At 34.6% G+C, this 119,228-nt stretch overlaps 11 protein-coding genes and 1 pseudogene across 22 annotated transcripts; 7 read left to right on the top strand and 5 right to left on the bottom strand.

Moving 5' to 3' along the window:
• Positions 1 to 12,766: 12,766 nt before the first annotated feature.
• Positions 12,767 to 14,988, bottom strand: LOC132645652 (uncharacterized). Its single transcript, XM_060362758.1, has 3 exons — positions 14,217 to 14,988; positions 13,809 to 13,935; positions 12,767 to 13,482 (listed from the first exon to the last, which is right to left on the bottom strand). Exons 1-3 carry the CDS (start codon positions 14,877 to 14,879, stop codon positions 13,010 to 13,012), a joined length of 1,263 nt encoding a protein of 420 aa, XP_060218741.1. The 5' UTR covers positions 14,880 to 14,988; the 3' UTR covers positions 12,767 to 13,009.
• A 9,174-nt stretch (positions 14,989 to 24,162) lies between these two features.
• On the top strand, positions 24,163 to 30,581 carry LOC132645653 (flap endonuclease GEN-like 1). 2 transcript variants are annotated; one of them, XM_060362759.1, is made up of 8 exons: positions 24,163 to 24,475; positions 25,346 to 25,522; positions 26,276 to 26,446; positions 27,626 to 27,807; positions 27,935 to 28,181; positions 28,310 to 28,439; positions 29,514 to 29,977; positions 30,086 to 30,581. In XM_060362759.1, exons 1-8 carry the CDS (start codon positions 24,281 to 24,283, stop codon positions 30,329 to 30,331), a joined length of 1,812 nt encoding a protein of 603 aa, XP_060218742.1. In that variant the 5' UTR covers positions 24,163 to 24,280; the 3' UTR covers positions 30,332 to 30,581. The 2 variants fall into 2 exon arrangements, with proteins under 2 accessions (XP_060218742.1, XP_060218743.1); XM_060362760.1 differs by lacking the exons at positions 24,163 to 24,475; positions 25,346 to 25,522 and adding an exon at positions 25,928 to 26,101.
• Positions 30,582 to 39,942: 9,361 nt separating this feature from the next.
• Positions 39,943 to 42,588, top strand: LOC132644431 (two-component response regulator ARR2-like). The gene is made up of 5 exons (XM_060361027.1): positions 39,943 to 40,072; positions 40,233 to 40,385; positions 40,517 to 40,903; positions 41,011 to 41,087; positions 41,569 to 42,588. Exons 1-5 carry the CDS (start codon positions 39,943 to 39,945, stop codon positions 42,586 to 42,588), a joined length of 1,767 nt encoding a protein of 588 aa, XP_060217010.1.
• Positions 42,589 to 43,405: 817 nt separating this feature from the next.
• LOC132645659 (ribosomal RNA small subunit methyltransferase, chloroplastic-like) lies at positions 43,406 to 46,722 on the top strand (annotated as a pseudogene).
• A 194-nt stretch (positions 46,723 to 46,916) lies between these two features.
• LOC132645654 (putative F-box protein At1g49610) lies at positions 46,917 to 51,813 on the bottom strand. Of its 3 annotated transcripts, none has more exons than XM_060362761.1 (4): positions 51,723 to 51,813; positions 49,763 to 50,762; positions 48,272 to 48,490; positions 46,917 to 47,376 (listed from the first exon to the last, which is right to left on the bottom strand). In XM_060362761.1, the coding sequence occupies exons 2-4, from the start codon at positions 50,624 to 50,626 to the stop codon at positions 47,074 to 47,076; spliced, it is 1,386 nt and encodes a 461-aa protein (XP_060218744.1). In that variant the 5' UTR covers positions 50,627 to 50,762; positions 51,723 to 51,813; the 3' UTR covers positions 46,917 to 47,073. The 3 variants fall into 3 exon arrangements, with proteins under 3 accessions (XP_060218744.1, XP_060218745.1, XP_060218746.1); XM_060362762.1 differs by having other exon boundaries at positions 51,619 to 51,756; XM_060362763.1 differs by having other exon boundaries at positions 47,300 to 47,433.
• Positions 51,814 to 51,977: 164 nt separating this feature from the next.
• On the top strand, positions 51,978 to 56,172 carry LOC132645658 (uncharacterized). Of its 2 annotated transcripts, none has more exons than XM_060362766.1 (8): positions 51,978 to 52,333; positions 52,995 to 53,801; positions 53,878 to 54,045; positions 54,132 to 54,558; positions 54,646 to 55,164; positions 55,259 to 55,357; positions 55,486 to 55,584; positions 55,834 to 56,172. In XM_060362766.1, the coding sequence occupies exons 4-7, from the start codon at positions 54,373 to 54,375 to the stop codon at positions 55,552 to 55,554; spliced, it is 873 nt and encodes a 290-aa protein (XP_060218749.1). In that variant the 5' UTR covers positions 51,978 to 52,333; positions 52,995 to 53,801; positions 53,878 to 54,045; positions 54,132 to 54,372; the 3' UTR covers positions 55,555 to 55,584; positions 55,834 to 56,172. The 2 variants fall into 2 exon arrangements, with proteins under 2 accessions (XP_060218749.1, XP_060218750.1); XM_060362767.1 differs by having other exon boundaries at positions 53,884 to 54,045.
• A 13,985-nt stretch (positions 56,173 to 70,157) lies between these two features.
• Positions 70,158 to 76,448, top strand: LOC132645655 (ribosomal RNA small subunit methyltransferase, chloroplastic-like). Of its 2 annotated transcripts, XM_060362764.1 has the most exons (10): positions 70,159 to 70,403; positions 70,885 to 71,034; positions 71,446 to 71,502; positions 71,674 to 71,775; positions 71,945 to 72,040; positions 74,363 to 74,447; positions 74,931 to 74,983; positions 75,449 to 75,532; positions 75,753 to 75,863; positions 75,976 to 76,448. In XM_060362764.1, exons 1-10 carry the CDS (start codon positions 70,194 to 70,196, stop codon positions 76,039 to 76,041), a joined length of 1,014 nt encoding a protein of 337 aa, XP_060218747.1. In that variant the 5' UTR covers positions 70,159 to 70,193; the 3' UTR covers positions 76,042 to 76,448. The 2 variants fall into 2 exon arrangements, with proteins under 2 accessions (XP_060218748.1, XP_060218747.1); XM_060362765.1 differs by lacking the exon at positions 71,945 to 72,040 and having other exon boundaries at positions 70,158 to 70,403.
• A 116-nt stretch (positions 76,449 to 76,564) lies between these two features.
• On the bottom strand, positions 76,565 to 77,330 carry LOC132645660 (uncharacterized). The gene has a single exon (XM_060362768.1). The coding sequence runs from the start codon at positions 77,225 to 77,227 to the stop codon at positions 76,703 to 76,705; it is 525 nt and encodes a 174-aa protein (XP_060218751.1). The 5' UTR covers positions 77,228 to 77,330; the 3' UTR covers positions 76,565 to 76,702.
• Positions 77,331 to 78,359: 1,029 nt separating this feature from the next.
• LOC132645661 (protein-ribulosamine 3-kinase, chloroplastic) lies at positions 78,360 to 83,809 on the bottom strand. 2 transcript variants are annotated; one of them, XM_060362770.1, is made up of 9 exons: positions 83,609 to 83,809; positions 81,954 to 82,107; positions 81,743 to 81,833; positions 81,548 to 81,622; positions 81,348 to 81,436; positions 80,940 to 81,058; positions 80,192 to 80,332; positions 79,044 to 79,123; positions 78,360 to 78,752 (listed from the first exon to the last, which is right to left on the bottom strand). In XM_060362770.1, the coding sequence occupies exons 1-9, from the start codon at positions 83,694 to 83,696 to the stop codon at positions 78,606 to 78,608; spliced, it is 984 nt and encodes a 327-aa protein (XP_060218753.1). In that variant the 5' UTR covers positions 83,697 to 83,809; the 3' UTR covers positions 78,360 to 78,605. The 2 variants fall into 2 exon arrangements, with proteins under 2 accessions (XP_060218753.1, XP_060218754.1); XM_060362771.1 differs by having other exon boundaries at positions 79,044 to 79,120; positions 83,609 to 83,808.
• Positions 83,810 to 85,027: 1,218 nt separating this feature from the next.
• Positions 85,028 to 90,332, top strand: LOC132645662 (uncharacterized). Of its 5 annotated transcripts, none has more exons than XR_009584150.1 (5): positions 85,028 to 86,258; positions 86,568 to 86,635; positions 86,722 to 86,763; positions 87,915 to 88,170; positions 89,472 to 90,332. XR_009584150.1 is itself a non-coding variant. In XM_060362773.1 (5 exons), exons 1-5 carry the CDS (start codon positions 86,226 to 86,228, stop codon positions 87,183 to 87,185), a joined length of 333 nt encoding a protein of 110 aa, XP_060218756.1. In that variant the 5' UTR covers positions 85,028 to 86,225; the 3' UTR covers positions 87,186 to 87,907. The 5 variants fall into 5 exon arrangements, 2 of the variants coding, with proteins under 2 accessions (XP_060218756.1, XP_060218755.1); XM_060362773.1 differs by lacking the exons at positions 87,915 to 88,170; positions 89,472 to 90,332 and adding exons at positions 86,921 to 87,011; positions 87,087 to 87,907; XR_009584151.1 differs by having other exon boundaries at positions 85,028 to 86,635; positions 86,722 to 87,294.
• A 4,450-nt stretch (positions 90,333 to 94,782) lies between these two features.
• Positions 94,783 to 97,583, bottom strand: LOC132645663 (RING-H2 finger protein ATL64-like). Of its 2 annotated transcripts, XM_060362775.1 has the most exons (4): positions 97,365 to 97,583; positions 96,970 to 97,199; positions 96,088 to 96,188; positions 94,783 to 95,575 (listed from the first exon to the last, which is right to left on the bottom strand). In XM_060362775.1, the coding sequence occupies exons 2-4, from the start codon at positions 97,126 to 97,128 to the stop codon at positions 95,224 to 95,226; spliced, it is 612 nt and encodes a 203-aa protein (XP_060218758.1). In that variant the 5' UTR covers positions 97,129 to 97,199; positions 97,365 to 97,583; the 3' UTR covers positions 94,783 to 95,223. The 2 variants fall into 2 exon arrangements, with proteins under 2 accessions (XP_060218758.1, XP_060218757.1); XM_060362774.1 differs by having other exon boundaries at positions 96,970 to 97,583.
• Positions 97,584 to 108,989: 11,406 nt separating this feature from the next.
• LOC132644434 (ethylene-responsive transcription factor ERF086-like) lies at positions 108,990 to 109,910 on the top strand. Its single transcript, XM_060361029.1, has one exon. It carries the CDS (start codon positions 108,990 to 108,992, stop codon positions 109,908 to 109,910), a length of 921 nt encoding a protein of 306 aa, XP_060217012.1.
• Positions 109,911 to 119,228: the final 9,318 nt, after the last annotated feature.

The raw sequence follows: 119,228 nt of genomic DNA on the forward strand, positions 1-119,228 counted from the left end.
CTAAAAGTTTACCTTATAAGGCAACTTATGCTGAATCCGGCATAACTTTAGTTAGACCTTCAGGCACTTATGCCAGATCCGGCATAACTTTCTCCAAGCCTTGCCTTACGAAATTATTTTTTATTTTTATGCCGGAGCCATAATTCGAACCCAGAATCCCAGGATTTCTATGCGATGGACAAGAATTAAAGACCAGCAATTTGAGGGACAAAAATTAAACATCACCCCGAATGAGGGGCATTCATGCTAATTTGTCCAAAAAGAAGTAAACATGAATGGAAGGCAGTAGCAAATTACCATAAAGCCCTCTCTATATTGATTAGTGGTCACTAACAGAGAAATTACATTCTTATACCTGTATTATGACAGATTTTGATTTAATGTTTGTATATATATTAAACATACTTATGCTTTAATTTTGGAGGGTGCACTTCTAATTTATTCATTTTAAAATTCTCATAAAATTTAACATATTATTAGTTGATAAATCATTTGACTATTTTCGTGTTATGTTAAAAAAATTCTTTTCTAAGGGAAATACAGTCAGACCTCTCGATAATGACACCCGCATATAACAAAATATCTCTATAACAATCAAGTTTTTTCAGAACCGATTTTTTATGTTATATTTTACTTCTCTATAATAGCATTTCACCTATAACAGCAACAACCAACTTTATAACAACAGGCTCTTTGTAAAATTACCTCTCATATAACAACTATCTTCTTTTTTGGTAATATAATAATTAACCATCTTTATAGAAATAGAATATATATGATTACCAATAATAAGTGTAGAGATTTTGACCAAATATTTGATCATGTCATACGCTATTTATGACAAAAAATATCATATGAATATATATATATATATATATATATATATATATATAATCATCATTAAACGGTTTTCCTTCGTTATATAAAGTGTGATTAAGCTTAGAATTTGGCAATTAATAAATGAAAATTAGATTTTATGCATTTTTTTTTCCTATAACTGCGAAGTATTATTTATATGTGAATGCTGTTATAGGTGTATAACAGCTGAAAAATTTCGGACCCAATGATACTGTTATAGAGAGGTTTGACTGTACTATCATAGAAATAATCTGGATATGACATTTTTCTTGCTTTACGAGATCAAAATTGCATGTTTTTTCTTAATTGAAAATTTAATGTGTTTAATTAAATATTTAAGGACCAAATAGATATTCATCTAATTGAGGCACCAAAAGTACAATTATACCTTCTCCTCTTTAATTGCCCTAACTAAATAAAGATTAATCAGTTTTCTAAACTTCAAAGTGAACATATCTAAGCACAGAGAAACGTAATTTCTTTACTCTTTAGTCTTATTAACGTATATTAATTAGTTAACTCCTTAATAAACTTTGGAAAAAGACTAATTCTACCTTCTGCCCTTGAACCAAGCAAAGTATAAAAATCCTCCTTAGTAAATTATTTCTAAATTAGAAAGCTAATAAAAATTATAAATGTATCTCGTACCCATGTAGCAAGCAAAGCATAATGCTTTTACCTTATTCCACTTATAAGTTATAGCCCCTTAATACTAATCATATGAATCATGTCATACAATCTTATATATCCACAATCTGTATTACTACCATCGCTCTTACAACACAATTTATCATAATATTTACTAATGATATCTCTTATTAATGTCTTTGGGGAAAAAAAAATATAAAGAAAGAATTGAAGTATCTTTTGTGAGCGTACAATGTGAAACCAAATAAAAGTACAACATGAAAGATGGAGTCCACAATCTAATTTAGATGTTTAACCTATAAAATACAAAAGAAATGTTTTAGTAAACTTGTGTAAAGATCTTTGCTCAGTTTTTAATAGAATTATCTACTTAAAACACAAATCACTTTCTTGAATGATTAGATAAAACATCTCCATCATACATCAGTGCTTAAAAGGTTTATGATTTCACATTTTTCGTTTAACCTTATTCAATAAATTAGTTTATGATAAGAAAGTGTGGTAGAACTTAAAAGAAATTAATTTCTACCGACGTACTCAACGGCTTCAAATTGGTCCACCTTTTGCTTGAGCCACAAGATCAAGACAAAGCTGTACGTTTTGATGCAGTTGCTTTGGACGGACTCAATGAAACTTTACTCTCATGTCACGTAGTCAAAAGAACATGTAGTTTCTATTTTATTTTGATAAATTTCTTTTTATTAAAACTTTGTTAAATATAGCTTGTTTGGTCAAGCTCAGGGAAATTCAAAAATATTATTTTTAAAATGAAAAAAGTGGTGTTTAAGAGAATTGAGTTATTTAACCAAGCTTTTAAAAAAAAATAAGTATTTTTTGAACAGTAACATAAGTTGTTTTTGTTAAGTATAAAGTTCACAAATGCATTAAGTGAGGGACTTTAAAGGTGAAGTATGAATTGGGAAATGAAGGGAAACCAAAGTGGAGGGAAATGAAAGTTTGAAAAAACAACCATGCAAGCGAACACTTCTTCCCGGGGGCGGACCCACATGGTCTCAAGTGGATTCATATGAACCCACTTGTCAAAAAATTACAGTGTATATATATGTATATTTATTCAGTTTTTGAAACAATAGACGTGTATATTTATGGTTTGACACCACTTTAAACAAGTGCGATGGTCAGCCCAGTGACTAGTGGGTTCAAAAGTTTCTGAGTGGTCGCAAGTTCGAAACTCATCTACAACAAATGAGTCATCTTTTTTTTTTCTTTTAGTCATTTAAAATTAAAATTTCACCACACAAGTAATATTATATGAGCAGCATTCGTCCCTTACTCCCTTTTCCAATTTTTTTTCAATTTCTAATATAATAGAACTTAAAATAACAAAAGGACCCAAATCCCAATCTAAAAAAGTATTGAAAAGTGAAATCCCCAATCCCAAACCCCTCGGTCGTCTCTCTCAAGTCTCAACCGAAGCAAATTTCATCATCAAGTTCGGCTCTTTCATCAACACAACACCAAACATCGATCAAGTTCGCCTCTTTGTCCTTTACTCTGTACTTTCAAATAAATAAAATTATTGTGCCTGTTTTTTATTTTTTCACTTGAGAAAAACCCTGCCACTTGAAATTGAAGAAAATTTCAATTGATTTTGGGATTTTGGATGCTGAATATAAGCATGTAATGGAAGGAATAGGTAGAATGAAAACAAAGTTTTCATAATAAAATAGTTCTCAAGCATGATGCCATTTTTTCTACAGTTACACTAAAACTCTATAATAGAATAGAAAAGTTAATGATAATGAATCTTTTTCCTATGTCTTTACTTTTCCTTGCTGCCTCTCTATTCTGTTATATTGAACCCGCTTGGTGAAAATTCTGGGTCCGCCACTGCTTCTCCCACATTAGTGGTTGAAAGTGTTATGTGTATGCTTATATTAAGCAACACATTCTCTAGCTCATAAAGGGTTGAGAAGAGGACCACCCCTGGCGCCGTCATCGTCGCTCGATTCGGATTTGGATTCGGTCAAATGATTTGATTGATAATCTTTTTGGACCAAATTTATTTTATTTCCATTTTCGTTACTTAATATTTCCAATCCGGATATTAATTAATTCACGCGAAATTTAACTTAATTTATTAAATTCGCGGAATTATTTTTTCCAACGGATTTATTTTTCCAACGGACATAACGATGACCAACGGTCATCTCCTTCACCGAACAGGCACTTTCATACCTGTTCAAGATCAAATAACAGGCTATAAAATTTTCAGAGGCTTCGCCTCATTTTTTTACACACTAAAAACTGAAAACAATTTTGCTCTCTGAAAAACGCAAATTTCCTTTCCCCTCATACTGCATTCTTTTCAAAACCAAAAATCAGTAAGTGTCGTGTGATTACTGCCATTCGTTGAGTTCGCTGAAATTCTGCAATTTCCATTGCCGGTATTGCAGAATACAATTTCGTTCTATCCTGGGAAGAATTAATCCAAACATTTGACAACTGTGAGGGGATTAAATTCTTTAAGGAAACACAGTTTTCTGTGGGCTCGAAATAAACACACCGTTCTTTAGTTGATGTCACCAGATTACAATTTTGATTAACAGGAATCACAGTTTTTTCATAAACCGGAAAAACTAGTTTTTCCAAACACTATTAGAATCTTATCAAGCACAAATTGTTGCTCTGATATTAAAAAAAGTATTTTTCAAAATAAGCAAATTTAAAAAAATCTAGCCAAATGAATTATAAGCTAAGGGATTGCAAATTCCTATAAACTTTCTCCTACTTAGAAGATCTAGTTCCTACCGACTTTATTTCTTCTTAAGAAAATTGGTAACGTGTTAGCGGTGAGATGAATGTCATTGCTATGGGGACCGGTAAGTTGTAGGCCTTTTAGACCAAAGCTAGTTTCCAAATATTTCTGAAATGCCAAAAAAAAAAACCTTGGATTATACTCGTATTTATTTTAATTATATAAGCATCTTAATTTTGAAAATTGATTCTTAATTTGAGACAAAAAGATGACAAATAATTAGTTTGTAGACTTGAACTTTGATTCCAATTGTACACCAGAGCTGATATTATGACTGCCTCAACTTGATTCACATAGACAAGTCAAATATTAGGCGTCTCAATTATTGTTGTATAGTTGAATTTTCCTAAGGCCACATTCATCATGTGATAACAAAACCTAATATGTATCAACAAGAGTTGTCACGAGATGAATAGTGTATTCATCTTTAATTAGATGTTATTTGAGTTGAAATTGGATATGAAAAAATTCTGATATGAAACGTTTACTTTTTTAATGAGCCTTACACCATCAAATTTAAATTATTTGAGGTTCAATGTGTGTGCCCGATACCGATCAGAAAACAGAAAACAAAACTCAACATGTAACTAACGTGGAAAGAAAAAACTTCCAAGCTAAGTTGTAGGTGCGGTCAAAAGGTGCAAATCAAAACCAATAGTTTACTAACCATGGCTTTCTTGTTGAGTTCCTTCCTCCATGGTTAGGAACGTTAAAAATAAAGAAACCTTCTAATGTAATGACATATCGAGAAAATAATCTTCTGTGCTCACTTGTGATTTAAATAAAAAAGATACTTTTTAAAAAATTCAGTGCAGTTTATTTAATTATTTTTATTTTTATTACTCTCCTATAAAAACAATCAATTAATCATTACGAAAAAAAATTACATCTATAATGAGTTACGAATTGAATCTCCCAGAAAACGCTACGTGCTAAAATTTAAAGAAAACAGAAAGCTTATAATGTAGAGAAATCATATAAGCAGAGATATCATAGGGGCTATATACCATATCAACATACATAAAGACTAAGAGGAAAATACTCTCTCCGTTTATTTTTACTTGTCTACTATTTTAAAAATAAATTTTTTCTTTTAGCATATTAAGATAAAATATTTTTTTTTCCATTTTACTCATAATATTAATTATTTATTTTAAATTATTTTTTAAATTAAATAAAAATATGCATTAATTAATTTAAATAAATTAATAAATTATGCATTTTATTTATTATTTGTTCAAGAATGTCTAAAGTTAAAAGTAGAATGATAAAAATAGATGGCGTATTTATTTTCTCATGAGAATAAGTCAAAGCCAGTGGCACTAGTTTGAGTACACGTATTAGTGTGAAAGACAGGTGGCATTCCTAATAGCTGGAAGTGTGATGGTTCCCATTTCCCAATGTACTTGGTACTTCACCCCTATAAATATCGTTTTAAATCTGAACCATTATTATACATCACAATAAATATATATATTTAATATTTTCATTTTTCTTTTCTCAAATTATTTATCGTGATTTAAAAATAGTTGTTTCAAATTATTTATCATTTTAGAAACTTAAAGTATAATTAATTTTTTTCTCCAACCCTTAGTATAATTTTTCATTAATGAAGATGATACATAAGTAGAATAAATATCTAATGAAGAGAGATTATAATTTAGATATAAATAAGATTAAGTTAGTCAAATACCCTCTAATTAATATTTTTAAAGAAATGTGTAAAAAGAAAACGTAGATAATTTGATACGGAAGGTGTATATATAAACAGTTAAACAAATTTTAAACTTGATTTATTGACTTCAATATATTCGGTCAAAGTTACTTCTTCAAATTGGTTAACACGTGCGATGTTCTTGTGAAAAAAGGAAAGACGAAAATTGAAGTCCATGAATTGTACTAAAAGGTTCGTGTTTGCCATACCTTTGCCACTTTTATAATTTGGGTATTAGTAGACTCATTAAATGCACATGGAGCATAGGATTATGGGATAATTGTAGCATCTTTTTCAAGCTTGCAATTTTTCTCAGTATCCTTGAAGATTTTTCTGCTCTAGTGTTTTTCTTTTTCTTTTTGTTAAACATTCTCCTTAGTAAAAAAAAATATACAAAATACATATATATACTTCTTCTGTTTGAAAAAAAATACAAACGGTGTAGCCAGTAAAAAAAGTTTAAGCATTTATTTTTTAAACTTTTTTTTTACTAAAAGTGTTTGAAAACATTTATTAAAAATGTTTTTTTACTTTCTGTTACTTGTCCCACTTCTTCTTCTTGTTTTAAAAATCGAAGTTGATCATTGCTTCACATCATTGCCTTGTAACTAATTCTTCTTTGATTCCAGTTATAATCCAAAACTATAGGCTGAGTTTGTTTCCTTATCCTTTTCTGCTTTTCTCTTCCTTTGTCAAAAGACATACTTACTGATTTGTTATTCAATCTAAAAATAGTATGAGAGATCTTAGAATATTCATTAAACTTACCATGAATTAAACTCCCAATCATCGCTTTAGTGAAAAGTATAAAAGAAAAGGCCAAATAATCTGGTTCCCATCAAAGATAATACCCTGATCCGAGCATACTTTAAATATTGTTAAAAGTATAGTAAATTAGTATAAAAAGAGAAAGTGGGATGCAATAGTTAATTTTAGAATGTTTACCATGCATTTATAAATTAACAATAATATTAGTTTTTTTTTTTAAAAAAAACAATAATAATAGTAACCATGAATTAGTTTGTTTGATGGCTCAATTGGAAAAGAGATTCTAGGACATTGAAATTAGTTAACTTAACTACTAAATGTGTGGCTAATTCCATAAAATACATTATAATTAGCCGACCTAATTTAGGACCATCAGAGAATGCCGTCATGTACGTACCTCTCTATTTAAGGCTTCACACGTAACGCTAATTATAGAATAGTTTTGTAACCTATGCTTTGAAGACTACACCAAGCAATTACCTATTTAGACTTAACAAATATTAGGCGACTTTGTCAAAATACAAGCTCGTTAATTCGTTAGATTAAAATATACGGAGTATTTGATTTGGCAATGACATAGGAAAGAGTAAAAACATAGGGACTAGAGTTGCCTCCTCTTTTATCAGACTCGTCAATAGGATTGCTTGAGACATAAGAAAGTGTTAAGCTGTTTGGGAAAAAATTTAAATTAATTAAGTAATAAAGAAAGTTACAAGTTTTGTTTATTATTCCCAAGTACTGTGTTAATTTGCTGATTAATACTTAATAGACAGCAATTTGCACTAATTCTAAGTGGTCATTAGATACAAAATCCTCGGGTTGACTGCTACGTCGTAGCTGTTAATTGGTTAAAGGGTTTACATCGGCCAGCTATTAGCTTCATAGTATATTTTCATTTTATTGGAGTTTCAATTTTCCACATTCTCAGTTGAAACTATAATAACTTCTTCTTTCAAATTCTGAAGAACCAATTTTCTCTCGTCATTTACCAAAATATTACATAATCTATTCTGATCTTTAATTCGTAACACATACGCGTAGTTATGTTTCATAATTGATTACTCTCTTTAGGACTATTAAAAATTTCATAATCACCAGCTGTTTTTATTAAAAATTTTAAGAAAAGTCGAGGAGGCTGTCTTTCTAACTAAAAGGTCGAGGCGATAAAATACATGCTGTGCTATGTGGCATATATCAAAAATATGCACATTGGTCTTTTGTTCAAATATGTCTCTCTTGGTAGACTTCATAAAAAGGAAAAAAGGAATGGTTCACTTATTTTGGGTAGAAGAAGAGGCTTGATTTTATTTTACCTGGGCCAGAAAAAGCGCAAATGAACTACGCAAGTAATTGGGTCCGAAGACCGTCCAACCAGACTTTTTTTTGCGCGAAATGGCCTTCAAAAGGACTGGTCTTTAATTTTTGGCCCTCAAATTGATTGTCTTTAATTTTGGCCTTCGCTAAATGCCCCTTGGTTCGGGATTCAAACCCCAGCTCAGTCAAAAATTAAAAAAAAAATTGCAAGGCATAAGTTGGATTTCAAACTCTATCTTAAGCCAGAGTTTCAAACTCTATCTTAAGCCAGAGTTTCAAACTCTACCTTAAGGCAAAAAATAAATAAATTACTTTGCTGGAATTTTACAAACCTCCGTCTTAAGGCATAAGTTGGGATTCGCAAACTTATGCCTTGCGATTACTAAGCCTGGGTTCGAACCCAGGACCTCGGGGTATTAAGTGAAGGGAAAAAATTAAAGACCACCAATTTGAGGGACAAATATTAAAGACCACCCCCAGCAAGGATATTCCTGCAAATTGTCCCCAACCAGACAACAGCCATCAAGTTAATTTTTTTTTTTGCGCGAAATGTCCTTCAAAAGGTCTGGTCTTTAATTTTGGTCCCTCAAATTGGTGGTCTTTAATTTTTTCCCTTCGCTAAAAGCCTCTTGGTTCCGGGTTCAAACCCCCGCTCAGTAAAAAAAAAATCGCAAGGCATAAGTTGGGTTTCAAACTCTGCCTTAAGCTAGAGTTTCAAACTCTACCTTAAGGCAAAAAAAAAAAAAAAAAAATTGCTGGAATTTTGCAAACCTCTGTCTTAAGTCCTAAGGCCTAACTTTTCCCCAAAGTTAGGCCTTAAGACAAATGTTTGCTTTAAGGCCTAATTTTGGATAAAAGCCTTAGGGGTCGTTTGGTTTAAGGACTAAAGATGGTATAAAATAATCCTAGTATAAGTGGGTTAAGAAGGTATAAGCTGGGTTATCCCAACACTAATTTTTATACCATGTTTGGTACAAGGTATAAATTTATCCCAGCACTAATTTATACCTTATACCAAACATGGTATAAAAATTAGTGCTGGGATAACCCAGCTTATACCTTAAACCAAACGACCCCTTAAGGCATAAGTTGACGTTGGGGTCCAACTTATGCCTTATGCCTTGCGAATCTCAACTTATGCCTTGCGATTTTTTTTTTTTTTTTTAGTGAGCTTGAGTTCGAACTCAAGACCTCAGAGTATTAAGCGAAGGACAAAAATTAAAGACCACCAATTTGAGGGACAAAAATTAAAGAACACCCCTAGCGAAGGACATTTCTGCATGTTGCCCGTAGTTAATTACTCATTGGGCCTAAATATTTGAAAGGAATACAATATTATATGTACAGGAAATTTTCCCTTTTTCAAATGGTATCCACATTGTTTATAACTATTTATTTTTCATTCGGACTCGGGGGTGGTCTTTTGTTTTTGCCCCTCAAATTGCTGGTATTTAATTTTTGCCCTTCGGCATTTTAAGTGACCGAAAATACTCCTTGAGATTCTGGTTTCGATCCCCAGCAGAGTACTAAAAAAAAAATTGCAAGATAGAATTTCGTAGCAAAGGCCTAATCGAGCCCTAAAAAAAAAAAAATCTGTCTTGCGAAATTGCCTTAAGGCAAATTCTGCCTTATAAGGCTGAATTTGCCTTGAGGCATAATTAAATTTTATCTTATAAGGCAGAATTTTCGCGAAATATTGCCTTGTGAATTTTTTTTTTACTGAGCGGGGTTCGAATCCAAAACCTCAGGATATTTTCGGTAACTTTTTTAAGCGAAGGGAAAAAAAATCAAATACCAGCAATTTGAGGGGCAAAAATTAAAGATCAGCGCCTTAATTTGAAGGGAAATCCGCGCAAAAAGTGCGGGTCATTCGCACAAATGCCCTTTATTCGGGGGTGGTCTGTAATTTTTACCCCTTAAATGTTGGTCTTTAATTTTTTCCCTTCGGAACTTTGAGTGGTCGAAAATACCCCTGAGATCCTAGGTTCAAACCCTAGCAGAGTATACAAAAAAATTCGCAAGACAGAATTTCGTTGCAAATTAGGTCTATTCGGGCAAAAGTTAAAATCCCAACAGAGTAAAAAAAAATATGCTAGGCAAACTTTTGCCTTAAGGCAAATTCTGTATTATGAAGCAGAATTTTCGCGAAGCCTTCCTTGCGATTTTTTTTTTTATTGAGCGAGAGTTTGAACCCAGAACCTCAGGATATTTTTGGTCACTTTTTTAAGCGAAGGTAAAAATTAAAGACCATCAATTTGAGGGGCAAAAATTAAAGACCAGTGCCTTTGAAGGACAATCCACACAAAAAATGATTTTATTTTTATTTTAATTTTTTTTCTCTAATTTAATCCATACCAATTCTCGCATTAAACCAATAAATGCCTGTATTTTTTAGTTGCCTTCGGATCATTAGAACTTTTTCTTACGGTTAAATCACTGCCGTTAATGCGAGTTAGTCTATTGGAACCTTCATTTTCAATACTATTTCGACTGTCACCATCACAAATGTTCCTATAAATATAATTATGAGCGTAATGTTTCATTACCCTTATAATGAAGGTATCTGTATAGATTTAAGAAGGAAAAAATTACTTTTGGCCTAGCTTAATTTATTGATCCACACTTCTCTATGATTGTGGAATAGAAAAGAAGACAAAGCTGTCATTTAGTCATAAATTTTGAAGTTGAAACCTGAAAGTTGAGATTTTGGAACTTGAAATTGTGTTTGAATTACATTTTACTTGTAAAAAATTGAAATTTTATGAGTGGAGTCCCAAAAACCAAAAAACTGGTCACTTGAAATTTTTTTGAAGACAGATTTTCAAAATCTGAGCCAAAATCTATGGCCAAACAGATATTTGAAGATAAATTTTCAAAACCAGATCCAAAAATCTATGGTCAAAAGCTGCCAAAAAAAAAAACAGGGGATCGGTTCTTTATGAAATTTCATTTTTCAACTGGTCTAGAATTTTAAAATTGTAGATATTACAAAAAAAAATCTCAACTAATTTTAAGATCAGCTGGCCAAACTCGACTTTCACATATGATTTACCATTCGGGCAATTAGGTTTTAGAAAGCTTTTGAGAAACAAATTTTGAAGTTACGTTTTCTAGTTAACGGGGCCAAAAGTCTCAACAGAAAATCATAGAAACAAGAAATACTACGTGAGACAGTGAGAGTGATTCACTGCTAGTGCATAATTCTGTAAATGGCATCTGGTCAACTCCCTGGAGAATTGCAGAAACCATAAAAGAAATCAACAAAATTAGTTACCAGCCACGAAGTCATTACCACACACCCCTTCAGAGAAGCTAACAAAGCTGCTGATAATCTAGCTTTTCCAAGCCGCAATCAAGAGAACAACTGTATATATTATACTTTTGGTGACCTTCCAAAACAAGTTAGAGGCTTGTTAAACACCGATAGATGGCAAATACTTCATTCATAATCAAGAAGAAGAGTCCAAATATGCATGAGCCACCTTGAATCTACAGCTTACTGTCACTTATTGACTACTCATTTGTTTATTGGGTTAAAATCATTTTCACCCCTCAACTTTGCTTTAAAAATAAAATTCCCCCCTCAACTTTGAGCACTAGTCATTCTCCCCCTTTTATCCTATGCAATGTCTATTTCGTCCTTGTTGTTTTCAATCCTCCATTTATATAACACATTTTTATATTATATGTAATATTTATTTTTTTAACTTAGATATTTAAAAATTTATTTAAGTTCATTAACATATTAAGTGGAATAATACTTTTATGAATTTTTCACGAAATCTAGTGCTATTTTTTATGATTGTTAGCTCATTTTTTTTTTTGTAACTGGAAATTTTATTACCAAAGTATAGTAATATTTATAAATTATTTCTACATATGCATTAAATATATGTATGTACAAGCATGTCTATGTATAATTAAATTTAACGTCTCTCTTATTCTCTATTGTTCATAAAAATAAACAAGTTTTGGTTGAAATTAATGAAATATTTCTTAAATTATAATTTAAAATTTATTTACAATATAAATAAATAATTTTAAGAATTTTTCTCTATTGTATTTTTTTTGTATTAGTTGCATTAAAATATATTTATAAAGCTATTATTACATGTTATTTTCAGTGTATAAATAGATATTAAAGTTTTGTTTGTTATTAATAAAATTTATTGTTTTTATTCTGCTAATTTATTTCATTATAAAACATTATTACCTTATATACTCAATAAATATTTCCCACTTTTTTTTCACCCAGAAAATAATATTTACTCGATCATCAGATTATAAGTTCATAACCCTAGCCCATTCCCATTTTGGGCGGAACAGATCTACTAATTCTTTGATTCCAGTTAGTCCGGTGCAGGGGACATGTCCGAAAGTCCTCTGAAAAAAGAGGACGACGGGGGAGAGGCTGATGCGGCGGAGGCATTTTCCTTGAATAAGTTGAGGTACTTTTGCCAATTATCCTACCGCGACCCTGAATCCACCGCCCTTCCTCCTGTCGAGGGACCGGCTAACTCGGATAAGTTTGTCAGCCATATTACAAACTCCCATCTTGTAGTTAAAAAGTCAGACTTAGCCCCCTTTTGCAACTCTTCTTTTTAGTGTCAATAAAATCGTGACTCTGTTTGATTGAAAAAAAAATACTGAAACTTTGATAATGTACAAATTAAAAGCAACCAAAACAAGAAAACAAGAAGTTCCATTACTGTTATACTTACTCCTCTTTCGTTGATCGGAAGAGAAACATAATTTGTTGTCTACGAATTTTGAAAAATACTGGGCTTTATAACTAGTACTATACATAAGTCGTAGAAAATAGTGTCTAACCGGTCTATAATTCACTTGTATATATAACATGTTCTGCACATGTTAATATACATGGAATTCTTTCGAAATTCCTTGTTCTAATTCTATTAAAATATGATCTAACAATTACGAGAAAAAACATCTTCCAAGACTTCACGGATCAAATCATTAAACACTTCAAACTCCAAGTCCAAGGTTAACTCTTGTTTTTCCTCTTCAAACTTGTTCCACTTTGCCACTCTTTCCATGTCCTTTATGTAGGCGTCTCTTTTATCCTCAATCTCCCATTCAAATTCCCCATTGTAATCACCGTTGATCCAAGATTTTGCTTCTCTCATTAGTTTTTCATCAACATTGTTTTGAACCTTTCTACTTGTAATCAATTCATTCCAAAAGAATTCAAAGAGAAGCTGATCATCATCCATATAGTTTGCTTCACAATCTTCCATCTCTTTCAAATTTATCAATAATTGCTTTGCCTTTTCTTCAATTTCTTCATCTTCTTTTAGTTCTTCTTCTTCTTTAAAGCTGGTGTTTTCTTCTGCAAGACTCTCAAATTGTTGAATTCTTTCCATGAGCATGCTTTTCCTTTCTATAATGTAATGAGAAAAATTATTGTTAGATTCATGTGATATTCCGTCATTTAAAAAAGCAAAGTCATATACACACAACTGGTTATAACAAGTTATTACTTTATTTTACCTTATTAAGCTTGTTACTAAAAGTTACCTTTAATGTGCAGAACTTATAGCACTCAATTAAAATAAAGACTTTCCAAAGTAACTATACGTGATATTTATTACTCGTAGACTGATTGCAAACTATTATATGTGGTAATGTTGTTGCCCAATTTTTCTATACCATATATATAACAAAATAAAGGTAATCAATTAGAAGTAAATTAAGGTAGAGACTTACTGTCTAAATTAGCAAGGTTTCGGTGGAAAGAGAAGGCCATAATTCCTTCTTCATCATCTTCTTGAAATGGAGATTCAAGAACTGAAACTGGGCTGTGCTGATCATTCTCATCAAAGCATAACTCTTCCTGTTTAATTAAAAAAGAAATACAATCGTTAAAATCTTTTCTAAGTTAAAAAACAAATAAACAAATATAACTTTTTTTTATTTGGTTATGATATTATTGTTAACCTAATTGTATTAAAGTAATTAATAATTCAAGTGTAGTCAAAGTTCATTATTGAGACCATGTCAGCCTGGCCTCTAGACAAGGCTATACCAAAAAACGACAAAATTAGAGTACTAAATTTAAATATTTCTATAGGTATCCAAAGTTTCATGCAAGATTATGGTAATAAAATAATTTACCTTATTGATTGATTTTGTGGTTCCCATGCAATACCCACCGACAGTGCTACTTTCCTCGAGTATATTCTTTCTACCAACCTTGTTCATCCCATCTTCTAATTCACCCAAAAATTCACCATTTTCACCCCACCATGACGGTAAATCCTCCGCAGTAAAATCACTATCAAACCAACTTGTTCTCTTGCTGCTTGTAGTGGTGGTGCTGGTGGTAGTGGTTGTTGTAGCGCACCTATATGGTGAATAAGAAGAATCTAACGGTGTAGACTTCTCCTCAACCAAGTCTCTAAATGATTTCCATCGTAGGATGTCTTTGACTTTGACTGGGACCGAGACATTTTGGTCAATGTTATTACTAGGTTTTTGACTTTTCTTGTAGTTATTAGTCTTCCTTGATAGTTTTCTTGAAATGCTTCTGGGGAAAATGGAAGGAGATTTCACAGAGGCAAAGGGTAAGAACTTAACAATGTTGATGACCTTGTTAATAGCGGAAATTGTAGCAGTAGCAGCTCTAGACGATCGACTTCTAAGTAATTGAGCATTTTTTGACCTAAAATCATTAGGTGAAGAAGAATATTGATCGTCTTGAAGAAGAAATTCTTTAAGCAATTTTGGTCTACGCTCAAGTGACAATCTTGCAAGTGGACTAGGAGCTGAAGAAGCCATGGCTGAGACTCTTGTCAAAGAGTATGATTTCGCTCTGTTTGTTTGTTTCTTTCTTTCTTTGGTTTTGGTGGGGTTGAGTTGAAGGGAAGAGTGAAGTTGAGAGGGTATATATAAGAGGAGAGAGAGTGAGATGGAGAGGGATGTCAAATGGGCGAAAAATCTAGACTGAAATAGACTAACAAACGGGCTCGTCATAACTCATAACTTGCTCAATTGTTAACAAGTTTTAAATTTTTTTAGGTTCATAATAAAACTTATTTTTTTGTTATTATGATTGTATATAATATATCAAACAAGATAAATATTTTGATAAAAAATATTATGGTTCAATCTGAACTATATATCAACTCCAACATTTAGATGGACTCAATCGAGTGAGCCAAAGTAAGCTGAATTAATAATTGAGCTGATTAACGAAAAAGAGGTTCGTGAACTCACGATCTTTCACCGCTTGTAACTTCACCCCTATTTGTTAGGGAATATTTTACTCTTTAATTATTAAAAGGTATATTTATGAAATGATGAAAATTTCTCTACTCCTTGATTAATCAGATTTTATAATTAAGATTGAAATCTGTAAATGAAAACCTCTCGATAAGAAAGCATTTATTTATTTAATAGATTTATTCGATGCGAATTTAGATTAATTCAGTTAGTAAATTTCAAAATACTGAATATTAATTATAGCAAAAAAAAAAAAAAAAATATATGAAAGGGAGAAAGAGAGAGGTAGGTTCCAAAAGTGAGAGAACCGATGCAATGGATCAAGACAAAGAAGACAAAGCACACGTAGAAGCATGGATGCTTCTAACTAGTTCTTGTTTATTGAAGATGCATTGATAAGATCATAATTTAGTAATAGTAAAAATTTAGGAAGACAGATTTAATGTGGTACTATAGTAGTATATATTTGGTGGTTGAGGGATGTCGGAGAAGAGCCAAAAGAAGCCGAGATTTTGACTGACAAATTTGTAATTACTTACAGACCATTTCTGCAGAGCTGGACTTGTCTCCTACCTTTCTATCACATGCAATTACCCACCGCAACTCCTACGTGCCTGCACTATCTATCTACACTAATATTAAGGAGTATCATTAATTAATTAAGATACTCCAGACTCTCAACCTTTATAAATTAGTACATATAAACTAAAGGAGTTTAAAACTTTAAATATGTATATATACACCTTTGTTCAAACCGGATAACGCAGTTCTAGCTATGATGATGGAATAGTATACTGAGTGATTATAAGTAGACATACGTACATTGATTTAAAAATAAAAGTTATATGTTCTTTTTAATGTCTTAAAACGTGATATTTTAATTAAGGTTGTTTTATTTTCTGATAAAATTGCATTGCCTAAGATTGGAACAGATCAATAAGTATTCCGTTCAGTCCATATATCAATCTTTTAAGAGTTTTACAGAACTCTCCTAAAAAAAAATCTAATATCCTTAGTTATATATGAATATTTGCCTAAGTAATCATTTATATAAATGTGAACTACTCTATTAAACGTCTCACTAATTTTACTTTAGAAATTGGAACAGTAAGGATAAATTTGAAGAAAAAAATGATTTCTTGAATGTTAAATATTTTAAAACAAATTCAATTTGTCAAAATGACTACTTAGGACAATTGGAGGCAGTATTATTTTGAAGATATGTTGGGAAAAACTCAAAAGGAAACAGCATGTTTATACAATTTTAATCTTTTGTTAATTAATTAGAACAAACTATTTGTACTTCAAATAATCTGTATCTTCCATTTCAAAAGTATGAATCACGCTCTTTACGTAATACTTATATCTTGGAAGAATAATTCGTTATAGTTAATCAAAAAAAAAAATGATGAGACCATTCAAACACAGTTTAAGTTTATATACGTCGATATATATATATAGAGAGAGAGAGAGAGAGTAATGCAGTAGTATTATGTGCTTTTATGTCTATTCTAAATAATAAGTAATACCCTATAAGTTCTTTTGATAGGTCCACATAACTCTTTGTACACAATCTGGTGGTGTGAACAGTGAACATACATTACGCCTTTTTTATGCATAAATTGAACTCATTTGAATGTATATAGACATAAGGAACTTAATGATGTGGAGAACCTTCAATTTGTCTAAAATATATGTCGGTTTGTTAAGTTAGTACATGACATTGCTTGACATGTTAATAACAAATCTTTGCATAACATGCATGATTTTATTCGCAAATATACTAATTAATCTGCTACTACTAATTATAATTTGTTTCAAGATGTGAAAAATGTGCCACTACAAACAAAGATGACTTGATTTGACTTTGTTAACTTTCATGGCTTTGTCGTTTAGCACAAAATTAAAAGAAAAAAGAAGAGTAGTCATAGTTGAGAAAATGTGAAGAAGTATGGAGAGCCTTGCCTTCGTGCTGGATGCAAAAATAGTTAAAAGAGCATGCAGCACGCATGGACTGAAACAATTTTTTATTTTGTATTATTATTGTTTGCAAATCAATTGGAAGGCGAAAAATTGATTTTTGCATCAAACTTGTCTCCTTTTACTCCTACAAATAATGGATATTTCACAAAGTGGTAAAGTCCTTTAGTATTTTATTTTTGGTTCCTAGGGATCTGCACCAATTAAGGTATCCAATGTTGCAGGTTTTACCATAGCCCCTACGCTGTTGATTTTCCTATTCTTCGTTCAAGTGGCATCGACAATATATATATATATATCTAGTCCTAATGCTAATCGCTAAGCGGCGTTTGGTTTGAAGTTAATTCATGTAAGGATTAATAACGTAGGAATTGTACTGCGGGATTTAATAACGTAGGGAGTTCATTTTTATTATTATAATCATTTACTATTAATATCTGCGTTCTTATTTCACAATATTATGTCATGTATAAAATAATATATACATAAATTTTCGCATAATTTATACATGTATTAGTTATACATAAAAGAAAACATGACCTAGCATTATATTAACAAATCCTATGTTTTTTTTTTTTTTGGTGGGGGGGTGGGGGGGGGGGGGACTTATTTACCCTATACTTGTAATCTTGTATTCAATAATATTAGTAATTCTTTTCTTTTTTGGATGTGTTTATGGGGTTGTAGCCGAATTATAATGCTGCTCCATATAGCAACAAATATGAAACAATAATCACTATAAACTCTAGAAATTGGTTTTGTTTTGTATTGTCCATCTCATAACAAGGTTATATTCATGGATCTCCCAATACACAGGTCAAAATTGGACTTGTCTATCCCCGTGGCCTGTTTGCTACCGTAAAATTGGCCTTCAACAATGTGATGTAATGCTGCGAATCCTTCCAATATCAATATGTTTTGTCTTTTGTTGTCAGATATTTTCTTTTCCTTTGGCGATTTTGTACGACTTGAAAGAAATTAAACCAAAAGAAAGATATAATAATAATAATAGTAATAATTGATACAAATATGCAAACACTACTAAAAAACAGGCATTTTCGATCTGGAAATTTCGACCTCACGAGGTCGATCTTTTAACGGGAAAATATAATTTTGACCTCATGAGGTCGAAATTATTTTTTGTACAAATAATAAATGGAAAAAAGATGTTTTATACAAAATTAAATTATATAAATATAAAATAATTAATTAAAAATAAAAAAAATCAAATTTCGACCTCGTGAGATATGCAGACTCAAATAGACACTTACTTAATTCTGAGGCGGTTTTGATTCCCCCGTGTCCCAAGGATGCTCGTAGGTCACAACTCCCCCGACCTTCCCAAGGTAGACGACGTAGGTCACGTACTAACGTAGATCATGGTCTTGTTGATGAGTCTAGTGGGGATGATACAGATCACGTCACTAACACCCAACGTTGACCTTTTTGATTCGTATATTTTTGGATTCTAACTTTTCTATGTTTTGTTGGATGTGTATATATTGTTTAAGTTTATGATGTTTAAGTGTTTGAATGTAGTTTTAATTCGAATTAGAAATAATTTGAAGTTGAATTTGATGTATTGTTGCAACTACTTTGAACCAATTGGTTGCAGAACGTAGTTTATGGTTGAAGTGGTTGTTATGTTGCATTGTTGAAGTGGTTCAATTGGTCGTAGAATGAGAATTGGATATGAATTGGTTTTTTGTAAGGTTGAAGCAGCCAAATTCTGGAAGAAAAAAAATCAGATTTTCGACCACATTCGGTCGAAAATTAGCCCAAATAGTGCTAATTTTCGACCTCATGAGGTCAAAATTATTCCCAGAAATAAAAATTTCGGCCTCATGAGGTCGAAATGCTGGCCTTTATTTTGAATTTCGACCTAATGAGGTCAAAATCTGACATCAATATTGCTAAATTTCGACCTCATTAGGTCGAAATTTTGATTTCTTTTTTTATATATTCATCCAGATGAGGTCGAAAATGTTAAATAATATTTAAATAAAAATATTTTTTTCGACCTCATGAGGTCAAAAACTGTATTTTCTTAATTTGGGTAGAAAACTTATTTTCGACCTCGAGCGACATGGGCTTGAGGTCCAAAATTTGTCTTTTTCAATCTCATGAGGTCAAAATTCACTGTTTTTAGTAGTGAAACGACTATTTAATTATATAAACTTTAAAACAAGTTTAGTATTATAGTGGATTGAGTTCAATTAATTACTAGTTGTGCTATTAGCATCTTTTCTGGAAGAAGGGAGTAAATCTTAGAATAAAAGGATTCTTCTTGTAGACTCCCATATTTTCCTAATTTAAGCAAATGTCACCTTTCAAAGTTATTATTTAGACTAGTCTCTATGTGCATGCGTTGCACGAATATCTCTTGTCCATTATTGTAATATTTATGATAAAATAATGAGTTGTACTTACATGTGGTGTGGTCACTTAATATTTAAATTTAACATAATCAGATATTGTTAGAACCTTATAAGATAAATTCTCTGATTTTCTAATTATTGGATCTTATAAATTCTCTGATTTTCTAATTATTGGATCTTATACTACAAAAAACATTCTTCCCTTTTCTCTACTAATAAGTAACTTGAAAAAAAATTAAAAATTAATGATTTGCTAGCATATCATTTTTTGTTTGTTTAGTTATTTTACAAACATTTTCTAACTTTCTAATATGGTACTACCGGTTTGCATGATTTAATTAGTAACACAATGTAAATATTGATATACCACTTGTTTCCTTATAGTTGTTGCAAATGAATAGTTGTTAAATTGTGCCAAATAAAAGTATAGTTGTTAACAATAAAAATTTATGTAATGACCTGTCGTGATATTAGGGCAAAGTCAAATGAATCTTTTGATACGGAAAACAATTTAGTGACTTTCTATGTTACTTGAACAAACTTGTGTCATTATAAATATTAATTTAGTGATTTCAGTGCAATAAAAGTGAAAGTTGGATGACTATATGAAAATTCTACTTCCCTCGCTCATGAATTTTTTGAAAATATCATGAAACTATCTCTGGTATTTTTCACTTACCTAAGACAAGACTCATTCTAATATTGAGTTTCAAAATATTGTGCAAATTATTTATAAATTAAACCAATTGTTAACTTGAAAACATCCATGAAATTGTGATTCCTTTGGAACATAATCTACTTAGAGCCCGTTTGGATTGGCTTATAAGTTACTTATAAGCTGTTTTTAGCTTTTTTGAGTGTTTGACTGGCCAGCTTAAAGTCATTTTGTGCTTAAAATAAGCTCAAAAAAATAATTTGGTCCATTTGACTTAGCTTATCTAAAGCAGCTTATAAGCTGAAAACAGCTTATAAGCCAAAAAAAAATAAAAAAATTAGACTACCTCAATTTTTATTTTTTTTTAGCTTATAAGCTGTTTGCAGCTTATTAGCATAAGTCCATCCAAACAAGCTCTTAATGAAATAATTCCTAGTAGTAATGAAATAGTTCCTAGTAGTACGTAATAGGATTATGTTCCAAACGAATGTTGCTAACCTGCGCTTTTTAGGTTTATAGTTTTAGATTTTTAGGTTTAAGAATTATGTCCAAAAGAAATAGGATTAGAGATTATTAAGGGAATGAAAGTCGTTCAATATTTTGAAGGATATTTTAGTCAACCAACATTTGTATTCATGCTTTTAAAAAAAATATAAATATAAATACAGATGTAGATTATTTTTTTATGCTTAAGAATTATGTAAATATAGCGCTTGATAAACTATCCTCTGAATAATGTTAGACTCAAGTTTAAATAGTATCTATTCTTATATTGTTCAACTTTACAAATAAAATTTTAGATTGTCGTCTAAATTTTGTAATAACTTACGAATTTTAGAATGTGATTTAGCGCTTTCTCATAAGATTTTTAATTAACTCAAAATAGATCTTTATAATGTGGTTTAAAAGGTCCAAAGTTGCAAGAAAAAAAAAGCGAATCATTTACTAAATAATTATACCAAGAAGGGATAACCGGCAAAACGTTCACTATTTTAATTTTCACTGTTAATAAATTTCTGTACAAAATTCACGGGGCATCATATTTGGTTGCTTCCAATTAAGTTGTACCTGTATTTTTAAATTATTTTAACGTTTACCTAGTTTCGGCAAACATCGGACAAAAACATGTTGAAGTATAGTTCTTCGCCTTCTTCCTTTTAGTTGATGTACAATAGTGTTTTCTGAATCTGTAGCAATTGAAGTATAATGTTTTGAAGAAGTGAGTTTCGAATTTTGAACGTGAAGTGTGAGTTTAAAATCAAGAGGGTTGTTGGAATAGCTTGAAACTATTGGCAAATCGCCATTGTTGCAAAATGGGTTTGTTAGATTTTTTTTTATTTTTTTTGACACATTGATAATTGAGTTTGTTCTTATGATATTTGAAATTTACATTTCAAGTTCGAACTCATTCAAAGGTAGATATGAGTGTTGAATCGTGTTTTGAATTGTTGAAATTCGAAGAACAGGTTGTTTCTGGGCAAACATATGGTTCAACAAAAAATATTGTAGTTCGACCGTATATACCTTAAGTTCAGGCAAAAACTAACTAAACTTCAAACATATATGTCTTAATTTCAGGCAAAAAATAGCTGAACTTAGGCATATGTACCTTAAGTTCATGCAAAATTGCTGAAATTTAGGTAAAAAATGATCAGGCATATGTGACTTAAGTTTTTGCAAAAAAGCTTGAAGTTTTCTTACTTTCAAATGTAGGGTTTCAGTTCGTTATCTCCCTTCATTAATCAAGTTTTTCACCATGTCTCTTGTTTGGAAAGATGTTGATGACAACGCTCTACTTCTAGGGTATGCGAAGTACGGGAATTCTTACAAGAAATGGAAGTTGCTGCTTGAGGATGCAGATCCAGCATTTCAAATTCTGAAATGTCGCACAGCTAGTCAACTCTCAGACAGGTGGTCAAAAATTAAAGACAGGGTAAATGAACAGAATCAGGTTGTAGCGTTTCCAAAACGGACGGCCGCTGATGACTTTGCCATGTGGCTAGGGTATGCCAAGCATCAGGATAAACAACATAAGTGGAAGTCCGTACTATCTGATGATGATCCTGATTTAGCAATACTGAAATGTCTCACACCTACGCACTTGAAATACAGGTGGGCAAAGATTAAAAACATTCCTTTTCCTGTGAATGAGGAGGGCAATGTTGAGGACAATCCTGATGAGGGCTATGTTGCTGGTATTGTAGGTGTGGCTGAGGGAAATGCTGAGGGCAATATTGAGGACAATCCTGATGAGGGCAATGCTGCTGGTATTGTAGGTGTGGCTAAGGGCAATGCTGCGGACAATCCTGGTGAGGTAAATGCTGCTGGTATTGTAGGTGTGGCTGAGGGCAATGTTGTTGGTATTGTAGCTGTGGTTGAGGGCAATGCTAAAGGAATTGAGGAGACATGCATCAAGAATGTTGAAGATGCATCAAGTAATCTGGACGCTGCCTACAACAATTTCCCTCAGTGGAGGAACTTGATTGGAAACAACCCAACTGTTGAATTGGCGGAGCAGCTTGTTAGAGGTTCTTAATGCATTGGAGGATGCAAAAGCAGGAACTGATCTTAAAAATGTCTCTGGGGAGTTCAAGAAGATTGTGTAATCTTAGTATTATCCCATTATTCTGCCCCCTGTCTGCTTTGCTCTCGTTACTCTTATTTCTGCTTTACTCTCGTTACTGTTGGTTCGTTTGGATATTAGGTCAATGTAAAGAATGTTGGTTTTTGATGTTTGTTTTGTAATTGGCTGTATTTTGTTTTGGTACTGTTGGATCGTTTGGATATTAGGTCAATGTAAAGGATGTTGACTTTTGAAAAAAAAAAGTTGATTAAAAGTGGATAAACTTGCAAAATTTTAAGAACTCCGGATATAACTTAAATGGGGTCCTGAAATAGGCTATCTTTAGCACTTGCCCCATAAATTACTAGCAAATCTTGGGCCGACCAAGAAATTGTTGGGCAATTCGCAGTTCTTTTGGGGTGGTCTTTAAATTTTGCCCCTCATATTTGTGGTCTTTAAATTTTGCCCTTCGCTTGGATACCTGAGGTTCTGGGTTCGAACCTCCGCTCAGGCATAAAATAAAAAAATAATTTCGCAAGGCAGGGCTGGGGGGAGTGTATGCCGGATCCGGCATAAAGTCCTTAAGGAAAAACCAAAGTTATGCCGGAGGGGACATAACTTTTCCTCAAGGCATAGTTTAGCTATACCTTATGGGGCAAAACTTTTCCTTAAGGAACTATGCCTTATGGGGCAGACTTTTAATTAAGGCATAACCAAATGTATGCCCCATAAGGCAGAACTTTTTCTTAAGGTATAGACTTTGCCTTATAAGGCAAACTTTTAGTTATGCCTTAAGGAAAAATTCTGCCTTAGCATACTTTTAGTTATGTCTTATGGGGCACACTTTTAGTTATGTCTTATGGGGCACACTTTTAGTTAAGGCATAACTAAAAGTATGCCCATAAGACGGAACTTTTCCTTAAGGCATAACTAAAAGTTTACCTTGAAAATTAAAAAAAATAAAATATATGCCTCAAGGCAAAGTCTGCCCCCTCCGGCATAACTTTAGTTTTTCCTTAAGGATTGTATGTCGGATCCGGCATACACTCCCCCAGTCCTGCCTTGCGAAATTATTTTTTTATTTTATGCCTGAGCGGGGGTTCGAACCCAGAACCTCAGGCATCTAAGCGAAGGACAAAACTTAAAGACTACAAATATGAGGGGCAAAATTTAAAGACCGCCCCAAAAGAAGGGCAATCCGTGCAAAAAAAAAATGGAAATTGTTCACCATTGGGCTTATTACAATAAAAGAGCCCAACCAACCTAAGCAATTTCACAACGGCTAAAATTCCCCTTCTTCCCCATGCGGTTCAAATTGCAACTCTCAAGCAAACAAACCTTTCCAATTGTCTGAAAGTTAATTAATTCATGTGAGGATGAAATGGGTGTTGGTGGAAACTTCTGGGATTTACTGAAACCTTACGCTCGAGCAGAAAACTTTGATTTCTTGAGAAACAAACGTGTTGCTGTTGACTTGTCTTATTGGATCGTTCAACAAGAAACTGCACTTAAGGGAAACATTCGAAATCCACATATTAGACTCACTTTTTTCCGTACCATTAATCTCTTCTCTAAGGTATGCTCTAGTTACACACACCCAAGTAAGTATTTGAATTACTTTTCTTGTTTTTGAGGGAAAAAAATTTGTGGGGTTGTGTTCTTTTTTCCTTTTTTTTTTTTTTAATATAAAAGAGCAAACTTGGTGGGTATAAAAAGCAGGGAAAAAAAAATCAGTTTTTTATAAATATTCACATTCCTCTCTAAGGTACACTATAGTTACACTCACCCAACTGAGAATTTGAATTCTTTTTCTTGTTTTTGAGGGAAAAAAATTTGTCGAGTAGTGTTCTTTTTTTTTTAAAAAAAAATGAAAAAGAGCAATCTTGGCTGGTATAAAAGCAGGGAAAAAATCAATATTATAAATATTCACATTCTTCTCTAAGGTACACTGTATCCACAGACACCCAACTAAGAATTTGAATTAGTTTTCTTGTTTTTGAGGGAAAAAAATTGGTGGGTTTGTGTTCTTTTTTTGTTAAATAGAAAAGAGCAAACTTGGAAGTCAATTATTTGAATATTTGATCATCATTGTTGAAAGTTTTTGTTTTTGGGATGAGTGGGTATTATTGAGCTTGCTTAACAAATGTATGCATGGCATCTTTGATCATCATTGTCAAGACAGTGTCAATCAATTATATGAATCATTTGTACAAATTTGGCTCTTTTCAACAGTGTCAGTCAATCAATTTTTACACCAGGGATTGTAGATTGTATTTGTTTTGCAAAATTTAGATAGGTGGAGTTAGTGTAAAGACCTTTTGAGCATAAGAAAAAATATTCATTGTAAAGACTTCCTTTTTCTGTATTGGTTACTCTATGGGAGCATATGGTTTGCTGCTCGGCAAACTTTAGTATTTGATGGAAGTGTTGTCTGATGTTTTTGTAGTTTGGTGCATTTCCTGTTTTTGTCACGGATGGTACTGCATCACCGCTTAAGTCTCAGGCAAGGATTGCACGATTTTTTCGGGCATCAGGAATTGATTTATCGAGTTTTCCAGCGGCTGACCAGGGCATTTCAATTGAAAGGAACAAGGCATTTCAGAAATGCGAAAAAGAATGTGTTGTGAGTTTGTATACTTTCACTATTTTTGTTCTTGACTCTCTTGTCAGCATGCTTCTTTGGAACCCAAATTTTCTCCTTTGCAGTTCAGTGTGACACATGCCTAGGGTTCTTTAAATATTATAGCAAGGATTGGGGCTATGATAATTTTTTGGATAATTTACCACCAAGAGATTGAGAAGTAGGATTAGGAAACAACTTTGGTTAAGGAGCTATACCTACTTTATTCTGAAGCAACAAATAAGATAAGCCATCACATTCTTTTACAGTATTGTAAAATGCCATAATATCTCATTTTTCCTATGACCCAACATAGGTGAAATGGTGCAAATTTTAGTGTCTTTCATGTTGCTTTGACTGTTCTCCACGAAATGCAAAAGGTTATCAACTCAATATTTTCAGATGGAAGGAATAATATTACTACATAATAGCTGAAGGAAACTGAGGGTGGTGTCATAATGGGAGAAATACAAGATTATGTATATATACACCTTGTATTAAAGGAGAAGAACTTAAAGATTGAATTTGGTTTAGCTTGTTCTGGAAATGCGGCGATGTTTAGTCCTAATCTACTTACTACAGGTAGCACTGTCTCTTATTGCTGATTTTATCAAACTTCCCTTTACTTTTACAACTCACCAGACACGGAAGTTCTTCTTTAGATGTTTGAGTGAGCTTGACCTTCCTCTCTTGCATGCTGCTAGCATGACATGTTTCAGGTTGTTAGCTAAAGTATAAATTATTATGTTCCATTAGGAGTTGCTTGAACTTCTTGGAGTCCCAGTTTTAAAAGCAAAAGGAGAAGCTGAAGCACTCTGTGCACAGTTGAATAGAGAAGGACAAGTTGATGCTTGTATTACTTCTGACAGTGATGCACTTCTCTTCGGAGCCAATTGTGTTATCAAAAATATGCAACCCAACTCCAATGTAAGTGCTCTTGGACTGTCCTTTCACACGAGCTCATGGTTAAACTAGATGCTATTACTTGGACTCTTCTTTCGCATGAGGTCATGGTTATACAAGATACTGTTACTAAAGCTCCCAAGTATTTTTATGTGGTAGAGAACATATGAAAGGTGTAAACATTTTGTCAGTGTATATAAATATGTAGTACGAAACAAATCAAAGATTTAAGCTCCTATTTGTTGTTCTTCTTTCGTAAGGTTAGGTTACTCTTCTTTTATTGTGTTTTTGAATCTCTTTTCCTTTCATTGTTGTTTTCTGCTTATGGGATATGGTGGGTGCCCATTCTTACAATTAGTTCTCATACATGAGCAAATGCTTGTAACACAAGTTGAAACTAAATGAGTTGTTGCTCTTACCAAAATTGTTAATAGAATAGATATATGATGCCTAACAAAATAGGTGTTGATAAATAAATATACTAGAGATAATGTCTTTAATTTTTCTTACCATAGAGTTTGTCTTCTTCGCTGTCTTTTAATAATTGTTGTACTTTTACAAAAATGAAAGTTTATAACGTCAATTATAAGAAGAATGATGTGATTTAGGCTTTTTTGATTTCTATGTGAATATTTGTAATATTTTTCATATTTAGCCATTTATGATAGTGATAAGTAACACTTCATATAACTATACAAGAGAGTAGTATTCTAGTAACACTTCATATAACTATACAAGAGAGTAGTATTCTAGTAACACTTCATATAACTATACAAGAGAGTAGTATTCCTTTGGTTCCCTACGACGTCTTCTGTCTTTGCGGTTTTTAAAAACTACCCTAGCCTTCCACGCAAGCTGTAGTACCCCCGGGAATCTTTTTAAACCTTAGTCAGGGCTACTTGGTACTCTTTTGTTATTCTTTTAGTTTCTTAATTCATATTTGGTTTAGTACTTCTATAATTCTTACCTTTCTTGCATCACTAAATAGTCTCTATCAGAAGGGGATGTAGTAGCATAACTCTTGATAAGATTTTTCATGAACTTTGTATTGTACGAGAGACCGATCGAGTTATTTATCTAGTGAAACAAGTTGAAAGTGGAAAATGCCACAACTTTGTATACGGACAATTTGACTGATATCACATGTTGTACATTGAGTCCAAATTCAATATTCCCAGACGATGCATATCATTTTTCGTGCAGGAACCATTTGAGTGCTATCACATGTCAGATATTGAGTCTGGTCTTGGGCTGAGGAGGAATCAGTTGATAGCAATTTCGCTTTTGGTGGGAAATGATCACAACTTAACTGGTGTACCTGGGATCGGGCTTGAAACAGCATATCGTTTTGTCAAATCTGTTAGTGATGATGAAATCTTGTATAGGTTTGTATTTCTTTTGGACTGAGTAAGCAGTTGGATTATGGGGCGTAGAGAGTCAATGATGATATTTTTCAAATTTAAGTTGTTGCTATAAAAACAATGATTAGTGGTTAACTGCCCTTCAATGCAGGTTGCGGGAAATAGGTGGAGGTGATCTACAGGTGTTTCAGTGTGATGTCAACTTAGAGAGTAGCTCTGTACCCAGTTCAGATGAGAGCCCTCGGAAAACCAAAGCACGACATTGTTCGCTCTGTGGGCATCCAGGGAGCAAGAAAGCTCACCTCAAGTTTGCTTGTCAGTATTGCAGTTCCACTGCCAATGAGGGTTGCATACAGAAACCGTTGGGCTTCAAGTGTAATTGCTCCTCATGTGATTTGGTACATATGAAATAACCTGCTTCATTGATCTTTTGTTAAAATGATGTGTTATCTTGTCAGGCTTCTTATTCAGGGAGTTCCTTCTGGTATCATACTTCATTAATGCTGGCCGTGGTATTATATGACAGGATAATAAAGAAAAAGAGCAGAAAAGAAATGAGAATTGGAAGATTAAAGTTTGCAAAATGATAGCCTCGGAGCAGAACTTCCCAAACAATGAGATCACAGAAATGTACTTGAACAAGCAACAACAATATGGTGAGTGAACTAGCAATTATGATAAAAGATTTCATGTATATAGTCTGCCAATTTGTAGTGCTGTCTGCATGTTCAGAGAAAGCAACTTGAGAAAACCAGTTTGCATGTAAATAAAAGGTACTTTTTCTAGTTTGGTTTATTTAAGTTACGTCAGTCACGATGACATCTAATTCATGAATTTGTTTATAAATGTGAACCCAGTGCTTTATCCAGAGGACCAGTAAAATTCTGTTTTGGTCACTCTTGTGTGCTGCTTACTCATTAGAGCCAAGTAGGATTTCCCACCACTCTCAGTCCTACTTTTCTACATTTTCGGTCTTCATTGTCAGGCGTACTTGTATGATTTTCCTAGCCTCTTATTAACAAATTGGACCTTGTGCCTAATTCAACCGGGAAGCTAGCTCAGGTATGATGATATTGCCCTAGGCCATATAACAGACGTACATCCATTCACTTAACTGGTGTGGCTTCTTACACCCTGCACGCCCATTTGGAGTGTGAAGATATAACATGGATGGCCCATCCTTGGTAGCTATAACAGTACTTTGAGCTTGAGAGAATGTATTGAAAGTTAGGAGAGTTAGTCTTGTTATATGAATTTCTATGACTCGTGGAGTTTGTATCATCATATTTTGTTAATTTTCCTAATTTAATAACTTTCGCTATTTCATGTTACCGGAAATTTATCTCATTTTAGTATTCTGAACTCCTATATAAGGTGCCCTCTGAAGGGGAGTCTTGGCGTAACTGGTAAAGTTGCTGCCATGTGACCAGGAGGTCACGGGTTCGAGCCGTGGAAACAGCCTCTTGCAGAAATGCAAGGTAAGGCTGCGTACAATAGACCCTTGTGGTCCGGCCCTTCCCCGGACCCCGCGCATAGCGGGAGCTTAGTGCACCGGGCTACCCTTTTTTTTTTTTTTTATATAAGGTGCCCTCTTGCATATATCGTCTACGATTAACTCAAGACAATTTTTTTTTTTTTAAATGTATGTATATATTTCTATACCTTGTTATTTCATCAAAAAAAAAATATATTTCTATACCTTGTTCACCCTCTTGGCAATTTTGTGGCAGATGGTGATTATCATTTATCATGGGGAAGTCCAAAGATGGATATGCTAGTTGATTATCTGGCTTATTATCAGCACTGGGAGCCATCTTATATACGACAAAGAATGCTTCCTATGTTATCCACCATATTTCTAAGAGACGTGACCTCAAATTCAAAAGATCAATTGTTATGCGGACAATTTGAGTTTGATTCCATTCAGAGGGTGAAGACAAGATTCGGACATCAACTTTACGTAATCAATTGGAAGAAACCAACACGTGAAACGAGCAATGAAATCTGCATACCTTCTGAAGGCCATGATATGGAGCAGGAGCTGGGAATAGCTGATGAGTCTACAGATTTGCTCGATGAACCTGATGCTCTGCAGATTCATATCGACGGGTGCAGCTTTTTGTCAACTGAAGAAGATATGGTGCTTGTACAGAATGCTTTTCCAGAAAAGGTGTCCCAGTTCTTGAGAAACAAGGTAAAGAATGATGCATTTTTTTTCTCTACCCTACTTCGCTTCCCCGCCCCATTCCATTCTGCAAGGATGTTTGTTTTGTTTACTAAACGTTCATTTGTGATACCCCAGGAACTAAAAGAATCAAAATCACGAAGAAAAAGACCAGGGAAGACTGAAAATTCAGAATCGCCTAAAGGTGTTCAACTCAGCATCACCAACTTCTATCGATCATCGAAAGTCCCTTGTCATGAGAAGCCAGGGGAGGGTGAAGCCGGATGTCCAAAGATTAGTGCGGATACTTCTGGAGAGAAGAGAGATAAAGAACCTATCCGAAACTACTCCAAGTCAGCTAGACGCAAGCTTTTGTTCGATTAACCATGCAGCATTATCCAATACCTTTGCATCCTGTAAATTGATTGTCACAGTGATGTGAATATTAATCGATAATTTTGGTTTCCTTCCCATTTGGTAAATGCAAGCTCAGTTGTAAATGAGGTAAATATAGGTGACTTAGGCAGCAATTGTCAGAATGATGTGCATATGAATCTTTTATTTTGGTAAATGAGATAAATGTAGATGAATTCTTTGCAGCAATAGAGGTGAATTAGTGATTTATTTGTTGGAATAGCAGCTTGTATCCTCTGTTTAATCCACATTTTTTGACTCAAAGGATAATGGTGTTGGATGCTGCCACTTCATGCATATTAGTCCCCAAGTTACTCCTTATCTGATTTTTTGGGGTATATTTGTATTATGGTGTTTTGTACAGCTAGCTTGACTCCATGTGAAGAAAGTAAATTTAGTCTTTTCGTTGGCTGACTTGAGAAAAAGGAACAAACATTTGATTTACTCTCTGCTTGCACGCCCCACACTCCCTAACACTAGAGCTGGGGGTGGATTACTCATTTGGTTACAAAGTATTCGCTATGCCTTTGTGACAATTGGTTTGAACTTAATATAAATACATTTGTTTGAAAAATTGTTTAACTGCAAAACAAAGATGAAATATAGTTGTAAAACATGGTTTCCGACTTACAGAGGGTTCAAGTTGTTGGTTCTTAGAAAATTGAAGGTTGAAGTAGTTCTTTTTTAAAACAGAAAAGAGCCTAACATACCCTTGAACTATTGAATTTAGTGTAAAAATACTTTCCATCCACCTTTGAGGCGTAAAATACCCTTGACGTTAACCTTTGGGGCCTAAAATGCCCCTGACGTCAACCTTTGGGGCCTAAAATACCCTTATTTTTTAACGGACTCATTTCATTTATTACGTGGCACCCTTTGATTGGTTGACAATTTAATTAACTTAAACTAATCCCCCCATTTAACCCGATCCAACTAATAAAACCCGACCCGCCCCAATTAAATCCCCATTCCACCGTATCAAAAAAAAAAAAAAAAAACATACGAACCTAGGTCATTACAAACCATATAAAAAATATCCACGAATCCATTTCATAACAAATCGTGAACTCAAAGAGAACAAATCATAATTTCTACTCAAATTTTGACATGTTAAGCTCAGTAATGTCCACATTCATAAAGTTTACTAAAATCTTACTTCATGTGGTACACGAGTATGGTAATTGGCTTCACAATATCACAGCTCATCATGAGCAGTAACAGAAGATGAAGATAAAGACATGGAACTGGAAATTCACATAATTTTGCGTGATGTGGTATCATCAACAAAATATATATATATATCAGAGTCACATAAATAACAAGGCCGATCAAGAATACAGCTGATATGCAGAGTAAAATGCTGAAAGTCATAAATAATTTAGATAAAAAATGAACCATCATAATTGAAGCACCACAATTCACGATTTGTAATGGAATGGGTTCATGGTTTTTTTTTTATATGGTTTGTAATGACCTGGGTTTGTATTTTTTATTTTATTTTTTATACGGTGAAATGGAGATTTAATAGTTCAAGGTTATTTTAGGCCCCTTTCCATTTTTAAAATCTTACGAGGAAATATGCTGTAGCCCTGCTCTTAAAGTAGTTGTCGACTAATTTTTGTTGTCACTTGAGCTCCCAACCTACAAAATTAATGTGATATTATCATATTATTTCTATAACTTGAAACAAAATAGTTATGGAAAAATAGTTTTTGTTTTGATAAGTTAGTTTTATTCTCTGTACTAGACTAGTAGCAGAGTTAACGCCAAGTTGCAGTGTTGGAGACAACCTCGGGAGTCTAAAGGGTTCAAGTTGAGTAGGACCAAGACAGAATACCTAGAATACCTAGAGTGTAAGTTCAGTGACGTGCCACATGATGCTGACGTGGAAGTGAGTCTTGGTACCCATCCCGTCCAAAAGAAAGGAAGTTTCAAGTATTCTGGGTCTATTATAAAAGGAAATGGGGATATTGACGATGATGTTACATATCGTATTGGTGCAGGATGAATGAAATGGAGGCTCGCTTCAGGAGTGTTGTGTGATAAGAAGGTGCCAACAAAACTTAAAGGCAAGTTTTACAAAGTGGTGGTGAGACCGACTTTATTGTATAGGGCGAAATGTTGGCCAGTCAAAAAATTTGAAAGTTGCGGAAATGAGAATGTCGCGATGGATGTGTGTGCACACTACGAGAGATAAGATTAGGAATGAAGATATCTGGGATAAGGTGGGAGTGACATCGGTGGAGGACAAGATGCGGGAAGCAAGGCTGAGATGGTTTGGGAATGTGAAGAGGAGAGACATAGATGCCCCAGTGCGGAGGTGCGAGAGATTGGCTATGGATGGTTTCGGAAGAGATAGAGGTAGGCCGGGTCATTAGACAGGACAGGGCGCAGTTCCAACTTACTGGGGACCTGACCTAGATAGGAGGCTATGGAGGACTCAGAATAGGATAGAAGGCTAGTGGGCAAAATCCCGCTTATCCCTTCGTACTAGTAGTCGCAATTTTGCTCTTTAGTTTATTGTCTTTTTGTTCCTACTACTATCTGTTGTTTATTTGATTATCTTATTTATCTATGGTACCTACTGCTCTTTTCTTTCAGACTGCTTTATCATGACTTTTTCGCTTCAATTAGTTTCATTTTCATACTGCTTTGAACAGTTTGTCCTTATCTGACCTTTTTTGGTCATGTTTTCTCTTGAGCCGAGGGTCTTTCGGAAACAACCTTCCTACTTTCCGAGGTAGGGATAAGGTCTTCTAAAACTTTACCCTTCCCAGACCCCAAATTGTGAGATTTAACTGGGTATGTTGTTGTAGTAGTAGTAGTAGTTGTAATGTGGCCTTATTTTGAAATAAAATATTATGCTTGGAGCCAAAGTTTGCTTGTATGGATGAGAAATTTTTGATTATTTTTCATTTTCTTTTTCCACAACTTGGAGGCCAAGTTTGGCCCCTATAAAAGGAAGGCATTTGTCTCCATTTGAAGACACACTTAAAACAATTCAAGAGCTTCTCATCTCTTAGCTTTGTCTTCTTCTTCCTCCCTTTCTTTTTATTTAGAGTATTATTGTAAGAGAGTTATGTGTTGGGAAACACTTGTGTGAACCCTTCTTTGGAGTGATCTTGTGAGGTTATTCTCTTGGGATACTTTTGGGGTAATTAGAGTATTTGCTCTAATTTTGTACTCTCTATTGTACTCTTGTTGATATAGTGAAATTGCTCCTCTCCGCTTGTGGACGTAGGTCACACTGACCAAACCACGTTAAATTTGTGCCTCATTTATTTTCTCTACTTGCTGTTGTTATCAACTAACTATTGTCTTTGTTATTGTCATTATAACATTGTTTGGCTAAATTTCTCATTACTCGGGTTACCGATCCTAACAAATTGGTATCAGAGTCGGATCTAACTAGGTAAATTTCAGTAGCCAAAAATGACTGTAACAAAAACTTTTGTTGAGAAATTTGATCGAAGTGCAAACTTCAGGATGTGGCAATTGAAGATGGAAGCTATCCTAATTTAGGACGGCTTAGATATGGCACTGGAAGGAAAAGAAAAGAAGCCAGAAAGTATGACGGACCCCGAGTTTGCCGTCATAGATAAAAAGGCAAAATCAGGTATCATTTTAAATCTCTCAAATGAGGTTTTACGTGAAGTATCCGCAGAAACCACAGCCAAAGGCATGTGGGAAAAATTAAAAACCCTGTATATGAAGATGACAGTGGAAAATAGACTTTACCTGAAGCAAACACTTTACACATTTCGTATGGTTGAAGGTACTTCTATACTCTCACATCTTGATGCATTTGATTCCATTCTTATGGATTTGAGCAATATTGATGCTGAAGTTAAAGATAAGGATCAAGCCGTGTTATTGCTTATTTCCCTTCCCCAGTCATTCAGACATATAAGAGATATTATGCTTTATGGAAAGGATAATATCTCTTATAGAGATATCAAATCTATTTTAAAATCAAAAGAACAGATAGATAGAGATATTAATGGTGAAACTAGTACACCCCTTGGGGAAGACTTATTTGTAAGAGGTAGATCCGATAAGAAAGAATCAAGTAGTGAGAGGTCTAAATCAAGGTCAATGTCTAGATACAGAAATGTTGTGTGCAAATATTGTCATAAGAAAGGTCATATTATTTCTGAATGCTATAAGTTAAAAAACAAAGAAAAGCATAAGGAAAAGAAAAAATGAGCACTAAAATACCAACACCGCTGAAGCAAGTGCAGCTGCAGATGAGACCGAGGGAACAATATTTTTAGCTACTAACAATAGCTTTAAATCTAATGATGAGTGGGTTTTAGATTCAGGTTGTTCTTATCATATGTGTCCCAATAGGCATTTGTTTACCACATATGAATTTGTTGGAGGTGGAGTTGTCTTGATGGGCAACAACGCTCCATGCAAAGTTATTGGTAAAGGTACAATCCGAATCAAAATGCATGATGGTGTGGTGAGAACTCTCACTGATGTTAGATAGGTTCCTGACTTAAAGAAAAATCTCATCTCATTAGGCACTCTAGAATCTCTTGGGTGCAAATACACAGGTGAAGGTGGAGTTTTGAAAATCTCTCTAGGTGCTCTTGTGATCATGAAAGCACGCAGATCTGGTGCATTGTACACTTTATTGGGATCCACTGTTACAGGTGCTGCTGCAGTTTCCACATCAAATCAACCTGATTCCGACATCACCAAATTGTGGCATATGCGATTAGGGTATATGAGTGAGAAAGGTATTTCCATTCTCAGCAAAAGAGGTCTCATATGTGGACAAAGTACTGGAAACATGGAGTTCTGCGAACACTGTGTGTTCGGGAAGCAGAAAAGAGTCAGCTTCAAATCTCCAGCAATTCATCGAACAAAAGGTACTTTGGATTACATTCATTCAAATCTTTAGGGTCCTTCTCGTACCCCGTCAAAAGGTGGTGCTAGGTATATGCTAACTTTCATTGATGATTATTCAAGGAAAGTTTGGGTTTATTTCCTGAAAAATAAAAGTGATGTTTTCTTAACTTTCAACCAATGGAAAGTTTTGATTGAGAAGCAAACAGGAAAACAAGTCAAGCTGCTTAGAACAGATAATGGCTTGGAATTTTGTAATGATGAGTTCAACGAATTTTGCAAAAATGAAGGAATTGCTCGACATCGCACTGTGAGGATGACCCCTCAACAAAATGGTGTTGCAGAAAGGATGAACAGAACTCTTTTGGAAAGAGCTCGTTGCTTGATTTCAAATGCTAGGTTGACAAACGCCTTTTGGGCAGAAGCTATCTCTATAGCTTGTTATATTGTCAACCGTGCTCCTTCTACACCTTTGAACTTTAAGACTCCAGAGGAAATGTGGTCAGGTACTCCTGCTAATTATTCAGATTTAAAAAATTTTGGTTGTCCCGCGTACATGCATGTGAATGAAGGAAAATTGGAGCCAAGGGATAAAAAGTGTATTTTCCTTGGATATGCATCTAGGGAGAAAGGATATAGACTATGGTATCCTGATCCCAAGTCACCAAAATTTGTAATTAGCAGAGATGTAACCTTTGATGAATCCTCTATGTTACATCCCAGAAAAGAGTCTTCTAGTTCTTGTAATAAGAATAGAGAGCAAGGTATACATGAGCAGGTGGAGGTTGAGCTTGGCATTCCTTCTGAGCCAAGCTCATCAACTGTGGAACAAAATACAGTTGAAACTCCTGAAGTTGAGCCAAAAGTTGAAGCTCCAGAAGTTGAGCCTGAAGTTGAACCAAATAAGTATTCCATAGCCACACACAGACCAAGGAGACAAATTCAAAAACCAGGAAGGTATGGAGATTATGTTGCATTTGCTTTTTCATTTGCATAGGAAACTGAAGAAATTGGAGAACCATCAAATTATTCAAAAGCAATTTCTGGTGGTGATTCAGCCAGGCGGCTGATTGCAATGAATGAAGAAGTTGAATCTCTCCACAAGAATGGTACTTGGTCTCTTGTAAAGCCGCCATCAGGAAAGAGAATTGTTGGTTGCAAATGGGTCTTCAAGAAAAAGGATGGCATTTCAGGGGTTGAAGATGCACGGTATAAGGCACGATTAGTTGCAAAGGGCTATAGTCAGGTACAAAGAGTTGATTTTAATGATATTTTCTCACCTGTTGTTAAACATAGCTTCATTCGTGTTTTGCTTGCCTTAGTTGCCATGTATGATTTGGAGTTAGAACAGCTTGATGTTTAGACAACTTTCTTACATGGCGAACTTGAGGAACAAATATATATATACATCAACCTGAAGGTTTTGAGATTGAAGGAAAAGAAGATCATGTTTGCTTGTTGAAGAAATCCTTGTACGGATTAAAGCATCTCCAAGACAATGGTACAAAAGGTTTGATTCTTTTATGTTGGGTCATGGTTATTTGAGGAGCATGTATGATAGTTGTGTTTACTTCCGGAAGTTAAATGATGGTTCATTTGTTTACTTATTGTTATATGTTGACGACATGCTCATTGCTGCTAAGAATTTGACAGAAATTCACAATTTGAAAAGTCAGCTGAAAAGTGAATTTGAAACAAAAGATTTGGGAGCAGCTAAGAAAATCCTTGGCATGGAGATCAAAAGAGATCGAGGAGCCAACCAGCTATTCCTGACCTAGAAGAAGCACTTGGAGAAAATCTTGGAGAGGTTTGGCATGAAAGATGCTAAACCAGTGAGTACTCCTCTTGCTGCTCATTTTAAGTTATCAGCTGCTCAATCACCGCAGTCAGAGGAAGAAGAGAGGTATATGGCACATGTACCATATTCAAGTACAGTTGGCAGTATTATGTATGCGATGGTGTGTACACGTCCAGATATTTCACAAGCAGTAAGTGTGGTAAGCCGGTATATGGCTTGCCCTGGTAAAGCACATTGGCAGGCTGTGAAATGGATTCTCAGATACTTAAAAGGTACTTCAAACGCATGTTTGGAGTTTGGGAGAAATACTGACTCTTTGGTTGGTTTTGTAGACTCTGATTATGCAGGTGATCTTGACAAAAGAAGATCACTGACAGGCTATGTGTTTTGCATTGGTGATTGTGCTATCAGTTAGAAAGCTACATTACAACATGTAGTAGCTTTATCTACTACCGAAGCAGAATATATGGCCGTAACTGAGGCGATCAAAGAAGCCTTATGGTTGAAGGGTCTATTTGCTGAACTTAGCTTACACCAAGGTGGTATTACCATTTTCTGTGATAGTCAAAGTGCCATTCACTTGACTAAAGATCAGATGTATCATGAGAGGACGAAGCATATAGATATCAAGTATCACTTCATTCGGGAAACCACTGCTGAAGGAAAGGTCTCTGTTAAGAAAATCAACACCAGAGACAATCCTGCCGACATGTTCACAAAAGCTCTTCCAATTGGCAAGTTCAAGCTCTACTTGAACTTGATTGACATTCATGAAGAATGATTTAGCCCATATGGGCTTTTGCGGAGAGGGTGGAGCAAAATTACTGTATCACTCAAAATTAGGCCAAGGTGGAGATTTGTAATGTGGCCTTATTTTGAAATAAAGTATTATGCTTGGAGCCAAAGTTTGCTTGTATGGATGAGAATTTTTTTATTATTTTTCATTTTCTTTTTCCACAACTTGGAGGCCAAGTTTGGCCCCTATAAAAGGAAGGCATTTGCCTCCATTTGAAGACACACCAAAAACAATTCAAGAGCTTCTCATCTCTTAACTTTGTCTTATTCTTCCTCCCTTTCTTTTTATTTAGAGTATTATTGTAAGAGAGTTATGTGTTGGGAAACACTTGTGTGAACCCTTCTTTGGAGTGATCTTGTGAGGTTATTCTCTTGGGATACTTTTGGGTAGGGGTGTACATGGACCGGGTTGGTTCGGATTTTTTAAACACCAAACCAAACCAATTGCGTCGGGTTTTTTTAATTTATACACCAAATCAAACCAATAAAATTCGGGTTTTTCAACCTCGGGTTTTCTCGGGTTATTCGGTTTTCTCGGGTTTTTCGGGTTTTTTTTCCGGAATAGTCTTGATACAAAACATATAACTTTTACTTCAAATATTTTTTTAGTCCTAGTAAGATACAACTATATAATTAAGGTGTTTCATAAGAAAATAACACAAAATGTGAGTAGAGTGATGACATTGTAATAAAATATTCAACAAAAGATAATAAAATCGGTTAAAATAAATATTGCTAATTAATAAGCCATAAAGAAAATGATCATAATCTAAAAATACTAAGTCATGCTAAAATAAGTACGGCTAATAAGTATTAATTACACGACAAGAAAAAAAACTTAAGTTATGTATTTTCACTCTCTAAACCAATTATACAAAACTAAAGAATAGATACCCAACATTATTTTCATTCCTAGTGCTAGTGGTAAATTGAATTTCTTTTGTTAGTATTAGTGTTGAGTTGGTTTTGGTGAACTTTATATGAGTTACTAACATCCATAGGATATAAAACTTATTGACATTCAAAATTCTAAGTTCAAGCTTGAATAATATGATAATAGATAAAAAAACTACGAAAAATTTAAGAAATATTTATAAATTACACTACAAATAAATATTTTTATGTATAAAATATTTTAAAAATTGAATACATGTAATGTCGGGTTGGTTTGGTTCGGTTTGACTTTTTTTTAGCTAAAACCAAACCAAACCAATTATGAGCGGTTTTTTTTTTTTTTTCAACACCAAACCAAGTCAAGCCAAACCACTAATCGGGTTTTTTTCTCGGTTTGACTCGGTTTATCGGTTTGGTGCAGTTTGTCGGTTTACTTTGTACACCCCTACTTTTGGGGTAATTAGAGTATTTACTCTAATTTTGTACTCTCTATTGTACTCTTGTTGATATAGTGAAATTGCTTCTCTCCGCTTGTAGACGTAGATCACACTGACCGAACCACGTTAAATTTGTGCCTCATTTATTTTCTTTACTTGCTATTGTTATCAACTAACTATTGTCTTTGTTATTGTCATTATAATATTGTTTGGCTAAATTTCTCATTACCCGGGTTACCGATCCTAACAGTAGTTTTATTCTCTATACTGTGAAAGTGTATAACGCACACAGGTGTGTACACAAGACAAGGTAAAACATTAATGTGACGAACCATGTCCTAATTAGTTTAGGGAGTGCAATTATTACAAATATATATGGAAATCACAAAGTTTATGGCATACTTTTGTGCACTTAATGTGAAAAATAAGAACGTTAATCACCTCTTTAAGCCAATACAAAGAATCTACATTCTTGAAAAATAATAATCTCTCGCGGTGTTCGATACCTATTTTATGAAATTTCCTTGTTCTCTTATAAACCGACAGAAATGTTGCTTACCCCCAAACTTCCTCCCTTTACTTTCTCTTTCTTACCCTTTTTTTTTTTTGGGGGGGGGGGGGGGGGGGGGGGCAGCAGGGGGTGTAAGGAAAGTAGAAATAGTATAAAAGCAATTAATGGAAATAATTTGTGTTTCCCGTGCTCCTACAAAATACAACGTCATATCCCTATTGCCACCTTAGCTCCAAATTAGAAATCCTTTTAACTTTAACATAATAAAAAAAATTAAAAAAAAAAAAAAAACATGGACATTCAGGGAGTTACTGCCAGTTCATCTGATATGGGAACTAAAAGAATGTGCATACTCCTAGTCCTTGATGATTCTACTTGTCATACTATTGTTTCTGATATGCTTCAAAACCAAACTTATGAAGGTATATATCTACTACTTATAAAGTTTCCTGTGGAAAAATTCATCTTATTCTGCTACTCTTCAATGGATTCCATAAAAGTTTCTACATCTTCCTTGGAATATTGTTATCTTAGTTCAAAATAAAGTTAGTAACTTGAACTCTTATCTTTCTGTTTTATTAGTTTTGCATGTTGGAAAAACAATGGATACTTTAAATGCCATTTGGGAGAGAAAGAACATCCTCAGTCTTGTTCTTACAAACATCCACAGGCTAAACACAAATGGGGTTGACATCCTTCAAATCATCAAGAACAAACTCAAATTTCCTACCATTTGTAAGTGTTTTCTAGTTTATTGTATCGTAGTAATATGTTTCTACCATCTATTTCTTAGTTCAGAGTTTGTTGGTGTTTAGTTGTTTTTTTCCACCAAGATTTTATAAGGGGTTACTCATTCTTTTCCACAGTAATGTCACATGATGATACAAGATATGAAAATTACGTCCAAGATAGTAGTGTTGCAGCATATGTCGTGAATTTTTCAAACACAGATGAGATGAACAAGTTTTGGCAAATGGCATTGGAGAAGGAGAAAGGTAGAAAAGCAGCAGTCAATCAAGAAGAAAATGATGATGAAAATGCTTCAAGAATGCCTCAGAATGTAACTGCAGAGACAAGTACAGAAAACGCAGCATCTGCTGATACTGACGCAGCAATAAGGGCTCATGATCTGAAGGGCAAGCGAAAGGCTGACAGTCAAGAAAATGGAAACATCGAAAAGAAACGAAGGGTTATTTGGACTCCAAAGATGCATAAAAACTTCTTGCAAGCCATTCAGCAGTTGGGCCATGAAAGTAAAACATTTCCTCCCCTTCTTTTCCCTGAGAGTTAATTTGTTCTTGTTCTAAATTATGTTATTGACACTTGACACTGTTCTTTTTTTCTCTTAATTTATATCCAGAGGCTGTTCCTAAGAAAATAGTTGAAATTATGAATGAGCCTGGATTGACTAGAGAACATGTTGCCAGTCATTTGCAGGTGTGTTTTCATTTATATTATAATCTGAATCCCTTTGCTATTACTTGTATCAAATTTTCATCAGATATGCTTTCCTGTTAACTTTTCCTTTTTCTCCATTTTTCTTGCCACCTCCTCACTCAGGTGGAAAGCAAATAAACTTTTTCTTTGATGACATTGCTTTTTTTTTTTTTTCTTTTTTTCTCTTTTAGGAATTTTCCAAAATAAGGAAAATTTGAATCGGTAAAGCGTTATTACTACAACAGATCTCTGAGATTAATGCATGACTCTCCCGTTTTAGTAAAGCACATGATCAAAGAATTTAATATCTAGCAAAATCTGTGCCATTAAGAGCTAGAACCTAGCACTTGTCCCTTGATGCGTGTTGTCACACAGATGTTGAATGTCTTTATTCTCATAATCATGACATATTAAATTCCTCCGATATACTATTATGGTTAAATTTTAATTGCTATTAAACAAAAAGAGTACTTATTTGCAGAAATATCGCATGTCCCTTAAAAGAGCTCAAGAAAGTTCAGGTGCTTCCATCTATGACCAAATCCCATCACATGATGCTAAAGAAAAATGCTTTCAAGTTCCACCATACCTATCTTCTCTAAATTTTAGTGCTTCGCAAAGATATTCTCATTCTATACAACAGCCATATCAGACACAGTTCCAGCAAGGAACTGGTGGCATGAACTTTCCAACTTCTGGCCAAATGGGCAGTTTCCAGCAGCAGAACAGTCTATTGGATTTTGCAAATTCGCAACAAGCAGATCATAGTGGCCTAATTGGACAGCATTCAACATTTTTGCCAAGAATAGCTCATGGTAGTAACTTCAGGGTGTATGGTGACATGAGAAAGAACATACTTTTCAGCATCCAAAGTGGAAGGATAGGAGGAAATACAAACCACACAAACTCAAATTGTGGTTTGGATTTTATTGGTTTTAGATTGAGCAATGATGGGAAATCTGTCAACTTTGGTCACAAAGGTTCATCTTGTGCTGTAATCCCAAATAAAGCATATTCTGGATTATGTTACTCAATTTCGGAGGACTACGTTCCCAAGCAGCAATCTTCACCACCATTCCTGGAAACCCCTATTGAAAATAACTTAACTAAGTGCTCTTCAGTTCCACCTGAAAATCTCACATTCAATCATCCTTCTAACAACATTTCAGAACAACAGCGTCTTCTACTATTCGATAATGCAGCGAATAAATTATTATGTCAAAGCACAGAAGTGCCTGGCAGCTTCATAAACCAAGAACAGCTTTCAGCACAGCATCTTGAGGACTATTCTGCAATACGTTTTGGTGGTGAAGTATCCGTGCCGCCACTTGAGAATTATGGGAATTACGATTCTAGACAGCAACAATATTCTGCAGCAGAGTTACCACAAGTAATGCTTGAAGTCAATAGTTTAGGTACTGAAATAGACATTAAGTCTCTGCTGGAAACAACAGAAGACAGAAGTTCACAACTATTTTGGGAGGAGAATGAACTTCTTTAATCTTGCTGACTCAAGTTTTATCCATTCAAAGTTGTATAGGCTGTTGAAAATAGTATTCACAGTTGTATAGGCTGTCGAAATTAGTAAACCTAAATGTTTAAATGTCTAGGTTCATATGTTTGGTGTTATCCATATGACTATTATTCCATCTAGGGGCATGGATGAAGTTCATAGAATATGTGTGAAACTATTTAGTAGTTTTATATCTGGAATTATCCTCTAGCACCTATATAAACTCAAACACCCTTATAATGTCATCATATAAGAGTGGAGTTTTTCTCGTAATATGAAGTGAGCTTAATGTCTATCACTATCTTCTATTCTCTTTGTGCCCTATGATATTATAAAGGGTCCGCCTTATATTTCCAAAATCCTGGCCTCTAGATCCACCCCTGGTTCGAGCCAACGGTTTGGAGTCTCTTGTGGTAGGGAGCGCCACCCAAAGATGGGACTTTTTGGTGCGAATTCAAATTAGTCAAATCCCAAAACAGGTATTGAACACTAAATAATCCTCATTTGATTCTCAGACTAAATTATCATAAAATTATAATTTTAAAATTATAATCCTTAGACTAATTTATCCCAAGAGATGTGAAAAAATAATCTCAATGGGAACCGTCAATCAAACATAATATAATTTTATCTCATACTTTATTCTGGAATATCCCATCTTATCAAATGACCCCGACATGCGATAAAATAGCAGGGCGGTTAAAACCAACTGTTTACGAGGTTAATTTATAAGTCTATTTTGCCCTTGAAAAGCTAAACGAAACGGCGACAAGTTCATTTTTTGCAAAGGGTAATCTTGTCTTTTCATGAAAATCCCCATGGATAGTAAACCCATGAAAGAATTAAACAGAGGAATAACCAGAAAAAACTACCAATGCATACTTTGCTACATTCACTGCTGCCACTCTCTTCAACGCCAAAGCCTCTACTCTTGGCATACGATGGACCCTTTGTTGCTAATAGCCGAAAACCCAAATCCCTTCATGCAATAACTGCAATATCTAAAATTAAAAGCGAAACAAGAATCGATAACAAGGCTGATGAGGATGACTATTATGCCACTCTCAAAGCTCTCAATTCTAAAGGTCGTTTTCCAAGAAAATCACTTGGCCAGGTATTTACTGCTTTTTAGGAGCTAATTCCATCATATTTCAGTCTTTTAATTGATGGGTATTGTTCATTGGGACATTTCATCGAACAGACAACTGGGTATGATTGGGTGAGCTGGTGTGTGTTGGTTTTCAATTCCATAGAGCCTGTTTGGCCAACCTTTTTGGAGGCCAAAATGTTTTTTTTTTTATTTAAAAAAAGGTGAGTTGTTTAGCCAAACTTTTGAAAAACAATAAGTGCTTCTGGGCGTAGAAGAAACTCTTTTTTGGAAGCTAAAAATAGCTTTTTCCCAAAAATATTTTTCTTGAAAAGTACTTTTGAGAAAATACACTTAGAATCACTTTTTTAAAAGTTTGGTCAAATATTAATTGATGTTCTAAAGTATTTTTTAAATTAATTAGCTAAACACGAACTGCTTCAGAGCAAAAATATTTTTTTGAGAAGCACTTTTCAAAATAAGCTGAATTTAGAAGTTTGGCCAAATAGGCTAGAGTGTGTTTGATGCTCTATGTTTTTTATAATCTCAATTCTATTGTGAATTGTAGCACTACATGCTGAATTCGTCGGTAAATGAGGAACTAGTTGCTGCTGCTGATGCGCAAGAAGGAGATTTGGTGGTTGAAATAGGGCCTGGTACAGGTTCCCTTACAAATGTTCTTGTCAATTCTGGTGCCACTGTCCTTGCTATTGAAAAGGTTTGTTCTTTTTCACTATCAGTATACTTCTGATTGTTTTTCTTTTTGGCCCACGCATAGAGTTAATGTTAGGATTTTTTTAGTCTGGTTAGAGGAGTCTTGTATGTCCCTAAGATAAGTTTGAGATTTAAAGACAAATTAATTATTATTGGAATGACATGGTTTAAATAGCACGGAATGGCTACAACCGACTAGCTTGGGATTAAAGCATAGCGAGTGTATGCCCACAGAGTGTGTGTGTGTGTATGTGTAATAGAATCATATAACATTGAAAATGTTAAGACTTAACAAACTTTGAGGATATATATCATTGCATGAACAGTTATGAGGGGAAAAAAGCTTTTCTATCTTCTGTTTTTCATCTTGTTCCTTTTTATTGTTGACTCAATTGTTCTCTTTTTCAATGATTTAAGGATCCCTACATGGCAGCCCTTGTAACGGAGAGATTTTCCAGTTTGGACTGTGTAAAGGTAACAAATTTAGCTCAGTTCTCTCCACTTTGAGTGCAGGATTGAAAGTTAATATTTGAGAATATAGTTCCTTACCCAATAAATGTTTACGGCGTTACTCCATGCGTCAGTGGCTTCTATTGCAAAGAAAATAGAAATGTGATAATATGACCACTGCATCTATAGGTTTTGCAAGAGGATTTCACAAAATGTCATATATGCTCCCATATGTCCACAGTTTCGCAAAGTGGAAGAAATTCTTCAGATGTGAAACCGCAATATGCAAAGGTGAGAATCTGCATTCATTTCTCAAGTTCTCCTTTGAATCTAGGTGTAGGCATCTGCTGGTACTATTCTTCACACTTTTGTGCCCTTAAGAAATGTGTTTAAAGTGCAAATTACCAATGTCTTCAATATCATGCTAACAGGAGATGTACATCCCTTTCCTTTTCGCAGGTAGTCTCCGAATTACCTTTTAACATAAGTACAGAAGTAATTAGCAACTTCTTCCCGTGGGTGATATCTTCTCAGAAGTAGTTTTGTTACTCCAGGTTTGTTTATCAGTTTAAATATGCTTCCACATTAATTGATCACTAATGCCAAAAGTAGGTAGTAGGAATTATTTGTGGATATTGGCAACGGTGGAACAGTTCTCTTTTTTTTTTTGTTTTTTTTTTTCTTTTTCAACCGGACAACTAATGTTGTGCACAAAGACTGTTGGTTGTTCCCCTCCTCGATCTGGATTAGAATTCACCGATCAGATGTACAAGATTATCGGCTGAAGCAATAAGACTTTGGTCAGAAAGTTCATCTTGTGCTGTAATCCCAAATAACGAGTATTCTGGATTATGTTACTCAATTTCGGAGGACTACATTCCCAAGCAGCAATCTTCACCACCATTCTTGGAAACCCCTATTGAAAATAACTTAACTAAGTGCCCTATTGAAAATAACTTAACTAAGTGCTCTTCAGTTCCACCTGAAAATCTCACATTCAATCATCCTTCTAACAACATTCCAGAACAACAGAGTCTTCTACTATTCGATAATGCAGCGAATAAAATATTATGTCAAAGCACAGAAATGCCTGGCAGCTTCATACCCCAAGAACAGCTTTCAGCACAGCATCTTGAGGAATATTCTGCAATACTTTAGGTACTGTGGTGATGAAGTATCTGTGCCACCACTTGAGAATTATGATACTAGACAGCAACAATATTCTGCACCAGAGTTACCACAAGTAATGCTTGAAGTCAATACTTTAGGTACTGAAATAGACATTAAGTCTCTGCTGGAAAGAATGGAAGACAGAAGTTCGCGAACTATTTTGGGAAGAGAATGAACTTCTTTAATATTGCTGACTCGAAGTTTATCCATTCAAAGTTGTGTAGGTTGTTGAAAATAGTAAACTTAAATGTTAAATATTAACTTCTAGGTTCATATGTTTGGTGTTATCCATATGACTATTATGAAATCTAGGGGCATGGTTTTGATAATTTCAATGTGGAAGTTCATAGCATGTGTGTGATATTTAGTAGTTCTATTCTAGAATTATCCTTTAGCACCTATATAAACCCCCTTATAATGTTATTATGTAAGAGTGGAGTTTTTCTCATGATATGAAGTGAGCTTAATGTCTGTCTCCCTCTTCTATCCTCTTTGTGCCCTATGATATTATAAAGGTCCGCCTTATATTTCCAAAATCCCGGCCTCTAGATACACCCCTAGTTCGAGCCTGGGGTATGCAGTCTCCTGTGGTAGGGAGCGCTTAACTCCCCAAAATGGGACTTTTTGGTGCGAATTCAAATTAGTCAAATCCCAAAACAGGTACCGAATATCGAATAGAAAATTTAAAAAGTCCAATGTCAACCAACTTACATAGAAAATCAACCATTAATCTGCCATCACACATTCGACCAGCTAAATCATGATTGAAGGTGTGCACTTTTGGAAGCTGTCCGTTCATTCCACAAAATTGAGGCAAGTGTCTATCTATGTGTTTTGCCGTAAATATTTACTTGAGGCAACATAATATATAATCACGAGAAGCATCGTAGCAATATTTCAACAAAAGCAACATTTACCTTCACAAAGTAGCAAAAGTTCATCTTACAAAAGCATGTTTGAACCATTCAATATGTCTGACCTTGCAGAAATAAAACGTAATCCATACAGCCGATGTATATTATTCAATCGGAGTACTAAATGACTTAATGTTGTCAGTTGAGGAGCGTAACGACTGCCTGGGAAGAAGCCCTAGGCAGACTTAGTAACCTCTGAGCTACTTTTAGCAAGGACTCTGGTGAATTTGCATCTACCCCCCTTTTAGCTATGATTACGAGATTCTCTAGTACCCTCCCGTTCTTCAAAATGAACTCCAGAAATGGAAACACGGAGTGTTGTGCCACAAATTGGGTAATCTTGACTGTCTTCAAATGATTAAGTAAACATTTGACGTGCTTCGCTTGTGATACTAAGTAGTTTGCGCCATTAGAATTGCTCGAGTCTTCTGTGCCGATTGGCTAGATAGAAAAACATTTCCAAGATAAAGTTTACTTACATGTAGATAGAACCAGAAACTGAAAATACAAATGATCTCCAGAAGTCAGTAAGAGGATCAGATCAATGGATGTATAATTAATCTCATTTTATGTTAATGAAAGCATGGATTACTTCTCTGACAAGAAGAGGAAAATGGTTATGTTTTGGTAAATCGAATTTCAACTCAAGAAAATGTAATGTAAACTAGTATCATTTTTCTTCACAAAGACACTGTTGGAAACTGTAAACAAAATGTTAGACGTGATTAAGCGTCCAAGTTCATTTCTATTTGAGTTGTCCTATGTGTTAAGTTGAATGTGTGTTGTGAAAATTATAATCAAAGTGTGTTCTCGAGTTGTTATAGATGGTCCATGTAAGTAGGAGTTCACGGACTGACGTAGTAGCTATACATACATATGGGAGTCTAGTACTGTGTCCTTTTGTAAGATTGGAGCTGTTGAAAATGTTATTAAGTGCGCTTTGTGGTTATCTTCCTCTTTGATCCTTTTTAAGCCTTCCAAAAAGTAAGTATCGTTTGAAATTTGTGTTATTCTCTTCTTCCATTTATAACATAGCGGTAGCAAGAGCCTAGTTCAAAACAGGTGTTCGATAAATAAACTGAACTCATCCCAAGTAAATGAATTTTCTTAGTTCGTGTATTAGAAGATTAATATAAGAATGCATAAATTGATCTGTTCATGTATTTGAGAGAAAAGGGAAATATAGAATTAAACTATGAACATGTTAGAATTATTTTCTTAGTCAAGGGAATTAGATTGACAGAGAGTGCTCTTCTCCCCAAATTTCTAACAAATACTCTGGGCAGAATATGTCAGATAAGAAACAGAGAACACGAAAAGTTTAGGAAATGTGTACCTCTTCCCATAATGATAATAGCATCTGTAGGTCTGATGAAGCTTTTCGCAGGCTAAGGCTAGATCCCATGTCTATTATTAGCATCTGTAGGCCTGGTGAACCTTTTAGCAGGTTAACTATCCCCAAAAGATGGTCTTCCTTCATACGTATATTTAATGTGACACATTTGTGAGTTGAAATCTGAGATGGAATCCGTCTCTTCTCCCTTAGTGCTAGAACCTTGTACAATCAAAATCACAGATCCAGACGATAAAAGGTAGTACAGTAGGAGAAGCAAGTCTGATTTGAATTTCATGACAAAGAAAGTGTATAATGTGCAGTCAAAATATAAACACAGCCAAGTAATTAATTTTTAAACCTAACCATATACTAGAACATCAGTAAACATGATAAACTTCTGGCTTGCTTCCGATAGGATCTATACCAAACAATGTGCATCGCTGCATTCAGTATATACAGATCACAGGAGCAATCAAACAATTTATGAGCATTAAGATTGATTTACTTCTTCAAATTTTATCAGTCATTCAGCTTCCTTATCTTCATGGTACATTCTATTTTTTGCAGCCTCTTCTTCATGTTCGAGTTGAACAGAACCTTTATTCATTGAGAATGATAATTAATTTTGTAGAAGAAGAAACATTAAATGACGAACTCTGTCACATATTGCACATAGTTGCCACAAATTATATAAACATAAGATAAAGTGGCTCTTCCATGGTAGGAAGTAAAAAACTTTTAGCCAGAAAACCAGTGTGGATCGAGCTGTCCCTGGAAGAAAAATATTCTGCCTTTCTGGTGGCTGGTGAGTTTGTCAAGAAACTTTCTTGACTTAGCTTTTTCCAGTTTCATTGTTGAAAATTCTTTAAGTGACAAGGGACAAAGTTCCTTTGCCAGAACAACTTTGTTCAAATTTTCATTTCCATCCATTTCTCATTCACACCTCTTAAAAGCCCAAGATTTCCGAGGCCAATGGTGAATGGAATCAGAAACTCGGTGGATAATGGGCCGCCTTCTACTCTTCTCCACTTAAATACGAGGCTTTGGTCTATGGCATTGACATGCGCCTAACCCATACAACATGTGTTGCACTCTTACCACTAGATGAAAGCCCCGGCAGCTTTGGAATGAATACTGTTTTGTTCCATAGAAAAATTAGAATAACACTATCTCTTGAAGTGATAAGATTTTGGAAAGTAACCTAATGCTCAACAATTGGATGATCCTATGTAAGATCTCTCTCATGTGTTTGGTTGAGTACCAAGTTTCTACCGATGTGTTTGATGTATAAATAGTCATGCCTAGAAAGAAAAATATCAATCCGAGAACTAAAAGCAGCTACATTGATTAATTACTTCACCCTGCTCCAAAGGTTAAGACACCCAATATGTATATTGATCAAAAGATACCCAATTTATACCTCACAAAGAAAAAAAGAAAAACAACTCTCAAAGAAACACTAGATACAAATGACTTGTTCAGAAAACTAACCTCAACGCACCAAGTGCCCAAAGTTAAGCTCTCAACATGTTTAAGGCTCCTAACTAACTCCATTAGGTTTTCCTGCTGCCATTTCAAGTTCTTTTGTGTATCGGAATGAGTTAATGGACGGAAATTGAGGGTGGCATGAACAACGGATGGCACATTCATCAAAACGCACTTTCTATAAAAAACTCCTGACAAGTGCAGAGACTGCACATTGGGGGCTGAAATTGTCATGACGGGACCAAGTTCATACTGATCTGGTTCAGCCTCATGTACATTCAGCACTCTTAAAGAAGGAGAATCAAAATTCAGATCATCATAGCCGAAGCACGCATACAACTCAAAGAATTCCAGTTTTGGAGCACCCGCCATAATCTTAGGAATGGTTTCATCCCACAACACCGAGACCCGGAGGGTTAACTTTGTCAACAAGTTCCAGCTTATCTGCTTATCAGGTCTAAACCTGCAGCTATGCATCCTCAATGTCTTGAGCGACGAATTGCAATACACACACTCAGGTGGCGACCATACGCAACCGCCTGAATCAAAATCTAGAAAGAGCTCTTCGACATTATTCTTAGCAGCATACATAATCCATCCAGCATAGTCTTTATGAGAGCTAGCATCCAAAAAGAGACGAATTCTAAGTCTTCTGATCTTAGAAGTGCCACGAGAAAGTAAGGTCCGATTCACGAAGTACACAAAATTCTGATAGGTAAAGGCGTCAAGACTAAAATCAAGCTCCTGGATAATAGTCCACAGGTGCCGCCAGCGTTTGGAGAGAATGGCTGTTCTGACAACATCTTTCATGGTCAGGAATGAAAGGATGTGAAGCAGTATCCATTCAGGCAGCTCACTAAGTCGATCCATAAGGGAAAACAATGAACTTTGAGGACAAGATCACTAATTTATTATTGCAAAATCCTCTTCACTCCATGTAGTTATCCTGATTGCTTCAGGAATATGGTCAACAGGTGAGTTTATTCCACTGAAGGATTAGATTGTCCTGATAAAAGGAGAAAGTGTTAATCTTTACCAACAAACAAGAAAAATAAACAGTGATTACAGCAGACTAATAAGAGACAAATCAACATCATATCAAGCTAAAATCAAACAATGTCAAGCTATGAACACATTCTTAAAACACCAACACGATTATATCAACTACAGCACTCCCTTCGGTTCAAAAAGAGTGTCCACTTAGCCTTTATTTTTTGGTTCAAAAGAGTGTCCACTTACTAAATCGAAAAAGAATTAACCTTATTTTTTCAGATTTTCCCTTATTAAGTGTTAAGTGACCAAATCCAATGTCCTATTTAATTAGGGGCAGTTTCGTCAAATTACTTATTTTTGCCTAGGAGTATGCAAATGACTACGTGGACACTTTTTTTTAACCGGAGGGAGTATAACTTAACACTCAAGAATCTGCAACCCCAAAAGTTTTAATCTTTATCAACAAACAAAAAGAAGAAGAAGAATAGATGGTGATTACAGAAGACTAATAGGAGATATATCCCATCACATTCAGCTAAAATCAAGCTATGAAGTATAAACACATTCTTAAAACATCAAAACACGATTATATCAATTACAGTACAAATTAGCAACGGTCAAGAATCTGCAACCCCCAAAGTTTTGATCTTTATCAACAAACAATAAAAGAAAGAAAATAGATGGTCATTACAGCAGACTAGTAAGAGATAAATCACATCATATTCAGCTAAATCAAACAAATTTCAAGCTATATAACACATTCTTAATACAAAAAATCTCAAGTATATCAAGTACAGTACAAATTAGTAATATTCAAGAATCAACAACCCCAAAAGTCAAGATGAATGGATCAATGTCAGCAAGTAGACCTTTTTCTTATGACTTGGGATTCTTGAAAAAAGCATATGAAAATCAAATCAGAAACACCATAGCTACTGCAGTTATTAAAGGAAAAGCAAGAAGAATAATTTACTTGAAGGTGTCAGTAGAGTGGAGCAAACTAGTGGTACCCAAAAGGCCAAAATAATTTTTTTTTACTTAATGGCCAGCGTGGAAAATAGATCCTTCTATTTCTTTATTTAATAAAAAAATTAGGTGGTGGGTTTGGTATAGTCTTGGTTAAATTGTCAAATTGGCCAACTTATTCGAGTCCGGAACCAAAATGACTCAATAAAAAAAGAATTGAACGAAAATACCTCAGAAAAAAATGGCACAAAAGTGTCTTTAACTCAGTAAAATACTGCGTTAAAGGACTTAATTGTAACGGCACGGTTAAGTCCTTTAACGCAGTATTTTACTACGCTAAAGGATATTACCTCTCTCCTTTAAAGACCCCGACAAAAACCCATTGGGTTCCACTACTGGTCCCTCCCAAAAGTTTTAAAAAAAAAAAAAAAAAAACGCCATTGAAGGAGAAAACTAGTAGGGCCCACTTCCAAAAAACGTCGTTTTCTATTCAAATTTCGTTAGAAAAGTCTAGATTCTCGGTATATTCAAGTCAAGGAGCAAGATTCTAAGGTCGAACTTTGGAAAAAAGCGACGTACAACTCGATTAAAACAACCCTACAACAAGCTTCAATCAAGGTATTCTACTATGAACTTTTTAATTATTTTGTTAAATATATTATAATCCGAAGCATGTTTAGCATTTCATAGTCTCGGATTTTGGAAAATCATTGTTATTTTTGCATTTGTTGGTTGTTGGGATGCCCCTTTTTTGGACTTTTTTTTTTGTTAATTTATTATTTGTTAATTGATTATGTTAATTTGTTAATTGATTATGAATTGTTAATTTTTTAATTATTTATGAATTGTAATTTGTTAATTGTTTATGAATTGTTTAATTAGAAAAAATATAATAATCTACTTTTATTTGTTAATTATGTCATTGTTAATTTATTAGTTGTTAATTGTTGATTATGAATTGTTATTTTGTTAATTGTTTATCAATTATTGATTTTTTAATTCTTTATTAATTGTTTATTAGAGAAAATATAGTAATCTCCTAATATTTGTTAATTACGGCATTGTTAATTTATTTATTTGTGAAATTGTTTATCCCATGTTAATAGTTAAATAAATTAGTTCGTTATTTCTTTAATTGTAGTTAGGAGAATAATTGTATTTAGATATAATTATTCACAAAATATAATACAACATAATTCGCATATTCATTATAAATGATTAATTAGTTAATATAATTTCACTTTAATTTCAAGAATAATGAATAATTTAGTTTCTACAGACACGACTCTTTCATGGATCCGAATGTTCACCCGGGGCCCGCTGTTCACCCTGAGCCCGATGATAGATCAGTACTTTCTTTGCAAGACAATCATAGGTCAAAGTTATTATGGATTGGTGCTATAGGGATAGCGAGTAGGCTCTGTCCCCGTAGGCTGCAGAGAGCGTTGACTCTTTTACACGAGCGCCCCCACACCCCCGCATCTTAGAGATATTGTTTCAGGGTGGTATATATCGTTGCGTGTCCGTTGGTCGGGTGCAGCATAATTGGGCGCTCATTGCGGCAATGGTTGAGCAGTGGAGGCCAGAGCCACATACCTCCCATCTACGCACTGGTGAGACCACGATTACACTTCAGGATGAAGAGGTCTTGTTTGGATTGCGGGTAAATGGAGAGCCATTATACAGTTGGTACGAGCCTCCTCCTGGTAGGACATGGGTGTCGGAATTGTCTAGGCTCACCTATTTCATGCCTAGTGCTGCGGCCCAGGTCTCGGGATTGAGTCGGGTGCAGAATAGTGCACTCTGCACTTATTTGCTCGCAAAGCCTCCTATTGACGACGACACTTCTCAGGACGCTGCTGATCGTCATGCCCGTTTGTATCTACTCATTATATTCGGGGGCATCTTGTTCCCAAACACATTGGGTGCCTATGTCAGCTTACGATATTTGATCTTTTTGAAGCATCTGGACTGCTTGGGAGACTACAGCTGGGGCGGTGCTATTTTGGCGTACCTCTACCGATGCCTATGTCGAGCATCTATTGGCTGTATCAGCGATGTGTGTGGATTTTTTGCTCTTCTCTAGGTAATATTTTAAGTGTGTATTCCTTTAATGTAAACAAACCTTTTGAAACGACGACTTTTTCTAATATCGCTTTCAGTTATAGGCGTGGGAGAGGTTGCTGCCTTTTCAGCCCGTACTTAGGCATCACCTCTGTATTGACATGCCCTGCGCGAGGAGGTGGACGGCAGGGTTTGACCGGGATGTGGATATGCACCACATTATTCTTCCATTCTGGGACCAGCTTGATCAGATGACAGACGATGCGGTAAAACTATTTAACTTTACACTATTAATTTAATTAAACATCTTCTCTACTTGGTGATCACTAATTTGTATCTATATTTTATGCAGCTATTTATATAGACGCCGTACGTTGCTATTTTGGATGGGTTACCGGCCTTTTGCAGGGTTGGTCAGGCCGTGTGGAGGTCACGTGTCCATTGATACACCTAGACATCGTTGAGGACCACATGCCCGAGCCCATCTTACAACAGTTTGAGCATACACAGAATATACCCCCAACGCTCGTCATGAGCTCCGACACTACCGGCGGGATGATTGAGCGGCCATCGATGATGCATTTTTGGTTTTCATGGGTGTCCAACTCCAGCATTGGCAGGAGAGGTTGGGGACTTTAGCGGTGGTCGGTCATGCGACGCCCATCATGGATTACCTGCACTGGTATCATGGGATCACACGCCGATTGATTGAAAACCCAACTTTGCATCTCGCAAGGGATGTAGGATACGCAGCACTCGCGGGGCAGTACGAGGCATTGGTAATTTTATCGCATTTAGATTTATTTAATTGTATTAATTATTATGTTTTAAAAATAACTATGTTTTACTGTTGAACACAAATGCAGCTGGTGGCTGTACATCGATTATACATATTGGGGTTAAAGCATATGTCTAACCCTGGGGTTGCGGGGTTTGCTGCGGAGATGGTACGGATATCTGAGGGCGGTATCCGGCAGGCAGGAGAGGTTAGGCGCATGGATGATCCTGTTCTAGAGGGTGAGTATCAGGCGGCGCGAGGAGGAAGACGTGGTGCTGCCAGAGGACGCAGTGCTGCTAAAAGACCTGGTCGTGGAGAACACCATCTGGTAGATGAGGTCGCTCCCATTCCAGAGGTCGTTCCCATTCTAGTCCTTCCGCAGCCGTTCCAGGCCAGTGGCAGCTCAGTTGGACCGTCACCTATGTTTACGTCGGCGCGCTTACTTGCGAAGATACCTGGATCTTCATCTCAGCCAAGCCAGAATGCGTACACAAAGGAACGTGATGACATCGATTGGGCGGCGTTTCGCGCATCATTAGATGATGAGTGGCCAGTGAGAAATTTAGACGGTCCCAGTATTCTTGATTTTGATGGCTTTTTAATCCCGGTTAGTATTTGAAATACTTATTTGATTATTTAAAGTACTTATTTTAAATATATATGTTACTTATTATTTCATATTTTTTTATATAATATATTAGGATTCGGTGCCAGTGGATCCACCAGAGCAACCCACTCAGGCATTTTCTCGTATGTCTGCTGAGCCAGAGGTGTCTTCTCATGAGACTGTCAAGCCACAGGTAAGATTTTTAGTAAAAATTCATTTTATTCAATGTAAGGTGAATATTTAAAATACTTATTTGATTATTTAAGGTACTTATTTTAAATATATATGTTACTTATTATTTTGTAATTTTTCATATTTTAGGATTCGGCGTCAGTGGGTCCACCTGTGCGATCCACTCAGGCGTTTTCTCATGGGCTTGCAGAGCCATAAGTATCTTCTCATGAGACTGTCGAGCCACATGTAAGATTTTTAGTAAAAAATAATTTTATTCAACATAAGGTGAATATTACTTTAATTTTTTTAACCTTTATTTGGACCTCGAACGACATCTCATCCATGAGACTACTTCATATTCTGCACCAGACCCATCTTAGGAGCCCACTCATGAGCCTACTCAGACACCCGTCGATACACAAGTTTGATTATTTAACAAACGTTAATATATTCAATATAAATAAGAATTGATACTAATTTTTATATATTTTTCAGATTCATCCTTCGGCGACTGCGGTGGCATCTCCCGACAAGGATGAGATCTCATTTCCAAAACCAGCTCAGCCTAAGATTCCGAGCGTACCAACGGGACTAGATCCCAAGAAGAAGTACGTTATCCCGAAGGGCACAAGAGCGAGGGATGATCATGGCTTAGAGCACCCTTTTATTAAGAGGAAAAAAAAGGGATGGAGACGATGACGAGAGCAGTGGGGATGGTATGAGCCTTAGGCCTAAGGATAGTCTCAAGCATAGCACATGTGGGACCCATCCATGATACACATGTACAGTTTAAGTAAATATTATATATTTTTTGCGAATCTATTTATATTTATAAATATTATCTTAGTCTTTATTATCGTTTATAGTGTCACGTCCTAAATTGATAATAAAAAAAATGACATATTCGAAATAAAATTACGCATTAATTTAAAAATAACACGAAACCCTAAAACATAAATAACTTAAAGCTAATGACAACAAGTCTTCAAACAAAAATGCACTTCGAGCACTTTTCAACCACTAAAACGGCAGTCTGAAGTTTTGTATATCCTTGATGTATTGAGCCTACCTTATTAATCACAACAAAATAAGTAGGATTTTATATAAAATATTGAAGTTCCGGAGTCTCGAAGCATGATTAATATATGGCTAAAATACGTAAAAAGGTTTGAAAATGTAAAAGAAAGAGAGTTTAACCAAAACAAATAAATCCTATAGCGCAGTATTTTACTGCGCTAAATGTGAGAGATAATATCCTTTAGCGCAGTAAAATATTGCGTTAAAGGTACTTTTATGACATTTTTTTATGGGATATTTTGGTTCAAGTCTTTTTTTATTGAGTCATTTTGGTTCCGGACTCAATTTATTCAACTCTTTTCTATTTCCATCTATCCCAAGAAGGCTTGCATTAGTACTATATTTATTTATTTTTGTACCAAAAAGAATTAGTAGTGCTATTTTCTTCTAATGTTTTCTTAAATATATTCATTTTATATCAAAATAATAACATAAGTTGTCATCTAGATTTACACTGAACTATGTCTACTTTATATATGATTTTTGTTTTTGCTTTCTTTATTCTCGTCCTCATTGGTTCTACACACCTGGATCTGGTCATCATAATAAGTCGTTGCTTCTTTAAATTCCCTTCCATAATTGAGATTGGTCGCTTTTGACCATAAAAGTTAATACTCTCTCAAATAAATAGAGGTCAAGAGTAGGGTTGATTAGTTAGAAAGTAACTGTGTTTATTTTACTTCCTAAAACCATACAGATTCCGGCTCAATATAGAGCTACTTTGCATATTATCTTCTAATTATTCTTTAAAAGATGAAAAATGATCAATATAATCCTTAACAATTTTACTAGAAAATAAATTTGACATAAAATTTAAAATAAACCGTAATGATACAATATTTTGAAATTGTATAACCTTGAAAGGATCATTTGATTCGCAGACTAAATTATCCTAAAATTATAATCATTGGACTAATTTATCCCACCAGGGAGGTGAGACAAAATAATCTCAAATAGTCAAATTTAATGGAATAAGATGAGATTTCCGTCGTAAAAATAAATTAATATTTTTCGGAAATTCTTGATAAGAAAGAAGGGGATGTATTTTGTTTTTTTCTATTTTAATAAAAGGGCAGAACTAAGTTAATATGTTTGGTTGACGGTATAAATTTATCTGAAGACCGTCAACCAAATACAATATAATTTAATTTCACACTTAATCATGAAATATATCACCTTATCTAGGAGCCCGGAACTTTTGTAACCCAAAAATAAAATTTTGGAACCAAAATAACCCATTTAAAAAAAAACCAAAATAGGCTTCACGCACAGAATCTATGCGTAAAAAGACCAAAGTGTACATTTACACTTAAGTACTTTTACGCACAGATTCTGAGCGTAAAAGCCCTGAAATAAAAACGTCCCCTTCCTTCTTCCCCACCACTGGCCCCCCAATTCAAAAAAGAAAAAGAAAATCAGCCATTAAAGATCGCTTTCCGAGGTCCCACACGATCAAAAACATCGTTTTCTTGTTGATTTCCAACCCGAAAGTCAATATTTTTGGTATATTGAAGTCTAGGAACAAGTTTCTTCGCAATAAAACGGTGTATAATTCAATTCAAAAACTCAAAATCAAAGCTTCAATCTAGGTATTTTACAACGATTTCTCTATTACATTATTAACCTACGCATTATTATTGTGTATTATTTGCGGATATTTACAAAAAAAAACTTTTACGCACTTTTTTTGTCCGCAAAATGGGGGGCTGTTCCCACTGCCATGGACAGCCCGTTTTTTCGGTTTTTTTTTTTTTTTTAAATTTTTAAATTTTTTAATTGTTTATTAATTGTTTATTTAGTATTTGTTAATTGTTAGATTAACGTGTTAAGTATTTTTTAATTGTTAAATTAGTTATTTCAATTGTTAGACTAGCTAATTATTTATTTAGTTTTTGTTAAGCCAATTGTTTATTTGTTAATAATTTGTTAATTGTTTGATTAGTTAGTTAATTGTTTATTTATTAATTATATGCTAATTGTTTGCTAGCTAATTGTTAATTTTTTGATTTGTTAATTATTAATCTTTATATCTTTAATTGTTAATTTATTTATTTGCTAATTATAAATTTAAAATCCTTAGTTTAGGATTCAATCCTTTGTATAATTTCTCGATAAAAGATTACATAACTAATACTACGCATTAGAGATTAATTAAAAAAATAATGATTAATTTAAAATGCATAAAAAATATACCACTTTAATCCTTACTTCATGTATTAATGATTAATTTAAAATGCCTAAAATAGATAGGACACCTCCATGGAGCCGGGGCCCTTCGACAACAGACGGGTACTTTATCTACAGCATGAGCATAGGTCCCAGTATGTATGGGATGCACCGGTATCCTATAGTAGAGTGTGTTATACCCCATTTTAACCGGAGTTAAAGTAGAGTACAACATATTGGAGATTCCTAAATTGCTTTGTTTTATGGAGTCGCCACCTAATTAATTTAACGGTGAATTAGGACACCTAATTTATTAACTAAGGTAAAACTAACTAAACCTCTGTTAATAGTCTGCTTAACCAGTGTGATTCTAGGTAAGGGTTCTATATTATCCTAAAGGGAAGGTGTTAGGCATCCTTTAGAATCCGTTAACTACGGTTATCCGGCCAAACTTAGGTTAATTAATTAATGCTAAATAAGATGCCTGAAATTTTAAGAACAGGGGCTAGGAAATGTAGCTAAGGTTTTTAAGAAAAATATAAAAATGTTACTTAAGATAGGATTTAGAGAAAATATAATAATTTACATAAAAGAGGATTTTAAATGCCATTTAAAATAAAACTTATAAAAGTTACTAAGACTTTAAAAAATGCTATTTAGAATGAGATTTGTAGAAAATATAATAATTTGCATAAAAGAAAACTTCAAATGCCATTTAAAATAAACTTATAAATGTTGCAAAGACTTTAGATAATAATGCTTTTTAAAATAAAATTTGCATAAAATATATAAGTAGAATAAAACGCGGGTTTGTGCAGTGTTTTAATAAATACTTGAAACAACTCAAATGGTGAGATATTGTTTTATCCTTTTATTAACTATGCTTAAAATATGCGTAATTGACTCAAAACTTAAAGAGTTATTTATAAAATATATTTGAGCTTATATTTGCGTATTAGTGAAATTCCTAAGATAGTAAGAATAAAAATGATTCCTTTAACCCAAAATATGTAGGCATGCGATTTTGCAAATCCATTATTCCCAATAAAAATAAATAGTAGACATTATAAATAATTTTAACATAAAAGGAAGAGAATAAAATTTATGGAATTAATTATTAGTCTTCCTTAAACTAACTACCCGTTTTAAAACTAAACCTACTAATTCATTAGCATTCATCTAAGTTAACAAAACAAAATGTTAGTCATGCAATACAAATTAAATGCTTAAAAGAATAAAATAGAGGAATAAATCAAATTGAATGGGTTGAGTCCATTCTTTGGACTGCTGCAATCGGGGCTGCTGTTGGGCTTTGGCCCAATAATAATTTATGGGCTGCTACGGACTGTTGCCGCTGTTATGGGCCTTGGCCCAGAATTTTTGCACAGCTGATGGAGGGTTGACTCGGTAAGAATATTCCGTTGGGTTTTTGCCCAACGTCGAATGTGGAAGAATAATGAGTCCCTCGGACTCGTATGCGATGGTCATGCATAGAAAAAAAAACGAAGAAAACAATTAGTATACGATCGATGAATAATATTAAACATATTGCAACAATCCATTAACTACTTAGTATCTTAATTCAAGCAATAGACTGTCTTACGCTAGCAAAAACCTTGAACCCTCCCAAACAATTTTCAGAAACGTAAACCACTAACTTCTGAGTCCAAGAATTCACTTTGATTAAAAACTTCAAACTCCACCAAAGGAAAACAAATCTGACCGATCTATACTACAAGAAATACTAAAAAAGAAACAAACCCTTTTCTAAAAAAAATGAAAGACTCGATCTTTTAAAGCCCAAAGAAAAATAAAGGCAAGAAGGTTCAAAGGAAATGACAAGATAGCTACAGAGATAAACTTATAGTTGCAGCTAAATATATAGTATATAAACTTTCCAGAAGACCCTTATAAAGCTTCGAATTTTACTCTCTTTTTTAGTGTAGCAGTTTCAAATGGAGCAACAACATTCTAAATTTAAACTAGGCAGAGATCCACAACACAACAGTCGTGAAATTTCATACAGCATGTTAATGGGATGAAATAGACTTCAATTTAGGCCAAGTATTAGTGTAAAAAAAAACAAGAGATTGAATTGTATAAAAAGAAGCTCTGATTTCTCATGCCATCATCCCAAACTTTCCTAACTTTACGTCTAACTAATCAAACCTTCTACCATATAATCATATAATCCGGGAATCAACTTGGACTGGAAACCCAACAGAAAGAAACAAGAAGAAATAAACTGGCTTAAACACTTAAGACAACAATACCTTAGCTGCAACAGCGTATTTGCAAAGTGTACTGACAGTACACAAATGCCTAGACAAAGCAAGTATCCCAAATATCCTAAAAGGGAAGGTATATAGCTAAAGCAGTAGAGATTGACCAAGAATACCAATGTAGTTCATCACATTTTTTTTTACCAAGACAATGCATACACAGCAATCCTAGGTAGACATATCCCACTATACCTCAATAAACAATAAACAGACTCAATCTGTCCTTAGTTCAAAAGATTTGAAATCGATTCTATACTCAAAAGAGAACAGGCCAGAAACTCTATCTAAACCAATTTGTTAAATTCAATCATCCATAGTCAAGAAGAGCCATGTAAGAGATTTTGTTTCATAAGAGAGAGTAATTCATGACTAATTAGTAAGAAGATGTGATTTCAAATTAGGAGCACAAGCACACATTGTAGGAGATCTATTCATATTCATCTAAATCAACCTCTAAACTACCTTATCTCTTTTAAACAATGCCTAGGATTAGATTTTACTGCATTGGTCAAGCTTAATATTGTAACTAACAACTAATGTGATTTTAAGGAAGGAGGGAAAAGGAAAAACATGAGACTTTAAAAATACTTCTATCTCATCATTTCCCAGCAAACATAGGAATACTAGAATCATATGAACAAGCAAACTAAAAGGAGGTTCGAACAACCTATTTTTCTTAAATGTATTTTAATGCAACATTCACCTTGTTCTTACTGTTTTACCTTACATAGACCACAAGTTTAAGCACAGAACTGATAAAAGCAGCTCTTTTAGCAAATGGGAACCACCATGAACAAACACCAAATCATAAGCTAACTCAACTAACATAAATATACTTAGATTAGGTAAAACTCTAAATAACAAAGAAAATGAATAAAGAGTATATGCAGATCTATTTGTAGACTGCTGGTGTGAAATTCCCATTAACAGCTAATCAGTTTAACCACATTTTGCAACCTATATCTTACTTGAGTAAAGCATCACACTCTTATTCATCCATATATTAAATGACATACTCCTTTCAAGCCAACCTTTCAATACTTGTCTAACTTTAGACTACCCTTAATTCCATGTTTCGTCATCAGTTCCTAGTTTAACAGACACAAACAGAAGCAAGCAAGCATACAATTAATGAAAGCAAGCATGCAGAGTCACATACAGGGTCACACAGCACATGTCTAACAGATTCTATCAACAGGGGACTTATTTGTTATGGTTTTAGGGCAGGGATTACTGTATGTTAATTAAGGATTATCAATCATACTATTTGATTAAACAAACCAATACACAGATGCAGATTTATACTAAGGTAATCTTCAGATAATGCAAACATGAACAAACATCAAGATTAAGGCTAACTGAAACATAGTCATATATTTGTTCCACTTTACCAAACAGTGTTAAACCAATACTGAAATTATAGATTGCATTTTTTGAACCTCATTCAACATTTTCGAATGCCAGGAATATCTTCAGCTAAACACAATAAACACAACAGAGACTAGGTTAACAACTAATTCATATGAACGTGTTTAGACAGGAATCGAACTCATATAAACGTGCTTAACTAGTAAATGGCGTAACTAAGCAAGGAATGGCAATTACCAACAAAAAAAAATCTTAACTTAATGATTAACATGAATATACTAACAATTTAACGTATAGGCAGAAAATAAGCAAGCAATGCTGAAAATAACTTAAAGGGAATAGGATTACCTTCTTCGGGTGCAGCGAAGTGAGGCGAAGGTTTCGATCTAACCTCGAACACTTCAAATTCTCCGAGTTAATGTCCACTCGGATTCGAAGCAGCGAAAAATAAGAATGAAAACATGTAATATTTTTTAAATCGATATTTGAACTATATTGCGACTGCTAAAAATTATTTTGTATGGATTTTTGGGGTTTTCTCAAAACTCATTCGAAAAGATTTCGTTTTTTTTTTCGATCTGATTTTCAGGGATCCTTAGGTTCCAAAGCTCGTTTTTGCAAGGCAATTTTGGGGGTTCTGAAAACTTCCCTTTTTTTATCCGATCTCCCCCTTTTTCTGATTTGGAAACCATTATTTATAATGTTGATTTTGGATTTGAGCTAGGGTTTTCATTCGAAAGGAAGAGAGAGAGGAACAGGGAACAGGGCTAGGTGGGGGAAGCGGAGAACAGGGGGTAGTGGAGGAAGCGGAGAAAAAGGAGGAAAGGAAGTGGAGAGGGGAGCGGGAAAGGGAGAAGGGAGCGGCGGGCGATGTGAAGATGAGGGAAAATGAGAAGGGGAAACCCTAAAGGTTTTCCCTTAAACAGATTGGGCCGGACCCGGTCCTTTTGGACTGGGTCCATTTTTTGGACTGGGTATTAAATAATGGGCTAATAAATTAAAACATGAACTGGTCTAAAAATTTGGGTCGAAAATATAGGTTGGTCAAAAAATATTTATGAGTTGATTGGACTTCGATTTGGAATCCGATAAATCAAAAATACGGACTGAGTGCAAGAAATGGTTCGACTTCTAAAATTTGAAATAAAGACCCATATTAATTAGTAATATACTGAGCATGACAAAATATTGCCTAATACAAATGTGTAATTATTAGGACTCGGGTAATAAAATTATATGATGCTATAATAGCCGTGCAATAATATTTTAACAATAAATAAATGCTGTCATTTAATTGCGCAAAATAAATGCGATACGTATGCAGAAATTGGTAAACAAATGCTGAAGCATAAAACATTATAATAATACTAATAATAAAATGAAAGTAACGAATAGCGGTGATAGTAATGCTAATAATAATAATTAGTAGTAATAATAATGGTAATAATAATAATAGTAATAATAATAATAATAAATTAATAATAATAATAATAAATTAATAATAGTGATAATGATAATGATAATAATAAATTAATAATAATAATAATAATGATAATTAATAATGATAATAACAGTAGTGGTGACGACAGCAAAGATAATGACGGAATAATGAAATGTCGGTATAAATAAAGGCTAATAATTATAGTAAACATAAACATATATTAATTTTTCAAAATATTAGAAGCGTAAATAGGTATTTCGGAGGAGAGGCGGGACAAAATTGGGTGTCAACAGAGTGGTCCGTACCCGTTCGGGGGAGTCAGCATGGGATATTCTAGAGGCTATTCCCCCACATCCTCGTGTCATAGATATACTACGTCGGGGCGGTATCTACTGGTGCATCGAGGTTGGTCGGTTTGTGCACGATAGGGCTCTAGTGACGGCCATGATTGAGCGCTGGCGACCGGAGACCCATACATTTCATCTCCGCACTGGCGAGGCTTCCATCACCCTGCAGGATGTCGAGGTGATTTATGCTCTACAGATTGATGGACAGGCATTGTATAGAGTAGAGCCTCCGCAGCTACCGTATCGCCAGGAGTTGACTAGGCTCACTGGTTTCGTGCCTCAGCAGAGGGATATACGTGGATAGAGTCGGTTGTTGCAGTCCTCCCTCCATGCTCACTTGCGCCTCGTAAATTTACAGCATCCGATTAACGAGGCGACGCCTCTGACTGATGTTGACCGACGTGCTCGCTTATATCTTCTCATCATATTCGGGGGCATCATGTTCTCGAACACGTCAGGTGCGGATATGAGCATGAGGTATCTGCTCTATATTGAGGATCTAGACCAGCTAGGATGTTACAGTTGGGGCGCCGCTGTCCTGACTTACATGTACAGAGGATTTGATCGAGCCTCTATGGGCGAGAGGCTTGAGGTCGCTGCATTTAACCCTCTTCTTCAGGTAATATATTTAAGTGTGTGTAATAAAACACTAAATATATTTTTTCAAAATGACGACTGATAAATAATTTTTTTGATGACTATGACAAATATGGGTGTGGACTAGGTTGAGACCTTCTCAGCCCATAGTTGCTCACCCTCCCGATGACTATGTTGATGAGGATATGCCATACGCGCGGAGATGGTCGCGAGGCTGTACCAGAGCTGTGGAGACGCACCATGTCTGTTATATCCCGTATTTTCGAACGATGGATTATTCATAAGCTGAGGTGGGGTCCACATGTCGAGATTTTTTTAGGACATATGACAAGTTATATGAATAATATATACGAAGTTAAACACAACCCAAGAAGGACCCTTGAGCCAAATCAAAGTGAAAGCCCTCCAAAATAATATTTTTAAGATACGTTTTCGGGTGATTTGATTTCGGGAGGTCATAACCCTATCAGCCTTTGGGAATTTGGGAAAACTCCCAGAATGAAAGTTTTAGATAATTGAAATAGCTTTCCAACCATAGGTCTTGGGTCTTCATGTGACATTGGGATAAGGAGATATGGACATTTTAAGGCAGAAAGGTCAAGCTGGGCAATGAATTCGGCCCAACCCGATTCCAAGTCGGGTCAGGCCCATTTTCTTTGCCATTTAATGAAAAAATTCGGCCTTCTCCTTCATTTTCAGACCTCAACAAACCCAGAAAATTTCAGAGATAGAGAGAGAGGAGAGGTAGAGAAAGAAACCAAATTTTGATCACAATCTAAGTCCCGAATCGCGAAGCTCATGAAGAGAAAAGTGTTGTACGTCGCGTTGCCTTCAATTTGAGCTAAAAATCAGCCAAGAAGGAGAGGGTGGAAGTGGTTGCTGCATACTTAAGGTAAGATTAAGGTCTATTTTTCATGGTTAACAAGTTTATTTAGAGTTTTAACGGATTAGAACGGAGAAAATAGCATTATAAACTCGTTTGTTGTTTTGTTGGGATTTATGGATTAAGGGGTTGTTTTAGGTGGATTAAATGGATGAAATTAGCTGAGTTATGATGTATAATAATTGTTGATATTGTTGTTGATAAGTTGTTGTTCTTGAATTGGGAGAATAAAGTGTATAAAAATATTGTATACAAAGCGTATACCGAGCTGTTTTGTGCCGATATTTGGGGCTGTTTTATGTAATTTTCGTGGCTGTTTTGTGACAATATTTTGGGGCTGTTTTATGTAATTTTCGTGGCTGTTTTGTGACAATATTTTGGGGCTGTTTTATGTAATTTTCGTGGCTATTTTGTGACTATATTTTGGAACTGTTTGGTGTAATATTTGTGGCTGTTTTGTGATGATATTTTGGGGACTGTTTTATGGTCGTTATGGACTATTTTGTGGGCTGGAATATCGGGGGATTGGCTGTAGTTGTTGTTGTTATATTATGGATATACGGAAATAAAGAAATGTATACAAGCATTGGCATCCGAATGTATATTGGGCTGTTTTGGGAGTAATTTAAGAATGGATTAAATTCTAGTTTGATATGAAATTGTTGGTATTGTTGTTGTTGGTATTTTGATTGACGTTTGGCTAAGTTGGAATTTCGAGGATTGTTAAGTTCACAGGGGAAATGCTGCCCAATTTTCTCTAGAATTTACGACGCGTTCTTATAATCGATTAACTAATGTTAATACGAATTCTCCCGTGAAGGTAACGACGTGACATTGGGGGAGAGAAAGTGAACGATAACATAGCTAAACGACAAAGGTATGTGAGGCTAGTCCTCTCTTTCTAATGGCATGAATCCTATAACATAAATTTCTTTCCTCTTCATGAGTTCCTATTTTTTTTCCGGAAAGCTAAAAGCCTAGACCCATAAATGTCTATATAAGATAAGAGATATGATATGATGATGCCATATTGATTATGATGTTATTTATTGCTTACACTCACCTTATGTACTAATTCCTTCAAGGTGAGGCAGAATGTCAATAATTGCTCCATAATGAATCGGGGGATCATGACCTTACGTCACCCCGATAGAGTATAGTTGATCTTGAGCCTTATGCATGTACTATGATGGGATAAGCATATTATGATAAGCATATTATTACAAGTATTTTATGATGAGCATGTCATGAGCATATTACACCGCGCCTAGTTGGCCGGGCAGTCACCGCTAAGGCGGGCAGCTATACGGATACACCATGACCTTTTGGCATGGGCAGACACCACTAGTGGGCGGTATGAGATGATACCCCGGACGCGGGCTAATGTTATTGATTATCACACCGTACCTATATGGTCGGGCAGTTTATATACATATGTGTTATGCATACATGAGATGATGAGTATGGAAGTAAGTCAGCATGCAGTATGCCTCTATGATTCACAGTTAGTTACAGATTATACCTTATTTTATTAATGCCTCCCTATTTCATTGATGTATTATTATTGATTATGCCTCTCATACTCAGTACAATATTCGTACTGACGTCCGTTTTCTTGGACGTTGTGTTCATGCCCACAGGTAGACAGGGAGACGATCTTGATCCAGGTGCATAGGAGTTAGCGGCTGATTTGAGAGCACTCCATTGTTCGGAGGTGCTTATGGTTATTCTGTTGTGCATATCTATGTATATTTTGGGCATGACGGAGTCTTGTTCCGCCTATATGTATAGTACTTCAGTAGAGGCTCGTAGGTACGCAGTGTGGGTAGTATGGTCTCACAGTTTTTACATATATGCATACTACTATTTTGATAGCCTAAGGGCTTATGTTTATAAAAGTACGATTTCTAGCATGAATTGTATATGAATTCGATAAAGAAGAGTATAATGAGTATAGTGAGTAGTATAATGAGCGGTGCTCGGTGGTTAGCCCTGGGTACCCGTCACGGCCCCTAGCTGGGTCGTGACAATGTCATTCTCCCGTTTAGGGATCAGTTAAACCGCATGACGACGCCTGAGGTAAGTTTTTTTTATTTAACATTAGTTTGTTATTTTTGTTAGTCTTTTATTGTAAACTAGTTGGATTCTTTTTATAGGCTTTCATATGGACGCCGTATGATCAGATTTTAGGTCAGCTGGTGGCGTTTTGTAGGGCTGGTGAGCACATGTGGATGGCACAGTGTCCATTGATCCATATGGACATTGTTGAGCATCACGCGCCTGACCGCGTGTTACGACAGTTTGGGCGGAACGTGAGGATGACGACTCTAGCAGCAGTCGGACATGACACTCCGGTCCATGAGTACATGACGTGGTACATGCATATCACTCACACCTTGATTGTCAACCCCTCGACGCCTCGTCCTAATGGCCGAGGATATGCATCACTCTCAGGAGCGTATGAGGCGTTGGTAAGTTTTATTAATCTTATACTTAATCCATCGTCTTATTATGTATTACTTTACGAATTTATTCAATTCTTAAAATTTGCAAATATATGCAGCTACGGATGACTCTGATGATACGCCATGAGAGAATTCCCCTTACGGAGTCCCCCGAGCCTGGGATAGCGGCATATGCAGCACGGATAGTTCAGCTTACCGACACTGGTATGACACGGGCACAGGAGTGACATCATATCGATGAGGATGTTCCATAGCCTTCTCCAAAGCCTGTACCAGAGGGTGGTAGGGCTGATAGAGGTGGTCGGGCTGGCAGAAGTGGTCGGGCTGGCAGAAGTCTAGTAAATGAGCTTGACGATATAGCCCATCAGGCTCCGTCGGCTACAGATATCCCGTCGACTTCTTCTTCCGGGCCGTCGACTTCACAGAGACCTAGATATACTCCAGAGATGTTCGCACATTATGATCCTTGGTCATCATTTCCATAGGTGCCAGTTAGTGATCTACATATGGGAGACGAACATGAGGACTTAGACTTGGGGATTATTTTCGATGAGTACTTTCTTCGTCCTGCAGCCAGGCCTACGGCACCATCTGCATCTCCGGCTTCGCGGGCCGCTCAGGAGCCCTCTCACATGCCATCTCAGGAGCCCGTCGACACACAGGTTTATTTTTTTTAACAATAAAATAATATATTAATTAATTATTTTATTAATCTAAACTAAATTATTTACATGTATTATAGGTTCATTCTTCTGCGCCTGTGGACCCGTCTCCTCTTGTTCAGATCGACCCATCTCCACCTCCAGCTACAGCTCCGGGTAGCGCTCAGGAGGCCGTTGAGGAGCCAGCTAAGGAGCCCTCTGATCAGCCATCTCAGAAGGCCGTCGACGCACAAGTTTGTTTTTTTACAATGAAATAATTTATTAAATAATTGTTTATATGTTATTTCATGTTTAGTTTATGATAAATCTAAATTAAATTGTTTATATGTTATTTTAGGTTCATTCTTTTGCTCCTGTGGTCCAGTCTCCTTCGATTGAGTCATCTCCTGAGGCATCTAATGAGGCTACTAAGATTTCGACCGCCGCCGTCTCCCACAGGAACCATATTTTTACTCAGGGCCTAAAGAAGGGAAGAAAGGATGATCATGATATAAATCATCCTGTCATTAAGAGGAGGAGAGAGGATCCTGATGATAGTGAGGGTGGTGGGGTTGGCCTTAGGAGATTGTGTATTTGTAAATAAAATGTACATTTTATGTTAATATTATATATATTTTTGGGTATTATTTTTTTAATGATAATTAGTTATTTTAGTATTTATTGTCGATTAATAATAACTCGTGCGACGTCCTATATTAATTAGAACCTTATAAAATATGACAATTAAACTTAAAGATAACAAGTTTACAAATTTACTTCGGAGCACTTTACAACCCCTAAAACGACGATCCAAATGTATATGTATACTTAATGTAATAAGCCGATATTATTGTACGTTAAAAAAATATTAAGTTGTATATAAAATATTTATATTCCGACGTTTTGAAACGTGACTAATCTTCGGTCAAAGTACGAAAAAAAAACTTAAAAGATAACAAGTTTCCAAACTTACTTCGGAGCACTTTATAACCCCTAAAACGACGATCTAAACATATATGTATACCTGATGTAATGAGCCGACATTATTGTACGCTAAAAAAGATATTAAGTTCTATATAAAATATTTATATTCTGGAGTTTAGAAACGTGATTAATATTTGGTCAAAGTATGAAAAAAAACTTAATTTTGAGTGATTTTCAAAGAACAAAGACTGGAAGAAGGAAGGGGACATTTTATTTCAGGGCTTTTACACACAGAATCTGTGCGTAAAAGAACTTAAGTGTAAATGTACACTTTAATCATTTTATGGACAGATTATGTGCGTAAAGCCTATTTTAATTTTTTTTTTTAAATGAATTATTTTGATTTCAAAATTTTATTTTTGGATTACAAAAGTTCGGACCCTTATGCAGCTATCAACCGGCCCGACATGTGATAAAATAGCAGGGTGGGTAAAACCAACCGTTTAGAAAGTTAAATATAAAGTCTATTTTGCCCTTGCAAAGTTGAACAAGATGACCCACTAGTTCATTTTAAAAAAGGGTAAACATGTCTGTTCATGAACATTTCCCTGGATAAACCCATGGAAATTAATAGACCAATAACCAGAAAAAAAAAAAACTACGGATGCATTCTTTGCTGCCACTCTCTTCAACACCAAAACCGCTACTCTACGATGGACCCTTTGCTGCCAGTAGTCGAAGACCCAAATGCCTTAATACAATAACAGCAATATCTAAAGCCAAAAGCGAAAACAAGGCTGATGAGGATGACTATTATGCCACTCTCAAAGCTCTCAACTCTAAAGGTCGTTTTCCAAGAAAATCACTTGGCCAGGTATTTACTGCTTTTTAGGAGCGATATGAAAGTCTTTTTATTGATGGGTATTGTTCATCGAACACACAAGCTTGTGTGTGTTCCATAGCCTGTTTGGCCAAGCTTGGGGGGGGGGGGGGGGGCAAAAGTGCTTATTAAAAAAAAAAAAAGTGAGTTGTTTGGCCAAACTTTTTGAAGAAAATAAATGCCTCTGGGTGCAGCAGAAGTTGTTTTTCGGAAGCTAAAAATAGCTTAAAGCATTTTTGTTGAAAAATACTTTTGAGAAAATACAGTTAGGAAACACTTTTTAAAAGTTTGTCTAAACACTAATTGATATTTACACTTTTAAATAAATTAGTCAAACACAAATTGCTTCTGGCTAAAAATATTTTTTTGAGAAGCACTTTTCAAAATAAGTTGATTTTAGAAGCTTGGCCAAATATGCTAGAGTGTGTTTGATGCTCTATGTTTTTTATAATCTCAATTCTATTGTGAATTGTAGCACTACATGCTGAATTCGTCGGTAAATGAGGAACTAGTTGCTGCTGCTGATGTGCAAGAAGGAGATTTGGTGGTTGAAATTGGGCCTGGTACAGGTTCCCTTACAAATGTTCTTGTCAATTCTGGTGCCACTGTCCTTGCTATTGAAAAGGTTTGTTCTTTTTCACTATGAGTATACTTCTGATTGTTTTTCTTTTTGGCCCACGCATAGAGTTAATGTTAGGATTCTTTTAGTCTGGTTAGAAGAGTCTTGTATGTCCCTAAGATAAGTTTGAGATTTAAAGACAAATTAATTATTATTGGAATGACATGGTTTAAATAGCACGGAATGGCTACAACCGACTGGCTTGGGATTAAAGCATAGCGAGTGTATGCCCACAGTGTGTGTGTGTGTGTGTGTAATAGAATCATATGACATTGAAAATGCTAAGACTTAACAAACTTTGAGGATATATATCATTGCATGAACAGTTATGAGGGGAAAAAGGCTTTTCTATCTTCTGTTTTCCATCTTGTTCCTTTTTATTGTTGACTCAATTGTTCTCTTTTTCAATGATTTAAGGATCCCTACATGGCAGCCCTTGTAACGGAGAGATTTTCCAGTTTGGACTGTGTAAAGGTAACAAATTTAGCTCATTTCTCTCCACTTTGAGTGCAGGATTGAAAGTTAATATTTGAGAATATAGTTCCTTACCCAATAAATGTACTTGGTTACGGCTTTACACCACGCTTCAGTGGCTTCTATTGCAAAGAAAATAGAAATGTGATAATATGACCACTGCATCTATAGGTTTTGCATGAAGATTTCACAAAATGTCATATACGCTCCCATTTGTCCACAGTTTTGCAAAGTGCAAGAAATTCTTCAGGTGTGAAACCACAATATGCAAAGGTGAGAATCTGCATTCATTTCTCAAGTTCTTCCTTTGAATCTAGGTATAGACATCTGTTGGTACTATTCTTCACACTTTTGTGCCCTTAAGTAATGTGTCTAAAGTGCAAATTACCAATGTCTTCAATATCATGCTAACAGGAGATGTACATCCCTTTCCTTTTCACAGGTAGTCTCCAATTTACCTTTTAACATAAGTACAGAAGTAATTAAGCAACTTCTTCCCATGGGTGATATCTTCTCAGAAGTAGTTTTGTTACTCCAGGTTTGTATTGTCAGTTTAAATATGCTTCCACATTAATTGATCACTAATGCCAAAAGTAGGTAGTAGGAATTATTTGTGGATATTGGCAATGGTGGTACAGTTCTCTTTTTTGTCTATTTTTCTTTTTCAACCGGACAACTCATGTTGTGCACAGAGACTGTTGGTTGTTCTCCTCCTCGGTCTGGATTAGAATTCACCGATCAGATGTAAAAGATTATCGGCTGAAGCAATAAGACTAAAATTTCTTTGACTCAGTCCAAGCTTTTGCATTAGAATTCACAGAACTAAGCAAACTTCTTTGTAATGCCTGTGCATGTTTAGAGTGAGTAGTGTTGGTTGCCCTAGGGTTGCCTTGGGTCTTGTCATTTTTCTTGTGCACCATCCATTTTAGTATTGTGTAAGTTTTCTTGATTTCTTTTTCTTTTTATATGCCAAAATTTTTATTACTGAACACCAAGTTAGTTTCAAAAATATGTCCACGCTGTTTATGTGACAACCCAAGCCATCCAGGTACCTATGAAGTTTGTGAATCCTCTATATAACATGATATTCTCTCTTTACACCAATAATACAAGTGAAATAAAAGGATATTTTCATGCTTTTCACATCATTCTCACTGTTTTGAAACTATGTTCAATTTCTTCCATTCCATAAGCACCAAAAGAGACATAGTGGTGACATTTCGAGGCTACCTTCCTTTCACTGCTATCCTCTGTACTCAAGGTTGCTTCCTTTATAGTTCGTGGTAACACACGCGATATGTTAAACGACGAGAATACAAGAGTCCTCTATCTTGAAGCTAACCTGAATGCAAGTAGAGATGATTAGGATCCTCTCCAGATTCTTTTGTCATGCAACACCGACTCACAAATATTCTCCTTCACTTTCTCAAATCGCACGCGGTCAGGAATGCATCACGTGCTGCACACCAAACAAAGAAAGCAACTATTTTTGGAGTCTAAGATAGGGCTTTGACTTCTGTCATAGTCTAGTTATGCATCGGCATCCTGAACCAGTTGCTAATTTCACTTAGTTAAGTTTCTTGCTTAAACCTATATGGTAGTTACTTTTGATGGTCATCGAAAGCTAATAAGCACCTCGTGAGGTTTTTGTATGTTTATGGTCAGATCTATGACATGCTAGTTTTGGCAAAATATAGTGGTTTCTTGGGACATAATGTAGGAGGTCATTTTCACAAAGTATGCGACTCTATGGCATAGAGGAAAGAGAAATTACATAAAATACCCCCCCTCCCCCCCCACCCCCCACCAAAACTTGTCCACTTAACTTAGTTTGGCCCTTTAACTTTATGGGCGATTATGTACCCCCCCTATTCTAAACAATCCCAGATTAAGATTCAAGAGTGTTATAAATGCGCCTGACACGTGTTAACACTATTTTTTTTTAAAGGTTTTCCGTTATTTTTTCTTCTTTCCCTACTTTCTTTTCTTTCCCCATATTCATGGCAAAAAAAGCTTTAAGTTATAAGATTCGCAATAGTTTATTGATGAGATCGATAGACATCTTACAGAGGAAAGTAAGGTCAGCGGAATTTGATTTTCTGGTGAAGGTGGGACGATATTAGTCTCTACTTTTGGATCTTGGATTTCGACTTGTAAAGGTTAAGAACTTAAGATCTGAGAAAAGTGTATTAATCGATGTTTTAGAAAGGAAACATAAACGCGGTCAACTTTATCGGCAAAAATGGCAACGGTGAATCAAATCCATATCTAATCTATGAAATAAACTGATCTTTCTTTTATGATGTGTAATATTAAACTCATTAACTAAATTTATTTACAAAGAAGCAAAAATGAAAAAGAGAATGGCGTGGAGGATAGAGGGAGGCGTGGGAAAAAACTGGAGAAAGAAAGAAAGAGGAAAGGGAGACAAAAGAAAAAGAAAACCTAAAAGGAAAAAAATATATATTAAAAAAGTATAATTAGTACAATAAACTGTCGTCCAATCAGCAGATGACATATGTATTGTGTGGACCAGTTTTAGTGTTATTCCTTCTCACGCGCTTTCCAAAAGCTGATAACATTTTCTTTACCACGTCACCTGTTAAGGGATTAATTTCACTTCATACTAGAGTGGGGGGATATGTGTGTGTGTGTGTGTTGTGGGTGGGTTGGGGGGGGGGGGGGTACATAAACGTCCTAAAGTTAAAGTGCTAAACCAAGTTAACTGGACAAGCTTAGGGGGGACTTCATGTATTTTCCCTAGAGGAAACAGTTTGATGGATTTCACCTGCTACTAAATCCCACCCAGCTGTTCCAGTTGTTGAGTGGACTACTGACAGTTGATTGTATGGAATTTCAGGAGGAAGCTGCTGTGCGCATGGTGGATTCATCCTTAAGGTCCTCTGAGTATCGACCCATTAATATTTTCATCAACTTCTATTCAGGTACTTGAGAAGTCTTGTGAGGGGCACTTTATATATATATATATATATATGAAGTAAATTTTCTGTGTACGAAAGGGGACAAGTGCGCGCAAACCTCTTACTTTTCCAAGTTTTATTTGGTTTCCAGCTATTGTTACATCAGGTCATAGATACGTCATACATGTTTGGCTACCTGGTCCCGTGAGACAAAAATAAACATTCTTCTTCTAAATTCCAAAAATTGCACTTCTAATTATCTAGTATTTCAACTCCTATTTGCAGTGGATTTGCCATCTTTTATATCTAATCCTTAGTACCTCAAATTTGTGTTTAGTTGAATGCTGGCAGTCCATATTCTCTGAGCCTCAAAGATGTGCTCTACTAATCAAAATACATCTTTAGTATCAACGACATTTTCACATCTTTATAAACCAATAGCTCCAAATCTGTTTGCATGTATTAATCAATAATCTCAAGCTTTTGCATTTACATTTATCTCTACAGATCCCGAATACAAATTTAAGGTGCCAAGGACAAATTTCTTCCCACAACCTAAAGTAAGTATCCCCCTTTATATTTTCCTCTTTGAACACCTGTACGGAACCAAGAAAGGATTATACATAACTATTTATTTAACTTAAACATTAGCAGTTTAGGATTGACAGACTCTTCTAGGCACGGACACTATGACTTTCAGTAAATTGAACATACACCCCTAGACAGCTTCAAGATGTGATGCTCTGTCCAATATCAAATACTTTGAACTATGGTAGAATGAAACTTTACTTTAACGTCTAAACGTGTTTCCTTCATTAAAAATATCTTCTAGGCCTGTTTCCTTTAATACCTTGCTTGATCTCTTTGACGAATAGTATTATTTGAAGAATACAGTTCCCAAATCATGCACAGGATCTTTGCTGGTGGTATAGCTTTTCCATGTCCATATGATGGTGTAATAGGTAATTGTTATGATTATTCAATTGAGTCACAAAGTGAAATTGTTGTTTCTTGTTCTTCTTCAGGTTGATGCAGCTGTAGTTTCCTTCAGACTGAAGCAACCTGTTGATTATCCTCCCGTTTCTTCAGCCAAAAGCTTCTTCTCAATGGTTCTCACAGCCTACCGTTGTACTTTCCTTTTTGTTTTTCCCATGTGTTCATGTGTAATATAACAAATTGAAGCATAGCACTATTTAATATACTAAATATAACAGCATCTGCAATCCGTGGTTATAAAACAAATTTGGGAATATAGGGTTAACTATGGTGAATAGTTTATCTTTCTCATTTTCCATAGCTAACATATTCTATTCCTCATTAATGGTTTAGGTCAACTGTGCGTTTAATGGAAAACGTAAGATGTTACGGAAGACACTACAACATATATGCCCTTCTCTTGAGATTGAAGAAGCTCTTGTTAGTGCTGGTCTTCCATCCACGGTATTACTGATGTTGTTTCTCATACATCCAGTCAATGAAGTACTCCCGCAATTCTTCTATATAAATCATTTCTTCTCGCGTTTGATTTTTCCCTTCATTTCCTTTTTTCCAGTCAAGGCCGGAGGAGCTTGCACTAGATGATTTTGTGAGGCTGCATAATTCGATTGTTAAAGCCTAGGATTTTCTGGTGTCACTTGGTGCTGAGCTTTCTGAGGATACTTGATAGTAGAGGCTGCACCGTTCTTGTTAGCTTTGATATCTTAAGCTTCACTGGTACCAGAATCTGGAATAGGGAGTCAACAAGCCTGGAGCAATATCAGCAGCTAGAAATTCTAACAGCTACAGTTGACAGCAAAAAGAGCAACCCCACAACACTTGATTTGAGCCTCTCTTGCTACTGTTGTCATATTCTTCAAAGCCTTAATCCATTCAATGCAGCATAAAGTGCTGAGAGAATTGTCAAGCTTCAGATCTGAGTGTAAATATTTTAAGCGCATCGTACTTCTTTTACACTAATTAGTAGAGTACTAATTACAAACGAATAGTGTATTCGGGTATATGTATAAAAGATAATCTTTTGCATCAGATCGCCCTCTATTATTAATGAACACTGAGAATTCATATGACTGACTTCTCAAAAAAAAAAAAAAAAAAAAAAAAATCATATAACTAAGAAGCATAAAATCAACTCATACTCCAAATGGTGGAAAATGGCTTAGAATATTTCAATAGAGATTATGAAAATACATTAGGTAATAACCAATAATTTATCCACCCCAATAAGTAGCCATAACTCAAAACAAAAAAGAATCCAATTCTCTACAGTCTACACAGTTTATTCAAGAATGGAACTGATAAATAAGCTCCAAGGACCTCAATTTAGTCCCATGAGGATCAAATTCCAGGACAGGGAAGTCATTCTCGTAGCTCTGTCTCTGCTCAGCCGCAGCTGACCCCGGGGAAAGAGGTCTTTTGGGTCTCTTGTTCCGAATGAAACAATCCCGCAACTTCTCCTCAACTCTGTCAACACTACTCTTGGAATTCTGCTCAGTTCCATTCACATCATCATCATCATCATCTTGCATAGGCTCATCGCCTACAGCAGAGGAGACAGAATTCTCAAGAACCGGAGACGGTGTAGGGAGGAGATGAGGTTGTTGGGGTGGTGGATGATGGTGGTGGGATTGGGATAGGAAGAGGGAGAGATGGTGGTGAGCAGAATGAAGAGAAGAGTAAATTTGGAGGAGTTGGGAAGAATCAGAAGTGGTAGGGAGTTGTTTAGCCACTAGGGTTGCTTGGTCAAGTGCTTGTATCAGCTCACCTATGCCTCCTCTTTCAGGCACCATCTCCATCTCCATCTCCATTTTCTTGTCGAAAGTACACAATCTTGTTACTCGTGCGTCTCTCTGTCTCTGCGCTTTCTAGGGGTGTGAATTCCTTTGCCTTTTTTGTACTTGTGTTAAGTTGATGGATACATCTTACATGTTGGCTCTTTTACCCTCACTTACAACTATCTCCTATCCCTTTTACTACTTGCTTTTTTTCCATATTAGTTAGCCACATTATTAAAATTTGCCGTCTCAAAATACTTATTCATTTATAAAATTAATTATTTTTTCTATTTTAACCTTGACATTAATTGTTTTTTAAAGTAACTAGTATTTATTAGAGTGTAATTTATTTGAGAGAGATAAGGGTAATATAGTAAAAACACACTTTTATTTATGATTTTTTAAAAAGTGTATAAAGAGAAAGTGAACAAGTAATATGAGACGGAGGGAGTAAATATTTGTCATCTTAAATGCCTATTTCCATTGTAGAAAAAAAAGGAAAAAAATTAGTCAAATATGATCAATGCAATCTAATGATTCTTTAATGGGAGTATCACAGTCTTTAATGATTACTAGTACTAGATTAAAATACGGGGAGTGAAAAGTAACTCATTTTATAATGTAAAAAATTGCACGCGGTAGCTTATTTTGGATACCGTTATTCAACCTGTACCCAATTTTTTAAAAAAATATTTCAAATACTACATATCAAAAGTTGTTCGGAAGTGGGTAGAAATACAAAAAATTATAAATTTAAGACATAACTTAAACAATGACGCCACCATTAGGTATATGCGCACTTCCCCTATTTTACAACGGTGTCACAAATGTTCACCCTTAATTCTTAAAGAGTACTTTGATCCGATAGGTTAACCAGCCGCCCTTTTCAAGTTTCATCCTCATGTTTAGTATAGTTAGTTATCTAGTTAGTTTTTATATTACATCGTATAAACTTTACATTAGTAAATAAAACATAAAGTTCATTAAAAGTGAGGTTATTTTAGTGTTTTGAGAATTTTCTCCCTTTCATGGTAGAGATAGGAAAAACAGAAAAAGGAAGTAAGAAAGGATATCTTGGTTACCCTTATAGTACATAAACCAATAATTATTATATCATGAATGAAATAGAGTTCGCCTGCACCAACTTCCAGCTTATGACTCACTCTCAGTTGAAAAAATATACACTCGAAATAGAATAAAAATGTTGGCTTCTGTACAAGGAACTTTACATTGGGAACCCTACATAATGCCATTGCTAGGAGCTTCAAATTGATTATACAAGCACGTAGTTTGGCGTAGCACAGTTATAACATATACAAACGGCTCTTCAAAATGGCCACAGCTAGAGAAAGACAAAAGCTTTTTACATGTACAAGATAATGAAGTGAATGAAAAAACTAGTATCTAGATTCTAGACATTGAGCATCCGGAGATAGTTATCAATTATGGACATTGCAGAAGACCGGTAACCCGACCCAAACAAGTTATAGTGATTGAGGTAGTGATACAGCATGTATAAATCTCTCCTTTGATCAAAACCAGGTTGTTCAGGCATCACCTGAACATAAAAAAAAAAAAAATGCACAGAAATGAATGAGAGTACATACCAAGGATATGACCCGGTTAACAAGCCAATATGGTGGATCATTAAATTCACATTGATGCTAAAACTTAATTTGTTAGTAGAGATTACTGATTATCTATTAAAGAACAGCGAGAAAACAGGGGGGGGGGGGGGGGGGGGGGTTTCTTTTTCTTTCTTTCTTTTCCTTCAGAATGTCCTTGCAGATTAAATGTCGAAGACAAGAGAAACAAATGTGAATTCTGGAAATGTAATTAATTACAGCACCTCAAAGTAAGCCTTGTAAAAATCTCCTCCAAATCCAGCACACCATGACATTCCAAATTCTGCCTCATTATGTCCATCTACCGAAAAAAAAAAAAGAATTCATAATATTAGTGCATCTGGAGTCAGTAATTCGTCTACCAAAAAATCAAGCACTAACATGAATATTACACTGACATCGTTCAACTTACATATATTTCCTTATCCATCTGGATTGCAATGTGTAGATGATATTGGCACAAAGAATAATGAAGGAGAAAGAAATTTGAGCCATATTACCATAGGCGTTAACAAGAATCACATAAATCAGGCTGTATATCTGGAAGTAAATCAAACCCAATGTCCAACTATTCAAGAGGCTACCAGAGGATTATGCTACCAATTTATATGAGGCTGGCCATAAGTGAAGAGGCAATGTCATTTTTACGTATCAACCTTTCATTAGACAGTAATCCTTATTCCAAACTGGGTGTTTACGAGTATAGGGGCAATGCATCCAATAGAGATAAGATGGCACAATATGGAAACTTATCAGCTTTATGTATTCTGGACTTTGGTTAAATGCATTTATAGACAATTTTAAGCCATTTGAGAACTTTTAAAGTTATTTCACTATTTCTCATATAGTTTATCATTTTAGCCATTTCACCATAAAAGTTTCAGAAATTGTCTTAAATGGTTTGATCAAAACTTTGACCTTTGAAAGTCAAAATTTAGGCAATTAGGATGGTTGGAGTATTTCATATTGGTCTTCCTCTGAAAAGCAGAAAAAGAAGCAAATATTTACCTTATTAGTAGCGTCCTACATTTCAATGTTTGCTTGTCTGGTTGTCGTTAGTATCATTGCAGAAATATTGTAAAACTTATCAGGATCCTGGTAATATACATTAACTGTCTGATCTTCCATCTCATAGTATATTGTATCAATCTTTATTTCTATTCCTTATATATGTTAATGGCTCTGATAAGAAAGAAGGTTGTTAAAGTAAAATGAGCTATAAGGAGTTCCCGTAGTTATATAAACTGCACCGAACAAGCTTGCCTCAGATAATACAATGCCAGGTGCTTCAGAAGGAGATATATTTCATACACGAAGTAGTGAATTCCTGAAGCAAAAATAACAATATTGAAATCGATAACCTAAGACTTACAGTAACATGCAGGGTCAAGAATCACAGGTTCACCATTCTTGTCATATGTGATATTCCCGCTCCATAAGTCTCCGTGCAACAAGCATGGCTCTATCACAACATTTTTGAATAAAGGTCCCAGGTTCTTAGCTAACCTTTGTCCTAAGAATAGAACAATTTTGATAAAACATGTCAGATATTGAATGACCAAGTAAACACCCTTGAACTGTTTACAAGTATTTACTTAATTGGACGTTTAATCTCAGGTTGTAGAAACTGCCAAGCCTCAAATTTCAGGAAAAGGGATTGTTACAAAAATGTTGGTTTTGGCATATATTCAGTTCCATAGAGTTTGATATTTGCCCATCATTCCATGTATGTCGATGTTGTCTCATTGCGCAACGAAAATATTAGGTTTTAGAAGTTTAAGCTAAACACTATCTATCTTAGAATGAGTACAGGAAGATAGATCTGATTATAAATCACTCAAAGCCAGATTAAAAGATAAGTGGGAGTGTTGGTTTGCGCTGGAAAATAAGAAAGCAAGCTACTTTGGCTGTCAGAATGAATCTAAGGAGCAAGAATCCATTCTCTGCTACTACAGTAAGTTGGTTCAAATTGCAATTCTAAAAGAAGCCTGAAGCAACTTTAAATTTAGAATGAAGGAGGAGGTTGTACACATTTCCATATTGCATTTATCAGGATCAAACAAGATAAATTCCATAAATGAAGTCAATATATTCTTTTCCAATAAAATGGTGATTTAAACCTCTCTCATAAATGGTTGGATCTCCATACTGTTCACGAGCCAACTTCAACTGGTATCCCAATCTGTGTTCCGCAAAAAATTCGACCCAATCTGTCATCCATGTGTTTATCTGCGGAGTACTACACATATGCACAAATATTCAGTCCTTGATATGTCCGATCTGTTTATGCCTTAATATATGGAGAAATACAAATGACGAGAAAACTCCAACTTCAACTACTAGACATTCAATTGAATATTTCTCGTTTCACTTTCTTTTTTGCCTAATAGTAAAAGCTACACATGATCCTTCCATTTATACAGAGAGCAGTAGAATGGGTATATTTTAAATAAGTGCAAGTGTACAATTCACCATATAGTGGATTTTGAGAAATGCCTCCTCGTAATGGAAGAATTTTGATATGATACCTGCCAATAGTATTGTCAACGTGAAAGCCAAACCCCTTCTCAGATTTTGCCGCTTTATGCATTTCAGCAAGCTTCCTTCCTAATGCAGACTGAAAAGCAGTAAATGGTCAAATATCTGAATACTGTCACCAAATTAACTACGAAAATGATATGTAGAAAACAGTAATTATGGGAAAAAGAAGACGAACAGTCACTCTCACCTGATTGCCTCTAGATGCACCAAACTCAATAAATTCCATAATGATATAAGAGCCGCCTGTTGGCAGAGGTCCAACCTACACAATGCACGAAACAATATCCTCTAGGTTACACTTGCGAACTTTCTTTTCTGGAGGGAGAGGAGGAAAGCTTCTACAAAGTTTTAGGACAAGCGGGAAAAAAAATTACATCCTTACTTTATATGGTTTTGGTACACGAATTGACCCTGTTTCGTACATAGCATTTAAGCCCAATGCCTCTCCTTCAAACATTGATGATCCGATACTCCTGATTGGATTTTCAACAATACCAAATTGAGCAACCATCTACCACTTCTAATAATGCCATATAACGCAACCATCTATCACATCTGTTTAATGTTTGGCAGGAGAAACATAATCAAAATACCTGTTTGTTTTAACAAAAAAGGAACCAGCATCAGTGTCATAACGAGTTGCACGATTTATGCACCCACCACCAATTGGACTGATTCCTTTGATCTGTGTTGCCTTTCCTTCTGAAAGGATCCATTCACGAACTGGATCGTCACTCATTGCAGCCACTGTGGAATTCAAAGGAGTGAATACACTTGAAACGGGAAATGAATTAGTTAATGAATGCATATAGCATCTAATTGGATCGAAACCCTAAAGGCTCAATGGATTTGCCATGACCACTCAGATCGAAACCCTAAAGGCTCAATGGATGTACAGGGTGATGACTTTTAAGGTGAAATTGCAATCACAATAACTTCTTTTACACTTCAAGTTGAGCTCAACAAGTTGTAAAGTGCACTGGAAGCGCACACTTGTATGCAACTACATTGAACAAACAATATAAGCATTGAAGGAATGCAGGTAATGCAGTCTAGCGCCTTAAAAATAAATTCCACAGTTTCAGATTCCGTTAAATATTACCGCATGCCAGTAACTTCTGTGGCCGTAAAATGAAACAGAATAAAGTATTAGTATCAATTTTCAGTTAACTAAATGGTAACCATTTAGAAGAAAATGCTTAGACAAAAAGCTCCGTATAATAAGTTAAAAGTTGGAACAAAATCCTGAAAGGGCCATTATTGATTTGAAATGGATCAATAAATTAAGTTGCTTAACAGGCACTCAGTGAATGTTCTTATCTTTTTTTTTTTTTTTATATATATACCAAAACTGGGCTTTGATTAGTCAAGACTCAGGAATAATCTTAGCTAGGACAACTTACATTGTTTAAAACGGAGGAAAAGGAATTGACAGTGGAAAAACGAAGATGGTGGAGAATGTGAAACAAATTTAGTTTCTTTCCTTTGTTTGCATAAAAAAGAAAGTGGTAACTCAAGTAATTTTTAAACTTATTTTTCGTCATTCAACTAAAGCAGTGGGTGCAGGAGAAAATAACTTCCTTTTCTTTCTTTCTTTTTTAACGAAGGGCGGTGTTCGGGCCAGCTTGCGGGCACCTCGACTATTCCATTGTCTCTTGGCTACCTCTTACCAGTATAGGTACCAGGTAACTCCAGAGAAAATTAGTTTAATCAACTTCAATGAGTATGATTTCCTCTCTTTATTTCAGTGAGTAAACTTAAATATCTCTATCATAAAACCATTCATGAAAATGGAGCCTTGGGATAGAGCTAGACTGTGACAGAGATAAAAATAATCTAAATTGCTTGACACAGAGCTTTTATGCATTTGTACTAAACTTGACCAGCAGTTACATCTTACACAGATTAAGTTCAATATGACACCTCCAAGTTAACCCCATAACCCCCCCCCCCCACCAAACCCCAAACCCCTAAACATCAAATTAACAAGAGGAACAGAATTAAGTGGGAAATTCCATGATTCAAAATGGCCAGAGAGTGAGCTCCTAAATTCGTTTGACCCATCAGGTATAGTGAAAAGCTCCACATTACAGCAAAAAATTAACAAGAAAGTTGAAGTAGCAGCAAAAGAAACAGAGAGACACAAAAAGTTGAAATCTTTAACCAGAACTAACCAAAAAAAAAGAAGCTAAAGAGCAATTCAGTAGAACATTAAGCAAATAATGGTTCAAATTGTAAAGAAACATACCAATTAGAGGTCTGTTGTTGTTAAAGGAGTGTCTGAGAAAAGGGCAAGATAGAGAAGGCATGCAAGAGGAAAAGGAAATAGCCATCATAATTTTGCTGTAGATATTTGCCCACTTTCAATTGGCTCTTGTTTTCTTCATTTTTTTGACCTTTCTGCTGCTGTATGGAATTATGGCCTTTCTTTCCATTTTGCACTCCTGATACAAATACTTCTCACTCCGAATAAATATGCGGTTCTTTGATCACAATCTTTTAAATATTTTGAATTGTCAATTATTATAATTTATAATATTTTTTATTTATTTTTTAAATATATAAATTTTATTTTAAAAATCTTAAAGATTTCATACTCAAATTCAAGATTAAAATTAAATTGATTGACTCTCAAAATTCAAACTTAATCTCATAAATTTGGAGAGAGGATATAGTAATAATTACTGGATTATTTACTGTACATTTTTTTCTGTCAATATTAAGCTCATTACACTAATAATTAAATATACGATGCATAATATGAAAATTTACAATGTTTTTGGTTAAAAAAACATTGTAAATTTACAATGTTACTCTTACTTTTAAATAGATAAAAATAAAAAGATTTAACAAAGGTAATCTCTTATTGTTGAAGTGTTCTATCCATGTAAAATTAATTTTAATACAAGTTATTCATATTGAACTCGGTATAAAATAATATTGAAATTATGATATAAGATTATACCGTGCTAATAATGAAAATGCAGTAACAAAATGCTTTTTGAGGCGAATTTTCCTAATTATGGTGATTAAACCACCCTAAATATATACATATAAAAAACACCCCTAAATTCAGTCCAAATCATTAATAATATTTATACAATCCATCAATCTCTACCTTTCTGTCTGGTCTCTTATTTGCAATGGTCTTTTCACTACAAAAATCTGCTTACAAGTTACAATCTTATCGAAATTGAAACTTTACCGGATTTGGAATCTACATTGACCTATTACAATTTACATTAAGTTGGCGTTTGGCCTTGTGACATGAAATCATGATTTTAGAGCAGCGTTTGTTTATGAAATTTGTATAAAATTTTAATTTCAACTTCATATCATGATTTTAATATCAAATTCTTCAAAAGTAGAATTTGGGATTCCAAATCATCATTTCAAAATTTTTAAATGTAAAACTTGATCCATAAATTTATATTTTGTAAAAAAAAAGCCTATCACTTTAAATTTTGCAAAAAGACTCATGCTCGGTGTGAAAATCTGTCCACACCCATGTGGAAGGGGATCATATTTATTTAATTTAACTATATAATAAGTGTAAGTCGGGTGGTACGACGAAGGGCATACTGGTAATTTTACTTCTTTGAATTGTGCAAACCCGTAGTACATACGAGTAGCTTTCTTTCAGTGCTTCTAAACATGGAAGGTCTAGCACTCACTTTTCAATTTTTCACTTCCTTTTCTCTCTCTTTTCTCATTCATCTTAATGTTTGATATTGCTGAATCACTGAATGTGTTCATGATCAATTGTGTTGCCACTGGGATTACAAGGTCGTGGCTCACTGATCTTATCCCAGCTGATTCCACACTATTCGCACCACTTATGCTCATCAGGTTCCATTTTTTCAATTATTGAATGATAATTGAGGATTTTTGAGTTATAGATTGGAGTTACTTTTCCATATCTTTTGGGTCGCAAAAAGTTCTCCTCCAAATTTGTAGGAGCTTTAACGGTGAAAATGATTTCAAGTGTGATTTCTTTATCAAGACGGAAGACGGATTGTTGAAGGAGGAAGATTGCGTACAGGCTCAGAACAAAATATATTGAAATGCAGAGTGAGATAGTGTAAAGTACTCAGAGTAGGTTATTTTCTCTGTTGTGGAAGTCATTACCAGGCTTGCCCAACCGCTAAACACACTGATGTTGCATGTGTAAATCCCAGTTTGCTATACTATTTTTGTTAATGTATGTTTCTGAATTGGTTTTATAAAAGAATCTTTATTTTTCTATTTCTTTATTCTCTTCTGCATGCCAATGCTACTTGTTCACCTTTCACGATCAACTGGCACTTTATATGTTTGGTCAATTTTTGTATATATCCACTTTAGCTTCGTTCTATCACGCGCAGTTTTGTGGAAAGTAAAAACTGATACAGATTGAATAGATTTATATTCATTATCTTAGTTTTTCTATATATTTAACCACTTAATGGAATAAAAAAAAATTCAGGTCCCAAGAAGATATGTCTTTGAACATGATAGACTACATTGTGATGATCATGGAATGATGTTGATTCTGACTGTTTGAAGAAAGTAAAGGTTTGGATTAAAAGAACACATGTTAACTTATGATGCCTTTTTACATCTGTTAAATCAGATTTTCCCTCTAAATTTATCTTTCTTTAAGCCATAATTTACTATGGATTTGGAATTTCTTCTTCTTGAGCTGTGCGTCATGCTTTCAAAATTATATCATGTAAGATTGACAACTTTTCACGCTGATCATTATCATGACCTTTTCGGTATGCTGTGGAATTTAATTTTGAATTCTGGGGGTAGTTTTGCTTTCAAGCTCCACCTTTGACTATCCTTTGAATGGTATTGAATCTCTCTTCTTTTATACACGGGGAATGATAGTTGCTTTTGAGAAAGGTAAATCACTGGTAAGTATTTTTAATGGGATGATTTCAGTGAATATGTTAAGATATTAAATACTCCTTCCGTCCCATTTTAAGTGTACTAGGCACGAAGTTTAAGAAATAAAGAGAGACTTCTGAAATATCATTTTATCTTGTGATTATAAACTTGTCATGTAGGATGTTTGAATTGTCAACCTACTAAATATAGAAAGAGACACTCTTTTTGGAAAATACCAAAAAGGAAAGTAAGTCACTTAAATTGGGACGGAGAGAGTACCTAATATTTGAAAACATGTGCTGAATATTTTCTCTTTATAATGACTTGCTATACAGAGCTTGAAAGAGAAGCAGTTCTTGTATGACATTGTTGCTAATGGGCGAAGTGGAATAGATGTTGACAAGTAATTCCCCCTCTCCTTTTACTTTCATAAGATGCAACTTAAAGTGTGCGCTTGCAGCTTCATTACATGAAATAATCTTTTTGCAGATTTGATTACAGCGAGCGTGACACCAGAGCTTATGGTCTTAGGTACAATTTTCAGTTCCAGAGGCATGATCTTTGTATTCTATTTGATCCTTCTATTTTCTAAAACTGAAGAATTGGTCCCAAAATCGCTACTAACTCTGGAAAAGTCAATACTACCTTTTTGTTACTTGCTAACTAATGGAAACAATGCGTGTTGTAGACATCGAGATATCTTATCGGGGCGAAGGAATGTTAGTATTCTTGAAATTATTATGCTACATGAAACATTAACATCTTTCAAATATAGTCAGGTACAACTTAATGTGTCTTCTTCCTGGTATCATATATTTCTACGATTTTAATCATTTTGTTCTGTTGTTATGTAGTATGAGGATAGTGTACAACTTGAATACCTGCAAAATTGCAGAGGATTCCTTGTGACGACAGCACTGGCTTATGGCAATGAAAACACTCCTGTTAACTAGGAGCCAATCCAGAAGAAATTTTAGACAGCCATACTTACAGCTTTGTTTATGCCATCATCTATGAAGGATCCAATACTCAGTAGATGCCTGTTTCGAGAGATAAAATAATGTACAGATTTTTAGCGTTTTAGTGGTCTTCACACAAGCAAGATTACTTCATTTGTAAAATAGGACCCGAAATGTTATCTTGAGAATTGTTTACAAGTAAAGACAATGAGAAGTTTTATCCATTGCTAACAAGAAAAATAGCAGATATTTGATTTAAGTTTAACATTTTATATTCTCTCTGTCACATTTCAAATACATAAACTTTTAGCATGATCGTTCTTTTCTAATTCCTGTAGATATATTGCTGTCAGGAAATAATTATTAATCTATAATTGCCTTTCTATTAGTTTAAAACTTATGCTCCCTGATTGTTAAGGGAGAACCAACTTGAAGTTACCTTGCACGCGCTCATTTATGGAAAAAGTTACTTAGCTCTCATTTACAGGTTCTCATTAAATCTCAAGATCTCATGTCTCTTCAAAGACTTAGGAAGAAGTGTTCTCTTCTCCTACCTTGCTTGGTTTGGTTAAATTCCATTTAATTGGGGAGGAGTTGAAACTTGAAAGGAAAAATTGAAAAAAAGAGTGGACAAGAATATTCATTATATTCAACTTTGTTCAGGCTTTCTTTGCCATTCTAAATTCTAGCTGTTGGTATCTAAGACATTTTTCTATTTTGAAGGTCAAATTGGGCTGTTCCAATAGGTGATTTGACTTTAAGAATCACTAGCATCAATGCAATTAATTTTGATCAGCTTCTTCAAGAGGGCCAATGTCCTTTTATGCAATTTAAGGTTGGAAAAGTAAGAATTTGCAAGTTTCTTCTACTCTTCCCCTAGCTTGCTCGGCTTGGGTGATCACATCCTGTTACTCCAACTTTTTCAGAAATGGTAGCAGGCTGACTACAGCACAGACTATGTAAAGAGAACAATTTACAGGTATTTTACTGTTCCATAAAAGCGTCATTCAAATATATCTATCCATTACTACCGGCTTTCACCGTTATTTGAAGTATGTTAAATCTTTTTTACTTTTTGTGCCTCTGGACATAAGGAGATTCTATTAATTTTGAGGTCTACAGAAAAAATATATTGCTAATTGACCGAAGTGAGATGGGAAAATATTTTGATAAATATAACAATTATAGGTATGTCAGATGGTGTTTGTGACAGATGTCCGGAAACAGTTATCTCAAATAATGCAAAAAATTGCTAAAGGTAATGATTTCCTGTTGCTGGAGTTCTTAAAACATAAACTATTCTTAAATAAAGATCAGACATTCTCCTCATGGGGAGTTGTAGAATTCAGCTTGTCCTTTTCTCTTGAACATCATAATCCAGCATCTGTAGTCTACTACTCCGTCCGTCTCAAAATATTTATCGCTTTTTTCATTTACACGCCCACTAAGAAAGCATTTATAAGGGTAGTATTTTAACTGTTTTACCCTTAACATATTTCATCATGTAATCTCTCCTCAATAAATGTTTACTCCATCAATGGTGAGAACCTCTTAAATGTTGCTAATTAATACAAGGGTAAAATAGGAAAAATCTACTTAATTTTATATTGGTTAAATAAAACGCCAAATATTTTGAGACAAGTATTTTTAGTAAGGACGAAAAATATTTTGAGACGGAGGGAGTACACAATTAACCTTGTGTCTCCCTTGAATTAGTATTTAGTTTCTAGTTTAGGAAAGTGCATGGGTGCCTCCATAATGTTGCTTTATTTTGTCTTAATAAAACTAGGCTCGAACTATCGCTCGAGAGGTAAGAAGTTGATCCTTGTTTGGTCATAAGGATAGTAGTTCTCCTTGGGTCATAAAGATAAACAGAAACTATTGATATATAAAGATCCTTCAAGATTGCCCTGTTGGGAGTTGTAGAATTTTGACTTATCCTTTTCTCTTAAAAAGGAGGAAAGCATTGCGCATTGACTATGCTAATCAGCTTGCTGACGTATTTGTCAAACTTCCGTTTCGAGTCTAAACTCATACAAGTACTCTCTTACAGTGGTACTTTGTAATGTTGGTCCCTTTTTGGTGGAGGTCATGGGCTCAAGCTTCATCTTTAGTTTGAAAATGAACTTTAAATATGGTGTAGGGGCTCCATAGTCCGTTATTGTATTTGGCACGAGATCTATGTCTGCTGGTGTTCCGTAAATGTTCCATTATTATGATTTAAACTTGAACTGGTGAATCTCAATACTCAAATCTCAAGTATCTATTTGATTTCTGCAGGGTCATTCCTCTTCTGTGATAAAAACAGATGAGGGTTAGATGCTTGTAAACAGTGTTGCCGGTCATCAACTAATAGTGTCACAGCCCATTTATTGCATAATGCATGTGTAGTTGAGATATTGTGGGAATGCCAAGTTTAGCGAAGATTGAGGAACTAAATATCCTTAGACCAAGGAAAGTACCATATGCTTGAGAGTAGAGGTAATTTAACTCAATTATCCTATCCATTTTGCTTGATCATTTCTTGTACATGACATAGCGGGGTTACCGTCAGCCTGGTAAGCAAATTCAAGAAGTAACTTCAAACAGGAAAAAGAAAGAAACCGCAATAATTCGACCACCAGAAATCACGACAGCAAGATAGAAGCTGGGAAAGAATCCTAGCTAGAAAGGGAGGTAGTAGCATTACAATGGTGGTTTGACAGATTGGTCTACATGTGCATGGCCTGTCTTCGACGCAAATTTTTGCTGCTCGGATAGGACAATATTGTATATCATCACTTAAGCTTTGTGATGGGAGGGTGCAAAATCTTGCCTTGGCGATTCATGAATCGACCCAATGGATGTGTGTCTAAAGAATGGTCAGATGGTTCTTGGTCTCAATCTCTACCAAAAAAGAAGAATGAATGAATGAATGTTTTCGGAGGCTACTTTTCAGTGCTTAATTTGATCACCAAAGGCCTTTACAGTAAGCAAGAGAGTTACGTATCGGCAGACTCTTAGTTTTATCTATGTGAGGTTTTCATAGTTGACACCTTTATAATATTCTTTTTGATTGCTGTAGTTGAGTTTTCACATGATTTCCTGTATGTTTTTCTTAAGGGCTGCAAAATATGAATCATTTGATTTACTTCTGTGAAATTTGAGTCCACAATGAGAAAATGAGAATGTGTGCAAGAATATAATTTCATCAGACTAATTCTGCAATTGGCTAGCTTAGGTGTTTTTGAGTGGTATCATTAGCTCATCAAAGACTAAGGGAGGATGGAAATCAAATTACCACAAGCTGATTTCTATAAGACTAATGATCTTGTAAGTGCTATGTTTCTAAACTTGTTCTACTCTAAGCCAACTTTAGAAGTGTTTTATACTAAATGAACTTCAGTGTTGGGCATATCGTGCTCAGCACGGGCACGGGCCATCTAGTTAAAGAATAACTAGTTGCTACTATTATTGTTTTTTTTGGATCTATGAATCTTTGTCGAATTATATGTACTTAAAAGTTTGTAATTGCAAGCATTTATTTATAAGAGGAACGTGGGAAGATATGCAATTTAGTATTGCGGTGCCTTAGGATATTTCGATACCTTATTAATGAACTATGATTTACTAATTTGTAAAGATTCTATAAGAGTTGGAAAAGTTCTTATAGTTTTCACAAATTGTGGAATTTTCATGTTTATAAGAAAAAATACAACATAAGAAATCCAAATTGACAAGTCCAAATAAAATTTCAACTTCAAATCAACATGATTTCAAATCATAATTTGAAATCATGTCCAAACAGACCTAAATTCTTCCTTTGAAAATGCTACCACAACAAAATATCTTGTCGTAGCTACCTTAATTATATTGAATTATTGATCTTAACATTATATTGATGCTACTTGTACTGTATGCAAAAATTCTGACGAGACTATTTGAGGATATTTATTTACACTGCAAGTTCTGCAACATAGAACAAACCCTTTGGAATCAAGTAGGGGTGAACATTCCCTAGAATTTCATGGATACCCATTGGTTGGAATACATTACTAACAATTGGATTTCTTAGACAGATATTTTCCCTTTTGTCATTTGGAGTCATTTGGAGTATATGGCTTACTCGTAATGCCAATTATACCTCTTTTGATATCTCAATGAGTTTAATCATTCACAGAACCACTGAATACCAATTCCTTACTGAAAAAGAGTCATTTAATACTCACAGGAGAGCCCCACATGTAGGTTGGTTTAAACTGAATATTATGGCTCCTTTTTAAAATCAAAACATATAGGTGGATTAGTTGGAGTAATTAGAAACCAAGAAGCATCTTCGGTAACAAATGTAATTACACAGTTTGATCATTTAAATTTTAAAAATAACTATAATTATCAAAAACTAAAAGCTACTATGTGTCCTCATAAATAATAAGTACATAGTAATATTAACCTCGGAGAAAGGGTGAGATTTATGTTATAATTGTGTAAATAGCTTCAAACCATGTCTAGATGTAGTAACATAGTAGTTTTCATCTTAAACAGATGAAAGACCAAAGAGTTACTTATATATGAAGTTGTTCGCTACTTTCACATTGTTCAACATGAGTCATGAGTTTTACAGGTGTCCGTTGCCAGTGAAAAATGAAGCTAAATTTACTGAAGGGTTTCATCCAATCATTGAGGATGCACGCATCACCAGATATGACTACTCCTGATGATGAGTTTACACTTGTGAATTGATTCATTCCAGGACAAGATAGTGCCACATATGTCTGCCAACAAGGACATGGATTTTCTACTGTCACATTGTATTGCCAGAACTGCCTGAACTTCGCACCTGTATTATATACTGTCACCACTGGTGGACACTCTCCCATGCCTAGTATTTATCAAACCCAAAAAAAAAAAAAATGTAAGTTCAATCCCATAAAGAAGAAAATAGTTTAAGATTTGCGAGCTGACAGTAAATACTCTCTCAGTCTCAATGTAAGTGTTATATTTTTTTTATTTTTTTTGTTGGTTTGTCTCCAAAAGAGCGCATCTTTCTATATTTAGTAAGTTGACAATTCAAACAACTTACGTGGCAAATTTAAAACCACGAGATTTAAAGTACTTTTTACTACTTTACGCATCTTTAATTTTATATCACAAGATTCAAAGTTTCTCTTTATTTTTTAAATTCCGTGTCAAGTTAAGCTAAGACACTTAAATTAGCTAGGACGGATGGACTAAATTTTTTTAGACCACTAGATTAAGTCTGACATATAATAATAGGCAACTCTTCGTATAAAGTATGATTTGATAATTTAGAATAATTAGAGTAATGATATGCAATAGATCATATCAACCAATTAACACGAATTGATGGTGTAAAAATTATTTAGATGAGCAGAATATAACTTAAATAAAAATACTAGGGGAGAAGGTTTACTTTTGCATAAGAGACCAAGAAAGAGCAAAACGCCTAGAAAGTTGATGGTGCTAGCCATTAGAGAGCCCGTTTGGATTGGCTTACAGCTTAAAGCTGTTTGCAGCTTATAAGCTGAAAAAAATAAGTTGGGTAGTCCAACTTATTTTTTTTGGCTTATAAGCTGTTTTCAGCTTATAAGCTGCTTTAGATAAACTAAGTCAAATGGGTCCAATTATTTTTTTGAGCTTATTTTAAGCATAAAATGACTTTAAGCTGGCCAGTCAAACACTCAAAAAAGCTGAAAACAGCTTATAAGCTAACTTATAAGCCAATCCAAACGGGCTCTAGGATTGCTTCCGCGTAATGTGAATGAAGGCTAACTAGCTAGCTCATGTTTTTATAAAACCTTTTTTCCAGTAATTAGTGCATAATCATGCAAACTTAAAGGATATCAGACGAGATTCACTCCTTGTTACCAGATTAATGTAAAGGATATTTTTTTTTGGGGTAATAAATGTAGAGGATATTTGTCTCGATTTCGAATTCAAAATCTCAGAGATCTCTCTTTCTAAGTATAGTGACGTTTGGGTTTAAATTTACTGAAATTAATTATGTATGGCAGTATTTCTATCCTCATTATGTTCCTATCAAATACCCCCTCCGTTCACTTTTACTTGTCACGTAGCTTCTCGAGATTCAAACTACATGTTTTTTGACCAACCTTTTAAGATATATCTTTTTTATCATATTAATATGAGAAGAATTGCAACTTACAATATTTTCCGTATTGTTCTCGAACATCCAATTTAAAATATTTAATTAATTTAACTCAATTTAGCTCCAAAGATTAATCAAATTAATTTTCGAGAAGCAAAATGTGACAAGTAAAAGTCAAACGACCGGGAAGTATTTTCTTTTGGGTCAAAACTCAAAAGTTAGCATTTTATATTGGTTTCGCAAAAAGAGTGATAGTAAATTACAAAGAATTGATTGTAATTTACAAAAGCGTCCATACGTTGGCAAGCATTAATCTATTTATTCAAAAAGAATTAAGCACATGTCGTGATACAAGCAACAACGGCAATAAAAATTTCTTCGTATCTTGGCGCAGTCATTGGTGAGTAATGGTGACATTACCTTTGCGCTTTAATGCTCCAACAGAGAATTATGCGTATTTTTTGTTTTTTATTTTTTATTTTTTTATTAGTCGAAGCTTTTAAAATAAAATATGCAAGTTGTGATGAAAGTAGTAGTAAATGTTATAATATACGTTCTTCTTCCTTGTGGGTAAAGAGTTTGTGGTGACCTTATGTTTGCAATATAATAGTTCAAGAAGCTAAATAGTAGTATAATACTTTAATTTGGCGTCCGCCTCAAAAGTTTGAAGAAAACTTTTAACCGAAATTCTTTTCAAGTTTTTGCAAAAATTAATTTTTAATCAAACACTAAGAAATAAACTATGTTTAGATTTTACATTCAGAAACCTTCTTTAATTCGTTTTTTGCAATGACTAAAGATAATTTCAACTAAGTGTTTGGTTGAATTTCTTATCATCATGATGATATGAGAAAGCTTCTACGAAAGCTGATACAACAGTCGGAATATCTAATCCGCAATATAGTAGATACTTTACACACAAGTTGATGCTCATTTTTTTATCAACTATAAACTTTTGAAAGTGATATGTACTTGATTTCTGAATAAATTTATTGAAAGTCTTAGGAAAAAGAAGTATGCAACTTGCAAGACAATCGATTTTAGTATCTTTTTTTGAGAGAAAAAGTCTTTTGACAACGTTATTCCTGATGAGTAAAAATTTCGTGAAAAAAAAGTTAAATATTCTTTGTAAAATGTGCAAAATGCAAGACGATAGATTAATATATACACTTTTCAATCAAAAAAGAAACTCATATAGGGTCCTGATCATAACAGTGGCTCCTTCAACTGGAAAAAGAGTTAAGAGATCCAAAGATACCAACTACATCGTGGAAAAGCACAAATAGTACAACAACATACCCAGTGTATTCCCACAAATAGGGTCTGGAGAGGGTAGAGTGTACGCAGACCTTACCCCTACCTCGCGGAAACACAAAATAGCATCTTGCAAAAATCAGTCTTTCTTGGCATATGATCTTCTAGATATTGCATATCAGAAACCAGAATTGCAGTGAGGTAAAAAAAATCAAAACACACCTTGACTACTAAAAGAGGTATATGAAGGCTCATATTCTCACAAGTCACAGAGTATACATGACCCTCAAATGAGCCAATGCTAGAGCATTTCAACAAGACTTTAGTTTGTCGTCTACTTTGGTACTGTCTAGGAAGAAAAACGGCGAATCCAAACGCTTTCTTTACAGCGATATTGTACATGATATAAGACGCACTTTGTTTTGACAAGATAACCAGTGTACCACAAACTTGGTCCAAAATCTCCGAATTGTTAAAAGAGTGCAACTAGAACTCCTAACCAGTTATATGCAACATTCATCTACAGAAGTTTCCGCGTCCTCGCTCCTTGTCTTCAGATTCTCCTTGTTCCATTTGTCAGTCTCCAATAAGATAGATCTGATACAAAGAAACATCTGAATGCAAACAGAAGGCATAATTTCTTATGGTACCTCTAGATTTTGCCTTCCATCATGACCTTGCTTCTGCTTCCGGGGGGACCACAGGTTCAGGGTTGATTGAAACAGAAACAGCTTCATCGTTGTTACTTACAGTACCTTGTGACCCTTCAACAGTAGGTAGCAGCCACTGCCTTGAATGCTCAACTGAAATCTCGGAACTATCAGAGTTTAGATCCCTGCCAAGCATTGCAGGGCGCCTTTGTTTGTTCTCAATAGATTCCGGTACGGAAAGACGGCAAACTGGACAGGTGGACTGTTTTCTTAGCCATATATCAATACATGAAAGATGAAAACTATGGCCACATTTGGGCATAATTCTCAGAACTTCGTTCTCCTGGTACTCCGATAAGCATATACTGCACCTGTAATTCAAATTGCTTAACCTCATCAATGGACAAACCTATCAAACTTAGGTATGCCAAAAAACTTTATTTTAGTTACAACTTAGAAAATACCAGGCTGGATGAAGACGAGGAAATAGCAGCCTGGCCGGTACAATTAGATTTATTATAACCTCATTAAAGAATCAGACCAATGGTTTCACTCTAAAACACGATAGGTGCATTCTTTTCATCCTTATAACTATTTTCTGCTAGCTTAGAGAAATAATACATCAGAACATCCATCGCATTTATCACTCCAAATGCACAAGATCAGCGGCGGATTTATAACCTTATTTATGAGGCGCATGAACCCATGGTCTTTCCGCCAAACTAGGTATTTTATGTACATATTTCCTAGAATTGATTTAATATTATCTGCTGATATCCATGCTCCAAAAAGGCTAAATGGTGCACTTGGTTGAATGTATATTTAATTGCCAAATGTTGCACGTAGCACACAGCTCAAACAAATTGTACGGGGTTGCACTCACTGTGTATCTTCTTCCGAGGAGGTGAAAGCCGCGCTGTGAAACTTCATGGTCGGAATTGCAGCAACCACAACTGAGTCAAGCCCGTTAATTCGATGCTCTGGCTGCCAGAATAGGTTTACATTAGTGAATCTGCGGGAAGTTCATAGGAATAACAACTTAAATCATAATTCACAGTTAACTGCTTAGAAGAGATATATCATCAATTCCAGTGAAGCAATGTGTCGAAAGAACAAATGCCAGTAGCAAAAAGTTATCCACAGACCACAATCCGCTAAATACAATCTTGAAACTGAATGTTCATGATAATTAAGCAGAAGCAACGACTTAATTCAGAATGCAGCGAAATATAACAACAAATTCTGAAAGAAAAAACATGCATCATGACAAGCAGTCATACAAACTCTTCACATTGATTAGTCAGTCTTGGTTTTGAGTGATTTTCAATCTTTTCTGCAGCTACAACGATACTCAGATAGTCATTGATACCATAATCTCATTTTCCCACCTTTTGTTCCATGATCACAAAATTCCCTTCTTTTTTTTTGGGTAAATCTTTGTCAAAACCAGCAAATCAAACTAGAACAAAGTCTAAGCCATCAAATCCTAAATCATTCTACACAAAACCAAAATGCAATCAACAAATGGACTATGTCTAAACAGTTGTAGTTTTAACACAAAGGGGGCCGGGGGGTTGGGGGGGGGGGGGGGGGGGGGGGGGGGAGGGCGTTGGCGTTGTTGAGGTTTCCTTCCAGGGGGCAGGGGTGGTTGTATCACCCATGATCACTAATTAAACAAAAATCAGAAAAACCTTCTTCAGTGAATCAACAAACATTGATTAGGAACTAAAAAAAAAAAGTACCACTAATTTAAGCAAAGCTTTACCATTTCAAGATCAATCCCTGATTCAATCTCAAACATTTGCCTTGATTGCCTCCTGCTTATCCTCCCACAAATGAGTCTAGTACAAACAAACACAATAAAAGTTGCACTCATCCCAAAACCAATTATTGTGGTTATCAGATTCATTCCAGACCCAAACATCCCTACCCCACTTTGCTTCTTCAACCAAAATTTTCAATTCAAGAATGAGGGAGAAGCAAAATGAACAACATCTGGTCAAAGAAAGAGCCAAAATGAGAAAAAAAAAAGATTATATTTTTTCAAAGACCAATTATTAGCATAGATCCACCTGAATAAAACAGAAAAAAGCAATAGAGAAGGACTGAACAACTAACGAAAGGAGTACAAATACCAACACCACCCAGAATGAGATTCACCTAAAAATCCAAGCTTTTTTTTTTTTTTCCTCAAAGAAATGAATTAACAAAAAGAAATTAAAAATTGCATCCAAATCTGTTTGGGTGGACTCTAAGTTAAAAGAATTAAGACCAAGAATAGGGCCATAAATGGATAGTGTGGATGAGAAAAAGATGTAGACTCTTTCATCTTTCTTTTCCTTTGGTTTGCTTCCTTGGACTTACATCTCTGTGGGATCCACTACAGTCCTCGTCACCCCCTCATAACTATTAAAGTCAGTCATTATGAGTTCTTTTGATGGGCTTGTTAAATTTAGCTCAAACCTTAAATTTGTATTAAAGAATTTACTTATTTAATAAGTAAACTTACAGATAATCAAATATAATTATTTTTTATGAGGATCTTACAATTAGTAGTTATCATTTTTAAATTATAATTCGTAGCTTATTTTTAAGCAAAAGCTGTGTATTTTGTGTATTCGCGTATATTTAGGCGAGACTCTCCCCTTGCCTGCTCAGGTTCGAACCCAGCCAACAACATTACTTTTTTTACATATTTTTCCTTGCTTCTTCTCATTGTATTTTGAGTGTATTTTCGTCATGTATGTCACATGTATTTGGCTCATATGTCTTGTATCCCATATGTATTTGAGCTTCTTGTCTTGTATCTGAATGTATTTGGCTTCATACACATTCGGAGAAGAAACTAGGGAAAATATGTAAGAAAAGAAATGTTGTTGGCCAGGTTCGAACCTGGGCGGGCAGGGTGAGAGCCTCGCCTAATAACCACTTGAGCCACTCCAACTTTCTATATTTTGGTGTAGCTACGAATGGTAATTTACAAAATCACTGTAGCTGCTAAATATAAATAAATTAAAAAGTAGTTATTATCAATAATTACCTCTTAGAAAAAACTACACCAAGTAAAAATTCCTATTTAATAGGTGTAAATAATTTATTCAAAATTCAGTAAATAAAAAAGATTACGATTCAAACCTCATAAGCTAAAAATTATGGCTCCGCCTCTATCTGTCCTTGGTTCTGTTGATATTCAATTCTACTCCCTCCGTCCCAATTTATATGATGGTATTTGAATGGACACAAAGTTTAAGAAAGAAATGAACACTTTTGAATCTTGTGATTTAAAACAAGCCAAAGATTTTTTTGTGGCTAGAAATCATTTCATTTAGGTTAAAATGAGAATTTTAGATTTACCTTATTCGTAAGACTGACTAAAAAGAAAAGAGAGTCGTATAAATTGGGACGGAGGGTGTAGTATATTAGAGGGCTGAGGAGATTTTGAGAACTTTGGTGGCCTAAAAGGGTATAACCTTTTTAAGGGAAATGATGGAATTGAAAGTTCTCAATTGTTAAAAGAAAGTGGATTCTTAAAGATTCCTTAGTGAAAGAATGACAAGGATTCTGAATTCTCTAGGTGATTTGTTCACTGCTTTTACTTTCGGCCTTTGTTGCTTTTTGCTTAAATAGCTCCTTAAGTGTGTTACTACTTCGGGATAATGCCTTCTCTTTTATGTCAACATTTTCTACCATTCACTTTATTTAGACAAGCCTGGTGGGAAATTTCTCCACTTTTATTACTCTTTCTGAAAGTGTTATTGTGGGCCAGATTTAAAAGTGAGACTGAATCAGAACTACATCTGAATTGGGTTGGGCTCATAAGAAGAAGAGTGTTCATTCATTTATGGAGTTATTGTTTGCCCATTTACTGACTTGTCTATTACCTTGTCTGCTTAAATAACTTTTAGTTTCCTCAAGGGACTTCAACAATCAGACGCAATCAATCTTATTATATGCCTACTTTTTTAAAGTTGATCTTCAATTTAATCTTTATACTTAGGACTTAGCTTGTTAACTCCCTCAGCTTACTGACAAGGGTTCCAACTTAAGTTGGTGACCACTAGTATGTGTCATGGAGGCATTATCAGTACATAGTGGTGCATGGAGCTCTTGCGCTATGGGTTCAACTAGATCTGTATTTTTACATGAAGCATACACAAATATGTGAAAATTTCAAAATTGCAACAAACATTATTAGATTCTAAACCTCATAATTTTAATATTTGAGTTCAGGTAAAAATTATGAACTTAAAAGGCCGAATCCGACAAGCTTAAATTCAGAATCCGGCCTCTAATAGTACAACTTATATATAAACCTAAATTGCCACCTTACCTAAGGTCAATTCCGACATTTGTTATTCCCTCCATCCTAATATTGGTATGTGATCTTGTTAGACACAATTATTTACGTAAGAGTTCAGGTTTTATTTTTAATGAAAATGGATATACAAGTGCACATAGAGTTACCTAAAGGTGTCAACCGGTTCATTGTAACCGGTTTTAACCGGTAACCGGACCGGTATAACCGGTTAACCGGATATTAGTTAACCGGTCCGGTTCCAAAAAAAATTTAACCGGAACCGGACCGGTTAAAATTAAAAAAAAAAAAAAAAAAAAAAAAAAAAGGAAAGAGCCGTTGAGCCTCGGTAATGGACCGTTGGCAACGGCCATTTTTGCAAAAATGGCCGTTGCCAAACGGTCATTTTCTTAATTTTTGGCCCCCAATTTTTTTTTTTTAACACTTTAACCCCTCCCCCACCCCTATATAAACCCTTCTTCATTTTCATTTCAATTCACTCTTCTTCATCTTTCTGTCAAATCTCAATCTCTCAATTATAGTTACTTTGCAATAATTAGCCACAAAGTCTTATTATAGTTTCAACTTTCAATTATTAATTTTGCAATTATAATATTGTTGGTGGAGTTGGTGATTTTGCAACAATCCGAAGTAGCTTTGGTGGATTTGCAATTCTAGCCGCCTTCGCTTTGTTGGAAATTAATCCGGCAATTTGGTACCTTCGTTCCAACTCTATCTTTAATTTTCGCAATTTAATTCTAGCAATTTATTTTTCGAAATTTAATTCTAGCAATTTATTTTTCGAAATTTAATTTACGCAATTTAATTCTAGCAATTTAATTTGTTGTAATTTATTTTCTTGTGATTTATTTGATTGTGATTTAAATTATTTCTATTTAATAATGTCAAAGAGATTAAGACGTGGTGCCGGTAATAGCAGTCGTACTGTTAGGGGTGCGCTTAATGAGGAAACATTTGTGGAAGAAACACCTAATTTAGGTGTTGATGTTGGTGGAAATAATCCACTTTTAGGTCATGAGGCAATGCAACAACATTTTACCGACACTTTTAATGAAGACTTAGATGATGATGATGATGAAACACAACCCCCCGAAAATCCCATAGGAAATACAGGTCCTGCACAATCACATACACAAGACAAACCGCCTAGAACTCGTAAGCCAACAGCTAAAGTTTGGAAATTTATGACTAAGGATAGGGAAAACCAATCAGTTACATGTACCCTATGTGGACAAGTATTTAGTTTTAAGCAAGGAACTGGTAAGGATGGTGGAACGGATACACTAAATGCTCATATGAGAACCAAACATATGGATGTTTGGGGAGAGCAAACGGGTTCAAATGTGGGGGGGATTCAAATGACGATAGACCCACAAACCGGTAGAAATTTTAAGTATGACAAGAAAAAAGAACGCGTAGAAATAGCTAAAATGGTAGCTTATGATTGTTTACCATTTTCCTTTCCCTCGGGTTTGGGGTTTGTTACTTACATTCAACGTTGTTATAACCCGTTATTTGAGGGTATTCCTAGAAGTACTTGTAGAGCCGATGTTATAGATTTGTTTAAAAAATATAGATTTTATTTTTGCGCCATGTATTTAATTCTTTAAATTGTAATGTTTGTCTTACCGCTGATTTGGGTCTTAGTATTAACCATTTAGATTTTTTTGCTATTACGTGTCATTGGGTTGATGACAACTGGGTTATGCAAAAAAGAATTATAGCTTTTTTATACGACGAAGGAAAAGGTCGTCACGATGGAAAATTTTTAGCCGATTCAATGTCTACTATAATGTGATTTTTTAACATTTATAGAAAAACACTTTGTATTGCTTTAGATAATGCTTCTAATAATACAAAGGCAATTGGTCTTTTAAAAAGAGAAATAAACCCTCCTCTAAGAAATATTTTTCATGTAAGATGTAGTTGTCACATTTTAAATTTAATTGTTAAAGATGGTCTTATGCATTTTGATGATTCTGTTCAAAAAGTTAGAAATGCTGTTGCGTTTCTTTTTTGTAATGCTAATAGGGGAAGAATTAGAGATTTTAAGAATGCTTGTGTGGAAAATAACCTTAGATCTAGGAAAATTCAAGTAGAAATTGAGACTAGGTGGAACTACACTTACATTATGCTACAACAAGCATATGAGTATAGGATTCCCATACAACAAGTTCACAACAAATATAATATTGATAGTGAGGATTGGTTAACTTTTAGGCATTGGGAAGATGTTAAAGAATGTATTGAACTCTTAAATTTTTTTTATAATGCAACTCTTGCTTTTTCTAGACAATTCTATCCCACGGTAACCGGAATTTTAGCCTACTTAGCGGAAATAGCTAGAGTTTTACAAGAGTATAAATATAAACCCGATTATCAAGTGGCTATTTTTGAAATGATAATCAAATTTAAGAAGTATTTTTTTCCCATCCCAACTTTATTTATATTGGGTTCCCTTTTAAATCCTTGTTTAAAAGTGTCTTATACTAAAAATTTGGTTAGTCAAATTTATACATTTTTAGAAATTGAAGAGGGAGTTCAACCATCTTTAGCTGAAGCCGATCTCGCTATTGATGATGAGTTTAGAAAAGTTTTTACTCATTATTCTAGTTTGGAAGAACGTGCTACACCCGTTGCTCCACGCCCTACTACTTCTCAGAGTAGCAAAAAGGGCTTGTCGAGTTTAAAAGTTTTACATTCACAACCTACTTCTTCTTCTACTGCAAACTTTGATGAATTTAACTTTTATTTGATGCAGCCAAATGTGGATATCAGCCAACTGGATGAGGTAGACGTCTTAGCATGGTGGAAGAAGTACAAGGCAAGCTATCCGGTACTTTCAAGAATGACTCGAGATATCCTTACGGTTCAAGTATCAACCGTGGCTTCGGAGAGCGCATTTAGCCAAGGAAGACAGCAAATTGGAGACCATAGACATTCATTATCCGGCTTTAGCTTGCAAGTACTAGTGTGCATTCGAGATTGGATTAGATCGGAGCGACGCAACCAAAACTCAGAAGCGGAAGAAGGCGAAGAGGAAGAAATTGAAGATTTGACAGCTAGTGGACCAGACCAAATGGAAGACTTTGAAGATATTTCCATGACCGAATATGATGTGGGGGAAATTAACGAAATGGTTCAAAATTGGTGATTTTATTATTCTACTATTTTTGTATAACTCATGTATTATTTGCAAGTTAAAAAAAAATACAACTTGCAAATAAATGTTATCCAAGAATGAATAAAATATATGACTCATTGAGCTTTCTTCTATTTACTTGTGTTCATATTTTTACTTTTATTAAGTTAGGAATATAAGTATATATAGTATATAAGTAAGTATATATAGTATATAGTACATATATACAAGTATATATAGTATATATAGTATATAGTACATATATACAAGTATATATAGTATATATACTATATATATTAAGTTATACACATATATAAGTATATATAGTATACAAGTATATATAGTATATAAGTAAGTATATATAGTATATAGTACATATATATACAAGTATATATAGTATATATAGTATAAGTATATATAGTATATATACTATATATATTAAGTTATACACATATATAAGTATATATAGTATATAAGTAAGTACATATATATAAGTACATATAGTATATATATTAAGTTATACATATAAGTAAGTATATATAGTATATAGTACATATATACAAGTATATATAGTATATATACTATATATATTAAGTTATACACATATATAAGTATATATAGTATATAGTACATATATATACAAGTATATATAGTATATATAGTATATAAGTAAGTATATATAGTATATATAGTATATAAGTAAGTATATATAGTATATATAGTATATATAGTATATAAGTAAGTATATATAGTATATATAGTATATAAGTAAGTATATATTAGTATATGTAAGTTATACATATATATGTGTACGAAAAACACTATTCTGTATTGCTGACTTGCTGTTAGACTGTTAGTCAGTAAATATTTAAACTTTAATTATAAAGTTGTATAACATATGTAAATATACCTACAATATACAAATAAATACTATACTATATATATATATAATACAAAAAACAAAAACAAAAAAATATTTTAACCAATCCAAACCGGACCGGTTCCGGTTTGGACTTTAAAACCGGTTAACCGGAACCGGTTAAACCGGAACCGGTTAGGCGGTTCCGGTTTTGGAACCGGAACCGGCCGATTTCCTAACCGGTTCCCGGTCCGGTTCCGGTTGGAACCGGTTGACAGGCCTAGAGTTACCTTTTGAATAACTTTTTGTACTTTTTAGTTCCATAACACAACTTTGTAATTGTATATTATTTTGAAGAAAGTGAAAGGTGGATGATTGCATCCATTATCTTGATATCACTCTTCAACGGATACAATATACTGGTCAAAATAGAATTAAGTAACTAATACCTTTCACTAATTTCTCCTTTTCAATGGAATATTTAATTTGTTTTTAGCTGCATAATGGAGAAGCTGACCATCATTCTACTAGACGAGATTGAGACTGCTACTATTAGCTTGGAATCTTGCAGTTTGGAGTAATTTATTGGCCAGAAGTAGCAAATGGTTGTTTCACTTGTCTCTACTGTTTGATACTACGGATATTTAATATGGTACTTTATATATCCTGCTTTCTCTAAAGAGTCTACAAAGGCAAACACAGATGCTCTTGATGTACTTCTATAGTATAAGTTTAACTTTCTATTGCAATAAGACAATCACTGCCTGAATTAATATTGAAGCTGCATATTTGGCTTTTGGACTTGTAAGCTAGATAATTGATCTATTATTGTGCTCCAGATTTGCTGATAGTTCACCACGCAAAGTTATTAGCCAAAAAAAGGGCAAAAATAATTCCCAATGCCCTCCCGAGGTAGTAATTATGAATTGCATTATTAACTCATGTCAGCTCGTTAAACTAATTCCATTCTGCTTCTAAGTCCCAAACACCTGCCCTTGAACTCATTGACGAGTGACATTGCGGATCAAAGAAAGTGAAACGATTGCATCGATCAGTTATCTTGATATCACTCTTCAACGGATACAATTTATTGGTCAAGCTTATAGTTTTCAAATTAAACATAATTAACTATCTCGATAATTGATATCATCACTCTTTGCTGATGGAATATTTGTTGTTAGCTGCATAATGAAGAAGCTGAGCATCATTAAAACTAAGAGAGATTGAGACTGATACTAGTACCTTGGATTCTTACATGTTAGGAGTGATTTATTTATTGGTTAAAATGAGGTTAGCACTTTATTCGATCATTTTACTCTTGGCTCTAAGTATTGTTTTTTCTTCATTTGGTTTGACCATGGTTTGTATTTTACTTCGATCTCAAAAGTGTAATTTTCTGTTTAACTTTATTTTCCCACGGTACAACTTGTATGATGTATGACGTATCCATCATACATCCATATTATAAATGAAGCCAGTGGACAGAAAATTGTAATTAAACCTGAAATTAATACTGTAGTACTTTCATCAGCATATTATTGAGTAATTGTTAGTTTATTTCACTTGTCTGTACTGTTTGGTACACTAGCAGTTTAACCTTGAACTTTCAATTTCACCTTCTCTAAAAAGTCTTTACAAAAGCACTAGGAGATGCTTATAAAGTACAACTGTATATTTAACTGCCTGAATTTTATTTTATTTTTTTAAACTTTTTTTTTATTACATAGGGGTAGGGAAGGGGATTACAACGTGCGGATTCGAACCCTCACCAACAAGGTGAGAGTTCAAGTAGCCAACCAACTGAGCTACTAGAATTAATATTGATTCTGACAGAATTGTAGTTATTAAACTAGAAAATTTATCTTCTTCCTAAGAGAATGTTCTACTTATGCTTAATTTGCTGCTATTTTCCCTTTAGTCCGCCTTTCATCACGGATGTCACATATTTGTCTCATTAATCAAATTCTCAATAAAATTTGTCCCACCATCATACTACGGAAGCTTATCTCTGATATATATAATCATATTTGTCACAGCTGATCATGTTCATGACTCGTATTATTCTCTTTGAACCAACAAATCTCATATAATTTCCCCTTCGGCTACGCCATATTGAGCGCAAAAACACACGTACTATATAAACTTGTGTTTCATCTTATATCGTTTTTTTCTCCGCCTAATATATTATACGTTAGATATTTATTAAACTGGAAGTGTCCTTCTCCTCAGCCTGCCCTCAAGAGTCCGCCCTTGTCATGAATGTCACAGTTATTAGCTATAGGTTGTGGTAAACTGGTAGTGGTGGTCTCACGTTTGGGTAGTTTGAGAATTTGCATTTCTGATAATTCACCAGGCCATGATACCTTCATCAGTGACATACTGTCCTTTTGCGATCAAGAGGGGGAAAAAAAAAGCAATTAATAATGCAAACGAATAAGTGATGTAATTGATAAGTTCAACCTCCAACTAAGTCCAACGTTTGCCTTTTCATCTGACTGCAGCTAAGTGGTCTCCACATATGTGACATAATCTCTAGTTATATACTTATTATATGGTGGAATTGACAACAAAAGCAAGTTGATTTATGCTTTGGTTATGGCAAACCTTATGCAGTAGATACCAAATAAAATGATTGAGGAATTGATGATGTTAGATGACAGAGGCTTTTTAGGTTGTAAGTGAATTTAAAATGCTGCTAACTTATAAAAGTTGACTCCATTCATATGTCCTCTGAGAACGGCCAATTAGATCATATTTTATGCTTGTGATATTATCAAAGTGCACGTAGGAAGACTAGTATGTGCTACCAAACACTGAGTTACAGACAAATTTTACATTTACTATGTTTAACCAAAATGATAATAAGTTGAAACAGTACTGTTACATTAGCCCCGGCCATAAAGGAAAGTGGTGCCACGTACTTCTTTTTCCTTTTGTTCATTTGCTCAGTCCACTTTAAGCCACACCCTAGATTTTGAAGAGAAAAAAAAAAATTATAGCATGGGTCATTCGAGCATATGTTATACATGAAGCAAACATACCTAACAAACAAAACGTGAGGCTTCCTCTTAATGTGGAGTATTGATTCGAAATTGAAGGAATCAATGGCCGAATGAGACAAAATTCAATGGTCACTAAATACCCCATATGTACATTTAATTTATGTAATTTCATTACCCAAATTTATACATAATTATTCCATAAGGAATTGAATAGGAACTCTGATAAAGGGGAAAAGGACAGAAGAAAAAGACAGAAATGATGATGACTTTGGGAGGCCCTTCACTACTACTAATCAATTGATCCCAAACCCAACGTTCCGAAAACGTTTTCTCTATTCCAAATCCCTTCGCTAAATTAATTTGCCTTATCTTAGTCTTATATTCGAAAAAGAAAAATTATACCCACAATGTTTACCCTGAATCACATTCCAAATAACCACTTGAGAGCTGATGGCTGCCTCTAGTTTTTGTTCTCCCTATATTCGAAGAAATATTTACACCGAATTGCATTAATATGTTTTATAGTTAAATTATAAATTAAGATGCGACTTAATTGAGATTGAGAGTACCGAGCTCCAGTACGGGTAGGCCTGCTCATCAGTCGGATCGGATGGTTTAGCATATTTCTGATTATAATTTTGGTTTTCGGATTTCACAAAATGTAATCCGAATACGATCTTCGGATTGAATTAGATTTTTTAAGTTCGATTTCGGATAAATCGGTTTAGATAATTCGGATATTCGATTCAGCCTATAAGTTGAATTGCTTCTTCTTCTTCTGACAAAATGAACAACCAAATAAAGTATTCATACCAAATTACCTTAATATATAGTTCTTCGCTGCTATAACAATCATATAAATAAAATATTCATACAAGCAACTTAGTAATATTTTTTAATATATGGGTTGATATGTAATGAGTAGGGTATATTTGACATATTAGATTGGACATATAGGTAATGCACTAATATTTAATGGATAGTCGGGTGCGCTAAATATAAGTTACAAGAAATTCGATTTTCGGATATCTAAAAATCCAAAGTTTCAAATCCGATCCAAAAAAATTAAAAATTAAATCTGAAATCCAATCCAGAATTTGAAAATTTCAAACTATAAGTCCAAAATGTTCGGAATTTATCCAAACTATGCACACCCCTAAGTACGGGTATCAGACAATGGGTTGAAAACCAAAAAAAAAATTAATTAAGAAATAATATATATAGAGAAAATAAATATATTATACATTTATTAATTTATTTTAAATATTCACTCATTGTGAGTGAGTATTTTTTTCCGGTATGTCTTTTTTACTGTAAATGCTTTATATGCTACTCATGTAAATACTTTTACAGAACGTAAATACTCACTCACAATGAGTGAATATTTACACTAAATAAAACATTCCCTTCCACACACACATTTTGAATTTTAAAATACATCCATATGGATAAGTACTACTTCGGGATGCTATATACAGTTGCAAACAACATCGGGCGTTACTAATTAAAGAAATAGTATTGAAAAAAGACAACACAAAGGTAAGAGTTATAAGTACAATCTGGAATCTAGGAATAATAATTTCAGTTCAAATGAAAAGCAAGTTGCATTATTACCACTTCATTCCCCTAGTTTACCCTATAGTTTATTCAGCTCAGCCTGTCTATGGATACCCAGTTGCACGTCAAGTTGTTGTTTATACTTATCAATGCCTATGCATCCATGTATTACATGGATGCTTGCTATTAATTTAAGAGTTAATATCATTAGACACCTTGCTGGTAAGAGTTTTTAGTGGCTACGCCTTTGCATGTCAAACCAAGATACTTCATTCTGCTAACTATAATATATACGGGTATAATGCAAATTAAATATTGGTCACTAAAATTAATAGCAAAACAACAAACGCATAATTGAGAGACGGAGTATATGCTTTATCCATCGGGCCCTCAATAGGCCTTTTTTTAATTAACTAACAATGATCTTCAGATCAATTTTGTGTGTACCTCAACTATTTTATTGGATATTTACTATTTCCTACCAACACAAGTATAAGTTAATTTTGTCTATCAAGGCCTAATTTACTCTCTCATCTCTATTGATAATTAAATCTTGATCTTATTTCACTTGTTTAATTGACCGTTAGACCACACGCAAAGGACCTTGAGGGGTTCACACAATTTTTTTTTTTTTTAAATTATATTATATATACAAGATTAATATTTTTATGTATATATAATAAATGTCGGATCTCTTTAGTTTTTTTCGTTTTACTTTTTAATATTTTGAATTACTCCAATAAAAAATTTGACTCGGCCGCTTAACCACATCCACTTGTGCTCTGCCTCAATAGTTCTTTAAAGCCCTTATTTATAGTGCCAGATTGGCAACACTACGTACTCTTTATAGAACTATACTTCCTTCTCATTGTCAACTATAGTGCTATTTTAATTTGCAACTTTCCCCTTAATGGCCACGGAAACCACCATCATCACCACCAACACCAACATCAACACCACCAAATCATCATCACCACAACCAAACAAATCAGTAACAAGAAAATTTGTAGGTGTAAGACAAAGACCTTCCGGAAGATGGGTTGCTGAGATCAAGGACTCGTCTCAACGTGTGAGATTATGGCTAGGAACATACGATACTCCTGAAGAAGCTGCTCGTGCCTACGATGAAGCTGCCCGAACCCTACGTGGCGAAAATGCACGAACCAATTTCGCTTCTGTAGCTCCAACTAATCCTAATTCAGGCGATCAATCGAATATATTGCAACCAAATGATGGTTCTCATGATCATAACAAACATGGTCTTAGTTTTTCTTCTCTAAAAGCGAAATTAAGTAAGAATTTACAAAGCATCATGGCTAGGAATTCAGAAAATAAGTCATCGTCCAAGAGTAGAGTAAGTGACCATTTCACATTTGCTAGAATTTTCCACTCCAAGAACAATTATGATCACCAATACCAAAATCATCCTCATGTGGATATGAACAAAATTGAGAAAGTTGTACAGCCAAGTATTAGAGTACTTCCACATTTAACTGATAATAATAATGATTCATATTCTTCTTGGGAAAATTCAAGTGTGTCTGATTGTAGCAGTGAATGGACTGCTTTTAGACAACTTGGACTGGACTCTGATTGTAACAGTGAATGGGCTGCTTATAGGCAACTTGGGCTGGACTCTGATAATGGATCAGATGGAAATGAATTTTTTCTTGGATCAGATCCAATGGCAGGGTGGATTAGTAGTCCAGATATTATGAGTAGTGCTGGAAGCAGTGAAGGATCATCAAGAAGCAAAAGGTTTAAAGTTTCTTCTTCTATAATGGTTCCTCCTACTTTTAGTGAATCTCCTTTACGCGGTGAGTATTACTAATTAGTTGGGTTTTAGTTTTTGTTTGTACCTTTTTTTTTTTTTTTTTTGTAATGTCTTTACGATTAATCCAGAAGCCAAAAAATTAGTACTACTAGTTTTTAGTACTGTTTTCGTATGATGCAGTCCTTGAAAAATTGTACAGTGAAGGAAGAAATTAGAAAAAAGGAACGCAATGAATACGATTATCAAACGAAATGTTTAGGGTTACACATATGTTCCTAAAAAGATCAATCTTGTCTCGCTTTGATAATGTCAGAGATTGTGATGCTCATACGATACACCTGGTTTCTTGGACTTTTATAAAAAAAAATTAGTTTTATGCTAATTCACGAGAAAAAAATATATTTTTATACATAAGAAATCAGAAAGAAAAAAATACTTAATTTTTTTGGCAGGATCAGTTTCTTGTATTCAAATTGTAAAAGGTTATGTTCACCTACCCCTGTCTAGGCCATAATCTTAAAGTGGCAAGAAATCTTTACAAACCATTCACAGAATATTATTGTTTCTTGGACGTCCTTGAAAGTTAATCTTGATTAATATAATGTGTCCTTGCTTAATTGACGTGTGGTATTGTTTAAATTGAATATATATTGATTAATATAAAAGAAGGCATTGACTTGTAATTGGACATTCACTAATTACTTTATTATGATGGTAATTACTCGAAGATGACGAAATGAAAGTGGTGAATATATTGATAAGATACACATTTTAGTTAATTAAGTTTGCTTTTGTTGATATACCACATTCTCAAGTTGGCATATACAGTTCTTTGCCATAACGGAATTGTGAGTTGCACTTGAACGCTAATTAAATAATCAATTTAGATGTTGGCATATTGCAGATGGAATGACGTTTATAACATTTCTAAACTATAGTAGGGAGATAAAAAATTAACAAGTATTAATCATGAGATAAATAAATCAACTAATGCTCAAGTGCAGGCCCTTAATTCTAATATATATCAAGGAAAACGACTTATTTGGATGGTGATTTATGCGATTCTTTTAGAGCATTTAAATTGTCGGAATTGCATCAGTGACCAGTCTTGATTAATTAATTATTCAACCTTCTAACTAAACCCAATGCACTGTTCAAGACTCTATATATGCACGACGCTGTTTCTATTAAACCAATAAATACATGACATATGCAATTTATTAAAAATCTAATTGGAAATGAAGCTCATTTCCTTCTTCAAGTTAGAGTTATTTGTGACGTGGTGCTATGTATTGACAGTTTTGAAGAACAATAACAGTGAAGAAGAAGCAGTAGGGAAGGAAAAAAGAAAGAAGAAGAGTAAGATGGACAAAATATATTCCTATTTTACTAACTAAAAAACAGGTGGACAAAATTTAAATAGATACTATTTTAGCTATCTTTTAAATAACTTCCCTAAAATATCTAACAGTGCTAATGTCCCGCCTCAATCTCGAACTCCCTAATTCTGGAACACAATAATACACTTGCTACTATAATATAGGAAAAAGTTTTTTTTTTTTTTTTAATAAGCATTTATAGAGAGTTCGTAACTGATCTTGTCGTAGATAGAAACTTCAACATGTGTGGAGGTAGCCAAGCAAATCAAGCAAAGGCTATGGACTGTCGTAAAAAATGAAGCCAAGCAATTATTGGTATCCTAACTGAAATATAGAAAGTTGGAGTCAAGACGTGATTAAATATATTGTTACAAGTACGATTGAGGAACATATTGTATTTACCGGAAGAAGCTTTATATAGTTTGATAATCTTTTGTTTGCCTTAATTTCATTATTATCACTGGGTAATTTACCCGCGCTTCGCGCGGTCATAAATAACCTCATTAAGCTTAAAATATTTTTTTGGTAAAACTAAAGATATTAAGAACATCTCAACAAAATTTAGATGATTCGGCATTGTTGCATATCTTAAGAACGGTATATATATAATAAATGACTAAAAAAAGTCTTGATGTTCGATCAATTGTCTTTTACATTTTTTTTGGATGTGTAACATTTGTTTATTGATATAATTGTCTTCTCAATATTGATTGATCTTTCATAAAATAATTAATCATGGCTTATTCTATCTTTTTGTACACAAAAAATATAGAACTGTTAATTTTATGAGTACAATATACTCATTTTCAAGAATTTCATGATGTGAAAGTTTTCTAAAATCATCACCGATTAAGATTAATGGTAAGGTTAACTAAGTCAGATCCGTTAATAAACTATACGTACAAAAGAATTTGAGTAAAAATTAAGTCAATGATTATCTTGATCGGAAACTGCTAGGCACAATCTTCTTCTGGTAAAAATCACCCTTCAAGTCATTATTTGAACCGTGAAATTAGTTCGATTCTCTAGCTAATAACTAAATGCAAAAATAAAATAAATAAATAAATAAATAAATCAAAATACAAAAGCAGAGTATTAAGAAAAAGAAGACAAATAAATAGATTGCATATAATAAAAAACCTTGATTTACTCTCCCAAAACAAAGCTCTATCGTTAATTTAGAAAATACATGCTTCAACATTATTATTATTCTTATAGAAAAAGAGACAAGAGAACTGCGAGGACATGAGTAAAAAAAAACAGTAATGAGTAAAAAAAAAACAGTCTTAAGGATTTAGTGTTTAGGAATGGAGTTAATCATTTTGCACTACTAGAGGGCTAAACATTCAATTCATTAATGTAGGAAAGAAGTATTATTCTGGGACTGAATGACATTACTAAAGTTCACGTCTCTCGTACAAATACTTTTATGAGAAATGAATATAGCTAACAAAAAGAACATGTGATTTTGAACCGAAAAACTCCTTGAAGCTATTTGAATATTTGTATAATACCAAGGAAAAGGTGAACTTCTCGGCTTAAATTTATCTGTAAGTATGTCGGGACCAGCTAATCTTACCAAAGCTTTTCTGCAACCAAATAACTCCTCAACAATAAAATAAAAAAAACAAAAAACAAATAGCATTTGCTCATTTGATTGGATAACTTCATATTTTTGGAGTTATTCATAGTATTTGCATACTTCTGTATAATGTCTAGTTTATTAACAATAAAATAAAATAAAATTGCTTGTTACATAGAAAAAGTTTAAAGTATTATCAATTGTAAACTCGTTTAAAGCATGTTTGTATGAAAGCGTGTTATTATTACGTTAGATATAATAATAGAAGTTAAGGAAGAAAAATTATTAAATATTCATATAACATTTAAAATTATAAAATGTCAGTTAATAGTAAACTTAAATTAAGCACATCAACATAAACTAATATCGTTAAAATTGAAAAAGTAAAAAGAATGATTATTGTTTAACAATTGATCATCATGCTCTTCTCTAATTGTACGTATAGAACTTTTCAAAATTATAAAAGCATTAGTTAACAAATTAAACTTAGAATGGAAGGAGCAAAAAATAATTTTGTTTAAAACTATGATGAGACTATCTAATCTAACGATTTTATTTTCTTTTTCTCTCAAACTATGATGAGACTATCATCTATCTATAAGCACAAACAAAAATCTTAAACTACCTATTTTACCTAACAAACAACAACAAAGTGGGCGGTTGAGGATGGTGTTAACTACCATGGATGTGTTTGGAACTATACAGAAGCAACATAAATGAATTTTAGAGTAGAAGCTTAGAGAGAAAGGAGAACTAACTATGTATATATAAGCCACATAGATCATTACAGCTGTCATCCAGCTGTATCTCTAACTAACTAACCACTCCACTCACTAAGCTAACTGCCTCTAACTAACTGCTAACTTAATCAGCTTGCCTATTTACTTTAGCTGCTCAACACTCCCCCTCAAGCTGATGGCTTGAAGAGATCCTGTACTCCCAGCGTGTTTAGTAAGTAGTCATGTTGAAATCTTCCCTAAGCTCTTTGTAAGTAGATCAACTAGTTGCTCTTTAGTAGGAACATGATTAGTTCTCACAATTCCTTGAGTGATCCTTTCTCTCACAAAGTGACAGTCGATACCTATGTGATTAGTTCTTTCATGGAATATTGGATTTGCAGCAATTTGAATGGCAGCCTTACTATCACACGTTAGTTCCACAGGCTACTTGATTTGGATGCCAATTTCCTTGAACAGTCCCACTATCCAAGTCAATTCTGCAGTGCAAGAAGCCTTACTTCTAAACTTTGCCTCTGCTGAGCTTCTTGAAATAGTTTCTTATTTCTTTGACTTCCAAGCTATTAAGGCTCCACCAAATTTCACTAAGTATCCAGTTACAGATCTTCTAGTTTGTAAGTAAGCACCCCAGTCTGAGTCACAGTAAGCAGTCAACTGATTTGTTTTTTCAGCACGCATGAATAAGCCCAAACCAGGAGTTCCTTTGATGTACCTTACTACTCTGAGTGCAACCTCCATATGTGACATTTTAGGACAATGCATAAACTGGCTTAGTACTTGAACAACAAAAGCCAAATCAGTCCTGGTCATAGTCAGATACAACAACCTCCCCACTAGTCTTTTATACATACTTGGAATGCATTTGTCATATTCTACAGATGTTAGTTTCTGATTTAACTCAAGTGGAGTACCAGCAGGATTGGATCCACTTAATCCAGCTTCTGAGACTAGTTCTAGTGCATACTTTATTTGGCACATTATGATTCCTTTCTTGGATATAGCTACCTCAATGCCCAAGAAGAACTTAAGTTCACAAAGATCTTTCATCTTGAACCTTTGCTGCAGATTTTCCCTTGCTTGACATACTAGATTACTGTTGTTTCCTGTGATCAGAAGGTCATTAACATACACCAGTATAAGTGCCAATTCTTCACCTGATCTCTTGGTAAACAAGGAGTAGTCATAGTGACTCTGAACAAACCCCATTTGAACTAGAGCATCAGTCAGTTTCTTGTTCCATTGCCTTGGGGCTTATTTGAGCCCATATAAAGATTTATGTAGTTTGCAGACTTTCTCATTCTCCCCCTGTCTAGCAAACCCTTCAGGGAGGTGCATATATACTTCTTCAATGAGATCACCATTGAGAAGTTCATTATACATATCCATTTGATAGATCATCCTCTGATTAGAAGCAACAAGAGCAACAATGGACCGGATTGTCACCATCTTGGCAATAGGTGAGAAAGTGTCTGAATAGTCTAGGCCAGCCTTTTGACTATATCCCTTTTCCACAAGCCTGGCTTTGTACCTCTCAACTTCACCTGAGGACTGATATTTCACCTTATATACCCACTTACACCCAATGGGAGTTTTGCCTGGTGAAAGGTCAATAATAGACCATGTGTGATTGTCTTCCAAAGTAGAGATCTCAAGTTGCATAACCTCTAGCCATTTAGGATCACAAACAGCCTCTTGAAAGATGTAGGTTCTGAGATAGATGAATAGACAGATAAGGCATGCCTATAAAAAGGATTGAGATGAGAGTAGGTGACATAGGAGGACATGGGATAGGCACAGGCCTGACTTCGAGAGGCAGGAGTGACATAGGCTTGAAGCCAAGAAGGAGGATGCTTTAGTCTAGAGGATTTTCTGGTTGGAGGAGCTCGTTGGGATTGTGGTAAAGGATCACTTGGGGAAGGTGAGGGGGGATCATGCAAAATAGGATCAAGTTGTGCTGGTGAACCTGGTATAGGGTCAGACCTAGCTGGAGTAGATAAAGGTTCATGGTAGTCTAAGTCAGGAGAAGAAGAAGACTCCCCCTAAACCAAAGACTCAGATGGAAAGGACTGGTGAGGCATGTCAACTGTAGGAGATAAATCTAGAATAAGAAATAAAGGAGTACCAGCTGACTGCATATGAAGGAAGGGAAAGACAGTCTCTTGAAACACAACATTTCTACTTACAAAAAAAAATACTTAGAGTGAAGATCATAGATTTTGTAACCTTTTTGAGTGGATAAGTATCCCATGAATACACTGGGAATTGCTCTAACAGAGAACTTATCATGAGTCTGAGTGGATGAGGCATAACTCAGACGGCCAAATACTCTTAAGTGAGATAAGGAGGGAGGATGTAAATAGAGCAATTCAAAGGGGGACTTGTACTTCAGAGATTGTGAAGCAATCATATTTAGCACATATAATGCAGTAGACACACACTCTCCCCAAAATCTTAAGGGGATCGCACCTTGAAATCTTAAGGATCTAGCAATGTTCAAAAAATTTCTATGTCTCCTTTCAATTACACCATTCTGCTGTGGTGTATACACACATGAAGTTTGATGAAAAATACCAAGATCAGACATTAGACTTTGAAATGCATTACTAAGAAATTCACAACCATTGTCAGTTCTCAACACTTTGATAGTAGTGGCAAACAGATTCTTTATTTTAGTTAGAAAATCTCTCAATACAACTGTGATCTCAGATTTGAATTGAATCAAGAACAACCAAGTGAACCTAGTATGATCATCCATCACAGTTACAAAGTACCTCTTATGACAGTAAGTAGGAACTCTATATGGTCTCCAAACATCACAATGCAACAAATCAAATGCAGACTTAGAGCTAGAACTGCTAATAAAATAGGGTAGTTTTGTATGTTTTGCTAGTGGACAAACTGTACATATATGATCTTCAAACTTGAGTAGTTTTAGGCTATCATTTTTCTTGACGATATCTATGGGAGCATGACCCATCCTCCTATGCCACAAAACACTGGAATCAGGTGCCTGATCCACTATGTTAACACATTTATTGAATTTGTGTTTGTAGTGATGATTGTTCCTTGAGAATATACAGCCTCTGCTCTTCTCTACCAATCCCTTTTACCAAGCCAGTGTAGAGATCCTGAAATATGACAAACTCAGGAAAAAAGGATACTGAACATTTTAGTTCCCTTGTGAGTTTAGACACTGCTAGGTTATTGAACTTAAAGTTTGGTAAATACAGAACATTGGAGATGATGTGATTGTTCAATACTCTAGCAGTTCCTTTATGTGACACTGGCACTACATTGCCATTTGGAAAATTAACACTGCTTCTTTATGCTTCAGGGATTTTTTGTTGCCTTTGAAGCATATCTAGTCTAGATATCATATGATCAGTGGCACCTGAGTCCACTATCCATTTGTTACAAGCATTGTCAGTAACTAAAGCAGATAGGATACCTGCACCAGCTGTTGGAGTAGATGATTTCTCCTCATTTCCTTTTCCCAGCATCTGTATTATCTGTTGATATTGTTCCTGAGTGAAATAAGGAGCTGGTGGTATGGCCTGAGATTCAAACTGAGTTGCACTTCCTTGGCTGGGTGCTGATGTTCTCCCAAAACTAGCAGATGAACCTTCAAATCCATCGATCTCATACCCTTGACTGCTTGAGTTTCCTACTACTTGATTTGCATACTGACCATTTCTTATGCCTTTCCTCTTGTGTTTAGGCTAATTTGAGGGATAGCCAACCACTCTATAATACTTTTCCTTGTTATGACCCTTGTAGTTGCACACTTCACATATCGATGATTCTTTCTTAGGTCTGTAATTACCACTAGAGTTCATCCCTCTATTATGATACATTCCTCCTGTGTGTCCATTTCCTTGTCCATTACTAGAACTAAAACTAGGTTTATAGCCTCCACTAGTGATAGTACCACATGTGTAACTATTCCCATAAGAATTTGCAGACCCTGAACTACTAGCACCAGAACTACTGCCTTTGCCACTGTTCATTCCACCTCTGCTGCTAAAGAAAGTTGCTCCCTCTAGCAGATCAGTAACTTGACTTGTCTGAGTAAAATTTGCTAGTGATCTCTGACTCTCGTGATCTATGAGCATTGAGTAAGCCTTATTAAGTGATGGAGTTGGTGTCATCATTAGGATTTGACTCCTAGAATAAGAGTAGTTTTCATTTAAGCCTATGAGAAATTGCAACAGCTTTTGGTAGCCAAAATGTTCTGAATATTTGCTAGATTTAGGACATTCACACCCTGGACAAGGCATGAGAGCATCAAACTCATCCCACAACTCCCTCGGTCTGGAAAAGTAGCTAAACATAGACATTACTCCTTGACTCAAAGTAACAATCTCTCTATGTAGGTACAAAACTCTAGATCCATTCACCTTATCGAATCTCTCTTTAAGATCTAGACAAACTTTATGAGCATTTGAAGCATATATTATACTGCTCAATAACTCTTTTCTAACAGAACTCATTATCCATGATAACACTATAGCATTCACCTTTTCCCATTGTTCATGTAGTGATTCATCAAACGTATCTTTAGTATGTCTACCATCAATAAATCATAAATTGCTCTTACCTTTTAAACCTAGAATTATAGATCTACTCCACAAGGCAAAGTTTTCAGATCCAATCAGTTGAAGAGAAATAAGAGAACTACCTGTAGTGTCATTTGGTTGCAGATAGAGTGGATGACTATGTCCTATCTCTACTATTTGATTCTCTATACCAGTGCTTGTAGCAGTATTAGATTCATTTCCAATCGCCATTGATGAACTCGAATTGGATTAGCTTTCCAAACAGATCCTAGCTCAAAACAAATAATCAAACAAGGAGAAAAAAATTTCTTCTACAGATTTCAAAGGATTTTTTTTCCTTTATCACTGAATGTGTTGAACCGAAGCTTCTCCTGCTTCGATCCTCACCTCTCGATCAGCGTGAGTTTGATTTACGTAGGCTCTGATACCATGTTAATTGTCATGGATTTGTTTGGAATTATACAGAAGCAACAAAAATGAATCTTAGAGAAAAAGCTTAGAGAGAAAGAAGATTGAGAAATATCTTCTTCATTGAAATGAAATGATCTCCACCTTTTACATGAATAACTAACTATGTATATATATGCCACATAGATCATTACAACTGTCATCCAGCTATACCTCTAACTAACTAACCACTCCACTCACTAAGCTAACTGCTTGTAACTAACTGCTAACTTAATCAGCTTGCCTATTTACTTTAGCTGCTCAACAGATGGTGTTTATTAATCTACCCCTTCTCAACCTTTTACTATCTCACACTCATTTTACCCGTATGATAAGTTTTTTTATGTTCACCCTAAATAATCACCAAACTTGCCATTTATAAAGAACTAATAAAATTTGAATTATTCTCAATAAATAATTTTCTCGTTCTAAAAAAGAATATTATTAAAGTAATCAATGATGTAATAAGTGATGTTTTCTACTTCTTTTATTCAAATTTAAGTTATAATATCATACAATGTAAATAAATTTTCCCTATAAATATCATATAGCCTGTTGTAACGTGTTATTTTCTTAAATTATCACATTATATGTCAACTTAGAATAATCTACAAACTGTCTAATGCATGTAATAGATTAATGACTCGTTAATTACCTTTTAAATGACTAATTGA

This window comes from Lycium barbarum, chromosome 6, assembly GCF_019175385.1.
Source record: "Lycium barbarum isolate Lr01 chromosome 6, ASM1917538v2, whole genome shotgun sequence".
NCBI lineage: Eukaryota > Viridiplantae > Streptophyta > Magnoliopsida > Solanales > Solanaceae > Lycium > Lycium barbarum.

What these genes read in the sequence shown, in the direction of transcription:
- LOC132645652 (XM_060362758.1), bottom strand. Translation starts at nt 14,879, where the DNA reads ATGGCTTCTTCAGCTCCTAGTCCACTTGCAAGATTGTCACTTGAGCGT. An exon ending in CCACAAAATCAATCAATAAG is followed by an intron (nt 13,936 to 14,216) that starts GTAAATTATTTT and finishes TTAATTAAACAG; the next exon opens with GAAGAGTTATGCTTTGATGA. An exon ending in AAACCTTGCTAATTTAGACA is followed by an intron (nt 13,483 to 13,808) that starts GTAAGTCTCTAC and finishes ATTACATTATAG; the next exon opens with AAAGGAAAAGCATGCTCATG.
- LOC132645653 (XM_060362759.1), top strand. Translation starts at nt 24,281, where the DNA reads ATGGGTGTTGGTGGAAACTTCTGGGATTTACTGAAACCTTACGCTCGA. An exon ending in AATGCGAAAAAGAATGTGTT is followed by an intron (nt 25,523 to 26,275) that starts GTGAGTTTGTAT and finishes ATGTTCCATTAG; the next exon opens with GAGTTGCTTGAACTTCTTGG. An exon ending in ATTGCTCCTCATGTGATTTG is followed by an intron (nt 28,182 to 28,309) that starts GTACATATGAAA and finishes ATTATATGACAG; the next exon opens with GATAATAAAGAAAAAGAGCA.
- LOC132644431 (XM_060361027.1), top strand. Translation starts at nt 39,943, where the DNA reads ATGGACATTCAGGGAGTTACTGCCAGTTCATCTGATATGGGAACTAAA. An exon ending in ACTCAAATTTCCTACCATTT is followed by an intron (nt 40,386 to 40,516) that starts GTAAGTGTTTTC and finishes TCTTTTCCACAG; the next exon opens with TAATGTCACATGATGATACA. An exon ending in TCAGCAGTTGGGCCATGAAA is followed by an intron (nt 40,904 to 41,010) that starts GTAAAACATTTC and finishes ATTTATATCCAG; the next exon opens with AGGCTGTTCCTAAGAAAATA.
- LOC132645654 (XM_060362761.1), bottom strand. Translation starts at nt 50,626, where the DNA reads ATGGATCGACTTAGTGAGCTGCCTGAATGGATACTGCTTCACATCCTT. An exon ending in TGGGCACTTGGTGCGTTGAG is followed by an intron (nt 48,491 to 49,762) that starts GTTAGTTTTCTG and finishes TGATTGTACAAG; the next exon opens with GTTCTAGCACTAAGGGAGAA. An exon ending in TATTATCATTATGGGAAGAG is followed by an intron (nt 47,377 to 48,271) that starts GTACACATTTCC and finishes TTTTCTATCTAG; the next exon opens with CCAATCGGCACAGAAGACTC.
- LOC132645658 (XM_060362766.1), top strand. Translation starts at nt 54,373, where the DNA reads ATGGGTGTCCAACTCCAGCATTGGCAGGAGAGGTTGGGGACTTTAGCG. An exon ending in CGGGGCAGTACGAGGCATTG is followed by an intron (nt 54,559 to 54,645) that starts GTAATTTTATCG and finishes ACACAAATGCAG; the next exon opens with CTGGTGGCTGTACATCGATT. An exon ending in TTGATGGCTTTTTAATCCCG is followed by an intron (nt 55,165 to 55,258) that starts GTTAGTATTTGA and finishes ATAATATATTAG; the next exon opens with GATTCGGTGCCAGTGGATCC.
- LOC132645655 (XM_060362764.1), top strand. Translation starts at nt 70,194, where the DNA reads ATGCATTCTTTGCTGCCACTCTCTTCAACACCAAAACCGCTACTCTAC. An exon ending in CAAGAAAATCACTTGGCCAG is followed by an intron (nt 70,404 to 70,884) that starts GTATTTACTGCT and finishes TGTGAATTGTAG; the next exon opens with CACTACATGCTGAATTCGTC. An exon ending in AAGTAGTTTTGTTACTCCAG is followed by an intron (nt 72,041 to 74,362) that starts GTTTGTATTGTC and finishes ATGGAATTTCAG; the next exon opens with GAGGAAGCTGCTGTGCGCAT.
- LOC132645660 (XM_060362768.1), bottom strand. Translation starts at nt 77,227, where the DNA reads ATGGAGATGGAGATGGAGATGGTGCCTGAAAGAGGAGGCATAGGTGAG.
- LOC132645661 (XM_060362770.1), bottom strand. Translation starts at nt 83,696, where the DNA reads ATGATGGCTATTTCCTTTTCCTCTTGCATGCCTTCTCTATCTTGCCCT. An exon ending in GTGCATCTAGAGGCAATCAG is followed by an intron (nt 81,437 to 81,547) that starts GTGAGAGTGACT and finishes ACTGCTTTTCAG; the next exon opens with TCTGCATTAGGAAGGAAGCT. An exon ending in TCCAACCATTTATGAGAGAG is followed by an intron (nt 80,333 to 80,939) that starts GTTTAAATCACC and finishes TTCTATTCTTAG; the next exon opens with GACAAAGGTTAGCTAAGAAC.
- LOC132645662 (XM_060362772.1), top strand. An exon ending in CATCTTTCAAATATAGTCAG is followed by an intron (nt 87,012 to 87,086) that starts GTACAACTTAAT and finishes GTTGTTATGTAG; the next exon opens with TATGAGGATAGTGTACAACT.
- LOC132645663 (XM_060362775.1), bottom strand. Translation starts at nt 97,128, where the DNA reads ATGTTTGGGTCTGGAATGAATCTGATAACCACAATAATTGGTTTTGGG. An exon ending in CAGGGATTGATCTTGAAATG is followed by an intron (nt 96,189 to 96,969) that starts GTAAAGCTTTGC and finishes CTATTCTGGCAG; the next exon opens with CCAGAGCATCGAATTAACGG. An exon ending in TCCTCGGAAGAAGATACACA is followed by an intron (nt 95,576 to 96,087) that starts GTGAGTGCAACC and finishes TTTGAATTACAG; the next exon opens with GTGCAGTATATGCTTATCGG.
- LOC132644434 (XM_060361029.1), top strand. Translation starts at nt 108,990, where the DNA reads ATGGCCACGGAAACCACCATCATCACCACCAACACCAACATCAACACC.